The 144,179-nt window shown below is 37.0% G+C and overlaps 7 protein-coding genes across 17 annotated transcripts in view; 3 read left to right on the plus strand and 4 right to left on the minus strand.

The window, feature by feature from the left end:
• LOC117405549 (collagen alpha-1(XXVIII) chain-like) overlaps positions 1 to 21,551 on the minus strand; it is a 32,252-nt gene extending 10,701 nt beyond the window's left edge. The window contains exons 1-19 of the mRNA XM_034008707.3: positions 21,398 to 21,551; positions 20,864 to 21,016; positions 19,196 to 19,770; positions 15,656 to 15,676; positions 15,491 to 15,550; positions 11,951 to 12,004; positions 11,656 to 11,700; positions 10,678 to 10,704; positions 10,167 to 10,211; positions 9,534 to 9,578; positions 9,263 to 9,316; positions 7,926 to 7,994; positions 7,694 to 7,762; positions 7,091 to 7,159; positions 5,161 to 5,229; positions 3,522 to 3,590; positions 3,359 to 3,427; positions 3,116 to 3,184; positions 2,397 to 2,468 (exon numbers count right to left, since the gene is read on the minus strand). Coding sequence (XP_033864598.3) covers positions 2,397 to 2,468; positions 3,116 to 3,184; positions 3,359 to 3,427; positions 3,522 to 3,590; positions 5,161 to 5,229; positions 7,091 to 7,159; positions 7,694 to 7,762; positions 7,926 to 7,994; positions 9,263 to 9,316; positions 9,534 to 9,578; positions 10,167 to 10,211; positions 10,678 to 10,704; positions 11,656 to 11,700; positions 11,951 to 12,004; positions 15,491 to 15,550; positions 15,656 to 15,676; positions 19,196 to 19,770; positions 20,864 to 21,005 — 1,623 coding nt within the window. The 5' untranslated portion in view covers positions 21,006 to 21,016; positions 21,398 to 21,551. The remainder of the gene's footprint in view (positions 1 to 2,396; positions 2,469 to 3,115; positions 3,185 to 3,358; positions 3,428 to 3,521; positions 3,591 to 5,160; positions 5,230 to 7,090; positions 7,160 to 7,693; positions 7,763 to 7,925; positions 7,995 to 9,262; positions 9,317 to 9,533; positions 9,579 to 10,166; positions 10,212 to 10,677; positions 10,705 to 11,655; positions 11,701 to 11,950; positions 12,005 to 15,490; positions 15,551 to 15,655; positions 15,677 to 19,195; positions 19,771 to 20,863; positions 21,017 to 21,397) is intronic.
• Positions 21,552 to 35,286: 13,735 nt separating this feature from the next.
• On the plus strand, positions 35,287 to 39,903 carry LOC117412101 (ATP synthase subunit beta, mitochondrial-like). The gene is made up of 10 exons (XM_034020104.3): positions 35,287 to 35,444; positions 36,500 to 36,682; positions 36,848 to 37,022; positions 37,470 to 37,591; positions 37,856 to 38,040; positions 38,283 to 38,441; positions 38,705 to 38,827; positions 38,916 to 39,128; positions 39,230 to 39,431; positions 39,635 to 39,903. The coding sequence occupies exons 1-10, from the start codon at positions 35,339 to 35,341 to the stop codon at positions 39,730 to 39,732; spliced, it is 1,566 nt and encodes a 521-aa protein (XP_033875995.1). The 5' UTR covers positions 35,287 to 35,338; the 3' UTR covers positions 39,733 to 39,903.
• Positions 39,904 to 40,282: 379 nt separating this feature from the next.
• LOC117412111 (coiled-coil domain-containing protein 89-like) lies at positions 40,283 to 46,484 on the minus strand. 3 transcript variants are annotated; one of them, XM_059032277.1, is made up of 7 exons: positions 46,376 to 46,484; positions 44,243 to 44,715; positions 43,862 to 43,992; positions 42,960 to 43,096; positions 42,324 to 42,397; positions 41,700 to 41,799; positions 40,283 to 40,937 (listed from the first exon to the last, which is right to left on the minus strand). In XM_059032277.1, the coding sequence occupies exons 1-7, from the start codon at positions 46,457 to 46,459 to the stop codon at positions 40,851 to 40,853; spliced, it is 1,086 nt and encodes a 361-aa protein (XP_058888260.1). In that variant the 5' UTR covers positions 46,460 to 46,484; the 3' UTR covers positions 40,283 to 40,850. The 3 variants fall into 3 exon arrangements, with proteins under 3 accessions (XP_058888260.1, XP_033876007.3, XP_058888261.1); XM_034020116.3 differs by lacking the exon at positions 46,376 to 46,484 and adding an exon at positions 45,219 to 45,410; XM_059032278.1 differs by lacking the exons at positions 41,700 to 41,799; positions 46,376 to 46,484 and adding an exon at positions 45,219 to 45,411.
• Positions 46,485 to 50,617: 4,133 nt separating this feature from the next.
• On the plus strand, positions 50,618 to 113,624 carry LOC117973153 (low-density lipoprotein receptor-related protein 2-like). 3 transcript variants are annotated; one of them, XM_059032279.1, is made up of 81 exons: positions 50,618 to 50,829; positions 63,458 to 63,565; positions 63,676 to 63,798; positions 64,103 to 64,219; positions 66,055 to 66,165; positions 66,731 to 66,844; positions 67,202 to 67,318; positions 67,791 to 67,934; positions 68,690 to 68,809; positions 69,538 to 69,666; positions 70,310 to 70,479; positions 73,052 to 73,275; positions 74,063 to 74,269; positions 74,636 to 74,838; positions 75,262 to 75,402; positions 75,989 to 76,192; positions 76,536 to 76,728; positions 77,368 to 77,493; positions 77,679 to 77,809; positions 77,913 to 78,050; positions 78,191 to 78,472; positions 78,908 to 79,147; positions 79,363 to 79,482; positions 79,566 to 79,682; positions 80,019 to 80,399; positions 81,296 to 81,310; positions 81,884 to 82,132; positions 82,730 to 82,941; positions 83,126 to 83,310; positions 83,733 to 83,961; positions 84,058 to 84,235; positions 84,365 to 84,493; positions 85,540 to 85,706; positions 86,284 to 86,427; positions 86,559 to 86,668; positions 86,959 to 87,136; positions 87,515 to 87,728; positions 87,986 to 88,225; positions 88,436 to 88,624; positions 88,952 to 89,872; positions 90,644 to 90,809; positions 91,129 to 91,287; positions 91,661 to 91,950; positions 92,257 to 92,457; positions 92,729 to 92,761; positions 92,857 to 93,099; positions 93,727 to 93,852; positions 94,159 to 94,278; positions 95,339 to 95,470; positions 95,933 to 96,134; positions 96,274 to 96,569; positions 96,908 to 97,421; positions 98,198 to 98,350; positions 98,737 to 98,907; positions 99,009 to 99,232; positions 99,486 to 99,663; positions 99,802 to 99,998; positions 100,721 to 100,966; positions 101,272 to 101,400; positions 101,939 to 102,058; positions 102,465 to 102,581; positions 102,714 to 102,830; positions 103,244 to 103,381; positions 103,504 to 103,626; positions 103,840 to 103,968; positions 104,371 to 104,502; positions 104,951 to 105,082; positions 105,571 to 105,714; positions 105,885 to 106,050; positions 106,385 to 106,513; positions 106,600 to 106,820; positions 107,120 to 107,299; positions 107,654 to 107,773; positions 107,947 to 108,037; positions 108,736 to 108,803; positions 109,257 to 109,374; positions 109,550 to 109,679; positions 110,887 to 110,997; positions 111,092 to 111,202; positions 111,503 to 111,574; positions 111,927 to 113,624. In XM_059032279.1, the coding sequence occupies exons 1-81, from the start codon at positions 50,763 to 50,765 to the stop codon at positions 112,098 to 112,100; spliced, it is 14,010 nt and encodes a 4,669-aa protein (XP_058888262.1). In that variant the 5' UTR covers positions 50,618 to 50,762; the 3' UTR covers positions 112,101 to 113,624. The 3 variants fall into 3 exon arrangements, with proteins under 3 accessions (XP_058888262.1, XP_058888263.1, XP_058888264.1); XM_059032280.1 differs by lacking the exon at positions 92,729 to 92,761 and having other exon boundaries at positions 50,619 to 50,829; XM_059032281.1 differs by lacking the exons at positions 81,296 to 81,310; positions 92,729 to 92,761 and having other exon boundaries at positions 50,619 to 50,829.
• On the minus strand, positions 111,603 to 119,678 carry LOC117406379 (retinol dehydrogenase 7-like). Of its 3 annotated transcripts, none has more exons than XM_034010390.3 (6): positions 119,259 to 119,678; positions 116,175 to 116,496; positions 115,362 to 115,620; positions 114,923 to 115,086; positions 114,289 to 114,512; positions 111,603 to 112,007 (listed from the first exon to the last, which is right to left on the minus strand). In XM_034010390.3, exons 1-6 carry the CDS (start codon positions 119,271 to 119,273, stop codon positions 111,993 to 111,995), a joined length of 999 nt encoding a protein of 332 aa, XP_033866281.3. In that variant the 5' UTR covers positions 119,274 to 119,678; the 3' UTR covers positions 111,603 to 111,992. The 3 variants fall into 3 exon arrangements, with proteins under 3 accessions (XP_033866281.3, XP_033866292.3, XP_033866300.1); XM_034010401.3 differs by lacking the exon at positions 119,259 to 119,678 and adding an exon at positions 118,885 to 119,232; XM_034010409.2 differs by lacking the exons at positions 111,603 to 112,007; positions 119,259 to 119,678 and adding exons at positions 114,595 to 114,619; positions 118,885 to 119,237 and having other exon boundaries at positions 114,326 to 114,512.
• A 4,747-nt stretch (positions 119,679 to 124,425) lies between these two features.
• LOC117402827 (retinol dehydrogenase 7-like) lies at positions 124,426 to 129,702 on the minus strand. 5 transcript variants are annotated; one of them, XM_034004346.3, is made up of 6 exons: positions 129,473 to 129,702; positions 128,984 to 129,150; positions 127,713 to 128,027; positions 126,958 to 127,216; positions 125,612 to 125,775; positions 124,426 to 125,280 (listed from the first exon to the last, which is right to left on the minus strand). In XM_034004346.3, the coding sequence occupies exons 3-6, from the start codon at positions 128,023 to 128,025 to the stop codon at positions 125,057 to 125,059; spliced, it is 960 nt and encodes a 319-aa protein (XP_033860237.3). In that variant the 5' UTR covers positions 128,026 to 128,027; positions 128,984 to 129,150; positions 129,473 to 129,702; the 3' UTR covers positions 124,426 to 125,056. The 5 variants fall into 5 exon arrangements, with proteins under 5 accessions (XP_033860237.3, XP_033860268.3, XP_033860258.3 ...); XM_034004377.3 differs by having other exon boundaries at positions 128,992 to 129,150; positions 129,417 to 129,702; XM_034004367.3 differs by having other exon boundaries at positions 128,988 to 129,150; positions 129,417 to 129,702.
• A 9,911-nt stretch (positions 129,703 to 139,613) lies between these two features.
• Positions 139,614 to 144,179, plus strand: part of LOC117414109 (bile salt export pump-like) — a 17,165-nt gene continuing 12,599 nt past the window's right edge. The window contains exons 1-10 of the mRNA XM_034023806.3: positions 139,614 to 139,793; positions 140,906 to 141,012; positions 141,498 to 141,519; positions 141,634 to 141,663; positions 141,753 to 141,804; positions 141,944 to 142,191; positions 142,721 to 142,808; positions 143,169 to 143,302; positions 143,650 to 143,821; positions 143,906 to 144,030. Of these exons, the coding sequence (XP_033879697.3) occupies positions 140,937 to 141,012; positions 141,498 to 141,519; positions 141,634 to 141,663; positions 141,753 to 141,804; positions 141,944 to 142,191; positions 142,721 to 142,808; positions 143,169 to 143,302; positions 143,650 to 143,821; positions 143,906 to 144,030 (947 nt within the window). The 5' untranslated portion in view covers positions 139,614 to 139,793; positions 140,906 to 140,936. The remainder of the gene's footprint in view (positions 139,794 to 140,905; positions 141,013 to 141,497; positions 141,520 to 141,633; positions 141,664 to 141,752; positions 141,805 to 141,943; positions 142,192 to 142,720; positions 142,809 to 143,168; positions 143,303 to 143,649; positions 143,822 to 143,905; positions 144,031 to 144,179) is intronic.

Below are 144,179 nucleotides of genomic sequence, written 5' to 3' on the forward strand. Positions count from 1 at the left end.
GTGCGTCCACAGCCCAAAAGGGAGGAGTCGGTGCGTCCACAGCCCAAAAGGGAGGAGTCGGTGCGTCCACAGCCCAAAAGGGAGGAGTCGGTGCGTCCACAGCCCAAAAGGGAGGAGTCGGTGCGTCCACAGCCCAAAGGGAGGCAAGTCGGGGCTTCCACAGCTCTGGGACCCAAGCCACCAGCAGAGGGGAAATGCCTGCTGGTTCAGCCCCAAGAGCCGGAAGGTGAGGGGTTACAGGCTCAACCCCCTGAAAATTTTTGGGGGGGAGAAGGGCAGGATGCTGGTGTCCCCCAGCAGCCTCTCGCTATGCTGCTGAAGGCAGCACGGCGTGCACATGCCCAGCCGCCACAGCAGAGGGAGCCAGCACCGCCAGGAGCAGAGGAGCTGGAGCTGCCTCTGCCTCCACCACCTCCAGGAGCAGAGGAGCAGGAGCTGCCTCTGCCTCCGCCACCACCACCGCAAGGAGCAGAGGAGCAGGAGCTGCCTCTGCCTCCGCCACCACCACCGCAAGGAGCAGAGGAGCAGGAGCTGCCTCTGCCTCCGCCACCACCACCGCAAGGAGCAGAGGAGCAGGAGCTGCCTCTGCCTCCACCACCGCCCGGAGCAGAGGAGCAGGAGCTGCCTCTGCTGCCCGTACCTCCGCAGGGAGTACGGTGGCCGGAGCCCCAGAAAGGGGAGCTGCCGGCCACAAAGGGGGAGGAGGTCTGGAGACCACCAACCCCAGCAGCAGTTTCGCTGCCGGAGATCGTGGGGGAGGTCCGGAGACCTGCTCCCACTGCAGCTTTTTCGCTGCAGGAGTTCTTGTGGCCGGAGCCCCACAGGAGGGAGCTGCCGGCTACGAAGAAGGGGGAGGTCGGGGGACCACCTGCCCCCGCAGCTTTTTCGCTGCAGGACGGGACCAACAGGCTGTCAGCCGTGCCACTACCGGCAGGGGTGCTGACAGCATGGCCAGCCATGGGCCCACTGAAGCCTCCCTTCCCAGCCCGAGACTTTGTCCTGGACTGCTGGGTTTTTAAGGGGGGAGGTGGCCGTTGAGGCCATGTGTGCTGCGCACAAGGGGGGGTATATGTGGCAATGCGCCCCGCCCCTGTGTGCATTTGTGTGTTTTGTGTGTATGTTGCGTGTGTAAATGTTGGTGTATAGTCATTGGTACACGGGATATAAACGGGTCTGTGTTTCACGTGTATTTAAATAGTGTATATTTGTATTTAGGCACGGGATTGCACATCACGCACGTGCATTTAAAATATAATATGTGAACACGGGGTTTCACGTAATGAATTCACGTGCTGGGATTCAAGTGAGTAATTAATTAGTAATTGAATCCCAGCACAACAGTATATATAGATGCACGTTTCTTGCACTAAGGGTTGGGTGTTCGGAAGAGGAGAACGGGTGAGAGAGAGAGGAGTAATTAAAAGCGAAAGATCGTAAATATAAGTGTTTGTTCTCACCGTGTTTGTTTGTCTCCGTGCACCGTTTGTTAAGTGTTTAGTCCGTTTTGTTTATATGTTTCTTTTGGCGTCAAGTGCCGTGTCCTGTTTTGTATTCCGTTGTTTAAACCTTTTATTTTGTTATTAAACGCTGAGTGCAGCCATTGCACTCAGCTCATCACAACCACCGTCTCTCTGTCTGTGTATTCCTTTTCTGGTCTGACGCCACCCACTCTGGCCGTCTTTGTGACATTGACCTATTTAAGTTGATACATATTCTACATATCACCACTATGGATATAAATGACACATTACAATAGAGTCAATACAGTGAAAACGGAACTGTGATCCTACATCCACAGCATGTAAAGTAGTTCCAGTGGTAGCATTTAATGATTTCCAGTGCATGATTTAAGTATGTTACAAAGTCCAAGCATAGTGCAAAAGGATGCTTATACCATAGTGCTAGAGACATCCATGTACAGTAGTCTAATCGTAACTGGAAGAGTGACTCTCAAAATGATATACATTGTAAGAGCGCCAATGTTTTAAATACTGTGACGCCATTATGTGGTTTACAATAATAAGCCATATTATCAAAGCTTTTACTCCAGTCTAATTAACTCCTATTTTTTTAAAGAGTTAAAACAGCTGTTCATTTTTCAAAACTAGAACCAAACTACTAAGCTTTATATTTTAAGCCCTAAGCACAGTTGGTGTGGTTTGTTTTTCATTTTACAACACAAACATAATTTTTTCTCCTTTCAAAAGTGGGTTAATTAAAGAACGGAGGAAACACTTTGAAAATATGACCCATTATGTTTTATATACAGTACAATTTAAAACATTACAAAGAAAACATATGATACAACATGGTCCAAATACGACTTTCCTTCAACAAAAAAGGTCACCTCTCACATATTTTTTAAAAATTTTTGCTTGGCTACATCTGAAGAATACCTTTTGTCCAGGGGCGCCATCTTCTCCTGGAAGACCAGGGAGACCTGCGAATCCTGTTGCTCCTGGTTCACCCTAAAATAATGTAAAAAAAAAAGGTGAATGACTCTTCAGTGACAATACTTTTAAAAACGAATCTTCTCCATTGTAATTCCAGTAAGAAGCGGGTAAGCCTATTATAGCAAATTGATGTCCTCTGGCCTATCTGTAAAATACAGTCGGAATCCATTATTTCTAAACTGCTCCAGGGACATTGTATTAATAGGCACTCAGATAAAGGGAAGTTAACATTGAACCCACAGCGAGCAAGCATAGAGAATATGTTGAGGTTCACTGTCATGCCTCCAGTTCTGATAAGGTAGTGGTTCGGATAGGAGCTCTACATTTAATAAAACAGCAACAAGATAAATTCTAGTTAAACCCTTCTCTCTGCTGGTGAGGGGTGACAAGTGCATGCAAGAAATCTGCTAAGCTTCCAGTTTCCATTTAGGGCTTGATATACCTCAGAGAGATCTATTTGTGCTTGAGATCACAGAGCACCCCAGCTACAGATTGCACTGCTCCTATAACTTCATCTCCAGTATATCTGTACTATTTAACCTCATTATACAGTTTTTCCTATGCCCATTTCTTATGTCTTTGTGTCTTTATGTTTAGGTCGTACAGCTAAACATGCGTGACATAACACATGCTTCATTTAAAAAATAAAAGACCACAAATACCTTTGGTCCAGGCTCTCCAATCCCCCTTTCTCCTGGAGACCCAAGTTCTCCCGGCAAACCTTGATCACCCTAGAAAATGTTAATCAGACATGATAAATCATCTAAATGTTCAGTGTACGGCTTAGGAGGTTGTGGTTTACAAACCACCATATATCTTAAATCACAGCATCCTAATCATTAGGAGCCGATGTTAGCAGTTTAACAATGTGGTTAATGATTTATACATCCAAATAAAACCCATACCTTTGATCCAGGAAAGCCCTCCCCAGCAGGACCCCTCTGACCAGGAGGCCCCCTTGGTCCTTCAACACCCTGCAACCAGAAGAAGTGAAGTTAGCAGCTTAGTGAGAAAGCTGTACCCAGCCTAACTAACAGCAGTGGAAATCAGCTTAGTGAAGGATGTTACCTTTTCACCCTGAATTCCCACTCCTGGTAAACCAATAGGTCCTGGTAAACCTGAAGGCCCGAACTCACCCTAGAAGAAAAGGAAAGAAACAATTAAATCATTAAAGGAAACTAGCTATCTGAGGCTGTTCATGATACAATTACTTCTACTGAGAATTACCCTGTTCAATTTTACAAATATAAGCTTGAATTAATTTCCTCGATAAATACAAAAAAAACATTTTAGACCTGTATAAATTGGAAAAGAAACTAATAAAATAATTTGACAAATTTCGAATGGAAGTCTGTATGTAACAGATTGATTTTAAACATGCATCTTTTATCTAACATGCTAACTTTTTTTATATTTGATTTGTTTTTTAAACCCATAAAAACCCACCAGTCAAAAAACTGAAACAAACACACCGAATCCATATGTTTCAAAGCCGCAGGAATGTTTTAAAATACGAGTACAGGATCACAATGGGATAAAATTAGGGAACACATCCAATAAACTGTGAAATATGGAAGGGTTAGACAAAAGAACTAAAGAACACAGGGAAGGTGTTCATGAAAACAAAAGAGACTCGTGAATGACTGGTGAAAGAAATGGCGGCTGTAAATAAAACTGAGAGAAGTGGAATGTTGCTGAATGAGGATGGTGCGTACAATGTCCTCAGTGTGTACTAATAAAATAGGGGGCTGACTGGGCTTTCTAAGGACATGGATGCATCCCTCTCTCGGTGCTTGTTAATTGTTTCATTGGTTATTTTAGACCTGGGAAGTGGATGATACAGTTCCATGAACATGACCACATTATAAATGACTGCATTATTAAATATTATGAAAATGTACATGATACAGTATCCCTTTAAGTTTATAATTCTTACCTATTTAAAAGTGTGTTTTATATTATTCTCTGTTGTTTTTCTCTGCTTAGCTCATTGCTTAATATGCTTACTAACTTTTCCAGCATTTTGTTTTTCAGCCACTGGTGGTGCTATTATAAAAAATAGCTCTAAACTATTGATTTAATTAATGCCTAGGTCTGCTTCTGAACAGACCTCTAAGGGTGTACATTTTTGTTCCCTCTGTAATTTTGCATACAGGGGGCCTTATTTTCAAAGCGTATCCTCCAGTCTTTAACTAACTCCTATTTTTTGAAAGGAGAAAAATCATCTTAATGTTACAAAATGACAATTAAAAACCTTGCGAGTGTTTAGGGAACTTGAATGTAGATTTTATAAAGTATCCCTTTAAAAGTGTAAATTTAAATATACACGTGTGTCTTCCGAAACAAAAAATTGGGCTCAAGAAATTTGTAGCCAAACATAGTTTTTTAATTTCGTATTTTTAAAGCCTTCTTGGTGCTTTGTTTGTAAAGCAGGAGAACATTTATCAGCGGAGTGATAGTAAAAGAAGATTTTTTTTTCATTTATCAAGTTTAAACTTTCCCACAGTGTTCAGTTCCCAGCTGCATTCATGAACAGAAGCAACAATTCTGTTGCTATGAGGATCCAATAATGCACAGCTACTCTAGTACAGTTATTCAACCTCCTAAATTCTTTCCTTTCCCTCACTGCCTCTTTTGTTACAGAGACAATACCGTTTGTTCACATTGTCGAGAGCGCCATTCACAGGCTGATGTATTTACACCCTACCTTTTCACCTTTGATACCAACGCCCGGCTGTCCACGGGTTCCCCTTGGTCCCTCAAACCCACGGTCTCCCTGCAACACAAAACAGAACACTCCTGTTCACAGCTTAAATATATAAGAGACACATGGAATTACTCAGTTTCATGGGTCTGCTGTCTATTATAATACATTCCATTTAATTAAAACATTATCACTCTCCACACAAAAGTGATATTGTATCATGTTTTTTTGTATCAAGTGATATTGTCTGTTTGGGGCTTTCATTGGCTTTTACATTGGCCACTGCTTCCCCATTTTCAGTTTTTTTCAAGTAAGCTACCATGTCTGTCAGTGATCTCTTTTATATGTTCTTGTAATTCTATTCTGGAAGCTTAAATCTAATAATATGTACTTTAAATACCAAAGACATTTCAATAGTTGTTTAATTAGTGTGCCACACATTATAGAGATGTTTCCCACCCCACATGGAAAGACCTACATGATGGAGAGACAACTGTTAAAATGCTTTAGGATAAATAGCATTAAGATTAGGCCTGTTTAACATGCAGGATGTGTGCCAAGGCTATGTAGCTCAGGGTTGTGTGTAAAGAACTTTAGGTGCCAAGACAATGCTACAGTTCTTCTTATTATTATATCTTCGGGTCCTGACTTGAACCCAGTGATATATTTATCTTAAAAAGGTGTTTCATTCTCTAAATGCTCACCTATGATATACTGTATACCTCACAGTACAGTAGTTGCTTTTGAGATGTTTGTCATGAAATTGCATTTCATAATAATGCCGTGCTTAACTCCTAAGGTAATAGTCACACAAGCTGGGTGGGAAATTCGTTGAGAATGTATAATACATGTTTCAGTAGTTTGTAAAATAATGATTCTACTAAAATTAAAACAGATGTTATTACTGCATGGTTACCTTGTCTTAAAAGATTTGTGTTTTTTAGTTTAAAATATTTACTAGAGATGTAATTTTCCATGAAGGGCTTGTAAAATTAAAACTAACATTTCACTAAAGCAGGTGTTTAAATATAGTCTTTAAAACTATAAGGTCACAGCTCCCAAACAGTCAGCTTGCATTAACATGCAACACTTTATAAATGAACAATCAGCATGGTAGTGTTTGTCTGAAGGCTAACTTGATTTGCTAGGAAATGAAAGGCTGGAGGAAGTTCATAGCAACTGAAGTACATACTGACAGATTAAGAAACAGAAAAATGCACAATATTTACAAATGGATAGCACGTAGGCAGTTTTTAGAAAAAATGAATTTGTCTGTGACATTATACATCTTAAAATAGAACATTTTACACAATAATGATGCCAGCTTCAAGAATGGTTATTTATTAAATTTAAATGTAAAAAAATAAATAAATAAATCATGGCCATATAATAATACACATGCACATTTTCAAGAGGAATACAATAACCTGAATGGTATTAAACTGGATAGAAATGTAATTTAAAATCTAATCCTGACCAAAACCCTTTCCCTAACCCTAACCCATATCAATATTCCTAACTCTAACTCTAACTCAAATCCTAGCCCTAACACTAACCCTAACACTAACCCTAAACCCCCACCATCTCCTCTGAGTTAAAAAAATAACTCAAAGTAGCTCATAGAATTACATTCATCCTAACCTTAACACTGATATCTTAAACAATTTATCTTCTGAAAAATGTCTGGCAAAACAAATGAATGAAGGACTGTGTTCCATACAATTATTTAAAGTGCAAAAATAATTTGAACAACCCCAGTGTTGGCTACTACTGTATGTGCAACAAAAATGGCACTCAAGTATTGGATGTCTGGAACAGTAGAACAGCCATCTAACTGGAAGCTTTCAAAAGCCATCAATGAATAGAAATGATCCAAGAACAGTGTTCCTGTCATACTTTGTCCCTCATTGGTAAGTCCTGCATGTTTCCATACCTTTGGTCCAGGTAAGCCCTCTCCTTGTTGCCCTCTCTCTCCCTGGACACCCTGTGGCCCTGGAGGTCCCTAGGTTCAAGCAAAGCAACATTAGAAATGAAAACAGAAAGTGCAGTTTAACATGACTGTCCATGTCATACAGTGTTGACTATTGAATGTCCCCAACAATTCCAAACCACACATTAAGAAACTAATCCATTTTTTTAGTGCAATATGACTGCTATGACAGCATATGTAAAAAATAAAAAGAACACCAATAAAAATAACATTGTAAGAATAACAAAAAGGCAAGTGCTCTGTTTGCCTGGGTTCCAGATGCTGCTTTCAGTACACATCTAGAACATACAGACCAGTACCCATGACAGGGCACTGTTAAAATTACACTATATTACCATTGCATAATATTACAATTATAATTTCAATCAGAAACCTCCATTAGAATCTGATTTGCATGACTCAGATAAAGAAAATCACTTACTATTTTATTTTTAAGAAGGTTTTAAGAATTGAAGTGGGTTAATATATATAAAAAAAGAACTAGTGATATTAAACTATGCATTTATTAAAAAAAAAAAAAAAAAAGTTTATTTAAAGATTACTTACTGGTAATCCAGGCTCACCAATGCCAGGTGGACCAATTGGGCCTGATCGGCCTTGCAAACCAATATCACCCTGCAAGGAAAAGGATAAAGAGGATGAGAGGAACATCTACCAAACTGGGCCGAGTGGAATGCTCAGCATGCAGGGCCTTGTTACAATAGTTTGGTATATGTCTTCTTTTTAATACAGGGTTTCAGGTTCACTACCTAGGTCATACAATGAATATGGGTTTTACCTTTGGACCAGGGAATCCGATTCCTGTTTCCCCTTGAATTCCTGGTGGCCCAGCAGGACCCCGCTCACCCTACAGAAGACACAACAAAGTCAACTGTGCAGACGCCGCTGAGCTCCATTTTGAAAATACAGGTGTGTCTTGAAATGGGGGATATTTTCATGATAAGTAAATTATAAATCTGGATTGAATTGGTGCTTCAGTTTACATGTGTGTTCTGTTTAGCTCAGTTAAGTAATTTGTGATTAGATTTTATCAGTTGTACTGAACTGTCTTGCCAGAGATGTATTCAATGTAAGTAAACTTTAAAACTATGACCGTGCATACATTTTTTCTCCAAGATGATTCATGTTTAATAAGACTATCAAAGTCTATTCATGGATCTTTGAAGTGTGTTTCCCTTGTGTATCTATTATTTACAATAGCATCTTGTAAGCTTTATTCAGTACATTGTTGTCAAGGTAGTTCATAGTGAACCATCATAAGTTACAGCTGTTTGCAATACCAATGGAAATGATGGAATTAAGAAATCATATTCAGAAATCTGATAATTATCAAACAGCTTTGTTCAGTCCCATATGGAAAAGCTCAAAAAACAATTTTAATGTCAGAGGAGTATAAAGATGTTGTACAGTTCTTATCCATTCACAGCTGGATATAAATAAACCAATACATTATATAATAATTGAGAACAGTCAATTTGGATTCTGTTGACAAGATAACATTAACAAGAAAATGCTAATACACATCAGTGCCTTTATTATATACAGTATATAAGGTTAGGGACCACAATCAGCAGACAGCTTAATGAATCTTATTGAATAAACAAAAACCCAGTGATATATTTATCAGTAGGTTTCTTGTTGACCAAGCATGCTTCATAGATTCAGTAATTAAACAGGGATGTTCACCAGAGAGCAAGAGTTCCTCTCATTGTGAATAGTCACTTCTGACCTCAGTCGCATGCAATGCACATTCTTTCCATCTTTCATGGCCTTCCTTTTAATTTGAACCAGACTAAACAAGCTACAGGCAGTTTAGCTTCACACTTAGTTACATTTTTAGCTTTGACATAATAGAGCATTGAAAATTAAACGTTTAGGTACAGTATGACTAATTAAGTGTTTTTGAAAATAAAAATGTTCCTAAAGTATCTGTGTCTCTTCCCCATATGTAATTCAGTACCTATACACTTCAAGGGAAATGCAACAGGTAACAGAAGCATGTGTCTTCATCTCATATACTGGTATTTAAGAGAGAAAGGCTACCTTTATCATCCCAGTTACATCACTATTTTTCCCCCCCTGATGATCACATTTTAATAATAAAACAGAGCTTACCTTTCTTCCTAGCATTCCCTCAGGTCCTGGATCTCCGAGTGGGCCTGGAGGTCCCTTTAAAACGAGAACAATGTCTTAAAAATTTCTCCCTAATGACTTGGGGGGGGGGGGGGGGGATACAAATAATTGGTGTCTGAAAAAGAACACATATTCTATCTTATTCTAAACCATGATGTTTTAATAATAAAATATCACCATGGTAGCAAAACAATAATGTGTGTGATGTATTTAAGTCTGAATGATAAATGTATTTTGCATATTGTAAGCTTACTTGTAGACCTCTGACGCCTCTTGGACCAACTGAACCTTCGGGACCCTAAAAAGGTATAAACAATGCATGTAAATTACTGTGTCTCCAAAACTTTTTATTATTTTTTTTGCTAAATGTGTACTCAATTCTCCTAATATGTTTTTATCAACTCATTCTCATTTGCAAGTTTGACAAGTTGTACAGGATAATGAACCACACTGACCAGCAGTTAAATTATACTCTCAGTGATTTAGGTCTTGTTCTGCTGTGGGTGGTATGGCTTTCTGCTACTATACATTTAGTCTCTACAACACCAGCACTTTTGTTCTGTTTTCAAATAGGCTGATAACCTTATTTGCATAATCAGACAAAAAATCTTGTTTTGGTTTTAGTATCGTAATGTGAGTAGAATGAACGACAAATCCAAATTTCATTGGAATATGGCTTTGCCTTGTCAAACCATTCACTTGGCTGAGTTTCATCACTAAAGTAAAGGGGCTGACAATTACACTATCCCAATTAAAGGGGCGTAACAGGAAACAGTGTGCACATTGAAGAGGGGTACTTGCTGGCTACCTAAGTTGTTTACAGTCACATAATCTTCAATACAACAGCAACTAATATGTAGAAACTACATGCAATAAAAATACATACCCTGTCTCCTTTAATTCCTGGAGTTCCACATTCTCCCCTTTCACCCTTAACAACAAACAAAGTGCATTTCATTGAGTTATGGGTTCCCATTAACTTGCGCTTGGGAATATGATGTTTTTTAAAATAGTACACTGGAAATAATTAATACATGACAGGAAGTAACTTGTTTAAATGGAATTCTACATAAGATATACAACAACATGGTCTGCCCTTTGTTGGACCTTGAATTTGGCATGCTTCAACATTTTATATTTTTAATTATAAAAATGACTAACACAGGCTCTGGAAGAAAATGATTTGGCAGCCAATATAAAATAAAATATGAATATAAAACTGACAATATGAGACATTCAGAAATAAAATATAGGAAAAACAAGTTGACAAAAAGGAGACACTATGGCATCCCAGTAGTCATTTCTATATATTTTTTTTTTTTAATGTAAAATAAACCAAATTAATTTGGTATCACAGTTAATATAATACTTTTACAAAGAAATATGAAAAGACATACCGCTTCTCCTTTGTAGCCAGGTTTGCCCTGCAATTCGACAACAGAAAAATAGGGTTATTAGGAATTATAATACTATAAATTATTTTTGAAATGCAGACTGGTGCTAAGTACTAAATCTCATTAGAAAAAGGAAAAATAACACTTTAAAGGGGAGTTAATTTTACTTACACTATTCAAGACATACACTTTATTAGTGGGTTTCATTTTCATCATCAAAACTGGAAAAACTGCTCTGGTGGATACAGCTTGCTATTTACATGCATTTAGTGCTGGGGTTATTGAGCATATGGACTTAGACCTCTCAGATGTCACAATCCTCTGCAGCTGTCTTCTTCTCCATATCAGTCACTGGCCCTGTGATGCTTTTGTTTTATCTGTTAAAGTCTGCTTTGACTACTTGGGCACCAATCATCTTGTTAGAATCCCAAACAGAAACATGCCTCTGGATTTGAGTTCATTTTGGAATGAGCTAATCAGATTTGGGTTAGCTAGGTTGAGGGTTAGGGATAGGGTTAGCACAAATTAATTATCCACCACCCCAAGTTAAAGGTATGTCATATACTTGGGATCCTCAAATATACCAATACTAATATGGATAGTATTATAAAGGAATTATATTTCCCCAAGGGTCAAGTGAATAACCAACAGAGGGTTAGTATAATTCTTCCACTACTGGCAACTAAACATCAACAAACATCTATATTGACTTTTATCTTGATAATGAGGCTTATTTAATGTTTTAGAAGATTATTTGTATTAGAGTGTGAAAATTACCCCCCTGGTGTTAACAAAAGCATTCTTGAAAGAATAGTTAGGACATCTAGAACAACTACAGACTGCTGGAAGCAACGTTAGTTATAATGTCTTGTATTTAATACACTTTATAAATAGCATACAGTGTGCAATACAACATATTTCCACTAATGTACAGAATGTGCCAACTCAAGTTGTTTAAATGCTCTTCTTAATGTAAATTACCTCTGCTCCGTCTCGTCCTGGAAGACCACTCAATCCTCCGTCACCCTGAAATTAAAAGAACAAAACAATAGTTAGTAGGCAATAAAAAAGCATGCAGTTTGACTGACTTGGAGTAAGAGCATTTGGTAGTGATGAGTTTTCTGCCAGTACAGCTTCCCCTCAAATTTGATGTGATTCTCAATCTTTTATGATTTATACTGTCCTGTGATTCTTGTGTTCATACCTATAACATTATCACATTAGATCCTAGAACTGTATAATAATGCAAAGACATTTATTTCTTTAAAAAATTTACCTTATGTCCTTTTGGACCAGGGGCTCCATCATCACCTTGTCGACCTTTTTTTCCCTGAAACAACAAGAGAAAATATTAAGAAATTACATAATAAGGTAAAAAGTGAACAAGTAAAGAACTTACAGCAATGTTCTGTAAGCTAATTATTAACAATATACATAAGGAGGCTTTGGACTGTTGGATAGAATATCACCATTGAACAATAGGCGTTATCTTTGTGATTGAATCCATGATTCATTTCATAAACATGAGGTGCACTTACAGAAGGTTGTTCTATTGTTTTGTGATATTTACAGTCAGAGTGAGTGTGTGTGTCTGTAAGAAAAGCAGCAGGAGTTATTTCTTCTCTGTACACCTGGAAACTTTACCGACTGGAAGTGTTAACATCTCAAAGGTACAATTACACAGCCACTGAGGTTACAATGGCTGGAGGCGAGAGTGAGATTACAGATAGTTCTGCTTGGCGCAGGTGAAACTGACATGTAAGGCATGTTCTAGCATGGGAGAAGAGAGGTTAATAAGGGAGCCACACAACAGCCCCTGGAATGAAAAGGAAGTGATTCCCCTGCCCTCACTGGTCACTCACTTTTTGTTTCTGGTCGTTAAATAAATGACAGGGATCATTTTTTGCAAAACTTTAAATTGCATGCCTTGGCTGTTGTGTGACTTCCTTATTAACCTCGCAGAAAAAAACACCTGGTTTGTGATTTTACAGTTGTATGTCACCACAGGACTGTTTGCCAGACTCCTAATAGTGCACAGGTGCTGAAAATGATTTGGAATGGGTCACTGCAATTCTGTCAGGACTTGAAAGGTTTTTTCTGGTCCATATAGGACCTTTTGTCCTGACAAGAGGCTCATCTAAACCAAGGCTTCCCAAACTCAGTCCTGGGGACCACCCGTGTCTTAAGGTTTTCATGCCAACTGTCGTCTCATGCCAACTGAAACCTTAATAATTTACTTACAACTTTTTTTTTTTTTTTTTTTTACTTGTTTTCAGCTCTTAAACAGTTGAAGATTTCAAGTTAGCTGAAACATTTAAAATCTGCATTTTTGTTTGGAGCTGAGAACAATTAAAAAGGTCTAATTAAGCAAATTATTAGTTCAATTAAGGGTTTACTTAAGTGACTGAGAGCTCAGTTGGAATGAAAACCAGAAGACACAGGGGGTCCCCAGGACTGGGTTTGAGAACCCCTGATCTAAACCCTTACTCTCACATACCTTTTTATTAAGTCATACAATATGGGTTCTTATAATTATTTGTAATCATTTTTTGGAATAAATACTGTGGCCATATGACAACATGTAATTTAGCGTTCTTCAAAGTGATAACCAATGCTTAGTAGTATAAGTTGAAGGGTTAAATGCATACACGGTTTATAAAGCCACAAATTATTTATTTTACCAAGTTGTTATATTTTTAACTGCTTGGTTAGCATGCTTCTTAAAACTATAGCATGCCACTAAAATCTTTACATTGCCAGCAACACATGCATTAACTTTTATTAGTTTTGGAATATATATCCATTCAGAAAAAGTGTTTCAAAATTTTCATTGGAGACTAATCTTTGAAAAACAGCATCTTAAAGAGTAAGTAGTGGGATTCCAAAAAAATACAGCATTACACGTCCACACGTGTTGCTACAACTGTTTAAATAACTTACCTGTAATTTTTCATTTTCATTGTTAACATCTCGACAACTTTTTACATTTCTAACTTTAGAGTCTGTTTCAAAGCTCTTTTCAAAATGTCCGCTCTAGTGCACTAATAGTGTAAGGATTATTGCCCACATTGTCTAACAGGTAGGTAACACAGCAATAATGATCCATGAAGTGCTACAGAGGACTTTTTATGTTTTTGTTTTTTTATCGCTCTTCCTGCAGTGATCTCACACCCCAGTGCACTAGAGCGGACATTTTGAAAAGAGCTTTGAAACAGACTTTAAAGTTATAAGACTAAGAAGTTGTCAGGATGTTAACAATGAAAAATGACAGGTACGTTATTTAAACAGTTGTAGCAACTTACTCTTTATGTGTCAGAACTTGACAGGTTACGCAAATACTACAAATCATACTGAGGTACAATTTGAGATCCCAGGACTCATCTTATTATTATTATTATTATTTATTTCTTAGCAGACGCCCTTATCCAGGGCGACTTTTACATACAATTACCCATTGATACAGTTAGGTTTTTACTGGAGCAATCTAGGTCAAGTATCTTGCTCAAGGGTACAGCAGCAGTGTCCCCCACTGGGGATTGAACCCATGACCCTCTGGTCAAGAGTCCAGAGCCCTAACCACCACTCTATACTGCTGCCCAGTTGACTTAGTTGACTCAGATGCAGTTAGCTGTAAATATTATTTATGGCGGGAAAAATGCTCCGCTTTGTAAGAAGAGCCTGGCTGCCCTGTAACGAGTTCTGGTGGAAACTCACTACCAATCCTTTACTACCAACCACAGAGCAGAGGTGACTGTTACTGCCAGCTTTGGGATTCTTTCACATGATAAGTTTGATTTCATCCCTTCATCTATGCAATACATTCTTGTGACAGAGACAGAATGATTCTTGGTGATAAATCTCCCTCCCGACCTGTGATGGCGCTGTGTAAAGGGTGCCCTGGACTGGATGGCTAGACAATTAATTCCCAGGGTTAGGCGGAGGTCAGCCATCTAGAAAGGGCATGGAGCTGATCTGTTGATCGTGATCTGTTCCTTTGTTATGGCTAATGCTAAACCAGAAGGAGACATGTATTGTAGTCGTGAGTGTTTTGTTTGTTTTGTCGTGTCTAAAAACTGTTTGTTTGTTGTTATTAGACGGCTAACATGATCCGGAGCTGTCGCTAAAGGCCAGCACCAAACCTGGACAACATTGCACTTGTGTCATGATTAACTGTATTTGCACCACGAGCACTATAGCACTCACTGTGGACTTGTGTTACGTGTGGGTGTTTAAATATTGGGACTATTATTTCGGGGCCAACCCGTGGATTAAACAGAGCAATATGCAAACCATTGTGTATTGTCTGTTATCATTATTGTTTACTGTTTTGTCATCAGACTTTGGATTGCAAAAATAAACCACCATTTCTCCAGTACTTTGTTGTCTGTCTTTGTCTTAAGCACTGCATCACCCTACACCTGCACACTGCAACAACTTTGCCACAATTCTTTATTCAGCGGAATTATGATGTATGAACATTTGAAGCTTGCAAATACTGTCATTATCTCTGCAACAGTTTTCACCTCAAAATGCTAATGTACCTAAAATGCTCCTGAAAAAATGATACTACCGTATACAAGCTTCACAAGAATAGACACGAATTATACAAGATACCCGATCTCCCCACAAATGCCAGTCTCATCATGTTATAGTTCTTACAACTGATGTTTAAAAATAACATTTAATAAAGCATGTCACTCTGCATGATTAAAGTTGTTCATTGTGCACTGTGTTGTGACAGAAACAAATGATAACGAATCAGTACAAACAAAACATTATGATCAATGTCTTTTGATGAAGCTAAATAGATACTTACAGGTGAACCACTTGGGCCTCTCTCTCCCTTATCACAGGCACATTTCTGAGCTAGTGGGCACTAAGGAAAGAGAAACAGATTTACATGTTAGATATAATTTTACATATATACAATAATTATATCTCACTGTACAAGACAAAAATTCAGTCTGATAATACAACTTACCCCTTCATTAGCCACTGTTACCTGTAAAGATAAAAAAAGAAAGATAATTAAAAAGTGAACCAATTCACAAAGGAACTCAGAAACAAGTAAACCAGTCATATGGCACAATAACCATAAGCTTTATATCCACACCATGTAAACATCTGATGATCTTCTTTGAAATAAATACAAACATCACCTAATCAACTGACAGATAAAAAAGAATGACCCAAAACTTGTACCTCACAGTATAATTTTGCAATATTGTGGTCTATTCACTTAATCTAAATGACAGCTGATATAAACACTGCCATCCATTTAAAGTCAATTTAGGGGTGTTGTTTTCATCACCAATGTTGTTTTCATAATCTACAGTAGTGCTCTAAACAGTGGAAGTATTAAAATCAGTGGATCATGTAGCCATGTAGGTCAATGTATTGGAACCTGTTAAGTACTGTATTTACCATCATTATTAGGTTGCTCTATAATATAAGGTTTTAAGTGTTCACTGGCTACCTGTAATAAGTTGAGAGTGTACTTCTCGCTCACTCTTTGCTTTGTCGTGTGTATACAAAGAGTGCAAGAGAAAGTGTACTCTCAACTTGATTAGAGGTAGCCACCGAACACTTAGAAACAGTTAACGGTCTGTGACCCACATTATGTCTCTGATATGACTGAAAGCATATCAAGCCTTGGTTATACATTGACTGCTCATGGACTGAACCTCTTTCAGTCCACTTTACAAAGTCTCCTAAAGATCACACTCTCATTCCCTCAGGGAAGCTCATGGAAGAGAAATCCACCAAAAGTGCATTTTGATACTAAGTCAAAAAAGAAACGCCACAGGTACATTCTAACAATGTGTCAAAATGTATATAATGTACAGTGCAATCAGTTCATGTATTATAAAATATTATCCCCCCCCCCCCCCCCCCCAAAAAAAAACACAATCAGAGTAATGTGAGAGGGAATTTCTAAACTGTAAAAATGAATAGAAAGGTACAGAAAGGTAGTGCAGGCCACTTAAAACATGCTTTACATAGAACACCTGTGGGTGTGACACGTGTGTGGTCTTGCCACATGATCTTTTGGTCACTGTCCAAACTGTAAGTACAGAGCTGGAGGACACAGATGCTAAAAACAAATTATCACAGTGCAAAAAATTTGCAAGCTGCTTAAACCATGCCTAAATTGTACAGATTATATTTGTGAAAATTTGCTGAAAGGTGAAAGTCGTTTGAAAAGTTCTCAACAACATGTTGCTTCAAAAAAGTAACCTGGAAGATGCCTAATGCTTCATGGCCTTAAAACTGTATTCATAATCCTTAGCATGCATTTAAACAACTTTTCTAATGTTTTCAGAAACTGCAGGCTATTAAAAAAAGGCTAGGATGAATAAAGATGTTTTCTAAAGAGTTTTTTGTGCTCGCTTAGCAGTTTTTGGATGCCTTCTAACAGAGCTTATCAAGGTAGTGACAGATTTGGAATGGAAACCCTAACAATAGCAAATGAATGCGTGCCTAAACCTGTGTATTAAATTGCTGGTTAGCCAAAATAAAGAATCCATTTTAGAACACAGCTGGGTCAAAATGTTACAATTAAAATATCCATAGCAATAGTTTGATATGGAGATGGATTTTCACATAAATGGCAGTTTTAACTTGTTTATGTGATTAAAAACAGAGGTTGGAATTCAAGCTTTATAAATGAGTAATTACAGGGTACTTAGACAAATTAATATTCCTATTACTACTTAATAAAATAATAAATGAACAATACAATCTAAAATGTAATGCACAATTCAAATACTTAACTACATGGTAATAACACCAATTCCATTTAGCTTTATTGAGCATTACCTAGACCAGGGATGGCCAAAGTTGGAAGTGGAATGGCCCTCCAGGACCGTGATTGGACATCCCTGATCTATACTTTGTATGCAACTCTTAAACTAGTGTGACCCTGTATTTTTTATCTCAATAGCATATCTGTCAACGTACCTCTAGTAGATAGCATGGGCTTTCACCAGTTACTGAATTCAAACTCAGTAACATTTGAACACATACTTCAATATTTCAGGCCATCTTTCTGCATTTCACAATGCAGCAGCATATCAGTGTAGAATTTGCGTAGAAATATAGCATTGAAATTCCCTGTGCAATTAAACAGCTTGTACCCCAAAAGGAAAGCTTTGTTTTACACCGGCACTATTTCAATGTGATTGATGTGACATTGCTAGTCACTAAGCCTTCGTTGCCAGGCTAATCACCCAAGATTGACTTTTGTCTGCATTCTCAATGATATATTCAGGGAAGGATTCTATAAAAAATGTTTAGAAATATACAGTCTCTTGGATGCTATCCAGATATTTATAAATGTTAAACGCCCAGAGAAAATGCATGGACAAGTAAATAGGAACCAGAGGATATAGGACAGACCCCATGAGACAAGACAACATTTTCTTTTGTATGTTAATCAAAACACTTGGAGAAATGGAGAACAAATTAGATGCTAATTGGCCTCTATGCAGTAAGTTAATGATTAAAAGCCAAACAGAGAAAGAAAAAACTAAAGTTAGTTGTCAAGTATAAACTATTAGTAAAATACAATCAGAGAAATAAATCATGCTTGCAATGGCATTTAGACCTCTATGTTTCTATATTTAAAACAAACAAATAAATAATGACAATATAACTGGCTAAGGTGGCCAGCAGCTTAACTTTCAATTAGTTGTAACTGAAGTTAACTTAGACTATCAACCTACAGTGTGTGAAACCACAAAACCGCAAACTTGGCAAAGTTATCAAGCGGATAATTAAATCATTATTGGATAACATATTTATTAATGCCTGTTAGTTTAGTTTCAGTTCAAGTAATGTAGAATAATGATGATGATTAAGGATTTTCATTCCGCAGATCCTGGACCTGAACATTTCTGCTACCGGCTAACTGCCTCAGCTGTAAAACAGGGGGGCAACAGGACCTCAATTGAGAGAATTCATCTGGATGGGTTTGGTTGTTGTCGTAAATATATTATATATGAATTTATTGCGTGTGACAAATATATATATATATATATATATATATATATATATATATATATATATATATATATATATATATATATATATATATATATATGAATTGTACTTTGATATGATGTATTGATTAAAAGTTATGGAATTATATGTTTAGGAAAAGGTCAAAAGGTTCAAATGCATAAAGAAATGTCCCTGGGTCACTTCCCTAATGTAACGCAAAACAAACAAAAACATTTATAAAAATATGCTGAAAGGAATGTCTGAACTTTCTAATGACGTCAGCCTATGTTTGTGATGGTTCCCTCGTAAGTTGTGTGGTGTAAATGGGAGGAGTATAGGAGTCTTTGAGTTGCATGATTGGTGACAACGGCAAGGTTGCTGGCTTGATCTTCATCAACTCAGTTCTCATAATTAAATTGCTAAAAATTTAGGGGGGAATAAAAATGCATTCAGTTTGTAATAGTTTATTGGTTTAGCTCAAATAACTACACCTTGTGAAAAGAAGCGCTTCACCACTCACCACTTCACGGACGATTTTATCCACAATCCCGGCATCTTGGAGATTGAGGAGGAATCTGGATGCTGGAGAACTGGCTAATAAGCGTAGCTTAGCAATGTTAGAAGGCTCATTAGCCGTTCTTGTGATCCCAACAGTGAAGAATTTGACTCCCTGGTTCTTGGCGTCAGCGGTGGCAGAGAAAATATCAGGGTTCCTAGGGTGGGACACGCCATCTGTCAAAAGCACTGCAATCTTCACACTTCCCTGTGTGGCCTCATTTGAGTAGATCTGGGTGAGATTGGTAATGGCATAGGTTGTGTAGGTGCCGTGTCCTATAAAGACAATGGGTGCAATGCGGGACTTGAAGTTCTCAGGACCTCTCCATTCTCTGAATGTTTGTTCAATGATGACATGGCTGCTGTACTGGAGCAAGCCCGCCTTCAAGCTCAATCCGCGTCCTGAACTCAGTCGCAGGCCGTGGAGCTTATCTACCACCTCTGTGGTGAACCTCTTCTCCTGCTCATGGTTGTCTTTGGCACTCTCGGAACTGTCCACCAGGAAAGCCAGCTCTACTGTGCAATCTTCATCTAAAAGAGCTAAAACAGTTCAACAATATTTTATTAGAAAGTTCATTCAGAGTACGGTCATCATGTATCATTTAAGGGTCAGATTGACTATGTTTTGCTCCAGGAAAAAAGTTTGCCAGCTGTCAATGCTACCAGACTAGTATGAAACACACAATGTACCTGCAGATGGACTTTTACATTCTCAATCTATAAACTCATATATGTGTTCTTATTCTTGCTTAATCAGGTAGCTTTCATCAATTAAAAACCTAGTCAGGTTCCTTACAAAAAGAAATACTGTACCATTGGCAAACTGTGGTAAAACATATGGTAACACAGTACTGAAATGGATTACCAGTGTGTATTGGTTTATACCAATGTAATACCAATGGTAAGTTCAAATATGAAAATGTTACTATGTTTTACTATTCTGTCTGGGATTATATACTCCCTTTGTGTTGTCAATACCTCTTAGTACAGGACCATTGCATTGCCATTACCTCTACATTTTCTCTGGGGTGGCCCAAAAATACATACTGGTAGACATTTTCTTCTGCATTAATAGACCAATTATGATATAAATATTCTAAAAGAAAGTTTTTAAGCTTGGGTACCAGTCTGGAGTTTATGTAAAGAAGTCTAAAATTCTCTTTCGTACACGTTGCACTTACAAGACCTGTCTGTCTCTGTGACCTCTCCTTATCTAATTCACCATTTTCAGAAACATAAACTGAAGTCAGACAGCTTTACAATCTATAAAATCCTACCACACCTAGGAATAAGATTTAGACAGTTCTTGCCTCAGGTGTAATCTTACAATAACTCAAAGAACCAAGAGAAATGGAAAGATCCACATAATGGAATGAAATTGAAGTTCATTCAGGTTCCACGTGGTCCATATCTCTGCAACAGAATCCAGGAGGCATCACTAACAATATTTTATCCCACTTTTTTGTATTAATTCACTGATACTGAACCACATAATCAAAGTACTGTCACGGTGTATTACCGTATTCCTTGGCATCATCTAGTCTCATTTTCCTTGCCTCTAAACATGCTAGGACAGCAAAAATCAAGTTACAGTGACAACTTAATAATAAGACATTAATACAATGGAACTTACCTTGGCCATTATGCTTTTGTACTGTATTTGAAGTCAGTTTGTTTTTCAGATTTTTGGATAATTCTCTTTCCTCATAATAGTCCTGTGAAAAAACTGCCTGAAACCCTGTTAGCAACAGGAGCCATGCAATTCTGGGGGACATTGTATTTCCCTCTGTAGAAAAAAATATATTTTGTATTAATTGCACTAGAATACTACAGAAAAACTACTTTCTAAATTCACTTAAAACAAGTTTTGTATTCAGATTGTAAATAATGTTATTTTTAAATGCAGATAGTTATCTTATGTAAGTATGCATGACATTCTGAATTCTGTAAGCTATGAAATATGACCTAGATTATTTTAGTTGGTTCCCCTGGCCTCCCATTTTTTTTTTTTAAATAAAACAGTTGCAGATGTGTATTTTTCATTTGTCTCCATTTGTAGTTAAATATGCACAATTGTGAATATTACATGGTGCAGGTTGCAGTATATTTAAAGGTTTAAAAAAACTCTAAGGTATGCTACTATTTAAAATAAGGTTGTTACTCTTACCAAGAAATCTCCCACCACACAAGGCAATTCAGAATCCAGTTAATACAAGAAAAAACGTGTAAATAAAGTGCAAGTTGTATATTGCTAAGCAGTGAGTTATCTCTCCGATCCTGTTTCAACCATCCTATTGTAGCAGAGTACAGCTGCCTTCTCTGAGCTGGCTTTATCAAGGTAGGCGGGACTGGGAAGGAGTCTGTTTCTGCAGATCCCTGGGTGGGACATAAAACCAAGCTGAAAACTAAAAAAAAAAGAAAAGTGTGAAAAAGATAAGGACAAAGGCAGGAAGAAGGGGACTAAAAAGACAGTCCGGCTGAAAGGCACACCATTGTACGCTTCATTTACCGGGAACAGTTCATAAGACTTCTTAAATCCAGTTCATTGCTGGACACATCAAAAAGTTCAAGCAATTTAACATTGCAAATACAATATGCTCCAATTATTGCATGAACTTTTTATTTCCCAAAACATGTTAACAGAATCATTATGACCTTTTTCATGATGGCTTTGGAAATAAGTACTTTCCTGCTATGCTAACTGTATCCAACCCCTTTTATGTATATTATGGGCTCTGGTTTGTATTTACAAATCTTCAAAGAGAAATTAAACATAATACCATAATATAATACAATTTCACCAGCACGTGCACGCTCGTTAGAAGGCAGAACATAAATAGCACAGTCTCTGTGGCTCCTGACTGCAGCATTATACATGTAAAGTAATGCTAAAAGAAACCAATCAAAATCTTGTGTATGTTGATACTGGTCTTTATCTGCGTTATGAAAATGCTGTTTTGCAGACTCTTTCCACTGCTTTTTTATTGTCTTCTGTGACGTGAATAATGTGGTCAATAACTCACACCTGGGAGGAAGGTGTAATGTTATATGATAGCTATATGCTATTCATTGATTTTGTTTGTAGCTTGTAATACTTTTCTGTTTTTGAATTCAATGGAAATGTTACAGTCCCAGCTGTTGTGCTTCTTCCCCTCGCAGCCTGGTAACAGGCACTAAGTTCACACATGAATGGTTTACTTGGGTTTTTTAGAGCATGATTGTTCTGGATGTTAAGGGGTGTATCCACGCTTGAAGCAAAGCAAATGGCCATCAGAGGTATCTGAAATCAGGATTCGGAGTTGACCTTTGGAGTGGGTGTAAAGGAGAGGTATTTTTGTGTTGCAGTGGTAGTCAAAAGGTTTACTCCTTGACAAAATGCACCCAAGAGGCACAAAGAGGTTGCTGTATCTATGTAGCTGGGTTCATTCAAGTCATACTATAATGGCCCAACTAAAGCTTATCCAGAGCCAGTATTTTATAGAATTTCCCCTTCCCCTGCCCCCATATCACCTTTCAGAAAGATATGAAAATACTTGGCAGCCTGTTTGAAAGTGTCTCTATATATGATTTTAGAGAGAGCATATCTAACTCTAGTCCTCAGGGCATATCCATTGCATGCAAGTACTAAAAGAAAAATAAAGCATTAGAGTTGAGTTTACATTCAATTGTCAGTGTATTATGCTATGTTAAAAGACATTTAAATGCAAAAGGTTTTTCCGCTGTTGTGTTATCCTATGCTGTGCTATGCTACAAGGATCATGGAAACTACTGTGCCGTGTATTATTCAAAACGTATGATGTCTTGTCATGTTAAATCTTGTTTGGAACTATTTAGAGCTTTTCAACTGTCCAGATCTCTTCCCTCTAGACTTGTATGTTTCATTCTAATCACACTCTATAGAATGTAATATACATACATACATACATACTGTAGGGCAGCAGTGTGGAGTAGTGGTTAGGGCTCTGGACTCTTGACCGGAGGGTTGTGGGTTCAATCCCCAGTGGGGGACACTGCTGTTGTACCCTTGAGCAAGGTACTTTACCTAGATTGCTCCAGTAAAAACCCAACTGTATAAATGGGTAATTGTATGTAAAAATAATGTGATATCTGTATAATGTGAAATAATGTATAATGTGATATCTTGTAACAATTGTAAGTCGCCCTGGATAAGGGCGTCTGCTAAGAAATAAATAAATAAATAGATACATGCATACATACTTATATCACACATTTTTACCTATATTGTGTGACCTGGAAATTCATAACTTAAATGATACTATTAATGGATAATTTCATTAACTAATAACATTTTGTAGAATGTATGATCTTCTAACAATATGTAGTAATCACATTGTTTATGAACCTTATTAGTCATATTAGTGGATCCTTCCAACAAGACCATGCCGTTTATTTTAATGATCTCAATAGCGGAAGATGATCTAAATAATATTTCCCTATTTAATCATACAGGTGAATTCACCCCAGGGGTGATAGATTAGTCCACCTATTAACATTACTACATACACTAAAAATACAGTGAAATGAGGTGCACAAAAGAGCTGGTTTATACATTATAGGACAGCAGTATTAAGATCCACCACTGTTTAGATCATTAAAATAGATCCCCTGGTGATTCCAGGTAGTTAAATAGTATGATTTGCAGTGGTCAGGCAAGCTAATAAAGCTTAGGTTGTGAACACTTACAGCTACATACACAGAAGAAATCACAGAAACCTGTATATTTCTTATTTTATTGACATTTTTTGTAACGTGTGCAATCCAAAAGCTAATTTTCTAAAAGGACTAAAACTATTTGAATGGTATGAAACTCACCAAAAACTACTCAGAACAACTAAATTGTATCATGAAAATTATTTGATTCCCTTGAAAAGAATGAGCTTTTCCTTTTGCTCCCGTTGCTGAAGAAGGCCCCGTTTCTGTGCTAAGAATGCATTGTTAAAGAACGCTACTCTTCTCTGGAGCTATACCATCGTGTGATCATTTGAAATATTTGAAATGTCTTCCAGCAATGTATACTCCGCAGATCCAGGTTTTTATTTTAAAACTACAGGAATTCGTCCATTTCAATAAGCAAACAATGCAATTGCAGATTTTTATATTTATTTTGACTGCAGAAAACGTGCAAATGTGTAAACTGTTATCATCGGTAGAGGAACAGTTAAAAAAAATAAAAGTAAGGTCTGTTTCTGCTGTTGCTGGTGGATATTCAAATGGCTGCAGAGAATTTCACTGATTCAAAGCATTGACGTTCTTGTTAGAAAAGTCTTACTGCCTTAGAGGCTTTAGAATTGTTTAAAATTAAGGGGTAAGTACCTTTTAGTTGCTCTGTGTAATACAGTAATCAGCACTGTACACATTTTTATAAAAGGATGATGGGTAAGCATCAGGGAATATAGTAAAGTCCTGTGCTGACTGGTTAGGGAAATGTAATATTCTGTCTGCAAAACCTGAGCCAGCTGTGCTGTGGGTGACTTTTTATTTGAAACCTGGAGGCAGAAAGTAATCAGAGTGATGGGACTGTCAGTGAGGAATGCTGTGCTGAAAAGTGGCACCGTGAACATCTCAGCTTCAAGTCCTCTCTTCTTTCATATACATTTCAAATCTATATACACTTTAGCAAATGAACAGCCTTCATTACATTTTATTTCACATATAAACTAAAATAGAGTGGTGGTAGAATGTGGACAATAAAACTGTAGGAAGAGACCAATATTAGAAACATACACCCTGGCTGGATTAAATACCACAAAGGACTGACAAAGGACTACAGTCTGGAGTGGAGGCAGTGTCCCACTCAAATAGCATTGTAATTTAGCATAAAATTGAGATACAACACAAAAAATAGGCAAACATATAGTAAAATATACAGCTACTTGAGAAAGCTACTAACCACAATGTGAACAAAACACAAACATATCTTTCCGTCTTTCTACAAAATTCACACATACAGTACATCAACTGTATTTTGCCATGATACCATGACAGTGCTTTAATCACCTCTTTTCACAAGGCAAACCTAACCAGTGGATGTTGCCAACCTACTGAGACCTGGAGGGTTGACTGGTAAAGATAGCACAGGTGAAACAACCATAGATACTACTTTGGGAAATATCCTGTATAGTACACAGAGTGCTCATATACATATTTCCCCTCTATACACATGCAATTCTAATTTCACCCCTTTCCATTTTTATCTAACATCTGTGCAGATCAAAGTGCACCAGCTTTACTGTATTTAATAATGCCACTCTGGAATGTTAGTATAAATCAGATAGAGATAGTAACTGAGATAATCTCAAATTAACTTTGCTTCTACTTCCAGCCTTGCTAATAAATTCAGAAGCAATCATATTTGTTCAAGGTTACATAAACCATGCACTTTTAAATATCAGATTATTGCCTAACAGTTCATTATTTTGGCACGAACCTGCCGGCCTTGTTTGTCTTATATTTAACTGTAATTTCAATTTAATAAATGAATTGAGATAAAACTATTCAATATTAGTGATATTCCTGGTATATATTTACTGTTTGTTTCCCTTTAGAATTTAGGAAACAAGATAGGGGCTAGAGGTCACAGAGAGGTTGTGACAGGCACCTATGTTTCTGAATGGCTTACAAGCTGTTTACAATACATGCAAACTTTCATTCTCAATGATCAAGCCAAGTGCAAGGAACTTGTGTGATTTTGTTTTGCTGGACACATTTTTTGAGAGCGTTGAAGTTACTGACCGTTGTCTGTGATTTTACGCTGGTAAAAAAACACATGCAGGATTCATATGACAGAAGACACACCAGGATAGGACCTATACCAGGTTATATACTTGCTGTTTTTAATGAGTATCTTTTTTATTTACTAGTCTTGTGTTTGTGTGTTTTTTTTATTTTTTATAAATAGGCACATTAACATATGTCTGCAAAATCAGATGTGTTTGCTGTGCAGTCTAGTGAATCAGGAACTAGGTCACCCATTTGGTCTGGATTGTACATGTTCAAGGTGGAGCTGCATACTGTAAATTCTGAAATTAACTGGGTGGTATAGCAAACAATGATTTATCAGGTAGCAGAAAGTTTTTTTCACATCAATATGCAAAACCATGCATTTATTGATAGTTTTAGATGTGTTTAAATTCATTTCAGCCTATCTGATATTAATGTAAATACAGGAATTATATATGAAAATTTAATTCACTAAGCATTTACCCCAGTAAATGCTTTTATTTTGCTGTACCTTGGATTTTTTTAATTATGTTTGCAAATACTCAAAAACAGTGTTTTTAGATTGTCATATTTAGACACATATTGATTATATGTATGTTCTTTACTTTGCCTACATGTCTACATAACAACTAAATATATGTTGACTACACTAGTTCAGGATGATTGAATGTGATATTGATTTTCTTTTTTTTGACTCCAGTAAAATTGCTGATCTAGATTCTTACAAGCCTGTAAGAAGGAAAAAACACAGCTCACCAACAAACTCATTGTGTAGTTAATACGCCTTCTCAAATGTAAGTGTAATGAACTGAAGTACAGGTACCAATCTGATAACTTCAATCTGGAAAAATGTCATCCACACCTGGAGAGAGGGCCACTCTTTCATCAGCACATGACCCAAGTCTTGTAGGAACGGTAGACTGGATGCATAAACTTAAAGGAAGTTATTTAGCAAATTGTGACAAACTACTTTACGAGCTGGTGAGGCTAAGGATATGTTGATCCTGAATCATAGTTTTCCACTTTATTTGGAAATTACCACACACTGGGTTGTGGTAACTCTTTAATAAAAAAATAAAAAAAAACAATAAACATATTTGATATATAGGTATGAATATATGTTCCAGTATATCTTAGAACATCGTGTTAGACATAATGTTGTTATGGTCCATCAGGAGCACCACATTTATTGTGGTATATATGACAGGTACTGTATGTACTGTGATTTGTGAACTGCATATCTGCATATCATTGTGTATACAGCACATCCCTATTAGGAAGAATATGCTAGTTTGACAAAGGCTTAGTTCCTGGCTTGTATTTGATCAGTAAACAATAAACAAATGCCAATATTCTCATTACATTTTTATATTATCTTCTAATTAGTTGATGCATTAGTATTTCCCTAAAATTATTGCTTTCATGGAAAGCTCTACAGCCTTAGACTCTGATGATGTAATGAAATGCAAAATTTTACCATCAAACATTGAAAAATGTGAATAAAACGCCCAAGTAAAGAGAAAAAAGAAAACTGAAATCCTTGTTGTAAGACTCAACAACCGATGATGTAATATGAAAAGATGAAAAGGGACAAGCTATTTTATACAAAAATCACTGTGTTTATATGACAAACATATTCCAATTGTTATAAATAAATACTCAGAATAATTTAATCTAAAAGGAATGACATTTTCTATTGTCATTCCTGCTGTTGATATAGTGCCATAAGTATTTGGAATATCACCCTTGGGCATAACATACACAGAGAAGAAAAGGTCAAACAATGCAAGAAAGTTAGGGAATTGAAGGTATTTAGATTATGATGTTCAGAGTATTTTAATGTTATTTTTGTAAATTTTAATGTTACAACAGTCATATTCATGTAATCCCATTCACATCCATATATATTATATTATTCATTATTATTCTCAGAGACAGCTTTATTACCTGGAAAAGCTGTGGTGAACCCACAAACTTGATTGTTTAATTGCAGTCTACTTTGGACTAGAGAATGGCAACATGTAGAAACAGCTCTGAAACTTGTACCAGGTATTCTAAACAATGGAGTCTGCCCAGGCCAGTGTAGTTATGGAAAGAATTCTGGGTCAGTGTATGGAATGCACCTTGGCTCTACCTGTTTGCAGTTGCTCTACCGTGAGCATGACCAGAAGACCTTTCACCTTTCCTAATGCTAGGATCCATATGTTAATTTGCTTAATAACAGAGAAAGTCACCAAATTCCAGAAGAATTTACAAACTTCTTATTTTCAATAAGTTCTGAGGTTTTGTCTTTTCCACGGCAATATATTAGCACTAGGTTAAATATCAATTCAGTTTGGGGGCTTGTGGCAAGACGGCTTGATGGTGATGTCAGACTCAGAAGAAACATAAAGGAATATCCCCTAGAAAGTGTCCTGAGGGCATCAAATGATTCTGAATGGTTAGGTTTAGGGTTAGGTATTGGGTTTAAGGTTAGGTTTTAGGGCAGGGGTTGCTTAAGATTAGGGTTGGGGTTGGGTTAGGGACAGGGTGGCTTGATTTCATAGAGTTGCCGAGCCCTGGAAGTGAAAGGTGGGAGTAAATCGCAAATGCCCTAGAATCATCTGATGCCCTCAGGACACTTTCTAGGGGATATTCCTTTACGCTGCGCGCTGGTGCGCCGATTTATTACAAAACAAGTAGTTTTCACAAAAACAAACCAGGGTGTCCTCGGCTCACCGCGCACAAGCGACCCCTGTAGTCTGGCCGGGCCGATAGCTGCGTTGTCCTCTGACGCTGTAGCTCTTGGGTGGCTGCATGGTGAGTCCTCAGTGTGAAAAAAAGCGTTCAGCTGACGGCACACGCTCCGGAGGACAGCGTGTGTCCGTCTTCGCCCTCCCGAGTCAGCGCAGGGGTGGTAGCGGTGAGTTGAGCCTAAAAATAATTGGCCATTCCAAATTGGGAGAAAATAATTTAAAAAAATAATTGGCAACGACTAAATTTATAAAAAAAAAAAAAAAGATTTATGAATAGTGGTCATTGTTACATTTCCCACTCTTATATCAGTTATATCAGTAATATAATTGTTATATAAGTAATGATTAGTCAAGGAAGTATTTCCCATAGTACAGTACTTCTATACTGACCAAGTCTGACTCTCTTGTCTTCAGGAATTACAGTTTTGAGACAGTCTTGATGAACTTAAAGACAGCACTGCATTTCTGGCATTTAGGCAGTCAGTTTGAAACAATATATCATCCAGACAGTTGAAGGTATACTTTGTGTTGGCAATGCTTCCAAGGAGCAAGTGTACACAAGTGATTCTACAATCCTAAAAATGCAACAGAATGACTTACTACACGTGTTAGATAATACTCTGCCAGAGACAGACTCTAATAAATTATATGCTGGCAACACCCCCCAGTACAGTGGGTTTGTTATTAATCACGAAATGTAATGGTCTCAAAAACTCTAACAGACTTTTGACGGTCTTCAAGATCAATTGCAGTTTGCTGCAGTCTACCTTATATCAAACCAAAAGCAAGTGAAGTTAAGAACTGGCATGATGTGCTTGTTTTGATTTTGATAAGCACTGTTAAAACCCCACCATGTCAGCATATTTTACAATAATACTCAGAAGCAGTTTACACACAGAAGAGAGTCCTAGGGGACCCAGAGGATACAATGCCAATGAATCATGAAGAATAACAAATGGATACAAATTGCACATAAGAGCAGAACCACGAGATATATCAGCATACCTCGACAAGTGTTCCAAACTGCAGGTCAAACAGAATCAGAATGGATAGTGATCCTGAAGCCATGAGCTGATTTACTATTCTGATAAAAGTCTGCTGTGGTAGAGGTCAGGAAACCAGAATGAAACATTTCTTAGGTCAACCCAACATTCAATGACCTTGACTGAAAATGGCAAGAAAGAAATCAGCCTATAGCCACTCTTGACAACTGGGTCTAAGGTAGTTTAGTTGTAGACATGACTGGACAAATATCTGGAAGGCAAACAGTGTGAATACACTCGACCAATTTATAAACTGTGAGCTGCATTGTCTTTTGTTACATTACAATGACAGTTTAATGTTTGATCTTAAATGCAATGTAATTATGTTTAAAACATTTTATGTCAACAATTGACATTCCAGTGGGCTGAAAACGACTTCTATTAACCTGCCTGAGACCACATAAGCAAGATAAAAGTAAAAAACAAAACATACGTGGTGTACAACCAGTGCCAAAACAAAACAGTGCAAAAACAAAACAAATAGGGCTCCCGAGTGGTGCATCCGGTAAAGTTGTGGAGTGCAGGATGCACCCTATAGCCTGGACGTCGCTGGTTTGAGTCTGTGGACGGGAGCTCCCAGGGGGCGGTGCACAATTGGCCGAGCGCCGCTTGGGGGGGGTTCTTAGGTCAGCCAGGGTGTCCTCGGCTCACCGCACACCAGCGACCCCTGTGGTCTGGTCGGGTACCTGCGGGCTTGCCTGTAAGCTGCCCAGAGCTGCGTTGTCCTCCGATGCTGTAGCTCTGAGATGGCTGCATGGTGGGCCTGCAGTGTGAAAAAGAAGTGGTCGGCTGACGGCACACGCTTCAGAGGACAGTGTGTGCTTGTCTTCACCGCTCACGAGTCAGCGCGGGGGTGGTAGAGGTGAACTGAGCCTAAAAATAATTGGCTATTCCAAATTGGGAGAAAATGATAAAAACAATTGGTCACTACTAAATGTTTGAAAAACAAAACAAACAGAAAATGGAAACAGAAATAGACATCCACAGTTTAGTTAACCTTTCATTTCATCAGTGGATCCATTAAGAAGAGCTAAAGCCTAGCAGACATCTTTTTAGGAAAAGGAAAAACCTGAATTAAATTTTCCAGTAAACTTTCATTGCAATTTTTATTTTTATTTTCACTGCCCTACATCAGTATTATATTTAGTAACCCAATAATTACCAAGCTAGTCAGTTATTTCTGCTATTTGTTTGAACATTTGATCCACATATTGTTTTAACTTCATGTTCTCAAAGTTCTTATGGTTGAAAGGTATATGGAATGTGTGAAATGATGAGTTGTATATGTAGCTCAGAATAATCATTACATTTCCATTGTCATTAGTTGGAATCAGCTTCATACCAGACATGTAAAAGACAGCCCCCTGTTCATCTCCAGGTGTGCATTGCATTAAAATATATTTTTTTTCCTATGAACTGCAGGATGGAAAGAAGTTGCTCCTATACAATTACTTTATTTCCCACATTCGCAATTTTCACTCTAGCCAGTTGGAGAATCCAGAACCCTATAATAACTTTAAAGGGTCCATTCAAAACACAATAGATCAATATGTCAGGTACTATTTTAATGTAACAGAACATATTTAGGAAACAGACTTATACCTGCTGTCTAGACATTACTGACAAACAGCTGATTTGATTGTACTTTAAAACAAACCTTGTGCACCAGATGTGATCCTTAAAGAAGTTTAGTGCATAAGGCTAAGGAGGCTAAGAATATTTATAAGGTCTAACTATTATAATGATCTTTGTGTCACCGTCCTGTAACTGGGTATTAAACCTGCCAGTGTTAATCCCCTCCAATTGACCCGTTTATTTTCAATAATGCAAAAAGAAAATGCAGTGGAGCTCTGCGATAGAGCAGGTATAGGGGCAGGATTAAGATCTGATGCTATTATAGATCATTATAAAAAAATTGCATTATTACTTTTCTTTTGTGATTTAATAAGGGGAAGTCTTTAATTAATCACAAATGTGTTTATTCCTACAAGATCCATGTGATCATTCACTACCTTCAAAAACTGGAAAAGTTGCATGCTTATGAGCAAGGTCAGTAATTCAAGTCTATGTGCAAAAAAAAAAGCAATTAAAGGCCCATATATAGGAAAATACAAAGAATTCCAGACGTCTTCAGGTTCATGTGCAGTATTTAAGGGGATTTTTAGGACCCTTTTTTCCATAGCCCCTAAGTCCTTAAAATGGCTAAATATACCATTCTGTTAGTTGAATAATGTCTAAACATCATGAGCCACGGTTATTTTTGTCAGTTGAAGTTTACGAAAAAGTCTTTGTGGTTAACTCTAAGGAATGTCTAAACATTACAAGCCACTGTGATTTTAGAACATCTCTTCAGGGGTGATTATCATTCTTACCACTGGAATTTAAAGACCTGTCTCTCTAATTTGCTCAACAAGATTTAACCATGATCAGTGTTTGGATTTTGAAGAGGGCAGTTGACATACTTGGACAGATACAGGTTTGAAATTCCTAACAGATTAACTGATGCGCCCTGTTTTTACCACAAGTCTACCTTCCATATATCCTTTACTGTAAAGAAGTGTTAATCAGTCATTTAGTGGCAGAGGTGGGATTTGAACCGGTGACCTTCTGGTTACAAGCCCTGGACTTTAACCACTGGACCACACTGCCTCCTAATGTAGTTAGTAGTGACAGATGCTGATGATGTTCATTTGTGCTCATCTAAAAAAATCTATGCGGTAAACAGGGTATATATAGCCCAGGGTAGTGTATAGTTTGTTTCCTGAAAAATGCTTTTGATATAGTACAACCTTAGGGCACCTGTTTTGTCTCAGTGTAACCATAAGCAGCCTTTAGATGTTATTAAATATTTTACATCAAATGTAGTCTTTAACACAAGGAATAGTAGCCAGTGCTGTTATCCACCCTTTCATTAGGAAAAGTGCTGGGAGCTACAAGGGGGTTTAACAGTCAGAATGAGAGCTTCTGCCACAATTGATAGCATGTTCAAGCCTGTTGCTGCAGCAGACTACTATGCATTAAACGAGAAGCCCTTCCACTGTTTGTATTATGTATAATGGTCTAACTATTTATCAGATCTGCAAGAAAATCAGTTGAAGTATTTTTCAATTTGCTTTCTTGGATTCTTCCCAGCAAAAGCCTTAAATCAGCTCTATATTGGTAGGTCTTCATGGCTGGACCAAAGCCAGACCAAAACCAATAGTAATCCAAGACAGCACGTTTTAATCTGGTGAATGAAGTCCATCTCTGCTCTGACTCAGTGATTTTACTAAGCAATCTTTGTATGCCACCTTCTATTAATGCACATTCTATTATTTATATAATTGAAACAAACAAAATGCTGTTTCTTACTCCCTGTTGAGGTACATACATTAACTTTAATAAACATACTGTAATCATGCTAGTTTATTAAAAAAAAAAAAAAACATTGTGGATTTAATCAATTTCTTTGTTGTTGAACTTGATAGAACATGCTTGCAGTAGCTAATCTTGTTCCTGACTAAGCTTGTAATATGTTAAACAACAGTTTTTTTTTTCCTATTTTAATATTTCAACAGTGATGGTATTTAGACCAGGCACTGTTTAGATATATAGACCCCTTTGTGTCTGTCATATGCATTGCTTCTTTAGCTGCTATTTTTTTTTCATTTATTCTGTATGTGTGCTGTAATGATTTGCAGTGTTGCCTTTACCCTTGGGAATCCTCTTTAAAACACCTCATTGTGCCTATTCTGGAATCAGATTATTAACTTTAAGAGTTATACACAGTATGTTCACTAAACACACAAATATTTAAATATGGAATCAAATAGGAACTCTCTCCTACATCCCCTCTCCTAATAAGCAATGCAATCCTAAAAAAGAGCAGAGCATTGCAAACTAATGCGAAAATGGTAACCATTTGTAAATGTATAGTAAAGCATGAGAAAAGTTAGATTAACTGCACAAATACCACAATAAAAATGTACACCAGGTTTAATTAATTATGCAACAGAAAGAATAACAACAGCATACATCAAGGAGTATTTTTTTATATTTGCAGCAGGGTGACCTACTGACTTTTTGGAACTGTGTGTTGTATTATTGTACGAGAGCTCCACCTGCTGGGGGGTAAAAAATCAAACCTAAAACTTAACAAAAAAATTTGTAACGCCCAAAAACGCAACATGACAGAAAAATGGTTTGACAATGAATGTAAACTAATGAGGAAAAAGCTAAGAACCCTATCAAACCAAAAACATACTCAACCAAACAACACAGAATTGCACGAAAAAAACGAAGATACCAGAGCATTAAACTATCAGAAATAGAAGATTCGATTGATAAAAATACCTTTTGGGCAACTTGGCAAAAATGAAACCCCAAAGAAACACATGGGAAAATTACTTTGAAAAATTATACAAATCAATTCCAAACAAATAATTAAATCCAGACCAACTACACATTCTAAACTAACTAAAAACACTAGAACAAGTAATTAAAGATAACCAGTCCCCCCTAGACACCGCAATCACACTGCAAGAGGTCAAACCCTGAAATCTAAAAGCTTGTGGTCAGGACAGCATCCTCAACGAAATGCTCAAATACAGTAACCCAGCAATACAGAGCGCCCTGGTGAAACTCTCCAACATGAAACATGGAATACAGGATTAATAACCCCTATATATATATATATATATATATATATATATATATGTGTGTGTGTGTGTGTGTGTGTGTGTGTGTGTGTGTGTGCGTGATAAATTAGACCCCAATAATTACAGAGGAATCTGTGTAAGCAGTAACCTGGGGACGCTGTTCTGTAGCATCATGAATAACCGAATACTGCCCTTCCTACAGGAGCACAGTGTCCTCAGTAAAAGCCAAATAGGATTCCTCCACAACCACGACACTGCAGAACGCATCCACACCCTGCACACCCTGATTCATCAACATGTACAACAGAAAAAGAAAAGGAAAATCTTTGCCTGCTTTACTGACATCAAAAAGGCATTTGATTCAATCCGGCACCCAGGGCTCTATCTTAAAATCCTTCAGAGTGGTATAGGAGGCAAGGTGTATGATATTATCAAATCAATGTACACAGGAAACAAATGCAGTATGTAAATCAGTAACAGAAGAACTAAATTCTTCACCCAGGGTCAGGGAGTGAGACAGGGCTGCAATCTGAGTCCCACACTATTTAACATTTATATCAACCAGCTGTCCACAGAACTAGAGCAGTCCTCAACCCCCCAACTTGCTCTAGATGACATGCAATCAAAGTGCCTGCTCTACACTGAGGATCTGCTCTTACTGTCACCCACAGAGCAGGGTCTGCAACACAAACTGCCCATACTCCAGCAGGACTGTAAAACCTGGGCTCTGGATGTAAATTTAGAAAAAAACTAATTTTATGATTAGGTTATCAAATTACCCTCGCTTGTGAAGTTGTCACGCCCTTTTAACTGCGTCGTCAATCTCACGCATGCCCAATGGCCTTTTTCTCCTTCTGGCTGTCAAAGCGGCGCATGCTCAGTTTGGTGTATAATTGTCATATATATCTAGCATAACCGGCTCCTTCCCCTACCACCTTCAGCCATTTTAAACATGTTGGGAGCTGTAGGACGTTGCTGCACCGGGGCTCTGCAGGCGCTTAAGCCTGGGTTTAGCCCCCTGAAAGTCATCAAGGGGGCTCCTGCAGCTTTATACTCACGTAAGTTAATCATAATTATGATTAAATACCGCGGTAGAGTTATCATGTTGTTGTTTTTTTAAATTAGTTAGAATGTCATAATGGCTGCATGATGACTTTACGTGGTCAAGGCCTGACTTTTCAAATGTAGGTAACTAAATTGAACTTTCTAGAATGGAAGCGACGTGATAAAGACTTACTGTAAACCGTGTGCCTTGTTTTAAGAAAAGTGTAACTCAGCTAGTTAGCTGTATTAAAAATGCGCAGTGAAAATGTAGATGACCTTTATTTGTCATGAGAGCGAGTTTAGCTGCTGCTGAGACGGGCAAGGCCTAATGCAGCTTTATCTACTACTGGGTGTTTCTGCTGTAGCGTTTCGGTTGAGACATTTTACATTTTATCAGCTTAACTAGTTAATGTTTTTTTAAGCGGTCGTTCAGTTTATCTAAGTGCAATAGGTGTGTGTGAGGTAATAATTAATAGAATATCTAATTGTACAAAAAGAGCATCCATATACCTTTATCGGTAAATTCGAAATATTCCGTTGTTCAGTCGTAGTTAACTTTGCAGTTGCTGTTATATCTGCACCTTTACCGTTGCCCATTGCTAGACGTATCGCATTCCCATTCATAGGCAATATAATGTCCGTCACAATGTTTTTTTTGTTCCGCAAGGTAAACTGACAACCCGTGTTGCCCTTCAGCTTGGCCCGAGTGTAAAGCATGTACTACAGCGAGTTCACCTTGACCAACATGGGACGCCCGTTTGTGTTCTTCATACATTGCACGTCACTGACATATTTCTTCTAAACTATGGACACGTTTTTAATTGAACCTTTAATTTTGGAAAGGGAGGGATTGCCTTAAGATTCTGAAGCTGTGTTGTGGTGGGTTTTTTTTTTTTTTTTTTTTTTTTTTTTTTTTTTTTAAAACAAGTACTGCATATGTGTGCGCGATACTAGTGCAGTCCTTTAAAAAAATGTGTGATACTGCAGCATTTAGTGTCCTTGAGTTTTAAACATTTTATTTTAGCATTAGTTTCAGGAAAATCTAAACTAACATTTATTTTCTTCACAGACAGAAACTATGCTGCACAGGCAGCTCCATCTGCAAAGCCTGGCCCTGCCAGAGGCCACATTGTGGCAGTCATTGGGGCTGTTGTGGACGTCAAGTTTGATGAGGGCCTGCCTCCAATTCTCAATGCACTGGAAGTAAGCGGTCGTGACACAAGACTGGTCTTGGAGGTGGCACAGCATCTTGGTGAGACTTTGTTTGTGAACTGTCACATAATAACATTGTAAATGGCTCTAGTGTACTGAAAGTTGATTTGGTTTAACTTTAAAGAAGTTAAAACTTGACTGTCTGCATATCAATAGGTACAGACAGTAAATTACCATAGAAGCTAATTCTGTAAGTTCTCTTTAGGTGAGAGTACTGTGCGTACTATTGCTATGGATGGTACAGAAGGTTTGGTCCGTGGACAGAAAGTCCTTGACACAGGAGCTCCCATCAGAATTCCAGTTGGTCCTGAAACCCTGGGCAGGATTATGAATGTCATTGGTGAGCCAATTGATGAGAGAGGTCCAATCAACACCAAGCAGTAAGTATCTATTATAAACTTTTGAAAATGCTATTAAGGACAGACACTTGTTTGTTCAACCAGTTTTAATGTCTGAAAGAATTTATACCCATCATTTTATATATATATATATATATGTATATATATATATATATATATATGTATGTATATATGTATATATATATATATATATATGTATATATATATATATATATATATATATGTATGTATATATATATATATATATATATATGTATGTATATATATGTATATATATGTATGTATATATGTATATATATATGTATATATATAATATATATATATATATATATATATATATGTATGTATATGTAAAATATCTCTATCACACACAAACCTGAAGTGAGCCACAGTACCCGAGGGTTTGGTTAATTTTAGAACATGATATGCTTTTGTACATTTTTACTATTTTTATCCTTTATTTCCAAGCACTGCTGCAATCCATGCTGAAGCTCCCGAGTTTGTAGAAATGAGTGTTGAGCAAGAAATCCTGGTAACTGGTATCAAGGTGGTAGATCTGCTGGCCCCCTATGCCAAGGGTGGTAAGATTGGTGAGTATTGATTTACTAATTCCTTGTATCTTAGATGGATGTCAATGGAGTGTCAAATAGGATTTAAGATGCAAGATTTAGATAATTTCAATCTAAGGCTTCCAAGTACTTGATTGGTTTTTAACAAGTTTGAAAGGGAGTGTTTGTTTAGAACTTGCTGGCATTGTGCAAAAAGTCTTATTTTTTTGTATTTTACACTAGTGGCGTTGCAGGACTTGATTGTATTTATACTTACATTCTACATGCAATTTACTTTGTTTTTAGGTCTTTTTGGAGGTGCAGGTGTCGGCAAAACTGTACTTATTATGGAACTGATCAACAACGTGGCCAAGGCCCATGGTGGTTACTCTGTGTTTGCCGGGGTGGGAGAACGTACTCGTGAGGGCAATGACTTGTACCATGAAATGATTGAGTCTGGTGTCATCAACCTGAAAGACACCACTTCTAAGGTACAGGATATTTTGGCAAGATGTATACTTCAGCTTGTTCAATTACCGATGTAATATCAAAAAACAAGCGTATAGTGTCTTGATTCTCACTCTTTATATTGGGTGTCAAATACTTTTAGCTTTCATGCATGTCACTACCTGCAAATGGTTAAAATGCATCTCGTCAGTAGTATGAGTTATCTTTGCATTTACAGTTTACTTGTCCAGTGTTTCTGGCAGGATCTAATGGTTATCTGTTGCAGGTAGCGCTGGTGTATGGTCAGATGAATGAGCCCCCTGGTGCCCGTGCCAGAGTTGCTTTGACTGGTCTGACTGTTGCTGAATATTTCCGTGATCAGGAAGGACAGGATGTGCTGCTTTTCATTGACAACATCTTCAGGTTCACCCAGGCTGGATCTGAGGTCAGTTTTCAGACCTGCTTTTAAAAAATAAATAAAATAAAAAATCCAACACTGCTACTTGTTGCAGTATGTGCCTCGGTGATATGCCACCTATTCAAAAATGTGAAAGCTTTGAGAGCTAAAGAGTTTCTTGGCAGAAATAGAAATATTCCACAATGACTAAGTGATGTGGAGTTGTTCTCTTTGGCTGTATCTCCTTTTAGTGTGAATACCTGGGACTTGAATTGTGTACTAATTGTTAATTTTCTTCCCCTATTTGCCAGGTGTCTGCCCTGCTGGGTCGTATCCCCTCTGCTGTGGGTTACCAGCCAACCCTGGCTACTGACATGGGTACCATGCAGGAGAGAATTACCACCACAAAGAAAGGTTCCATTACATCAGTGCAGGTATGTGAACTCTTGCACGATGCATCTTGTAGTGAAAGACTCATCAAGCTAACTACTTCTAAAACCCTTATTCATGTATCTTATTTAGGCTATCTATGTGCCTGCTGATGACTTGACTGATCCTGCTCCAGCCACTACTTTTGCTCACTTGGATGCCACCACTGTGTTGTCCCGTGCTATTGCTGAGTTGGGCATCTACCCAGCTGTTGACCCTCTGGACTCTACATCTCGTATTATGGACCCCAACATTGTTGGAAATGAGCACTATGATGTAGCCCGTGGTGTGCAGAAGATCCTTCAGGTAATTTTTCTGCAGTCATCTATCAATTGAAATGAAATTCATAAATTAACAGTTAACCTTATAGTTGGCATAGAAGTTAAAACATGAATTTTGTATTTTAGGACTACAAATCCCTTCAGGATATCATTGCTATCCTGGGTATGGATGAGTTGTCTGAAGAGGATAAGCTTATTGTTTCTCGTGCTCGCAAGATTCAGCGTTTCCTGTCCCAGCCCTTCCAGGTTGCTGAAGTCTTCACAGGTCATGCTGGAAAACTGGTTCCTCTTAAAGAGACCATTAGTGGATTCAAGAGCATTCTTGCTGGTAAGTGTATACAGTTGTGTAAGCTTTTATTTCTTTAACCAGTTTGTACAAGTATCAAAACTATTGTAACACAGGTATTTCTGAAGGACTTCTGTGCTTTTTCAGAAATCTAAGGGAATGGGTAACTATCATTTTTCTTAATAGAAAATGGTTACACATGTCTCGGCTGATACATTTTGAAAAACTGTTTGGCTTTCTTTTAGGTGAACATGACAGTCTGCCGGAGCAGGCTTTCTATATGGTAGGTCCTATTGAAGAGGTAGTCCAGAAGGCTGAGAGACTGGCTGAAGAACACTCATAAATGACTTTCAAATCCCCACAGCTGGCTTTCCCTTTCAGAAAAAAGCACTTGGCTTGTAACATGGTATAATATTCCAAACTGTCTCTAATGTCTTGTCGTCATGAAAAAAATGTTCTATTTAATGTTCCCATTTTAAATGGGGTAGATGGAAATAAAATCTGTCTTGTGATACATGTTTTAGATGTGTTTTTTTTTTTTTTTTTTTTTTTTCCCCTACTAAAACTCTTTGGGTAAAATAGGAATGGCTTTAAATCAAACCACTAAAATGATTGTCTTTTCAGTACATTTCCAGATGGTAACATTGGCATGTTCGAATGTCTGCCATATTGCAGCACTGTGCAATGACATAACATCAGTATAAAGTTATGTATGGTCATTTAGTTTCTTTTGTGAGTATTTTGTAGCAGATGTGCCTTAATTACTGAGTGCTGTAGTATAATCTAGGTTATGGTGACTATTTAATTTATTATTGCTTGTGTTTAAAAGCTGTATCTTAAACTTTGCATGGAAACTTGTTTTGTTGAAGATGGGCAAATAACCAAGCTTGTAAAAGGTTATACAAAATGTATTTAATGCTACATCTCAACACTAACTTTTTTTTTTTCAAGTATTTAAACACCCCTGCTGATTGGAAGTATAGAAATTTTGCCTGAATCTTTGGATCCCTGAAAAGATCACTCTGTTCTTGAATAAATGCAAATTGCTTTAATAGCAAGACAACTGCAGTTGGCACCCTAATTAATTCACAAGTATTTGTTTGTTAGTCTCTAACAGTCATCTTATGTTTATGGGAAGTTGTGTTTTGTGAAGTTCAATTATACATCCACAACTTAACACTAATAAAATACATGTGTACTAAATTTATTAGCAATTTAGGGAGATGTTTCCATCAATAGAACATTTGTCAAACTTTCAACACTATCTAAATGTTGTGCTATAAACCATGTGATTGTCACTCACTTCATTTACAATCAACGCGGGTGTGTAATTTTATATAGGTAGTATGAATAGGGTATAAATTACTACAAAGTGTCTTAGTAGTTTAACTACAAGGTGTTATCAAGTACAACATGAATTTGATGCAACTTTCATACATTTATAGATAGGGTACTGTAGCATCAACCAATAACATGGCGTAGTTTGGCATTCAGCTCCTTTTCTTTTGCAAGAAGATCACAGCTATGTTTCTTGAAGACTTCAAATTCCTAAAAATAATAAAAATATGTAAGTTACCCTGGTTTAAATATTAACTTAAGATCAGAATTTGATTACAGTTAAACCTTATTTGAAAGGATGCATTTGTATGACAACCAATGTATAAAAATAGATTTTAAACATTTGTATACCAAAGCAGATTTTTTAAACTTATTTTTATGTCTAGTTAATTTAATGTTTTGTTGGTGAAGAGGTTTGCAGTGAATATACTGCCCATGTTTTCCTTTTTGGACACAGGATATGTAAAATTGATTCTGTAAGATTGTGCAGGATATAAAATGTGTTTTTTTTTTTTTTGTTTTTTTTGGGGGGGGGGGTGTATTACCTTTAGCAAGATTATTGTATATAAAATGCCCAGTGAGGTGAAGCTAACATCAGTGTTTGCTGTAACAAGAAGACATTCTGGGATCCTTTTAAATAATGTGTAGATTAAGGTAAGTATATATATATATATATATATATATATATAAATATGACTGTACACCATTATATTGGCCCTTGGGGTTGAACATGGTCCAGTATATAATATTTTATCACTGTTCATCAGGAATAGCCCTACAAAGGACTGTGTGCATGGTTACACAGCAAAATGCAATAGCCAATTTAAAAAAAAAAAAAGTAATATGAAACATTAATTGCACAAATGTAAAAACTTATTCTGATGAAGTTTTCAGAACTGGAAAATCTGTAGTTTACAGCAAGAAATACACATTTGGAATAAAGCTATGTTTTAGTATTACACTACCACATACCTTCTTGAGTTCATTATACATCTGTTTTGATTCATCAAGGCAGTGTTGGAGTTCTTTCACTCTTAAATTTAAATTTACTGTAGATACTTCTTGCTCAAACCTAAATAATAAACTAGCCGTCAGTGACATATTAATATTTCCACAGATCTTAACGTTACAGTGCAAAAGCATAGATCACCATGACCTAAATCTGTGGAATGAAAAGTTTTATGTTAAGCAGGCATGTTCACATGATATATGTTAACCAGTTGCCAAGTCATGCAGGTGTCAGTCATGTATAGTATATATGACCTTTATTTATTTATGGTAGTATAAGAAATGTAAACAGGAATGGAACAAGCCAGAGAAGGTAAAGTCTGAGCGTGTTTGTAAAAAATATTTCATTACGGTCTTGGACTGATTGGCCATTGGGAGACAAAGATCTGGTTAAGATAAATGTGATGTGTAAAATTGATACAGGAGAAGTGGATTTCCTGGCATTAGTAATTGATGTGAGCGATCATCAAATACAAAAGCAGACCAAGTTTTGATAATGTGGAGGAATCATCTACATCCAGACATTTTACAGGCGCTGGTGTTTTTGTATTTTATTAAGTATTTTTGTTGATCTAAAACAGTTCTCACCGTTTTTCTGCAGCTGTAGCCTTTTCTGCGATTTCTCTTTTTTCCTCTAGTTGCTGAATTTCCTTCTGCTTATCCTATATTAAACCAAACAAAATGAAAAAAGATCAGTGAGAAAATGTTTACTTTTGTACAGTACTGTCATCATTTCACATTAAGTAAAAGGAAAAATAAACTGAACTTTGTTAATTCCAATGGTATGACATCCCATTGAGAACTACGATTGAAATCATATTTCAAGCCTAGCATCTCTGTAAGCAGTGCACATTGATTGTATTAAATCAATCCTTGCACTTTAGTTTCTTATTGACTGTTTTGTTCTTGATGTCATCTGTGTCTTTCTTCAGTGGTAGCAATCACCTCAGCACTCCACAAAACCTACAGCAAATATTTATATAAAAACATGGTGCTCCTCCCATCTCCAATGAACAACTCTCAGCTCTGAGTCAATCATATAATTGAAAACTGTCTCTCATAATATATTAACCAGTAAAACCTTGGTCCTAGAAGTACTGATATTTAAATCACACCTTCTTATACACAATACATTTTTTTTTAATGACACAAAATTATGTTGTAAATTTTTTTTAAGTTTCAATTACAGAGTAATTAATATGTACCCATTTTGAATTACAATACCTGTATAATTTTCCCTCTTTGCATTGAAAGCTCCAAGAGTTCATCTTTCTCTCTGATTAAAGACTGCAACTTAAGCTGGAGTTGTGATTCCTTTAAGATGTCCTTTTCAGTTGCTTGTTTGAGCATTAAATCTAATTCTTCAATAAACAAAAACAGACATGTAAGCATGACACTTTATCACTTCCAACCATTAGATGTAGCATGATTTTTAACAGTTCTGTTTACAAACTACAAAACTGAAAATTAAAAGTATCTGTATTATAAAAGCTCCCAAATTCACTGTTGCTTAAACTACATGTCATCAGCAGCAGCAGGTTAAAATAAAAACAAACAAATACATACAAAAGAAAACCCATTCCCAAAATCTAGAATAGCCCAGTTGCAAATAATACATTTAGCACCTCTTTTTTTTTTTTAAATGCCTATTTATTACCCTCTTTTATTCCCACTGATGTTAAAAACTAAAACACATTTTGTTCACTTTCCATAACTACCAAAATCCAACAGGTCCACCAGAGATTGACTTATAATTTTAAACAAACTTTTATGCATTCCTGTTCCCATTACAAAACTACATACAAACCACAATCTGATAACTTCTCAACCTTTGGAAATAAATGGGTTATCATTTGCTTAATTTTGATCAACCTATATACCCTGCCAAGCTGAGAGCTGAATTTTATTGGGGCATTTTACAACACTTGTAAATCACCCTGGATTGTATTAACCACCTTCTGTGGTTATCCTCGAGTACCTCTAAAATTAGGTTGTTAATGCAACCCAAGGGTATATCGGTTAAGCAAAATAACCACATACCTGTAGTGCTGTACTTCATTTAAACAAAGTTTTGTTTAATCAATTGTATGTATTAAGATTTAGCCTATTAATTACTGCATGCTTACCACTACAACTTTCTGTAGCATCCTTTAACTGTTTCTGAAGAATTTCTAATTTACTCAGAAGAGCAGATTCCTTAATTTGGTGATTTTCATTAATTTCCTCCACTTTGGCCTTGAATTCATTTGACTTTTGTCTGTAAAACAGTATAATAAGGACACATTATAACATACTGTATATGTTCATGTCAAGTTAGCATAACTTTGCAAAACATCCCTTATGCTGTGTGTGTCTATATATATATATATATATATATATATATATATATATATATATATATATATATATATATATATAATGAAATAATTACTATAATTTAGGTAAAAACTACAAGTAGTTCTGAAAGGATTCAACAAGATTTAATTCAAATATTGGCTTATGCTCACTTATATTCCAACTCTAAGTCCTTATATTGCTCTGTCATTCTCTTCACTTCTCCTGTGAGCTCAACAATTCTCTTCTCCTTCTGCTGAAGTACTTCACAGAAATGGTTCTCGTTCTCATTCCTGAGCCTTTCATTCTCCTCTTTCAGTTCTGCATTCTGCATTTTGTACTCATCTTTGAATTTGATTATCTGTTGGTGGTTGGCTGCCAAATCCATGAACCTGTTCTCAAGCTGTGTGGCTCGATGTCTTTCGGTTTTCAGTTCACATTGCACATCCTCGCTCATGTTCTCCAGCTCTGTGTTAAGTTTTTCAAGTGCCTGGCATCGCAGAACCATCTCGTCGGCCCTCTGCTTCAAAATGCAGATCAGATGGGCCTGCTCGTCTATTCTGGATCGCAGAAGTGCATTTTCTGTCTGGTTATCCTGGGAAAGTGCACGTAGCTTATCCAAAGCATGCTGAACTTCATCTATTTCCTTAGAATAAAACACAAATCACAGCCAGCCTTACTGTCACGGACATCTTAATTTTAATTTAAACTCAGTATGTCTGAGACTTAAAGGGCATTACACTGCCGCTTTATTCCCACAATCCTTCCATTATAAATTATTGATGTAGTTTTACTGATTGATCAAGCGTACCTTAAAAAAAAAAAAATCCAGGTACACCTTTTTTTAATATATAAAGATAATTTAGACCTTAGTTTAGCGCACTATAGAAAACAACGCAGGTTTCGAAAAAGGAAATCCATTCAGATGTATATTGACACCAACATGTCTTGTAGTAGTACAATATACACAATACTAGTATAATTAATGTGTAAACAGCAGTAAAACTACATTTAGTAAACCATTTTAACAATGCTATCCACCCACAGAAAGGATTCAATTCGATGTCGAACGTTTCGACTCAAATCGTCTGCCATCACTGAATTTGAATTTCTAATGTCAATAATGTTGAAGAACAATTAATTGCTAACCTCTTTGCTGTGTATAATCATCTTTTTAAGATCCCTTGGAGTTCGTTGAGAGGACGCCATATTATTGGCAGAATTTTCTTTCTCATATTTAGACATGGATGACTGAAAAACTACGCTATTTTTGTTAGTTTGTTTGTTCCGTTAAAACTGGCTGTCATGTTCCATTTTTCTGTTGCTACTAACAACGCCAAGACGGCGGCTTTATCAGGACATACTTGTGTTTTTCAAAACGTGTTTATAGCCTAACAATTACTAAAGCTTTTGCATAAAGATATTTTAGACACAGCAACTTTGCAGCAGGTAAGGTGTCTAGCCTCGTTATTACAGTATTCCATTATCTCTCCTGTTTGTTTCTGTTCACAGACAAGCGCATCGTAATTTAGGCATTATTTTATTTATTTATTTATTTGGCAGACGGCTTTATCCAGTGACTTACAAGTTAGGGCAATACAAGGTTACAATGCAAAACCATATTTAAATAGAGTATATTTTACAGTAAGTGCAAATTATACTACTAAACATAAGAAGGTATATTCAAAATGCAACTAATTTGATTTTGAATATTAAAACTGTTTAATCGATATGTAATTCATGTTTCAATGTATTTGCTACAGTAAAAGTATGCTTTTCAGTTTTTGTAAACAAAACCTGTTAACATTTTTGTTACATTTTAAAGTGAATATGTTCGTAGTTTTCTAGCCAATTGGACATATCAGTATTATGGCCATGCTCAACAAGAACATTGGACAGTTCTAACTAGACCTCAGGCTCAACGTGTATTTGCTCTGCACCACACGGTGGGGCTATATAACTCCTTTTTACGTTGTGAAGAAAGCAGGGACGGGCAAATATATTTCACGCATCCCTTTGTCTGTACAATATGTGAAGACCAAACTGTGTTACCCCGTCGTCCTTAACGGTGTGTTGTATGTGAAAGTGTAACGTTAGTGTTTGGTGAAAATTGGACTAGTTCCAGTGACTTTATAAAAAAAAAAAACAGACAAATGTTGTTTTAGAAACACACTCGTAGGTATATATATTCTCGACAATAAATGATCGGTCCGTCTGTAATTACCAATTGTTATTAATTAATAAGTTATTTTTCTAAATGTATAACGAGCTTTCCATTTGTTCAATTACATTATCCATTACCTTACCCTGAGTCCGTTTTTCTTCTCTCTGTTGGGGTCTAGGGGAGTTCTTAGGACCCTATACTTGCACGGTCTTGTTCCGTTACACATTTTGTATTTGAAGTTTTGTCTGGAAACACGGGAGAGATGTTAGCAAATGTGATGATGCTGTTTTTCTAAGTGATATTAAAACAGAAAGGTCAATAACTGATTAGCCCAATGTATGTCACTGTTCACTTAACAGACCATTCAGGTCACTTATTCTATTGAAACTCAATGACCCTGTCTAACAAGTTAGATACAGTATGGTTTCTTATCTGGTCATCTTTAATAAAGCCCTTTGATAGCCCCAGCTTCACACAAATACCGTGTAGTTTGAAGCTTTCCAAGATTCTTCCAAGGTATATTGTGCATTATATTATGTGTATTTTATTTTATTTTTGATCTATGTGCCAAGAACAGGATGACATAGAAATATACTTAATATGGTTAATATTTTATAGTTTATGACAGTATAAAATATATAATTAATGGTGGGTATGTCTGATTTACACAACCAAAAGACAGGGTTCCTTATTCTATGTATGAATTGATCACTTTTACAAAATCATTAATGAAGAGAACAATACAGTAAAATAGAATCCACAGTTTTGACTTATACACCATTTCTGTTTTGTGCAACAGTAGTTGAGAGAACAATGGCCGTTGGTTGTTACAATCTAGTGAGCATTCAAACCTTTTCACCAGGGGCACCAAGCTCTTAAAAATAAATGTACTAGAGGAGCATTTTCAGCTCTCTCTCTCTCTCTCTCTCTCTCTCTCTCTCTCTCTCTCTCTCTCTCTCTCTCTCTCTCTCGGTAACGATAACAAAATTACCAACACAGGAGAAACAGTAAACTTTTAAAGCTAAGCAATCAAAACTTATTTTTAAGCTTATATATAAGTTCAGAACACACAGGAGATAACATAATAAGATATTATTGATCCCACAGCCTTGATGTATCAATCTTGGAGTCTTAACACAGTCACACAGTTTGATACGTTGCGCACCATTCTTAGAAGAAATACATAATTTGTTTTATAAAATCTAATCTACTTACCCCTGGAATGATTCTTTTCGTAAACTTCTTATCAATTATTATTTGTGTTCATCCATGCAAGCTCACCCCTCCCATTAGATAATAATATCATTTTCTTTTAAAAATGTATTCTGTTTTGTTTTTTTTTTTTGTTACGGTTAGCTGTAAAAATAAACAATTAATATAACCGTATTGTTGATATTGCCTTGCAATGTATGTTTTACTTATCAATATTAACTACTCTGCAGTAAGTAACACAGGGCAGTGCGGTCGCGAAAGGTAATTTTTTAAAAAGATTAAAAATGTTCAGACGAAATAGTTTATATTAGCTTTACAAATAATTCTCTCAAATGGAAGCTTTGGAAGTTATTTTTCTAAAATAAAAAGAAAATAATTAAGGCTGCAAAAATTTAAATAATCAGATTGTTAAGACCTATTTTTTATTTTTAGTTCTGTATTATTTTTTTCTTTCAAAAAACGAACAAAAGCTTTACACTTTAGATACTTAATGGATTGTCTACAAGTAGAGTTACATACTTGATGGGAAAACAGTAACCGTCAGTAACATTTCATTGTCACCTATATTTTAAATGAACACACTAGTGCTGTATGAACACATATTATCAATCAACCTGAATTTTTAAAGCAATGGTGATGCTGAAATTGTAGTAGAAAAGCTCTTTCACTATTTGTGTGACTTTTGGACTTTCATACAGAATACTTTGCAATTTGTGAGTCTGGGAATATCCTACTACAGATTTTGTCAACTAGTCACAACATGTAAAGGGCTCTGCATATGTAACTTTCTTTATCTCCTTTGGCAACGAAAGATGTTATTGAAGCGCTGGCTTTCTGAGCGTCATTGGCTTTTTGGTGTTTTTGTGATCTCTCGTGCTTACCACAAACATCATCATAAAAGGGTTTAACAGCGGTTCTGAGCAAAGTATGGGAGAAAATCAGTCCAGGTAGTTGTCTGAAAGAAGTGTCCGAAAAACGGGAGAGTCCCGGCAAATAAGGGAGAGTTGACAGGTCTGCATTAATGTATATTGTTCCTAAAACTAGCACGTGGTATGAAACACACGGGGTACCACCCCCACCCCCAAATATGGCGCCCCTGCTTTTCACACAGATCAGCCTGGAAACACACTCAGGTGTGTACTTATGAATTGTATAAGTTTCATTCATAAAATTTGCAGATTGTGATATTTTAAAATTAATTGAATGTATTTTATTTTATTGTAAAGCAACTAACCCTTGTGTTGTAAATGTTCAAATAAAATTAAGATTTAGACTGAGTTTCTCTATGTGTTCTTTTTGTGTCTGTCTGTGATTCTTGGCGTGATGGAAATAATATCTGAAAATGTAAAAACTTTACTATAAATTCTGACCTGCTTGTTTATTTTTGGTATAAATCGCTGGCTGTTGTGAAAATCTAAGAATCTTGTTTTGTTAACGATTAATAATTGATGTGCTCATCTAGTGATTGACACTGCTGTTTCTGGACTTTGGTTTCGGAGTTTTAAAATGTAACCTTGTACATCCCAATTTACCCCGTGTAATTGCTTATCCAACAGCTATATTAACATGAGGTTTGCGGAATAATTAGGTAATGGATAATATAATAATAATAAAAAATGGAGCATAACAATGTATTAATTTTCTCACTAATGTTATTTTTTTATCAAGCAGTAGTTAAATCTGAAGAAAAATGTACACGCACATTACTACAACTAATAGTAATAATAATAAAGAAAAAAACATTCGTGTGGCTTTGATTTGTATGATCGATCCAACGCTGTACTTGCAAAATAATCTATCTGTATGATTGATAATATATTACAAACATACATTAATAGTCTTTTATTATATTATATAAATCAAAAACATTTTAATAATGCACTTTTTCACGTTCACCCAGGGGGCTGAGAGTTTTAATTTTGTAGCTAACTTTGCAAGTGTCAGGTGGATTTAACATTCACAATTACCCTTTTACCACAATGTTTTATTTAAAAACTGGACTGTTTTGTCATCTCTTGTTTTTCATTTAATTTCGTTCACAAACACAAGCAGTTTTGAGGCATTTTACTCCCTCCTCCCGAAACTGCAGTTGGATTAAGCTAGCTCATCGGGCGTCGATCATATAATGAAACTCAGCTGGTTACATTTGGTCAGCCTGATACTTGCTGTGAAACCACGAAAAGAATTCAAACACGTTGGCAAAGCAGGGTAATGAATAATAAACCCAGTGAATTGCGAAACAATCTTTCCCCCATAGTAAGAAGTGTTTGAAATTAAATATTCGCAAAGTTACAACATCTTTTTAAACATCAGTTTTGATGGATTAGATGGGAACAAACCAGCATCGTAGAATAAACACTTTATTGAGACCTAAGCAAGCAAAAGTGAAAACACACACACACACATACATATATATATGTGTGTGTGTGAATAGGGCCCGTAGTCATTTAGAATGTGTGCATTGTGGTACAGACGTGTCGAGGAGCTCATTTAATATGCTGATCCCGCGTGTTGTTGTCGTTTGACCCCCGTGCTGTCCCGTACCAATACACCAAAGTTGGCCCCGAACCTGAATACACGCACTTTTAGAGACACCCCTATTGTTTCTCAATGGACTTTTATTATATTACGATTACAAACTGGCTGTTGGTTATATGTGCTTTAATTAAATTAAAACACTTAACTTACAGAGACACAAAATACTGGCTTCAAAATTGATTATTCTAATAAACAATAAGAATATTTATACCACACAATCAAAGACTATTTGTCTTGGTAAATAGACTGCAGCAAATTAAACAACAGTCGAGTTTTTAGTAAATCCCGTATGCTGCTGGATTTTAATATATTATGCAAAATTAGATTTTTTTTTATTATTAGGATTGGTTTTGTAACATCTTCCAGAACATTGGTCACCACTGGCACTGTTTTTGTTAACTGCAATCAGGCCATCTCTGTATAGAATCACTGACATGTGGATTGATGAAGTAAATGTAGAGAACATTCCAAAGTAATATTCTCATTGCGTTGAAATTGCAGACAGTGCGTTGTCACGCAAGGTAGACAGCTCGGTCCTGTGAATGATTGCATTATGCTGATTCCTGGGTCCCTGACTAGAAAGGGGTTTTATCCTGTGGGCCGGAGTAGGGGGAGTGTATTGAAAGCGCAATGTCTCAGCTCTATAACACGCCCTTTTTCATCAACTAGCGGGATAAGAAAGAGAGAGGCGAGCAGCATCACCATCCCAGTCCCAAAAGCACCTCCATCAGTCCAGCTTCCATTGGCGCTGGACAGACCAACTGGGACCCTGCATCAGAATGTACAAAGCAATTATTTCGAAACTTCTGCTGTTAACTCTGTTTGTTCTCCAGTGCCATTCCCAAGGTAAGTTAAACACAGTGTTTCAAAGCTGTAAAATGACCATGGTACCGTGGAGCATACAACGCATTCCACCAGCTAGGACTTACTTAAATTTTTTCATTATTATTATTATTATTATTTTGTATTACTGCATTTCACTTCATTACTTATATGAGGTGTGATTGGAAATTAATGTTTGTAATTAAGTTTAGATGGATGAAGACATTAGTTTGTTAATAGATTGCCAGTAAATAAAGTATGTGGAATCATTTTAATTAAGTCATTAAATGTTACATGCACGGTTACAACTAATTAAAAGTGATGTCGCTCTACATACGATTTGCAAAGTACAATCACATATTTACGTGCAAATATATATATTTTTTTCCCAATCCTCTATTTTAAGTATAAAATGACCTTTATCATTCCTTAAGATATATTTAATATGACCATTGGGTGTGTATATCTAAACATATTGTAGAACGTTAATGCCATTTTATCACGTTGTTGTGGTTTTTCAATGAGTTTATTTAATATCTGTAATTCAGAAACGTTCGTTTAATCTTGCGCACAAAGCCTCCCACAGCCAGATTTGAAGTTCTCTGGGAGAACTTTTGCCTGAGCTTTGCCGTTGCTAGGTAACAGAGCATGTGACCAGCAGACAATCTGTGGACTGCAGACTACTGGTACAAATCTGACTTGAAGAAACTCCTCCGCTCTTTGTACAGTACACGTATTTTAAAGATGTCTTAACTTTACAGAGCCAGTTTTATACAGTGACAGTAAGTCCCATTGTTGCGTCGAGGGATAAGATACATTTATTTACTGCGCTGCATGATCTTGGATTTGCTAGTGCAGAGTTGTGCAGACCCACTCAAATTATAATCTGCTTTCCTTTGCTCAACCCTTGGAATAAGCTCCTTAGCGTGAATCAAGTAACTAATTATACTGCAGCTGCTGCTAGCAGGAATCATTTCTGTTTCAGAAGCAAGGTACATTACATTGCCATATATTATTCTGGACTGTAAGAAATATGATCAGTGGCTTGGAGGTCAAGGACATTTGTAAGGATCAATAGCAGTTCTGCACATTGATATGTACAACACACTCCCTTCTAATCACTCCATTCAAAAGTATACTGTATGCTAAATAACTTTTTCCCCATTCATCAAGTCTACAGATATGGCCAAATGTTTTGCATCACCCTATAGAAATTTGCTTTACAAAGTCAATTGAAACCTGTTGACTAACATTACATTAACATATTTAATTACATCAACCTTAAATTACATCAATCTTAAATTCTAGGTGATACAAAACTTTAGGCCATAGCTGTATATCTTTAAAATGCAAAATTAATTACTTTTAAAAAACACATTGTTACGACTTTGCTAAGGCATTTAATACGGTAAAAAATAAACTATTTACCAGCAAAGTGCCTATTTTTTTTTCACTAGTCTATACTAGAGAAGTAATTCAAAAACTTCTAACAATTAGGAACAATTATAAAAACATGACGGCAAACCTCATATAAACATGGTTCATGAAGCTGCCACAGCTCCATCCGTTCTGATAGACAGGGACAGTGGTACTATTGTTTTAAACATGCACCATCAACTGATGCTCTTGTGTGAGAGATAAAGGTGATTAGTAATGTTTTAACTGGCAGGTGTGCATAGCTTACTTACGGTATGTTGTTCTGCTCATCAGTAATTTATAATACTTGACTTGTTTTTTTGATGTCTAGTGAACTGTGTCAGGTATATACAATGTTAATTATCTACAATATTTAAAGAAGGTCTTTAAAGTTAAACCTAGTAAGGAGTTATTTTGCACATTGGCTGTTAGTCTTCAAATTATTAAAAGACAAAGTCCAGTCTGGGACTGGTTTAGAAGATTTTTCTTGACATTGAAGAAATGTACAGTATATTGTACTATGTAGTTTCTTGTAAGTCAAGCTAAAATGTCTTTTACATGTTGATCTCCTCAGAAATGTGAGCAATGAAATCCTATTTTAATCCAGATTTATACTGTGTGTTTCAGGGGAAATTAGCAAATGATTCATGTGTGGGGGACTACAGTTTCATAATATAATCAAAGGCTACAGTTTCATAATATAATCCACTGATTCTTATTTCCTGTGGGACTACTTGTAAATTGGCATTAAAAATCTGAAGAAATGAGATCAACACCGTTTAATTAAGTTATTACACTGTATAAGTGGTACAGGTTTTACTATAAATTGTAGAAACAGCTTGTCAGAGATAAATAAGAAAGAAAGTGTGAAAAGGTACATCTTAGCATAAGATGTGCTGACACTGACAGTAAACTTGTTAATGATTTTCGCATGTTTTTGTTGAAAGTGAAGTTCCCATGGTTAATTATTTGATAATTAGATAACCCAGGTTGATCAATGACCCAAGTGATGGTTTTCGTTAACCTTGTTATCTAAGGGAACAAAATGCTCATTTTCTTTATTTATATAAACAGTTTATTTTGACACACTCAACTCTTTTTCAGAATGCTAGTGAATCAAGAAGTATTACATTACAAGCACAGAAAACTACTTTAAAGCTTACTGTTGTTTTAAACTCAAGACACGTGCTGTTTCATTCCCTATACATTTCATACAGCAAGTCTCGGTATTAATGGCAGTACAAATTACAGATTACAAATGAAAGTAAAAAAAAATAAAAAATATATATATTCAGACCCAGGTATTGAATTCAATACATTTAGCTTAAAAATAATGATCTCAGACAATTTATATTTCCAGAAACTAAAATGCAGTCAGTTTGCCATATTGGATACATTTGAATATTCTTCAGTCTATAAAATTAATTTATGTTTAATTCATCAAAACAGACTCAAAACAAAAGCATTCTTTATGAACAGGGCTCTTGAAGTCACATTTATATTTTTAAAATGTTCATTTTTCTTAATGAATCCTATTCATGTACAGTATGACAGGGGATGAGTCTCTGTGTTACTCTACAAAGCTAAAACATCCAGGTTCAACAGAGCATAATCCAGACCTAATAAACGCAAACATCATGTTGTAAATCACTACCACACTGTCAACAGATTGCTGCTGTACTTTAAGGTCATAGAGAGTCTTAGGAGTCGGATTTGAATCATGACATTTGCCAATGGAAGCCATTTCCCTGCTTTAGGTCTCAGGTTCCAAAATAATTTTGTGTTAAGAATTTGGCTCCAAATACTCTAAAAACATCAATCTCTCTTTCCTACTTTCACCTGAAGAAGAGACCTCTGAGGTCTTGAAAGCTTGTGATTAATTATTGTTTAGTTAGTCCAACTCCTTCTCTTTGTCTATCGTCTCTGCAGTGATAAGGCTACCATTTCATCTATCGGCTCCAAATACTGAAATCTGAGATTCTGTGAAGTCAAAAACACAATTTTGACATTTCAAAAAGCAGTCAACAGTAGCCTTGAAACTCAAACACCCAATCCAAACAATTTACAATGTATTAGTGAGCTCCCTTGGCATCGATGAGGCTGCTGTTTAAAGCTAATGGCATACAGCATTCAATCCTAATTTAGAACAAGTTCATTTCCCCATCCAACTTGCCAAGTAACCGTGTCCCTCTTTTTCTGACTTTAAACTTTATGAAATGTTCCAATTATGTTCAGACATGATTATTATAATTTTTAGCACAAAGTATTAGAATCTAGAGCTATATGGCGGAACTTGACTGTCTGTCATTATGTATGTGAATGTACATCAGGGTAATGTACTTTTTCATGATACTGATGGCTTTAATTTTGTATTTACAGCTGTGTATGTGGGGGGGGGGGGGGTTATTACATTGCAGTAACAAGTGTCATATGCTGTATGGCAACCCCCCCCCCCAAACATTTTATATATATATATATATATATTATATATATATATATATATATATATATATACAAAACAATGGTGACACATATGTAAATTTAAATGCACACATTTGCTTATGATACTTAGAAGACAAGAACAGACAGCACTTGTGAGAGACATAATCTGGAATTTGTTGTTGCTTTAGAGGATGTAGGCAATTTGAGTCTTTCTCTTTAGTCATCACAATTCGTCAGTGTAACTTTCAATTCAATGTAAATTCTGGCGCAATACTGTCATTGCTGTAGTTTAAAAACCTGACCAGAAGTTAGCACAGTTGGCACAAACTAAAGTCATAATCCTTTTGCTGTAAACAAGTGCTTTAGAAAGCACTCACTCTGTCTATCTATATGGTAACTAGTCATTTCCATGTTAGCATTATCATTTATATCATGAAATACACGTGCAGTAAAGAGCAAAATATATAAAAAAAAGGATCACTAACACCTGTTCCAAAATGAATGTAAAATAATCGTTTTATAGAAATATTTTCACACTTGCAGTGTGAGCTGTTTCTTTGAAGTTATCTGGGGATTGTAACTGTACCTCAGCAACACAAATCCTTCAAAATAAGCAGCCTACTGGGCAATTTCTGAGGAAGACTGACAACTACAGAAGTTGTGTATTAATTAATCCATGATGGAAGGCATTATTTATTATCCAGGAAACATAATTAATATTAATAGAATGTATATCAGACAGTAGAATGCATTTTTTAAATTAGCTCTGTTGGTTACAGTTTATACTATAGTAGCTTTTATAAGTGATTGATCTATTGTTTACATGTTTTATTATGATTTTTAAAGGTAAATATAAGCTCATATTTATACTGCTAGAAAAAACATTTATTTTAAATAAAAGACTGAATGACTTGATAGTTACAGTCTGATAAACTGTTATTACAAAAAAGTAATCCATCAGTATCAAGACATTTGGCAGTACAATATCACTTATTAGCATTCCAGGGTTATAAAAATTTATTAGCGTATGTTTGTCTTTTTGTAACAGGAAAAAGAGTATATGTTTAAAAAATAACCATTTTTGTAAATTAGCCACAAGTACTTGACATGCAAAACAGCCACATATTCCAAATAAGGTAAATACTAGAAAAAAATACATATATGGTACTGTAAAATGTGATCATCAACATGTAATTGCATTCACAAGAAACAATGGTTAAATAACTGTATAAATAACAAAGTGTCACAAAAGTAGATTAACTGTAGCCTCCATAAAATGGGTGCTTTTAGAAGCTTTGAAGGAATTATATAGAACACTTATAAATAATGTGAATGCAAGTAAAAATCATATCTTAAATAAGTGTTTCATGTATGAATCCATTTCTTAATATACTGTGTCACAGCTAAACGAAATACTCACAACCTCATTTTTGGATGTTTGTTTCCCCATTCATCTTGAGAAGAACATTTTTAGAATCCTGTTTTGTGGTTGGTTAATATCTCACCCAGAACTGTTTCTGTTAAAATATTATGTCGACTTTACAGTTTCTGTTTGTGCCACTCCGAAAGCTACATTATCTTGTCTAGCAATTGACTGCATTCTGTTACTTTCATTTACATATGAAACAAGAAGCAGCAGTCTGCTCTGACAACATAGACCAGCTAAACGCTCCATGCTGCCAGCAGTATTATTTGTGAACATTCAGGGTTAGAGACAGAATACACTAAAACAGCATAGTGCTGGAATTGATGAAAGAAGAAAAAAAAAACTTTCAGTACTGAGATTACTAGAAAGAGACGCAGAGGAAGACAAGTGCATCAGAGACCATGCCTGTCCTGTGTTCAGGGAAAGTTCACTGTACTATAGACTGTTTGTCATCCATCTCTTGCGCCTTCTTAGCATGTTGACACATCCAGTTATTAGCCACTTTTCATGCTGGGTTTTCCATTGTCCCATTGCAATTTCACAGCATCCCCAGGCCCATTAGGAGGCTTCTTTCTTATGAAAATTCCTAGGGTGCTTCCCTTTGTTTCATTTGTTCAAGCTTTTTTTTTTTTTTTTAGCCAGCTTGCTTACTTTAGATTTAATTTTGCTAATAAGATCCAACTTCACAGAGGAAACTGAAAAATAAAAAGTTGTTTGCTTTCTTCGATATCAAGCCTGTGTTTTCATGTGTCGCTGATATTTAGTACAGCAATGCGATTTACAGTTAAATAGCAATAATCCTATCTAAAGCAGCCCTTTCATAGTAGGCAATGCCCCTTACTGTAACCATGAATGGCCCTTGTGCCAGTAACTGAAACAGCAGGACTTTCATGACTTAATGATAAAGGAACCCTTTGCCTAGGATTATGAAAAGAACCCCATTTTGAGCACCTGAGTAAAACGATCTTATACAGTCAAAAACTTTAACGCTGTGAAATAAACAAACCTTTCATTTATATGCACAGTGACAACCACATACAGACGTGCTCAAATTTGTTGGTACCCCTCCACAAAAAATGAAGAATGCACAATTTTCTCTGAAATAACTTGAAACTGACAAAAGTAATTGGCATCCACCATTGTTTATTCCATATTTAATAGAAATCCGACTTTGCTTTTGATTTTTTATTCAACATAATATTGTAAATAATAAAACAAATGAAAATGGCATGGACAAAAATGATGGGACCTCTAACCTAATATTTTGTTGCACAACCTTTAGAGGCAATCACTGCAATCAAGCATTTTCTGTAGCTCTCAATGAGACTTCTGCACCTGTTAACAGGTAGTTTGGCCCACTCTTTCTGAGCAAACTGCTCCAGCTGTCTGAGGTTTGATGGGTGCCTTCTCCAGACTGCAAGTTTCAGCTCTTTCCATAGATGTTCGATAGGATTCAGATGAGGACTCATAGAAGGCCACTTCAGAATAGCCCAATCTTTTTCTTATCCATTCTTGGGTGCTTTTAGCTGTGTGTTTTGAGTCATTATCCTGTTAGAGGACCTATGACCTGCAACTGAGACAGAGCTTTCTGACACTGGGCAGTACGTTTCGCTCCAGAATGCCTTGATAGTCTTGAGATTTCATTGTGCCCTGCACAGATTCAAGGCACCCTGTGCCAGGCGCAGCAAAGCAGCCCCAAAACATAACCGAGCCTCCTCCATGTTTCACTGTAGGTATGGTGTCCTTTTCTTTGAAAGCTTCATTTTTTCGTCTGTGAACATAGAGCTGATGTGACTTGCCAAAAAGCTCCAGTTTTGACTCATCTGTCCAAAGGACATTCTCCCAGAAGGATTGTGGCTTGCCAATATGCATTTTAGCAAATTCCAGTCTGGCTTTTTTATGTTTTTCTTTCAAAAGTGGAGTCCTCCTGGGTCTTCTTCCATGGAGCCCACTTTCGCTCAAAAAGCGACAGATGGTGCGATCAGAAACTGACTTACCTTCACCTTGGAGTTCAGCTTGTATCTCTTTGGCAGTTATCCTTGGTTCTTTTTCTACCATTCGCACTATCCTTCTGTTCAATCTGGGGTCGATTTTCCTCTTGCGGCCGCGCCCAGGGAGGTTGGCTACAGTTCCATGGACCTTAAACTTCTTAATAATATTTGCAACTGTTGTCACAGGAACATCAAGCTGCTTGGAGATGGTCTTGTAGCCTTTACCTTTACCATGCTTGTCTATTATTTTCTTTCTGATCTCCTCAGACAACTCTCTCCTTTGCTTTCTCTGGTCCATGTTCAGTGTGGTGCACACAATGATACCAAACAGCACAGTGACTACTTTTATCCATTTAAATAGGCCGAATGACTGATTACAAGATTGGAGACATGTGTGATACTAATTAAAGAAACTAATTAGTTTGAAATATCACTATAATCCAATTATTTATTATCTTTTCTAAGGGGTACCAACAAATGTGTCCAGGCCATTTTAGAATATTTTTGTAGAATATGCAATAATTCATCTCTTTTCACAGCTTCTTTGCTTTATTCTATGACATACCAAAGGCATGCAAGTATACATGATAAAATAGCTTTTAATTTCATCACTTTTCAGGAGGAATGAAGCATTATTTCAATGAGCTGTAAGGGTACCAACAAATTTGAGCACGCCTGTATATGGAACTTAGAACAGCATAAGCACTAGCCCACGCAGTAAAAAACATTAGGAATACATTCCTTTGCAAATTGCACCTTCCTTGCACCTCACAGTTGTTAAATTAGGAAATGAGAAAATTAGGTTTTAAAACTTTGTTCTCTGCCTGCAGTGTTAGAAGATTGATGGCTTTTTGGCAGAACTTGATTAAAGCTGTTAACTTAATGTATAGGGAATGGGGATTATGAATATCTCCAATGTTGCTAGGAGGCCTTTATGGTGTCCTTCCTTTGAACTGCAGTCCAATGGTGCTTTAAAATATTTCTAATCTCTTGCTCTGTAACTTGCAAGTTTTTTTATTTTTTTTATTGGATTAGCAAAAGAGTTTAGATATGCCATTTTATTATTATAAAAAATATATGCCTTTACAAATGTACATATATTTTTTTAAATTACCTAGTTGTATTCGTCTCCCATTAAGTGATTTTAAAGCACAATTTCTGTTTAGATAGCACTTATTGGATGGTTAAGGCCCACAGGTCCTAGATGCTGTACACCAGAATAAATCGAGATGTCTGAGTAGTTATAAAAAGCAGGTGCTGTAAACAGATAAGCATTGTGCTATACAATTCAAACTCATATTGTAGTGAAAAACAAATAGCAGTTATTTATGAAGGAAATTACCAGAGATGTTATATTGTGAGATGAGATAATCCATAACCCTGAGTCGTTTCACTTGTAATTTACTACATGATGTTATCAGTTGTCAAAAGTCATTAACAATCAATGGACACATAATTCAACTGACAATTTAGCAATACAAAAACAAATTAAGAAATTCCATTTTAAAAAGATATGCCTTCAGCTGGATTTAAACTGAGACAGACTCACTCAGAGAACCTGACAGATTGCAGCAGGGAATTCCAGAGACTTGGGCATAATAACAAAATGCCCTTTCACCCCTAATGTGTGTTTTAATCATGGGGAGCCTCAGCAATCCTGCATCTTCCAAATGCTAAATATGTGGGGGGAAAAACAATTCATAGTCTTATGAGTTAAAAGCAAAATCTGAAAATGTGTTTCAAATTGTACTGAGAGCCACTGTGAAGAGGCCAGGACTAAATGGGGCGTTAACTTTGTATCTATTTAAAGCTCAAGAGCAGCATTTTACACAACTTGAAGCAAAACATTTACAGGAATGCCACTTTAACAGAGCATTACAATAAACTATGCTAGATGAGACAAAAGCACGAGTAAGCTTCCCAGCATCAGGCAAAAATAGGCATTAAGGGCAAAGTTAGCTCTCGTGGAGGAACGAAAACAGACCCTTAATTTCTCACTGTTTATTACCGTATCAAACCAATTTAATATGGTTAATTTAAACCTCTGTCTTATTCAAATTTAGTAACAGTGCCAAAAAAGAAAACAGTATAAACCTTAAACTCGAAGATAACAACAGAGAACAGTAAATGAACTACCGTGAAAGTTGTGTCTTGATAGTTCTGGGTCTTCATTCACTGAAGTCTAGTCCCCGATATGCTTTTTTTCGCTAAATGGTAAGCTATGATGATCTAAGTGATTGCTGTGATCTTGTTACATACCACGTCTGTTCTGTTTCTTGAGTACTGTGTAGCCCTTTTGTCTTGCCGTTGTATTACATCTGCTGCTGCAGCCTTCGGGTTCACATCATTCAGATGACTAAAGGCAATTTTATCATTAGTTAAGGGAGTACAATAAGTGAACAGCAATTTTGCTTAAATGAAAATAGTTAAATATTTATGAAGAAATGTGTCAGTTAATCAATTTGAGAGAAAAGCCATTGATTTAAAGCTTCTTTTAAAGAGTAAGTAGCGGAGTTCCAGAACATATAGCGTTATACATCCCCATGTGTTGCTACAACTGTTTAAATAACGTACCTGTAATTTTTCTTTTCATTGTTAGCATCCTGACAACGTTTTACACTTATAACGTTAAAGTCTGTTTCAAAGCTCTTTTCAAAATGGCTTCTCTACTGCACAATGGCTTCTCTAGTGCACTGAGATCTGTCCTCTAGATCACTGCAGCGATTGAAAAAAAATAAAATATACCAAGTGCTCTGGCTTTTCTTTTCCAGGTACGTTATTTAAACGGTTGTAGCAACACGTGGGGACGTGTAACACTATATTTTTCCAAACCCTGCCACTCACTGTTTAAGGGCTGTAATATAAATCTGTTAACATTGCAGCTGGTATGGTATTGTTATACAAAAAGGAATGTACACACTACTTTGCAGTAGTACAGCAAAATACCATAACGCATCCTCCTGCAGTGTGCTGCAATTCACAATTAACAAACACATATTATTATTATTATTATTTATTTCTTAGCAGATGCCCTTATCCAGGGCGACTTACAATCGTAAGCAAATACATTTCAAGTGTTACAATACAAGTAATACAATAAGAGCAAGAAATACAGTTAAACAGTGGAGGTTGCTGATCTTTTTTTCACACAGGCTTAAAGTATGTTTGGTGTGGCATCCATTTGGCACTTTCTTTTTTTTAACCTGTTTTCAGGTTGTTTTGACGATACACTACAGGTGTGTAGATTAGTCTGGAAATCAGTTCTCCACAGGTCAGTTTGAAGTACTGAATGGAGCTAATTGTTATTCAATGCAGGAGTTTGACTAAGAAGTTTAGTTTTACTTTGTTTACTGGCTTCTGAAATTGAAATCCATTTAGCAATACATTCAAGTCAATTAATTACATCTTCAATTTAAAAAGAGTTGCCCATGAAGTTTATTTTTCAATACATTTGGCCATTTAGCATTAGACAAGCAATGTGTTATGTAGAATATAAAACATGTCTATAAGTATTAACTATTTACTGTTCTAACAGATAATGCAAGTCTGCTCATGTTAGTTGTAAAATTCATTATCTTAACCAATGTGTTTGAGAATTATTCCCCCTTTTTTATTTGAAGTCATTATCCCTCTAGATCACTAGTCTACAATGCCTCTTTTACTACTTCATGTATGTTTGTTCTTTTTTGCTCAAAAGTTCATAGGCCAGTGGAGGCTAAAATAATGTTTAGGGGTTTAAATTTAGAAAGATTAGTGTCTCATTTAAAGGAAACCTAATAGGCATGCTGAATAGTCATGGCACAGGTACACATTTGAATGAAAGCCTGAATGACTTGCATGATTTACTATCCAAAATATGTGGACTTGGATGTACTTAGATATCTTATAGCATGTATTCTTATAGTTAATGTATTCTTTTTCCTGAAGTTTATGGTAAAGTAATGGTATATCCCCTTCGGTCACGATTTTTTAATTGTAATTTTTAGAAATTTTAAAACAGTTTGTGTGAACTCTATGGAGTTCGAGGAGTTGCCCTGCATTATAAAATACATACATAGATAGGAAACTTAACATGGTACAATTGTGCACACACTGAGTGAAGGGGATATACACAGGTTTTATTTTTGTTATTTATTTGCTAGATATCTAAAATAGCTACGCATTTGAATGCATTAAATATAAGTGAATGCCTGGAAATATTCTTTCAATGCACTCAACCGTGGATCCTACTATGTAACGTTCAGATCAATGAAGGAATGTTCGTAGAGCTGTTTCATGTGGTTGCTGTTCACATCATGCAGCTATTTCTTCTCGTGCATATTTTGCAAGGGAGTCAGTGTGTTTAAAGGTAGTTGATAAGAGACCTAGACCACCAACCCTAGACCTGCACCACCAACCACCAACTTGCATTTCATTGCACAAAGAATTTGGGTGTAAGTGCTCCAGTACCACTTGGTACCACCATTTATCCAAATTAGGTTTCTGACAAGCTACAGCATACATAATAAATCAGGGTGTCACCACACAAGACAATCAACGGGGTGCATTCCATCCGTAGATCTGCTAGCCTGTTCATATTGATTTGTTGTTCTAGTTGTAATGACTTTTAAAACGTTCAGGAAGGTAAATCAATATAACCCTATCAGGCTGATGCTGCTCAATCAGTTCTCTATGTTGTGAGATGAATTCAGATACACTAGACTGACTCTTAACAAGTAACATTACTTATTACAGTTGTTTAGTTTATCCCACATGTTATTCACTGCTTTTGTTTGGTGTTGCTTTTATTATACTTAAAAACAAATTAACAGCTAACATTTGGTGTGATTTTGTGTTTGGACAGTTATAAATAAATAAATAAATAAATAAATAAATAACTGAATTGATCTATGGATCCATATAACTAATTAATTCATTTATGGCTCTTTAGGTAGCAAGGCTATGAAGCCAACATCTCAAATAGTGCCTGCAAATTTGTGTATTTATAAATTCATGCTGTTTTAATCATGTAATACTGTATTTATCTGTGTCCTGTATATAATTTAATGTTATCTTTATTCTCTGTATGTTTATCGATCGTTTTTTTTGTTTTATGAAAGCCATGATGTCACGTCCTAGTTTCATATATCATGAGTTACATGTATATAGTTTATTATGCTGAGATCTGACAACTTTCATAAAAATTGGATTTTGGTTGTTAAGATTGTTTGCCATTCACTCTATCAGAAGAAAATATTGGACATTTATATTCCTATTATGTTACATTTGTATTTCTGAAAGCAGATCAAATGAGGGACAGTCTCTCTAAGTTAATGGTGCTGCATCTTGATCTTGATCATATTTTGGTGTACTAAAGCAACATATTACCTGGCTGCAGGGTGCAGGACTGGAGAGTTCCACTGTGGAAATGGCCGCTGTATTCCTGGTGATTGGAGATGTGATGGAACGGCTGACTGTTCAGATAATTCAGACGAAAGTGGCTGTCGTAAGTACAACGTTATTGATCACCCAAACACGAGAATATTGCATGCGTTTGAAGAGTAGTATTTATTAATGCTAACTGTACCTGAAAATCATTTCCTTGTGTATTCTAAGCTCGGCTAACCTGCGATACCAGCCAGTTTCAGTGTGTGAGCGATGGGGAATGCATCCCTCAAAACTGGGTCTGTGACGATGAGGAGGATTGTGAAGATGGGTCAGATGAGACACAGCACTGTCGTATGTATTCCCTGCTTGTAATGATCAGAGAGAGGGGGGTGCATAATTTGTAGACTTGAAAACATTATCCTTAACTTATACCTTTTCTGTACATTTTACTCTGCAAAAAGGCAAAACATCCCAAACTCAGGAAGGTTAACATTTTACTGATTTCAATGACAGCAGTAGTTATCAGCCGTTGTTTAGCTAAGTTAAATAACAGTATCTAAAGAAAACACCTCTTAATAAGACACATGCTACTTGATATAATGGAAGTGACTAGGTTACCTACACAATTCTCTTCTCTGTCTTGATTTCTGTGCAGCTGGTAGGACGTGTTCTAGCCAGCACTTTACTTGTCCTGAAGGAGCTTGCATCCCAGGGGAGTACAGGTGTGATCGAGTCGCTGACTGCTCGGATGGAGCGGATGAGAGAGGCTGCCGTAAGTCTTTCAGTCCTTAACACTGGATTTCCTTTCGGCCCGTGCTTCTTTGGCATTTTAATCAATTTGTAAGATTAAGGGGCTTGCTGATTGACAGAAATGGCCACAATATGCTTCTTGTTGTCAGAAAAGAATTGCAGATTCTTTCATGGATTAGTGAGCTGGTGTTTAGCTACAATTCCATTATTGTAGTGGCTTACTGGGCCTCTACTGTTACAGGCTACCCGTGTGTTTATGTTTGTTAAACTGCTGTGTTTCCAGGTAAAGCATATGATGTAAATATATGAATACTGTAGGTATTTGACTTGGTCATCCGGTATTCAGTTGGTATCTGAATAGTTGATGATATTTAAATGGGATTTGTTTGTGTCGTTGCATTTCAGTAAGTGGTATATTCTTCATTAAACTTAAACAGTTGATCAGTTTTTCAACCTCAAGAAAAATACTTCCCTGCCTAAAAATGTATGAATTTATTAACACGTTATCTGAGTATTTACTGTATGTTTAGCCAACACCTACAGAAATAAATACAATTTCAGTATGTTGAGAACAAACACATTTGCTGATGTGAGAAATGTTTTCCTCACCTAATCCTCTTACTGTTGTTACTCACTATACAAACTGTTTTAAGAGGCTACCTGAACCCAATTTCAATCCACTGGAACATTTGAGTTGTTCTGCAGTGCTTCTCTCTGGGTTCCATGGTACCACTATATTTTATCGCCACTGCATCTTTTCTTTAGTTTCTTTGTCTCATACAAAACCTGTAAAGCAGTCAGCTGTAAATTGCAATGCCTACTTTGAGTGTCCTTCAGCTCCTGCATATTTCAACAGGCAGGTTTATATTGCAGGAGAGATAAGGGATCAACCCATTTGAGGCGAAGGGGCTTAAAAGAGCAGTCAAGTACAAAGTGCCACCTGTATAAAATAACTCAACAATTAAACATGTAATAAAATGGATCAAACATTCCGGACCCTTTTATGTTAATGAGATTAGAGTCTTGTAAAAGCCGCCCGTGCCAGTGCTAAGATAACAATCTGTACAAAGTTGAGGCAGTGGGCTATTAAATGAGTAGCACACTGTCAGTATAGTAAAGTACTTCTTAACAAATGTGTTGAAAATCTGCCCTTACAAAGGGACATGCTTTTTATTTGTAAATTATAGTAATAATAAACTTAATCAAACATACAAACAATGCAGCTAGGTCTTTGCCTGTGTTTTGATGACATTAGTCTCTTATAGTTTTACTTCATTGTATTCACTAGTTACTAGGCACCATGCAAACATGAGAAATATAAAAATGGCCAACAACAGCAACAAAGGCACATCATTAAGACTTTATTTGTCCGATGACTTTCTTCTAGCATTACTGCAGAATTTATGATTGTTTTATTGATGAAAAATGTAGATACTTTACTTGATCATATCACTTTTTTTAGAATATGATTTCATACAGTATTCTGTCTTTGTTTCTTACACAAGGTAGTCATACTGTACATTAGCTCTTTAAACAAAACCACTAGTTACAAAGTAATGTATTTGTGTAACTGCCTCACTCATACCAGTTATTATTATACAGTGTTTGTAATAGTAATGTGTTGTTTTAAGATTAATATCAGTAGAATTATGTTAGCGGGATGTCCTAGGGGGCACACTTATCACATTCACTTCCTATTGAATTTCTTCCTGTCATTTTTCCTGTAAAACAGCTGAGAGCTTAACAGCTTTTGTTGAAACATCTTGTCGGTTATTTTTCACCACAAAGAGAGGTTTAACGAGCAAATGGCAAGTAAGAAAGAAACAAATAAATAAAAGCTGACATTCCCTTTTCCAGACTACCCTGTGTGTGCAGAATTGACATGTGCAAATGGAGCCTGTTACAACCGGACCCAGCATTGTGATGCTTTCGCAGACTGCAGAGATAGATCAGATGAAACCAATTGCAGTAGGTGTACCATGAGTTCCTCCGTAAATGATAATGAAGAATCTCATTCTTAACCATGGTGGATATAAATACTGTTGCTAAATGTCAAACCTTAATTCACCATATTTAGATGGTACTTGGTGAGGTTCGTGCATGGATCAAAATTCACCCCTGGAGCCTGATAGAAAACACCTCCAGGATTAATTTAGAACTAAAGGGCAACAGTATGCAGATCTACCTACACGTAATTAAAATCGTCTCCATTGTATCTAACTTTTAACTGTAATTGCCTATGAGTCACATGAGTAAACAAGCCCTTGATTGGTAGCAACTAAGAAATTATTATTATTCAGCAAGCTCAAAACCACTCTTCCTCATATGAATGAGTTTGAAAAACAACAAAACATAGTGAATAACACTGTAGTCTATGTAAGGTTTTCAAATGTAATGAATTCGCTTTGTTTTCTTTTACTGGTTAGGATTACCATTGTGTCTTGTATTGTTACTCACTAATTTTGTGCTGTTGGGTCTCATTACTTTTTAACTGATACCTTGCACCTGTTTATTTTTTGTGTTCATTTTCCAGCTCAGAGATGTAACAGTAATGAGTTCCAGTGTGCCCATGGGGAATGTATCCCACAGGCCTATACCTGCGACCATGATGATGACTGTGGAGATGAGAGTGACGAGCAGAACTGTGGTACGTACTGTAGCCTTCAGTTCTACAAGAATGTGCCTAAACATGTAAAAGATAGATGTCAGTCACTTATATTAACTTGGCAGCGTGTCCAAAAATACTAATGCCCAGAATACTATAGTATGGTAACCTTTATAATCGTTTTACTTGGTATAGTACTTTTTCTAAGTATTAAATCCTTTTTTCAAGAATATTTAAATAGGAAAAAAAAAGTTACAGTCGTTTGTTTGATCTACTTAATCCTTCAGAAAATGTGCTATTGGGTTTTATGAATGCCTGCAGAGTGCAAAATAAGACTAAACTGTTATTTTTAGGCTCATTATGGAATGCCTCAGCCTATTCATGTTCTCTTTCATTTAGTCTATCCAACATGCAGAGGGAATTTCTTCACTTGTCCAAGTGGGCGCTGCATTCACCAGAGCTGGCTTTGTGATGGAGATGATGACTGTGAAGACAATGCGGATGAGAGAGGATGTGGTACGATCCTTTGTTTCAGGAAGCTGCTCACTCTATAGGGGAAAGTGGACATATCCACCCCCTTAAGAGTCGGGGAGATTAGGGGCAATATCAAGATAGGACAGTGTTTCTTTTGGAACATCATAGACAGAGAGACATTAACAAAGCAAAGTACAAATAGTCTTCTCCCAAATAACAGACTTGCCTCAGGAGTGGGAAAGTGAATAACTCCATACTCTCTCTGACTTGCCCCTCTTTCATGGTGATTACTATTAAATCTAACAAATGTGTTGTTGGTTGCTTGAGTTTATATGGTAGGGCACCCTAAAGACTCACTGAAGTCTCTTTATTTATACAATCATGACAAATAGAAATCCGAATGAAAAGCCAGTTGCACAGTGCAGTCCTCCTGGTGTTCTGTTCTGTTGTGGTGTATTTATGTTGTGGTGTATCATATGCTAAGGAAAAGCTTGGCAATGTCTTTTCACGTTAGAATCATCAGATCGGGAGTGCTATCCAGGAGAATGGGCTTGTCCTTCCTCTGGGCTATGTATCCCTGTTGAAAAATTATGTGATGGAACTGCAGACTGTCCTTCAGGTGACGATGAAACCAACACTACAGCAGGCAGAAACTGCAGTGAGTATAACAAATGAATGGCTTATGAATCTATGCATTTTGCAATATTTTACTATCAATGAGTAAATCAGTTTTATATATAAAATATATTGGAAAATATTCAAATCTAGTTTAAACAGTATACAAGTATTCTATGCCAACTGGAATTTACTCTTAATTTAAATAGTCTAACAATATATTTGTTCGGTATTTGTGATCCTAAATGTAAAAACGTACTTATTTTTAACAAAAATAAATAAATAAATAATCCTGTGACAGGACGCGTCGGCAAGGAGACTCAGAGACCAGAAACGTTACAGTTCAAGCACTCACACATATTTATTTACATTTTACTCAGTACACAAAACAACAAAAACCACAGCACAGCACCTTCACCATCACAATTCTAAACTAACACCTGTGAGCACCCTATTTATACACCTGTGGCTAGACCCTAATTAATCATTTAATCACTTATTCAATTCACGGCTCCAGCCACAACCCCACGTGTTTTTGCAGGGAGGAATTTAACCCTCTCCCTGCCGCCCAATACTCCCCACACCTGTGCACTGGCAGGGCTTTCACTCTGCCACACTGCCACAAAATGATTTGTCGAGCCCCCCTTCCTCCCCAAACAAACTTGATTCCTCCACTTGTTTTCTTATAACTTAAAAAAAGGTTTCAAAACTATATAAAAAAGCAATATCAGCATGAATAAAAAGTTGTCAAATTTCAAATACAAATGGCTGAATTAAGACATGTATTCTGAATTACAGGTATTGTAAACTGTGCATCTCTAAGCTGCCAGCATCGTTGTCACCCATCCCCGTCTGGTGGAACGTGCTATTGTCCGTTGGGCTATGTAGTTAACAGCAACGATAGCCGCTCTTGTGCAGGTATGTGCTCAAACACAGAAGAAACATAATGACAAGTTTTGTTCTTAACACAAATTGTTCTCCAAAATACCTTAAAAGCATAAAACAACATTCCTTATGTATGTATCATTTAATTTAAAGCAAGATATGTGTATAATGAATATTATTACAGATATATGTATGTATATTTTAAACAGTTTAAAGGTATTAATTCAAATCATGTAGTGTACCGTACTTCTTAATAAACATGTCCCTCTTGATTCGAAGTCTGATACAGATAGTTCATAGTTTAAAGGATCACAGGAGCGATTACAAGCCTGGTCACATCAGGACAAATAAAGAAGATCTTGTTTTAGGAATAACAATAGGAGGGGGACTTAGGAACTATGCCAGTTTCAAAAACTGTTGGCAGCGACCTCAGCTCCACAGTCACTTGTCTTAGAGAGTTGCATACCATTGCATAGGTTGGAGCGCATTGTAACTTTCTTTACTGAATAAAAAAAAGCGCCTTGTGGACATCATCCCCCCTGCTTAGACATTGTTTAGCAGATAATAGCATGGCCTTGCATGACAGAGTGAGAACATCTATGTCTCTGCCCAGCTAACCTGGAGGAGGAGGAGTACAAAACTAGGTGGCTTAGTGAGATAATTAAAATCATAAATAAGACATTTACAAATTGGTAAAATAAAATAAAAAAAATGTAACTATAGCCTGGTGTGAGTGATCTATGTTTTGATTTTGTATTAAGATTTTGATGACTGTAAGATGTGGGGAGTTTGTGACCACTTGTGTGAAGACAGAATTGGCAGTCACAGATGCAGTTGTCAGGATGGATATGTCCTGGAACAACACAGACATTGCAGAGCTAACACTTCATGTAAGTAACCATGAGTTCAGTCTGGGCATGTAGCCTAACTATACTTCAAAAACAGCTAACCCTTAACTGTCAGCCAATTTTTGATGCCAACAGGTTTTTGACCTTGTATGCTGCTTTCTGTTGCATTGTTGCCTGGAGAATGTTTTTTTTTTTTTTGTCTCTTTAGCTGTGCAAGAAAGAAAATAAATACACTAATGACCATGTGACAACCATTTTCTGCTTACAACCTTATGAGGGGTTTTACTTCACAGTAGGGTAATGAAAATAGAAGCTGCCATTTAGCGCAGCAGAAGAAAAGAGTTGCATTATTGTGTTGATGAAGTGATTTGATACATCAAATGTATTTCACAAGTGTAATCTTTTGTGCCAAGGGGCATTATAGAACTGTGAAGAGTTATGTAAAAACGTTTTTATTCACAGAGCTATTTTTTAAAATTCTGTTTTAATTGATTAAATAAAACGTTCTAGGTGATTGTTAAAGAAACCAACAACAGCCTAAAACAGGCTTTAAAACTAATGAGTAAAGACTTTGTGAATGGGATCCACTCACTTCAACACTACACATGAGGCACATTATCAAATGTACATATGACATATGATATACAATGCCTTCCACTAAAGAGCCTCATGTCTTCTCTTTTAGCGGGGGCACCGTCACTGATATTCTCCAATGGGCGGGATCTGCTGATCGGTGATATCCACGGGCACAGTCTTCGGACGCTGATGCAGTCCCAGAACCGCGGGATTGCTGTTGGGGTAGATTATCATTATTACCTGCACAGGGTCTTTTGGACAGACACCATTCAAAATAAGGTAAGTAGCCAAGTGACTGTATTTCTGAGTCTCTTCCATTTTGTTTCCAGCTGCATTAATTTCAGTCTTTCAAGTTTATTTTTTATTTTGTATTGAATTGAAACTTAGTGAGCTGCATAAAACAGGTAAACAGGTACTCCAAATCTCTAGAGCCACAATCCAGGCCCTAGATTCCTTCTCTGCTTTATTTTCATTGCTGCAAAAATGCTGAAAGCTTTGGCTGGGCATCAGGCCCATTGCTACTTAAAACTACAGCACCCTCCCCCTCTCCATCCTGGACAAACACACTTTTAGATTACCGTTGAGGTTCCTGTAATGAATACAATGATTTTCAAAACAAGATCTGAAATTAAATATACTCAACAAGATGAAGTTGTGTTGATGGCTCTTCAAATTGCATTTGCTACACGGAGTCCTTATCTTTGCCTTTCTTTCCCCAGCAAATATTGTATTGCAGATATTTTTCAGTTAATCCTGCAAAACCGCTGGGCTATTCTGTTACATTTGTTCTTTCTAACAAAGCATTCTATTATGTGGATCCCTCTTGGATAGCTTTTAATATTACACTCCTCTTCATTATAACTCTCAGCTATAACACTATCTTGATTATAAGGCACATTTGGCTGAGCTCCCAAGTAAAGCCAGTCTGTTTGAGAAAATAGGAAAGGATTTCATTTATAGAAGTTGGAAAATATAAGCATTGAATATATAATTGTAACTATAACTGTCATATTTAGATTTCAATTGCGTTCAGTTGCTTCCATGTTTAGTGACATATTCTGTGGGACATAAAAAAAAAAAAAACTATTTTGTTTTATGTAAACCAAACCTCATCACTTTTTAAGAGACACACCTTGTTGTTTCTGATGGTGCCTTTATTGTGCTGAAATCTGACTTGCTATGAAGGAAATGCATTGCTTTGATTGGTCCCTTCTTACCTTGTAATAATGGTCAAACTGCTTGGCTCCCAGTAACTGTGTTATAATGGGAGGGACATGTATATGGAACTGAGTCCAAATGTTTAATCAAGAAAACTTTCAGATGCTCCGATAATTACTGACATTTTTGTCAGTAATTTTATGTAACCTGACCGTGTATAAAGTAACCTGCCATATGTTTTCACTCGTGGCCATCAGTTATATGCATTCTTTGGCTAATTCGTGGGGCACTCTCTTCGAGGTCTAGCTGTGCTTGGTTTGAACACAAGCCACAGAACTGAAAGGCTCGGACATGTCAGCAGTATGATGATTACCTCTGTGAATCAGCTCCCCTTACTACAGGATGTCAACATGGCTAACTTGATGACTTCAAGCAGATGAATCATTATCTTGTAAAATGCATTAGTATGATTAGTTTAAACCAAGTAAAGTAAGTGTACAGTATCTAGTTTCTGTATCAGTTCAGCTGCAATCCACTGAATCTGCTTTTCAGTTTCCTGGATCTGACACCATAATGGCTTGTTTCAAAGTGCAGTGTGCATTCCCACTGTGTGCCAAGTGATAAAGACTTCCAGACTGGTGCCATCTGAGTGGCAGGCTTTACAAAGCATTGCCAAGGAGACACCCCTAAAATGTTAGGGATTTTAATTCAGTAGTGTGATTGTATTGTATAATGGAATACACTGCAGAGGTCGAGTATCCTGTCCATTAAAAAAGCTATATTGCACCTCAAGAGCTAAACTGCCACTTCTCCCTTTTGTGTCAGTCTGGAGGTGAATATAAATATTTCAAACTGGCTCACATGTACGCTACATACATGATGGTTACTACTTTGTATTATTATTATTATTATTATTATTATTATTTAGCAGACGCCTTTATCCAAGGCGACTTAGAGACTAGGGTGTGTGAACTATGCATCAACTAGAGTCACTTACAATTACGTCTCACCCGAAAGGCAGAGCACAAGGAGGTTAAGTGACTTGCTCAGGGTCACACAATGAGTCAGTGGCTGAGGTGGGATTTGAGCCAGGGACCTCCTGGTTACAAACCCTTTTCTTTAACCACTGGACCACACAGCCTCTGAAAGTGTCTGAATAGGGGCAATTTTTTTTATAAATTTAGTCGTCGCCAATTTTCAACCCTAGTTTTCTCCCCAATTTGAAATGCCCAATTATTATTTGTATCTCGGTTCACTGCTGCAACCCCCTGGTGACTCGGGGAAACGGAGGCTGGAACACGCGTCCTCCGAAACGTGCTCCTGCCAATCCGTCATTTTTCACACTGCAGATCCACAGCGAGGCCACCAGACCTATAGTGCCAGAGGACAACACAGATCTGGCGGCTCCACTGCAGAACTCCAGGCGCCCTATCTAATACAGGGGTGGCTGGTGTGCTGTGAACTGTGGTTTCCCCTGCCGACCTAAGCCCTCCCTACCCGGGCGGCGCTCGGCCAATTGTGCGCCACCCCCTAGGAACCTCTGGTCACAGTTGGCAGTGACATAGCCTGGATTCAAACCTGCAAACACTTTACATTCTTATACAAATGCAAGAAAGAAATGCTTTTTTTCCTACCATTTTAATCAGCCACCAAATGCTAATCATTAAACAAGGATGCTTTATTTGATTTGCAGGTGTTCTCTGTGGATATTGATGGCTCCAATGTTCAGGTGGTTTTAAATGTATCAGTTGACTATCCTGAAAACCTGGCTGTGGACTGGGTAAACAATAAACTGTATGTTGTGGAAGGAAGTGTGAACAGAATAGACATGGTGGATTTAGATGGAAAGAACCGTGTGACACTGATTGCTGAAAACCTTGGGAACCCAAGAGGAATTGCAGTCGATCCCACAGTGGGGTAAGTCTCTGGTTTTAAAGGTGCAATAATAATAAAGCAAGATAAATTAAAGTTGTTGTTCGTCCAAACAAGCTCATCCTTCCAACTGAATAAGCATTGTAAATATTTGTATTTCCTTTAGCTGCTTGGTGTATTGCCTGTGTTGAATGTGATTGATTTAGGAATTGAAAATCACTGTGTATAGATAGATATCTTTTTTGCTGTTTCCTTGTAACTCCTTTTTTGTTGCTGTATTGTTAGAAGGGGTAAGAGGCTGTGAAGTAAGTTTTGTTGCTAGACCCAGCAATCCATCATTGTCTTCCAAGACCAACCCGTGCGCCCACATACAGAGGGCTCCCATAATCATATTGCAAATATTTGTTTATCTGACTATATCCAAATACAATCCAAAAGGTTTATAGAAGGCTAGAAATCAATGATACAAATCTGAAGATGATTAAAAGCAGGTATCGCGTTCACCTCGTACAGTGTGACAGACTGAAAAACAGTAGGTACAAACAGACATGATCAGTGCATAAAAAATGATATTTTAGCAAATACTTAAATATGCAAGTTTATGTTTATTAATTGAGTGATTTTACTATTTTATTGGAGGACATTATCACAGAGTCATGGTTGTCATCTCACGAAATATCCCCTTTTAAGGTCCACAAATATTTGTATGACAGAGTTCATACAAACAGATGCTATAAGTATGCATACATATATTTAGAATTGTCTTTATTGTGTAGCCTACAGTACACAATGTAATTAGCTTTTCTTGACCATGTTTTCTTTCTCCACTTAGCTACTTGTTTTTCTCAGACTGGGACAGTCTTACTGGGGAGCCGGGGCTCGAGAGAGCCTACATGGATGGAACAAACCGTTATGAAATAGTCAAGTCTAAGCTGGGCTGGCCTGCCGGAATAACACTGGACATCGTTTCCAAGAGAGTGTACTGGGTTGACAGTCGTTATGACTATGTCGAGACGATAACTTATGACGGCCTACATAGGTAAACAATACAAAGTATTTGTATTTCATTGTATTATATTTTAGAATATCTGAAACCACTTCTCCAAATTCCTGTGTCTAAATAGTTGGACTTTCTGTTTATAAAAAAAAAAACACAAATTGACAGAATATGGTACTGAGGATGCCAAATATGGGATAAACATGTTCTCAACAAAACCAAAAAACTGATTTAAATACATTTTGATGTAAATGTGTCAATACCTTTATAGTTTAGAACAAGTATGTTACCAATGTATTGTAGGTATTCAGTATATTATGTCTTTAAGGTTAAAACATTAAACATGTAGGCCTACGCTTCTGTTTTTCATTAATTAATTTGATATCTATTTGTTTTCCCTTTCACAAGGAAAACTGTTGTGCACGGAGGTTCCCTTATTCCACACCCCTTTGCTGTAAGCCTGTTTGAGCACTATGTCTATTTTACTGATTGGACCAAAATGGCAGTGATGAGGGCAGACAAGTTCACTGACAACAATCCCCAGGTTATCTTCCCGTCTTCACTGAGACCATATGGAGTAACAGTTTATCATTCCCTCAGGCAACCTTATGGTGAGTTAAAAAATTGTATGAACCGAATGATTTTTGACGAATTATAACAAACATTAAAGATTTTATTTTTTTGAATGTTGCAAGATTCTACTGTGGGTGTTTCCCTGGGTGCATCTAGAACCCATTTTGCGTTGTACACTATTGTGTATGGTGGGTCGCAGGAGGATATTGTGAATACACAATATTTTAGTATTGCTATTGTTGAAGACATGATAATAATAATGTTGTTTGATTATATATGTGTTTATAGCAAATTGGAATAAAACATAGTGAAAACATGGTTAACAGCACCTAGATATTATCAAGTATGGTGCAAATAATGCATTGTATAAGCACTGGACTAGCAGCAGTAAAAGCAACACAATGACTGTGCACATTTACGACTTGTTTCAAGTGTCTAATCTTTCTTTTTATTGTGAATAGTGAGAAGTCCGTGTGGAAATAACAATGGCGGATGTCAGCAGATCTGTGTACTGAGCCACAGAACAGACAACGACGGCCTTGGATATCGCTGTAAGTGCAGAATGGGGTTCGACTTGAATCCGGATGGGAGACGCTGCGTGGGTAAGTGAGAGTATTTAAACGCCTGAATTTATTTATAAAAACGCAATGACGTGTTACAGATCAAATAGAAGAAGGCCCCTTACATCAAAAAAGCATAGAATGCTAGCCCCCAATAGACTTGCCTATATAACTTTTATATGTGACTCTCAGTTTATCTGGTTGGATTTTACATTTTAGCAACCATTTGTAAGACAGTTTTCAGTTACTTTTTATACATGCTGGTGCATGTGACCCAACATATCAACAGGGAAAGCCCTATAAAAAACAACAGTGGCATTTTTTAAATCTATATAGGAATTCAACCATGTAGTTCAACAAGAGTGCTTAGAGATCGGATGCAGGTATGCCAGTGGAATTTGCAATGCCACACATGTTGAAAAAATCCATGCGGAAAAAGCAATCAGGCTGTTGACAGATCTGTAAGATGAGTCACAGAAGTGATTGTGGTGGCCCTGGGATAACATTGTAAGTGTAGGATGAATTAACCCATGCATAAATCTGACAGGTGGAACCTACTTTAATGTAAAGCCCCTTGTAAAGGTGTATAGGTGCGATAATAATTGTTTCTTGTCTTTTTTCCCCCCAGATGTGAGGCAGTTTCTGCTCTTTTCCTCTCAGCTGGCAGTGCGTGGAATCCCCTTCAACCTGTCCTCCCAGGAGGATATCATACTGCCAGTGACTGGGAGCCCTTCATACTTCGTTGGAGTGGATTTCAGTGCAGAAGATCAAACCATATTTTTTTCAGACACAGTAAAAGACATAATTTACAGACAGAAAGTAGATGGAACTGGTAATTAAAATTAAATCATAAAACATTTGGTTGTATTAATTTTTGTCAAATTCAACAAATAGTTCTGTTCCCCCAGGCGTGTATAAAATCCATTTTGTGTTGCACACTGTTGTGTGTGTGGTGGGTCGCAGGAGGATATCGTGGATAACTAATATTTTAGGATTGCTACTGTTGAAGACCTGATAATAATAATATTTGTTTGTCATATTACTTATTTACTCTGTATGGTTCCAGTTAGTTTTTCAGTAAAATAGTTATGAGTTGAATTCTACACTCATGCCTTTAGTAAACTACAGAAATGCTGACATCAAACCTTTTTATGCTTCTTTTTGTGAAAAATTAGGTCGAGAAATTCTTGCAGCTAATAGGGTTGATGGGGTTGAAGATTTGGCTTTTGACTGGATTTCAAAGAACCTGTACTGGACTGACCCTCGATACAGAAGCATAACAGTAATGAAACTAGCAGATAAATCAAGAAGAGCCATTGTGCAGAACTTGAACAATCCCAGATCAATAGTGGTGCATCCTGTTATGGGGTAACTATAATGTTTGTTATTTGTATTTAAAAATATACCTAATTGTTTGTCTCTATTACTGTCCTTGCCTTTGTTCCACCTGGACCCAAATCACTTAATTGAACCAATTTAGCCTCCTTCCAGGTCGACCAGATTTGTGCAATGTGAATTTCAAAATAACATTTGATACAATGTTAAATTCTGTATTCTAATTCAACCCCAGGTGTGGATCTCCACTTTTAAAACTAGAATAGACTTGCATTGATTGCAGTTCAGCACAGATCCATTCTGACCCTTGCTTTTTACTTGATAAGGATAAAATAGTGTTTGAAAACTGGACACTGCCCATCCGTCTCAGATTGTTTCCCTTGTCTGTGGAATCCTCTGAATGAAAGGCCCTTTATAGTCTTATGGCTTCTGGGCTGCAGATGCTAGATTAGTGCTGCTTGAAAGCTGTTTTTGTAGTGAACTCTTGCAATTAAAGTCTGCTTTACATTTCTTTCATGTAAATTACGTCTACATTGCAAAATGACCAGTTTTTATTTATTTTTTTGCTTACAACCAGAACCACTGGATAGGAGCAACAAGTATTTCAAAGTTTTTAAAAAGAAAAAAAAAAACAACAATATTCTATTTTTAAAGTCACTTTTTTTCTCATAGGTATATATTCTGGACAGATTGGTACCGTCCGGCGAAAATCATGAGAGCTTGGTGTGATGGGTCACATGCACTGTCAATTGCGAACACCACACTTGGTTGGCCTAATGGCCTGGCAATTGACTGGAGGTGAGACAAGATCTGTGATTTACAAATGGTGAAAAACAATATCAAAGGCATTCACAATATGAACTACTGTATTTAGTTTTTTCTGTTTCTGTGCCCTGTTCTATAAACTACAACTTGGCAAGATTATTAAGAAAATATGATAGTGTTGTATTATTTAATGCTAACTAAAACCTATCTGCTTTTAGTGCCCTACGCTTGTATTGGGTGGATGCTTTCTTTGATAAAATTGAGCACAGCACGTTTGATGGCCTAAACAGATTGACACTTGATCGCGTCACTCAGATGTCGCATCCGTTTGGCCTTACCATCTTTGGTGGTGAGTAAGATTTGACTTACTGTAGTCTCACCATTATTTTCTGTTAAATATAACTGGAATAACTTCTGTGGCTGAAATATATTTCTGTCTTTTTGCCCTGCAGCTTATGCATATTTTACTGATTGGAGGCTCGGTGGGATAGTTCGTGTGAGAAAAACAGATGGAGGGGAAATGACAGTTATAAGACGAGGCATCAGTCACATAATGCATGTCAAATCTTTTAATGCGAATTCTCAGACAGGTAAATTCATTTAAAAAAAAAAATAAATCTAATTCACAAAAACATTGTGCAAGGTGCAACTCTCTTTTGATAATCCAATAAAAAATGAATTCACATTCACAATGTATATATTAATAACTTATTTATTTTGTTTTACATAGGATCAAACTATTGTAACAGACCCATAAATCCGAATGGAGACTGCAGCCATTTTTGCTTCCCGGTGCCTAATTTCCAGAGGGTCTGCGGCTGCCCGTATGGAATGAAACTGGCCCCTAATCAGCAAATCTGTGTGGAGGATCCATCAAGTGAACCCCCAACCCTGCAGTGTGGCTCCAACTCCTTCTCCTGTGCCAATGGGAAATGTGTGCCACAGTACTTCAGATGTGATGGAGTTGATGACTGTCATGATAACAGTGACGAGGTCCACTGCGGAACTCACAGTACGTTGACCTACAGAATTGACACATGTTATATTGTTTCAACTTTGTCATATATTGATTGCAAATTTAACGACATGCTGCAAACTGACTGTGTATAAGCTGTAGAGCACCCGTGAAGAATATAATTTAATAAAATAACGAATTAATACAAAAACTCCATTCCCGTCCAAGACCTTTTCCAATGATGTCTTCAAATTATTGTTGACTTATTTAACCTTGTTTAAACCAGATCCTTTATTGTTTAATTGAACCTTGTTGGAACTACTGTAGATCATGGAATAGGCTGAAAGAGTCACAATTGAATAACTTGTCAGCTAAAATGTAATGGAATTGCTTTTAGTTTCATTTACTATTAAATCTATTTTAAAGCTGTTGACTAAAGTTACACTTTGTATTGTTACAGAAACTAAAGGCTAGTTTATCTCCCCTTTCCAGACACTACCTGCTCCCCGGCTGCCTTTACCTGTACTAGTCGGCAGTGTATCCCCAGTAGCTGGCACTGTGACGGGCACAACGACTGTTTCGATGCGAGTGATGAACAGAACTGTCCCACCCATGGTCCCACCACCTGCCCATCCAACCAGTACACCTGTGCCAATAGCCACTGTGTCCCAACAAACTGGCTCTGTGACACAGACAATGACTGCGGGGACGGGTCTGATGAAATGAACTGCAGTAAGAAAATAAATGCAGGCAGATCTTATTACTTTCACATACATTGATGCTTGGCTACAAAGCAAAATGTAGAATTTGGAAATCATACATTCTAGACTGCTTTTTGTGTGTCACTTTCTGTGTGGTTATTTCAAATTATTGAGGTTGATAGGCTACTCCATTCTTGGAGAGCCAGTTTCAAGACACATCCGTGTAATATTCTTTGATTTCTTAAGATCTTACCAGCACATGCCACCCTGAACAGTTCCAGTGCCCAGACCATCGCTGTATTGATTCCAGCTATGCATGTGATGGGGACCAGGACTGTGTGGATGGAGCTGATGAGCAAGGCTGCAGTAAGTATAGCAGGCAAAACAGAAAGACAACATCCCCTAGGAAGGTTTTTCATGTGTTAAGAATATGACCATTATTTTTTTAGCGTACAACTGCAGTGCCTATGAGTTTAAGTGCGCCAGTGGACACCAATGTATCAACACCTATTACCTCTGTGATGGTGTTTTTGACTGCAATGATCACTCTGATGAGGCTGGCTGTCGTAAGTATCACTAGCTTTTTTACACCATAATAATGTATATAAACTTTGCATAAGAACTGTGGGTAGGGTTTCAGTGTGTGGCATGACTAAATGATTAATAGTTTATGAATGTCTCCCTTTAAAAATAAATTATTATTATAGATGAGAAGTAGGGTTCATACTTTTGGGGGGGGGGGGAATCAACCAATAAGAGGACTCTGAATAAAAACTAAAACTGATTTTTACATGTACTTTAAATTATTTTTGCTTTATCTGTTTCTTCTATAGTTAGTTATAAGAAACGGCATATCTTAAATGTTAAATGAAAGTGCATCTGTCTCTATCTGGATTCTTCAGCCACTAGACCACCTGGAATGTGCCACCATAACAGCGAGTTCCAGTGCCAGTCAGATGGCAGCTGCATCCCTTCCAGCTGGGAATGTGACGGACATCCGGACTGTGAAGATGGATCAGATGAACATCAGAGCTGTCCGGTCAGGACCTGCCCTTCCTCCACGTTCCACTGTGACAATGGGAACTGTGTCTACCAGGGCTGGGTGTGTGATGGTGACAATGACTGCAGGGACAATAGTGATGAGAAAGACTGCCCTACTGCACCATTTCGCTGCCCGAGCTGGCAATGGCAGTGCCCAGGACATAGCATCTGTATCAACCTGAGCAAAGTGTGTGACAACACCCCAGACTGTCCCAATGGAGCTGATGAGTCACCTCTCTGTAGTAAGTCATCTAAATCCAGTTGACTACAGTTGCATGCCAGACTAGATCCTTTTCTAAAATGAAAACAGATAAAATATAATCATTATATTGTGTTACACTATTGATGCAGTGCTCCCTCCTTTATAAATGAATATGATGTGTGTGTGTGTGTGTGGTGTCTCTCTACTGTGTATGAGAAATCAATTTATGACCTCCCGTATAATAAGAGACACAACTTATTAATTTATTGTAAAACACAAAAATGAAAAGCCTAATCAGGAATTACTATTGATATTTAATTATTTTTTTTAACTTTCAAATTGTGTTGTCCAAGGGAAGACATCTGTACACAGGATAAAATGTACTGGAATCTAACAAATCTGTCACTATGATTGGTTGAATTCTTTGATGCAATTTATACATTATCTAATAATTCATGAATTTGGTTAATTCACTAGCCATGTTGACAGTATGTTATACATGTCCTATGCTTTTCTATATAAGGGTCCTTCACGAACTCAGTAGTTAGTTAAGTGACAAGGGAGCACTGATTGAAACTGTTTTGCTATTAAAAAGAACATTGGTAAATTGGTGGCGTACTTTTGCATGGGGGGGGGGGGGTTATGGACAAAGTGTCAACAGGGGAATTCGATCACAGTATTCGCTGTCTGTGTTATTTACCTGTTTTAAGCAACATTTCCAGAGAGTTATCGAATAATACCATATACATTTGTACCTTAAATCATTTCCAATTTGGTAAAACAAAATACGTGACTATCAGAATCTGCTATCCTCAGTATAATCAGCAAATCAATTCTTGTTTGAGTAAGTATCTCTATTCAAATCATGCATGTTTTGATCCATTCTTTGAAACTGATCTATCATCTTCCTTTCTTGCTTTTCCACTGTGCTCTCAGATGATCCATTACCAGGTATGACTTTGCATTAAAATATGTTTGAGTTTAAGAGAATGCAATAGCTGTTGATTTGCTGACAATTTTCTTAAATAACTAACAACAAGTATTTTTCTTTTTTTAAAAGCATGCTTGAAAAGATTCATTTTTTTCACCAGTATCCTTAGTTATCTGTAGAACTAGTGAACTAATAATCCACTATCTTTTGGATTTAGTTAAACAATGTTATGCTCTACATGCTGAATGTGATGGGCATGGTTTTTTAGCTCAGTTCTAATACTTCTGTTGATCAATTATTATTATTATTATTATTTATTTCTTAACAGACACCCTTATCCAGGGCAACTGCATGTTGCATGTTATCTGCACTCTTAAGACTCAAGTGAGAACTTCAACTGCAATCTCACAGGTCTTTTCTGTGCTTATACTATGCATTTATATGGCGGATCATGGTTTTGACCATACTTTAGTTACCAGTGCCTTGCCATGCTTTACTTAAACTGCTTTACTACACTTTTGCTATGTTTTTAACAGTTTACCACACCAAACTTTTCTGGGCACTGATCTGTGTGTTCACATGTTCCTCTGTAGATCAGGAGAGCTGTACAGACAACAATGCAGGATGCACCCATGGATGTATCCAGGGACCATTTGGTGCGCAGTGCACATGCCCTATGGGATACCAGCTAACCAATGACTCCAAGACCTGTGCAGACATTGATGAGTGTGACCCACCAAGTCTGTGCAGCCAGCATTGCTTTAATGAGAGAGGATCTTTCAGGTGCCACTGCGAGGATGGCTATACCCTAGAAGCCGATATGAGGACATGTAAAGTCTCAGGTAAAACACATACATATGCCAGTGTCCTATTTATACCCAACTTGGCAAAGCTTAATTTGTTAATACCAAAAGAATGGACTGCCCTGTAATTGTAGGAAAAGAGTTGTCCAATATGATTGATACTCGTCTCAAACAGCAAAGAGACGATTGTTTCCAACTTTCCATGTATGTCAAGATCTGATTACTGCAGATAAGTCAAATTAACCTATGTGCCACTCAGATGTTTGTTATATGCTGTAATTAAAATATAATATACAACAAAGGACAGTGTTTCTGTGCTTCTCGTGTGTGACCAGATATCAGAACAGAGAATACTTTTCTTTTTTAAACAGAGCGACAGCCGCAACGCATGAATACCTATCATAAGTGGGGGCTATTTTTTTACTTGCCCCATTTTTTTCTTAAAGGAGGAAAAAAAAACACCCTTTGGTTTTACAAAACGAGTACCTTAATAACCACATTAATCATTCTTAAGTTTCTAAATTATTTTTCTGAGTTTGTTTATTTTTATTTTTGAAGGAATTTCGCAAAGTAAATACATTTAGATTTCAGGCTTTACTGCTTTTAACAGATTTTTTTTTTTTTTTTCTTTTGCAGGTTCAAGGGAGGCCCTGCTGCTGGTTGCAAGCCGCAGTCAGATAGTTTCAGACAACATTACGGCCCAGCCAAATGTTATCCATTCACTGGTACGAGATGGAAGGAACATCGTAGCAATTGATTTCGATTCAGTAACCGACCGTGTTTACTGGTCAGATACTACTCAAGATAAAATATGGAGTGCTTACAAAAATGGAACTGACCGGACAATCGTAAGTACTGTTATATTAGTGCACATAGTTTAACCATGCTCATGTAAACTCCTAAGTTTCTAACATTAAAAAAAAATGTCTGATCAAATAAATTCCAGTGTTCTAATTTATTTGCAGCTGATATTTAATTAATATAAATCATGCTAGTTTTGGATAAGAAGAAGACTTTTTTTTCCCCCAACAGATATTTGACAGTGGTGTAACAGTGACAGAAAGCATAGCTGTGGACTGGGTAGCACGCAACCTGTACTGGACAGACTATGTTCTGGAAACAGTCGAGGTCTCCAGATTAGATGGCAGTCACAGGACTGTGCTCGTCAGTGAGAATGTAACAAATCCCAGAGGGCTGGTACTGGATCCAAGAAATGAGTAAGACACATGTTTTAAACAGTACTTTACAAGGCTGAATAGCCGTTACAGTATCTCTGCCAGGAAGACAGTGACTTAAAGTTGGTGAAGTTTAAAGAATCTAGCGTTATTTTCGGTTTTACATCACTTACATACATACTTTTAGTTTTCTTACAACATGTATACAAATCTGTCTTGAACACAACAAGTTCTGGTTGAAATTCTTCCATCACTCAATACTTATTCATAAAAAGTGAATGAAACAAACGTGTTATCTACCTACCATTTTCAGTCTTTGTACTTTACTCTAATTTACACCAGAAAATAGCATAATAGCAGAGCTGTTTCTTTCCTGGGGTTGTGTGTAATTCATAGAATGATAGTCATGACTGCATCATCACTGTATTAGCTCGAATGGACTGACTCCTGTTTCTGTTGCACAGTGCTCATGTCATGTTCTGGACTGACTGGGGCAGGAACCCTCGAATTGAAAAGGCCAGCATGGATGGTAAAATGAGGACTGCTATTATAAGCAGTAAACTGTACTGGCCCAATGGTTTGACTATTGATTATCCCAATAAGCTGCTCTACTTCGCAGATGCCTATCTGGATTTCATTGATTACTGTGATTATAATGGAAAAAACAGGAAGCAGGTTTTAGCCGGTGACCTGGTAAGAAAATAGAATTAAAGCATTCCGATTCTCTTGCAATGTCCTGTATGCTTTGGTTGCTATATATCTAAAACTCATCATATCTTCCCTAATTAGGTGCTTCAGCATCCACATGCTTTAACGATTTTTGAGGATTATGTGTACTGGACAGACCGATATATTAATCGTGTTATTCGTGCCAACAAATGGCATGGAGAAAACCAGACTGTGATGATGTATAATGTGCCACAGCCAATGGGGGTAGTTGCAGTACATCCTGCCAGACAACCTGCAGGTAAAAGAAGAAAAAAAAACATTAGGAAAATCAGAGTGATGCCTCATACATTGTGCAGACTACATGCATTGTATGAAATACATAATATATATATATCTATCTTGTTTTTTTTTTTTTTTTTTAATACAGGTTCAAATTTTTGCTCCATGAGTCCTTGTACTCATATATGTTTGCTGTCTGCACTGGCGCCACGGTTTTACTCATGCGCTTGTCCATCTGGCTGGACCCTGGCTGCAGATCTTGTGACCTGTGTGCGAGGTATGAAAACCAACGTACTAACTAGGGCTTGTTATACAGTATTCAATTAACCAAACAAACACAACAACAATCAGCTTGGACTTATTTTCTTCCAATGTACCTACAAGTTGGGCTGATGGCTTATGTTTTCAGTTATTTTAAACCCCTGTACAGATTCTGTGAATTACCAATAAATTCAACAAACACAAAAATCATTCCACTGTCTGAAGTGAGCGCCTTTGAATTGAGAAGCATCTCACATTGCAGATTGGTAAATTCTGATTTAAAGAAATGCAAGGATTTGAACTACCCCTTCACCCAGAACCTTCCACCAACTAAAACAAATCTTTGTTCTGTACGGTGACTTGGAGGTGAATATAGATGGTGGAAGAGACTTGTCAACAGCCTTCCATTTGGAGGCCTGTTTATAGCCTAAGTTTTCAGTAGTAAATATTGCAAATCATAAAACTTTTCCTTTTTGCCCAGTATTTTATTAAGAATTGACAAAGGATCTTTAATCCAAACTTCAACAGTTCCACTTAGGCCATAAATCCAACCCAGCTCAAGTTGCAACTTCTGGGAATATCATAAAATATCACAGCTTTATTTCTCAGCTGAAAGATGAATGATTACTTGATAATGAAAATGCATTGTTTGCTTGGAGGTATCCACTGATTCTAATCTCTGATGACATAGCAAATCAGCATGCAAACATAAACTTTCATCAGGACAATTGAATTGAAGCCTCAGTTTCGCATTTGTATTTCAGCTTAATAATAGTGATCTCTTTACGTGCACCACTTCATATTATATATAAAATAAATATATAGAATAAATAAACAACCAATGTCTGTGTCATTTTAGACCCACCCAGAATCTGTACAATAATAATCTTTAAGTTAAAAAGTGCAAGAAAAATATTTGCAGTTACTTCAGGATTGAGTTTAAATCATTGATAATGCTTACATTTCTCCGGAGAACCTGCAGGTATCACATGATGAATTCCTGAGTAAAGTCAATAATTTACTTGACTCTGAATTGAAAAACCTATTTGTTTATTTTTTTAGTTGAAGATCCTTTCCTCATTGTTGTGAGAGACAGTCTTGTTTTTGGCATCCCTTTGAATCCTGAAGACAAAAGCAACGATGCCATGGTCCCTATTGCTGGGTTACACAATGGATATGATGTTGACTTTGATGATGCTGAGCAGATGATCTACTGGGTGGAACATCCTGTAAGTGCTAAAGTTAATTCAATGACCAAGGCAGGCACAGCATTGCTAGATGTATAAGGTGTTGCATGGGATGATTAAACTGTTGGTCCAGGACCTTGCCTTCTGGACCAGCAGGAGCTGTCCTCAGTTGAGGTATGACCTCTGGCGTCGGTCAGAGGTCAGCCAAGGATGGGTGATGGAGAACCACCGACCCCCCAGAAGAGAGATACAGTTGCAAAGGCAGTGGGGAGGCAGAGCAGAAAGACTTTAAGAGCATTTAGTGAAGGGTGGGCTTGGTCTATATAGTATTGGTTGGCTAATAAGGTTAGTGTAGCAGGCTGAACCTCACCCCTAGAATTGCGGCAAGCCTCCTATGATTCTGTCTTTATTAGTATTACCTGTATTTATCACTTTTTGACACAGGGCTGAAAAGTCTTTCCAAAATGCAAGTACAGTTTGATATCCCCTATATTATTCTGACTCCCACCTTAACTCAAATATTTAACAAAGGTGGTGGCGAATATGTATATATGGGTATATATATAGTCACAGTAATAATGGTGTCAAAATAATTAATTACATTGGTTATATTTTTCAGGGTGAAATTCACCGAGTAAAATCAGATGGGACTAACAGGACAGAGTTTGCTCCAGCCGCTATTCTTGGTTCCCCTGTAGGATTGGCACTGGACTGGATGACCCAGAATCTGTACTATACTAACCCTTCTACTCAGTCCATTGAGGTAATATCTGGGAGCTGTTTTATATTTGTTAGAATTCATATATTACAAAATACTACTACTACTAATAACAGTACCAATAGCAATACACATATTTCTGTAATTTTTATTTTGTTCCTGTGTCTGTACAACAGGTTATGAATCTCCGTGGGGAAATGAAATACAGGAAAACTGTGATTACTAACAATGGCACCCCCACCGGCGCTGGAACCCCAACTGGCATCGCTGTGGATCCGGCACGCGGGTAAAGCTGATTTAAACAACACTCCATAGTCTAATAGTGTCCTTTTTACAACCTTTATTTTGTTAGAGCAAAATGTTTCTTGCGAGAGGACATGATTTACCGCAATACTGTCATTTCCTTATATCCTTGTTTTAACCTTTGGCCCTACCAGTGACAAACCAATCTATTTAAGGCAAATTAAAACACCCCTTGATTTTTTTGCAATACTGGAATAATATTTCTGCATCTTGCTTAAGGATCCTATTTTAATTGGCTGAAGTTCAGTGCTAATAATGTGAAATGTGTTGTAGGAGGATGTACTGGACAGACCAGGGTACTGAGAGTGGAGTGCCTGCAAAGGTTGCTGCAGCTGACATGGACGGTTCTAATGCTGTCAACCTCTTCACTAATAACCTGGATCACATAGAGTTTATTACCATCGACATCAGGGAGAATAAGCTGTACTGGGCTGTTACTGCAAGCGGAGTAGTAAGACCTTTACATTTTAAATATACATTGAAAGTACCCTAAATTAATGCTACAGTAAATTTAAACAAATTCAGTAGGAAATATGTTTATTCATACTTATACTTTAATTGCTGACACTTTTTAGAAGTGTTGTCATGTTTTTAATGTCTATGGAGACTATAAACATATTCTTATGATATTTACTAGATAAAGCAATACGGTATTAAAATAGCCATGCTGCCATTTCAATTCTGAACTGGATATTCTTTAATTTGCTCATAGAGACTCATCCTTTCAAAAGGATATTTGCATTGGGTTGAGTGTAATGAACTCCGCTGTAGACTATGAGTACAATTTTAAGTCTTTTTCAGTAATCTTTTCTTAATCAAACTCCCCTAGATTGAGAGAGGAGATCCAGATGGAAGCAATCGTATTACCGTGGTAACTGGCCTTTCACACCCTTGGGGGATCGCTGTGTACGATCAGTACCTGTACTTCACTGACCGGGATTATGAAGTCATTGAGCGCGTAGACAAGGCCACTGGGGCTAACAAAAAAGTGTTGAGAGACAACGTTTCAGGACTCAGAGTGCTAAAAGTTCACCATAGGGACAGTGAGTACTTTATAAGTATTTGAACCCATATATATTCATTTTAAATTAACAAATACATTGACAAACATTTCAACAAATGTGTGTAAACATTGAAAAAGACACTTTTCTTGAGCATCATTTTTATTTATGGCACCAATATCCTTATGGAAGCTTTTAAAAAGTACCAAATAGCAAAAATAAATTACATGTCTTATTTTTTGCAAATCTTCAGCCCATTTGTAGGTGTGGTGTTATTATGTTCATGTCATTTATTTCAGCCTCTGCTGGCTCTTCAAATGGCTGCACTAACAATGTGGGAGTGTGTCAGCAGCTCTGTCTTCCCAGACCAGCAGGGCAGTATTCATGTGCCTGTGCTACTGGTTTCAAACTGAACCCCGACAGCAGGACATGCTCACCATATCAGTCCTACGTTATCATCTCCATGCTATTGGCGCTCAAAGGATTCAGCCTCGAAGGGAGTGACCACTCCGAGGCCATGGTACCTGTGGCTGGAAGAGGTATGTGCAAAGCCACAGCTTATTTATGAATGTATTTGAGATATAGTATAGGACTTTGAGATTAATCATCACACAGCATGAGTCTTAATGATAGTAGTAAAATGACATGAGAAAAAGTACATAAAGTTTCCAATAGAATTTGGAAGGTTTTGTTTTGATATTGTATTTAAATGAATCACTGAAGAATGTATACCATTTTTTTGTATCAAGGTCGCAATGTACTGCATGTAGATGTTCACATGCCATCTGGATTCATTTACTGGTGTGACTTCAGCAACAATGTGCCGGAACAAAATGGCATTCGGAGAATCAAACCAGACGGCTCCTACTTCAGGAACATTGTAACATCAGGAATTGGGCAGAACGGAATCCGAGGAATCGCCATTGATTGGGTAGCAGGTAAGGAATGTAGTCATTATACTCTTTTGAAATGTCTACCATAAATTACACTACAGTGTATCTACCCTAATTTACTGTACATTTTTTGTATTAACGTTCAAAGTTTGCATTTGTGAGCTTTAACCTGCAAGATTTTAAGTAAACCAAAGCCTCCAGTGGCACTACAGTGTGCTTTGCGTTTTAGTCGATTGGGACGAGTTTGCCTCAGGGCACTATCAGGTGCTCAAGCTGGATCCTTGCCTATAGGGTTTAGTAACCTATTTATTAAGAAATATTTAAGGTTATCATTGCATGATTTTTAAACTAATTTCATATTTTGTGTCACAGGGAACCTCTATTTCACAAATGCTTTCATCACTGAGACCTACATTGAAGTTGTGCGCTTGAACGCCACTTATCGCCGGGTCCTGCTGAAGACCACAGTGGATATGCCGAGGCACATAGTGGTGGATCCAAAGAACAGATACCTCTTCTGGGCAGACTATGGTCAAAACCCCAAGATTGAACGTGCTTGTCTAGACGGCACCAATAGGACGGTACTTGTGTCTTCTGGTATCCTCACACCTAGAGGTTTGGCTGTGGACTACCAAAATGGATATATTTATTGGGTCGATGACTCCTTGGACATGATTGCGAGGATTCGACCTGAAGGTGGAGAAACAGAGATTGTCAGGTTTGGCAGCCGTTACCCAACTCCATATGGAATAACTATCTTTGAAAACACTATGCTTTGGGTGGACAGGAACCTAAAAAAGGTCTTCCAAGCCAGGAAAGAACCTGGAAACACTGAGCAGCCCACAGTTGTTCGCGACAATATAAACTTGCTAAGAGACATCACTATTTTTGACAGCCGCACTCAGCCACTGTCAGCACAGCAAGTGAATAATAACCCCTGCTTGGTGAGCAATGGTGGGTGTTCTCACTTTTGTTACGCCCTCCCTGGCTCTCAGACACGGAAATGTGGGTGTGCGTTTGGAAACTTGGCAAGAGACGACACTAGCTGTGTAGTTTCCCGAGATGATTATTTGATCTATACAACCGAGGACTCCATCCGCAGTCTCCGGCTGGACCCAGAAGACCACAACCTGCCATTCCCTGTAGTCAATGTACTGCGCACGGCCGTGGCCCTGGATTACGACAGGGATGACAACAGGCTGTACTACACTCAGAGCTCAGGAGAAGGGCGCAGTAGAATCAACTACATAAGCCTGTCCTCTCCAACCACTGCTCCTACAGTTGTAGCATCAGGTAGGCAGTTTTTATTTATGAAAATTAACTGCATATAAAAAATAAATCAAACACTGTTAAGAGATTTGTCAAAATTCCAATACATCTTATCTTATGTACAGATGTCATTTCATGCAATGTTATTGCGCAAGTTAAATTGCTTTTTTTTTAATAGTAGTTCCTAAGTACAATCTTTGACCAACCCCCCCGCCCCCCAGATGGCAACTCCCACCCCATCCCACCCCTTCCAACCCACCCCACCCACCCCAAGAAGGACCCTAGAAGCAGAATTCAGACAATAACAGGTGGAGGTCTGTCCAGGAAGGTCTTGATAAAGTCTGAAGCCGACTCCCAGGCCCGCACAGTCCCCTCCCTGGCCCCATGGATCCGAGCGGTGGAAAGCTCCAAATGAACAATGTCGGCAGTTTATTTTTATGTGCAGTGACAGCATGTAAAAAGTGAAACCAAATTATTATTTTTTTTCCTGCAACTGAATATATTCTGAGAGCTCAATGTACTGTGTTAGACCCATAATAACATGTGCAGTGATCAGTTTCTATCTGTACCGTTCAGTTAGTAGCAGCACGTGTAATTGTCACATGCCAGGGGTCCATCGGTTAATACAGTGCATCGTATTTTACAGGATCAGGATATGATAGGTTCTACTGTAATGTATGCTGTGTATGGAATCATGTTTTGCTGCAGTATACAAATCCTGACAAATTGTATGTAATATAGGAATGCTGAAAGTGGGCAAATTTTAATACTTTCATTTATCTTTCTGTTTTTAAGATTTGGGTGCTCCTGATGGTATTGCTTATGACTGGATCAGTAAAAGGATTTATTACAGTGATTATGTCAACCAGACTATCAATTCCATGGCCATCGATGGTTCTCAGCGGACAACCATTGCCCGAGTGCCAAGGCCTAGAGCCATCATGCTTGATCCGTGCAGAGGGTAACTTTAACCAATAATAGAGCACATTTAACCTAACATTGTATTTACGGTAGCATTGTTTCTTGTTTTATTTGCAAGATCCTTTTAAAAAAGGAGAGTGGGATAAACAAGAATTTGAGACAGTTATAGTTAGTAGCAATGTATTCAATGTCAGATTTACTAAATCAGTAATTTGCTTTATGACCTTTTAATTTAATGTTAGTTTAACTTTACTTTGACCTTTTAATTGAAAGTAATTGTCAGCTAAGAGTGCTGTGTTATTAAACTCACAAAACTTGCTTCTGTGGTCCCAATATATATGTTGCCTGTATTTAATTAGATACATGTACTGGACTGACTGGGGTACCAATGCCAAGATAGAGCGGGCCACACTGGGTGGGAATTTCCGGACTGAATTAGTGAACACCAGTCTTGTGTGGCCCAATGGACTGACTCTCGACTATGAAGAGGAGAGACTCTACTGGGCTGATGCTAACCTGTAAGAGTTTTATTTATATATTGATTAGAAAACCTTTCAATGCTAGGTACTTCTCGATCAAAAAACAATATTTTACCATGATTATATAACCTTGTATCATTCATCCTATAGCTTCACTATTTAAAGCAGAAGAATATTTACCCATTTTTTAAAGACGTTGGTGTCTATTTTAATACTTGAAACTTGAAATGGTGTGGAATATTTTCAGCCTGAAATGTATACACCTTCTTTTTAACCCTATATTTGTGAATGTTTATGGTTTACCTTTATTTATAGCTTCATATGTTACAGATATTTTAAGTAAGTAATAACATCGTAATATCTTCAGCGAGTCATATTTAAATTTGGTGAATTTTTTTGTCATTTTTTTCAGACAGAAGATTGAACGCTGTTCTCTGACCGGCTCAAACCGAGAAGTGATTGTCAGTACAGCTATTTACCCCTTTGCCATGACAGTCTATGACCAGCACATCTACTGGACTGACTGGAACACCAAGAGCATTTACAGGGCCAACAAGCACGATGGATCAGACCAGATCGTTATGATCCAAAACCTGCCTCACCGGCCGATGGACATTCACGTCTTATCCAGCAACAAGCAGCAACAGTGCAGCAACCCTTGTGATCAGTTTAATGGAGGCTGCAGCCACATCTGTACACCAGGTATAAACATTCAATTCCTACAGCGCCACACTTTTACTGTCATCTGTTTTAGTTGATTTACTTTAAAATTGTGATGTGATTACATTATTTTCTATTAGAAATCTGTGTTTGTTGTTTGTGTTTTATCAATAATAATCACCAGTATATTGTGTCTTGAAAATATATGACAGCAGTAAACATACAGTAGCATACATATGGACTGTGGCAAGTGTAAATACAATTTAAGCGATATAGTCACACGTGGTTGTGACTGTGTAGGACAGTTTTTCTGGCACAAGAATGAGCGGTTTTATTTTTTCCCTGCAGGTCCGAATGGTGCGGAGTGTCAGTGCCCATCTGAGGGCCGTTGGTACTTGGCTGATAACAAGTACTGCATTCAGGACAATGGGACAAGATGCCCACCGGATCAGTTCACCTGTATGAATGGACGTTGTGTTCGTGCTCAGTGGAAATGTGACAATGATAATGACTGTGGAGACGGAAGTGACGAACTGGAAATAGTTTGTGGTAAGACCTTTGATCTTTTTTGTTCAAAGACAGGAAGAAAATGTTAACGTAACCAATGGCTGTGATCTGCCGATAATTCAGGTTTGCACAAACATAGAAGCTTTTGTATATACCGAATTTGGTATGTAATGGAACGCTGTTTGTATTTACAGTGGATTTACACTGTAAGTTTTTTCAGTTCTGCATTTGTATTAACCAACCCTGAATCAATGCAGTCTTTTAACTTTGAAAGGCAAATAAACATAATTATATAATTGTATTTTGCATGCAGTCCTTCATATGGCAGCATTTATTGCTTTGACAGGTAACAAATACATCATTTTTTATAATTTGTTTCTACATTGTACTTTAAGTCTTGCCACGCTTAATTACTAACATCTCTATTGACCTTTACTATAGCATTCCACACGTGTGACCCAACGTTATTCACCTGTGGAAACGGACGCTGTGTTCCTTATCATTACCGCTGCGACCATTATAACGATTGCGGGGATAACAGTGATGAGGCTGGCTGCTTGTTCCGTTCTTGTGACCAGAACACAGAGTTCACCTGCAGCAACGGAAGGTGTATTTCCCTAGAATATGTTTGCAACGGGATCAACAACTGCTACGACAATGGCACTACCGATGAGAGAAACTGCCGTGAGTTTAGTCATTTTAATACCCCTAGTAATGAATACACCAGAAATGATTATCCATATTTTTGGGGGGAAAGTTCAAAGGTGACATTTGATTTTATTTTGTCTACTCTTAATTTAATGACATGGTTCTGTGTACAGTTATGTGGCGTTATGCTGTATTTGGTTAAATAGTTTTACATTGGACACTGTAGGGTTAAACAATGAGGTAACAAAGAAATATTGGTGACTTGCAGGCAGGATGAATATTTGTCCCTATCTCTGCCCTCCTATAAAGCTACCAAGAATAACTTGTGATAAGGTTGACCTCCAGTTCTGCCATAATTGAGAGGTTCTTGGCTCTGTGTCCAGGCATGGTATACTTCCTGATTTAAAAACGTATTCAGACACGAAAAATACTTCATCCTTAGATGAGATTATAGCTGAGTGAATCTTGTATGAATCAGTCTAACTGTATTCATTTTAAAACTGTTGGTGCATTAGTCCAAGTTATATTCCTTATTCATTTTCTTCTTTGTATTGAGGTGTCTTACTGTTGTAGCTCATTTGTCTTTTGTGGATGAACTCCAGTGCCTCTACAGGGGTAGATTTCCTAAATGTTGCAATTTGTTTGTTTTGTCTTTTTCTTTAGCTGAACGTACATGCCAGCCTGGATTTACAAAGTGTCAGACTACGAATATTTGCATTCCTCGCTCGTACCTGTGTGATGGAGACAACGACTGTGGAGATATGAGTGACGAGGGCCTGACTCACTGCAGTATGTTGCAGACAAATTTACCATTCTTTAGAACTTCAGTCATTTTGTACCATACAAGTAAAAGTTTCCCTATTGCAAATTGTGTAGAATAACAGAACGTCTTTGAATTAATGGACATCTTCTCTAACTCCACAGCATGTAGAATAAAACATACATTCAAAGTTTTTAATTGTTTCATACTGATTTGTACAGATCACAAAACAGACATTTTGGCCGAAATATGTACGGCTCTTCAAAGTTACTATTATAATCTTTAAATATGTTGACCAGTTTATACTAAGGCCCCCTCTTTTTTTCTCTTTCCAGCTACTGTGACTTGTACAGACAATGAATTCCGCTGTTCTAGTGGGCGCTGTATCCCGGCTCACTGGTATTGCGATGAAGGAATTGACTGTGCTGATGGTTCGGATGAACCTACCACTTGTGGTGAATATGTTAAATATTATTCTGTATGAGGTGGCTCACCTAGTTCCCCTTGACATGAGCTGGCATAACAATGTGCTCCTATACTTAGAGCAGGTTTATACTTTGAGCAGGTTCTCAAACTGGGGGTTGGGACCCTCTTGGGGTGGTTGCAGAGTATTTCAGGGGGGTCGCAAAACGACCACATCAGAAGCATTTGTTATTTCATTTTTTTCATACCTGCTCAGTCAAACAGAGAACTCGCAGGCTGGCCTGTGCGATCAGATCACCCATTATTAAATCAAATACTTTGTGCTCGATCATGTGGGTCAATTATTGCTGTCTTTTTAAAGGGAGACAGAGAGACACTCATACGTACATCTCTACAGTGCAATGAAGCAGGTCGTTTGTTGAGGGTAGGAAATTCTATCAGATTTAACATAACGAAATACATTTCCTGTTTGTACTGTAAAAGTCTTCCTCTAAATGTATAGTAATAATATATTGACAGTGGCTTTCTTTTTTGCACGCCAGACCCAAGTCACTTCAAAGGGGGTACAGAATACTAAACAGAGAACAAGAGTTCTGTTGGAATGAGAACTATATTAAATATAGTTCTCATTCCAACAGAATGTTTTGAAGAGATTTATTATTCATATTACAGCTACAAATCATATAATGTGTCCAGTATCTGTCATGTATGTGACATTATTAAAGTGAGTTTGAGGTGAACTGTGACAAAACACCATGGAACTGGTGGAACTCCCTGGAGGGCTGACTAACATAGCGGCAGATGCCTTTATAGCCAGTCATTGTGTGCCACATTCCACAGCAGCACTGCCTGCTATTCACTCTTAAAATGGCTGTTGTAAGGTATTATTCCTGGTTAATGCATTTATTTCTCATAATCTTATCCATTTAGTTCCTATAACAGACAAGTATAGTGTTTGTGCTGTTTTACTGTACAATCGTTTTGAGCCACTTTGTCTGAATTTAGAATTCAGATTTTAGACCAAGTGGATTTAGCATAAAAGAAAGAGGCCCTGGCTGAATGCTAATTTAAATGAACTGTGTTTACTCCTAGCCACCCAAGTGAGGACGTGTTCCAGTGAGCAGTTCCGCTGCGATGACTCCAGGTGTATTCCCTATTCGTGGATCTGTGATGGGGACAATGATTGCGGAGACATGAGTGATGAGGACAGAAGACACAACTGTGGTGGGATTTCCATTTATATCTTATTAGAATGGCTGTCATTCGGTTATAATAGAATAGGATGTTTGCACTCTGGGGTCTAAGACTGAGGAATTCCAGACCCCTCCCCCGCAACTCCCATCCAGCTTTGTCAGTAAAGGGCCTAGCTGGAAATGAACGGCAGTCTCACAGTTAGTATTTCCTACTGAAACAGTTGCTTAAGATAAGTATAAAATCAAGTCACAATTAGCTGCATTTGTTTTTTTTTTCTTTTATGATCTCTGCAGTTTATTTTATGTGAAGTAATATACCACACTGAAAAAACACTAGCTTTAGGCCATACAAAATGAACCGGCAGAAGCAACAACCTTTTACCCACACTTTACATCTTTCATAAGTGTACGAGTACAATGTGTGCTTAGTAAAGACTAAAGGCGTAACTCATTTAGCTGTTTTCCCCCATATTGATTTCTCCTTTCGTTTCAGCAAACCGCAACTGCACAGCTTCTGAGTTCACCTGCGTTAACAACCAGCCTCCTCAGAGAAGGTGCATTCCTCGAGCCTGGGTCTGTGATGGAGATGCTGACTGCTCTGACGCATATGATGAACATCAAAACTGCACCAGGAAATCCTGCTCGGAGAATGAATACACATGCAGCAATGGCCTATGTGTTAGCGGTTCCTACAGGTTTGTAGTTTAAAATGTGTTGCTTCAATGGGCTATTAAAAAAATGACAGCTGTGCTAATGACTTTTCAAAAGGTTATTCATTTAAGCCACTATTGATATGCAAATATATGTAATGGTTTGCTCTATTTTTTATGTCAGGTGTGACCGACGGAATGACTGTGGTGACGGCAGCGATGAACAGGGGTGCACCTACTTAGAATGTCAACAGCAGCAGTTCACTTGCCAAAATGGGCGCTGCATTTCTAAGGATTTTGTCTGTGATGGTGACAATGACTGTGGAGATGAATCTGATGAACTAGATCATCTCTGTCATGTCCCACAACCATCCTGTGCCCCAGATCAGTTTAAGTGTGACAATGGAAATTGCATTGAAAATGTCAAAGTCTGTGACAGGTCAGATGATTGCTCAGACAACAGTGATGAGAAAGGATGCGGTGAGCATAGTTCTTAAGCTTTAAATCTGAATCTGGGAAGTTATTAAATTCAGTTATTGTTTGTGCAAACCTCATACTGGGTCTCTGCGACATAATCTCCTCATGAATTGGGATAATTTTTGAATTTCCAACTCTTTGATAATTTTTAATAGTGAGGCTGGAATTATTTAACTGATATTCCTATGTTACCTTTTTTTATATTTAAATACTATTTTAATTATTTTATGCTTAGCAATATTGACCAAGGGACCAAATTTGGATTCTGTGTTTCCTTTCATTTCCATTATTTAGAATGTGCCAACAAAGCTCATTTTGTTATTTTCTTTCACTTATTCTAGGCATCAACGAATGCACTGATCCCACAATGCACCGATGTGATCAGGATTGCACAAACACAATAACAAGCTTCTTCTGCTCATGCCGCCCTGGATATCGGCTCATGTCTGACAATCGGACTTGCGATGACATCAATGAGTGCAACGAAACACCAAGCGTGTGCAGTCAGCTCTGTGAGAACACGGTGGGCTCCTACATTTGTAAGTGTGCTCCTGGGTATATTCGGGAACCTGACGGAAAAACCTGCCGGCAGAACAGCAACATAGCGCCCTACCTTATTTTCAGTAACCGCTACTATCTCCGCAATCTGTCCGCCGACGGGCAGTCCTACTCCCTCATCCTCCAAGGCTTGACAAGCGTAGTGGCTATGGACTTTGACAGGGCAGATAGAAGGCTCTACTGGATCGATGTGGGAAGAAGAGTTGTTGAGCGAATGTTTCTTAACGGGACAGGCAGAGAGACTGTTCTCACTGGAGTGCTACATGGTGAAGGGCTTGCAGTGGATTGGGTTGGCAGGTAAAATTTAAGCTTTCTTCATGAGACATTCATTAATTAGGGTCCTATTCTTGAGCACATTTTTAATTTCCTTTACAGTATAAAGCCACCAAGAAACTACAGATTAGTATGATATGGTATAACTGCTCATTTCTTATTAGTTTTATACTTTAACAAACGTTTTATTCATATCTTCCAGTCTTTAGTTTTGTTGTTTTTACAGACCCGTGTGGAATTCAAAACATTGAAGCAGTGTATAAATTACAGCTTTGCTTATCAATCCCTGATAAACTGTCTACCACATGTGTATATATATATATATATATATATATATATATATATATATATATATATATATATATAATCTGTCTGACTCAGGGAGTGGGATATTGCACTTTTCTTCTGATATGGAAATTATCTGTATAAATGGTTGTCACCCCAAACTTAAAAGGAATGTCTACAAATGCATAATTTGTTTTTATGTGTATTTTATTTAGAAGCCAAATTCAGACATGAGAGGGTACATCTAAAGTTGAAATTATTAGATCAGAGAGGAATTTCTAATTTATATGTTTAGGGACCTCTTGTGGTGGCAAACTGCATAACATGTTCAATTTCTCTAATTGCTTTTGACAGTAATGGAAAGAGAACTGCTGTGCATCAAATGCAATCTTCCTTTTATATATTTCCTAAAAAGTCATCAAACTAGTACTTTAGGAAATGCACAGCATGACCTAAGCATAAACCGTATATTAATAAAATAGCTTGCAATAAATTGTTCACAATTTTCTTTGCAGAAAACTATACTGGGTTGACGCATTCCTTGACTGTCTAAACGTGGCTGAGCTAGATGGACGTTTTGTTAAAAAGCTGGCTGAACACTGTGTGGACTCCAACAATAGCTACTGCTTTGAAAACCCAAGGGCTGTAGCCATTCATCCGAAATATGGGTACGTTCTCTTTATCACTTTTCAATGGCTTTAAAAGGTCAAAGATGTAGTAATAAATTATTATAGCGTTTTATACTGTTCAACCAGTGGGATGAAAGGCAATTGAGATCAAAGGCAATTCAAGTTATGTATGTAGGGTGCAACAGTTTGTATGTAGTGTACAGAAGTTTGTATTTACAATAGTTTGGTTGCATGCCGTTTGTGTATTTTTCTTGATTGCTTAGAAATTTCAATTTCAAGTTCAGTTTATTTATCCATGATCCAGATCAGTGAGACTAAAGATATTATTGACAGTCGTGTCCCAGGGCAGCAACAGCAGCAGCAGATACAAGGACAGGCAGCAAAAAACTGAAAAAAATGTCAGCTTTATCTTTCCTTTATTCCAGGTATGTTTATTGGTCTGACTGGGGATACAAGGCTTTTATTGGTCGAGTGGGAATGGATGGAACCAACAAGACAGCTGTAATCACCTCTAAGATTGAATGGCCTAATGGTCTCACGATTGACTACACCAATGATAAGCTGTACTGGGCAGATGCACATCTAAATTACATTGAGTAAGTAACGCTTCATATTTACCAGTATTACAATTATTGTGGTCAGTTTAAGTTTCGCTCCCTTTAATTTCTCAATCACTCTTCTTCTGCTTTGTATTCAGGTATTCAGATTTAAATGGACACCACCGCCATACAGTCTATGACGGAACATTGCCTCATCCATTTTCTATCACTGTGTTTGAAGACACCCTTTACTGGACCGACTGGAATACCAGAACTGTAGAGAAAGGAAACAAGTATGACGGGTCAGGCAGGACAGCTTTGGTGAACACTACACACCGGCCATTTGATATTCATGTTTACCACCCCTACAGACAACCGATATGTAAGCAAATCATTTTCCAAACTACAATTTAAACTGTAATGAAATGTCAGTGTTGTCTTTGCCACAATTTCCATTTAATTACTTTCAGTCATCACACATCCTAATCCATTTAATTAGGTTTCATTTGTTTATCACGGTTGAATAAGTAACAGCTTTGTGAATTTATCGAATTGTAAAACAACAGGGCAGCGCTCACATAGTAAGGTAGTTAGACAATATGAATGATAACTCTCCTCTTTTTTTCCCCCTCTAGTGACTAACCCATGCAGTGTAAACAATGGAGGATGCTCTCACTTATGTCTGATAAAAAATGGCGGGCAGGGTTATAGCTGTGAGTGCCCAAATAACTTTGTGACAGTCCAGCTGGGTGGAATTGCTCGCTGTCTTCCTATGTGCTCCAGCACCCAGTACAGATGTGCAGACAATGAAAGGTAAATTGAATTAAAATTGAGCACATTTTAGGAGACCTATTGACAAAGCTTTAACTACTAAACATTCTTTAAATTGCACAGGAGTAATGTTCGTGTATCATGCACCGATGAAAATAAGTGATTTTCTCTGTCTTGCAGGTGTGTCCCTATCTGGTGGAAATGTGATGGACAGCGTGACTGTAGGGATGGATCTGATGAACCTTCCACATGCCCTCCCAGATACTGCCCTGTTGGCCAGTTCCAGTGTAACGATGGAAACTGCACCAGCCCCCACTTCCTGTGTAACACTATGCAGGATTGCAGAGATGGCTCGGATGAGGAGCCTGTTCTGTGCGGTATGATGGGTTACATTTGAAATCACATTCATTGTATCATACAATAATCGAATCTGTACAACTAGGTCAGATATAAGAGGAACCCAGCCATGTATATTCAGTGCTAACTATTTAGAAAGGAAAGGGGTGTAGGGGTCAGCATTTTGCTGTTGCCTTATTCAAAACTAGCTTATAAGTAAGCATTAAGAGGCTGTGTAGTCCAGTGGTTAAAGAAAAGGGCTTGTAACCAGGAGGTCCCCGGTTCAATTCCCACTTCAGCCCCTGACTCATTGTGTGACCCTGAGCAAGTCACTTAACCTCCTTGTGCTCTGTCTTTCGGGTGAGATGTAATTGTAAGTGACTCTGCAGCTGATGCATAGTTCACACACCCTAGTCTCTGTAAGTCACCTTGGATAAAGGCATCTGCTAAATAAACAAATAATAATAATAATAATTATTGCCCATCAAATTTCAATCTAAATTTTTCAATCTAGAAATGATATTCAGTGATGTGTTTTTTGTCCTGTTATTCTGACATTGGGAACCCATTCATTAAAACTTTAAGAAACTGTTTTTTAAAGCTCTTTTTGATGAACTCATTAAACCAGAAGTTTAGTTTAGCAATTTTAACCAAGTTGTTTGTTGAAGTCAAGTTTGAAAAGTATCACCTTGCTTCAACAATTGCCAGACATGTTTCCTGAAAGTCACCTCCAATACTAATCCCTCAACTCCCCTCTTTTCAGCCAATCACCAGTGTGAAATTCACCAGTGGCAATGCAGCAACAGGAAGTGTATCCCCGAGGCGTGGCAGTGTGACGGGGACAATGACTGTGGCGATAACTCGGATGAGGACGCCACTCACTGCTCCACCAGGACCTGCCCCCCAGGCCAGTTCAAATGTAACAACGGCCGCTGTGTTCCACAGACCTGGAAGTGCGATGTGGATGATGACTGCGGAGACAGCTCTGATGAGCCTCATGATGAGTGCAGTGAGTACAGCACATGCACTGAAGATTATTCTGAATAATAACTGAACTTCCACTCACATCATGCTATTTCTTATCGCACCTCAAGAGTGACACCTTTCATTGTTGCTATAGCATTGACACTATATCTATAATGCTGCTTGTCGGCCTTTTCTGGTACACCAGAGTCCATGTATCTGAGAAAGGAATGTACATTATGAGATGGGACCTGCAAATTGATTAACTTTTTATAAAGTGTTATAGCACACACTTATTTTGGACTGCCATTGTCTTTATGAACCAAAATATTTACTGTTTTGTTTTTCTAGTGGGTCCTGCCTATCGCTGTGATAATCACACTGAGTTTGACTGCAAAACAAACTATCGCTGCGTTCCTCTTTGGTCAGTCTGCAATGGGTATAACGACTGCAGAGACAACAGCGATGAGCAAGGCTGTGGTATGTCTTCATTTTAAAACACAGAGACTAAGATGCACTGTGATACTTTAAGCCTGGTTATCCAGTTCTATCAATCATAGTTGATATACTGTACGTCCTGAAGATCTTTCTATTTCAGACAATGCACAGATAGTTCAGGAGAGCGAGGCATTCACAAGAACACTCCCTCCCCTGCAGAAGGATCTGACTCAGACACTTTGATTTAGTAGAGTGTGGGGGAAACACAACACTGTATTCATTATGCTGACAAGTGCACCTCCCTTACTTATCAACTCCTCACCCTTTCTTAGCACCACTTTGTACCACTGAATAGAAAAACTAGACACATCTGTTCGATTTAAAGACACAACAGTGGAAAGGCATGGTGAAATGGTGTAAACTAAAGATCCTAGTACTGTATGTTCAGTTTTTCTCTCTAAAGGAAAAGCTCTGCTGCCCTCTGCTGGTGACACCCGGTTGCTGCAGTGGGTGTGATCCGGCTGGGACTCTTTAAGAAGTGTTCTTCAATGTGAGTGTTTTTGTGTGGTTTCATTTCCAGAGGAGCTAACCTGTGATCCGTTGGGAGATTTCCGCTGTGACAATCACCAGTGTGTCCCCCTGCGCTGGAAGTGTGATGGAGACAATGACTGTGGAGACGGGTCTGATGAGCGAGGCTGTAGTAAGTCTCAACACAACACTGCCAATGCATTGTTAGGGATTAACTTCCACACAGAAACAATGCTGCTTTTAAAGCTTCTTAATCAGCATTATAAATGTACTATTATTAACTCCTAATACCTTGCATAGACCTGAGACTGAACACATTGATACTAGATTCAAGTCTGAAAATGGGCTTTTGGTTTTATGAAAATCTTGCCTCTTTTTGTAGACAAGTTGTTCAGTGACTTAATAAGTAAGATAGGGGTTTATTGGATTTGTATGAAGTGTTTTCACAGGACGGAACATAAATGTGTCTGTTTTGGAAAGGTGAACTCATTACAATACAATTTTAGGGACATAAGTAGACTGGTTGAAAAACTTTGTAGAAGTTTGTTGAAGTAACCCCCTGTTTTGTTTGATCTCAGGTCCTCGTGCCTGTACAGAGAGCGAATATCGCTGTGACAATCTGCACTGTATTCCTAACCGCTGGGTGTGTGACCACGACAATGACTGTGAAGACAATTCAGACGAAAGAGACTGTGGTGGGTTTTAAATTGTACAACGCTTGAGTCTGCATGGATAGCAATTTATATATATAAAAAATACATTTTGTTATAAGTTAATAATGTAGATTATAATTATTATTAAATAAAATCATGACTTACATTCTGCAGACCTGCGGACATGTCATCCTGGTTACTTTCAATGCAACAGTGGCCATTGCATTGCAGAGAGGTTCAAATGTGATGGGAATGCAGACTGCCTTGATTACTCAGATGAGTTAACATGCCGTAAGTCTGACCTATTATCTAAAAAGAGATTACACTTTATTATTATTATTATTATTATTATTATTATTATTATTATTATTATTATTATTATTATTATTATTACTATTATTGAGACTTTAAACATTCAGGTTTCTGACTGAAAACCTTACCTTACCTGCGCTTTACATGTATTACATTGCAATAAACCTGCGCTTTACATGTATTACATTGCAATAAATAAAATACACCAAAGCTGTACATAAATAAAATCTGGTGCAGACCACTCAAGCAAATCATTGAAAGGTAATTGCTTGGCTTTTTTTGCTGCCCTTTTTTTAACTCATTTCTGTCCACACAAAGGATGCATTGAAATAATTCCCAAGCTATATGAGGGCATGGTTATTACAGGAGGGTTTGTGCTTCTTTTCCCACAGCTACACGTTATCCCGGTGGCACCTATTGCCCACCACTCATGTTTGAATGTAGGAACCACGTGTGCATCCAGCCCTACTGGAAATGTGACGGAGATGACGACTGCGGGGATAATTCAGACGAGGAGCTGCATCTCTGCTGTAGGGAATCCTTTCACTTTACCTTCACAATACTCTGGATATGAAGTTTTTTTTTTTTTTTACTGGGGGAATGTTAAGTACGTTATTTAGTTGATTTACCCTTGTTGTTTTCTCCATTTCAGTGGAAGTTCCCTGTGACCCGCCTTTCCGTTTCCGCTGTGACAACAATCGCTGTATCTACAGCCACGAGCTGTGCAACACGGTGGATGACTGTGGGGACGGCAGTGATGAGAAACAAGAGCACTGTGAGTGCCGTTAGATAGTGGAGTATTAAAGTGTGCTCAGTGTCGTCATGGATGCGTTCTGTATGTTGTATATATAGGGAGACATTTTAAGAACTTGTGTGACAGGTATACTTAGTCATGTGCTCCCCCAGTCTCATTGTCCTCTGAGAGTTGAAATCCCAATGTGTGTGTACATATTTTTTATATATTTTTTATTTTGTATTATTGTTGCAGGTATAGCACCAACCCATGGACCTTGCACACCAGAAGAGTACAAATGCAGTAACAGCCATTGCATTCCACTGCAGTATGTCTGTGACAACTATGATGACTGTGGAGACCACTCTGATGAACTAGGCTGCAGTGAGTAGTCCAGATATATTGCATACCGCATAGTGACACATCTTATGTCCCTGAGGGATCTCAGTTTTCTCCACATGTCTGGAATCAATTTGCAGTTAGTTGTGAGAAGGCTAACTGTACTTGCATATCTATTAAGTGGTTCACTGGTGTGAGTATTATTTTGTGGATTAACCCGAGTGATTCGCTCAATACAACAATTAGTCAGTTTAATACTAATGTTTTATTAAACTTCAATATCAACATGCAATATGAAAAATGAATTAATGCGCATAATTAACAATTTCGGGGACAGAGATTGTGGCAGTCTTCTCTTCTTCCTCTGGTCTAACAAAATTCACAGACAAAGCATAGCAATGTATAAAACAACAAACAACCCAGCTCTGTATGTTTCCTCTCCACCAGACCGTGGAGCAGATCGCACATGTAATGAGAACATCTGTGAGCACAACTGCACCGACCTCACCGAGGGAGGCTTCATCTGCTCCTGCAGGCCGGGATACGGACCCAGTGAAACAGACAGAAACTCCTGCTCAGGTAAGTCCAAGTGGTAATTAATAGCAAACCTGACTCCAAACATTACACTTTGGTTTGGGTTTCGAATTAATAATAGTTTGTACAGAGTAGGGATGTGAATCTAACATTAAGATGATGTAGACATTTGTGGACAAATGTTACAATTGTGATTTCTTGACTTGTGTATTCCATTGTCCTAGTGTCTGGAATGGATACTTTAAGGAAATATGAAATTAGTATATTCAAATTCAGTTTTTTTTTTCTGTGAAATTTAGTATTTTAGAATACACAATGTCCTCACTAGGTAGCCAAACCCAGACCTCCAGATAAGTAAGTGACTCCCATTTTAAAAAGTAATATATCTGGCAAATCAGTCAGATATTGAGGGTGCCCTGTGAACTGTATCTCAAATTTATACAGATACATTCACATTGTATTAATATATTGTGTATTTGTTTTGTAATGCCAGATATTGATGAGTGTGCTATCTATGGAACATGCCCCCAGGACTGTCAAAACTCCAAAGGCAGTTATGAGTGTTTCTGTGCAGAGGGATTCAGATCTGTTGGTGAACAGCATGGAATTGAATGTGCAGCCCCTGGTAAGTGTGAATAACCGTACTGCCATTCTGCTAATGATCCTGTCTACTGTGACACGTTTAAAAAAATAAAATGTTAGTTGTGGTCAATGCAGCTTCTCCAAAGCATTGAAGAGATTACTATAATACTGAACTATAACCATGTAGTATCACAGTTTCCTTGGAATTATTATAATTTGCATGTGTAATGCACCCAATATACAACACGTTATTTACATGTCTGGTAATCAGGATACAATACAATGAGATGGATGATCAGCAGTTTTAAAAAGCAGCTTTAATTTTAAAAAAAAACAAAAAAAAACGTAATACCAGTAGTACAGTATAATTAGAAACAAAAATTAAGGAGTACAGATTTTGATCAAACGTTATTTAAAAAATACAGTTCCATACCATTTTAATCATAAAACACATTGATATTGACACATATGTCAGTGATCCGGTTTGTAACACGTCTATGGATTCTCACCACACTCTCTAACCCCTTGTAGGAAACCCTCCAGTACTGCTGTTGCCCGACAACGTGCGGATCCGCAGGTTCAACCTCTCCTTGGAGCAGTACTCGGACTACATTGACGAGGCAGAACACATCCAGGCCCTGGACTATGACTGGGATCCAGAAGGAATAGGCCTCAGTAAAAAGAATTAATACTTTTAATTTATTACAGTGAAAAAAAAGCATCCACCGCTGTTTACTGAAGTCACAAGTGATACAGAAGTCTATTTTATAGATATTTCAGAGAAAACACTTGACGACTCACCACAGAATTTATTTACATGATTGAATGTTTTTTCCTGTTTTCAGGTGTTGTGTACTGGACTGTACTAGGACGTGGCTCGCAGTTCGGGGCTATCAAACGGGCCTATATGACCACTTTTGATGATGGTGGTAACAACCCAGTGAAGGAAGTGGATTTGAATCTGCGGTATATTGCAAACCCTGATGGGATTGCAGTCGACTGGATTGGGAGGTAGGCTGCAGTGCATTCTGCGTAGTATAAATCATTGATTTATTGTTTTCTTTTTCTATACATTGAGGATAAGTGTATACTTGCCAATATCCTGAAATGTTTTGAAGAATTCAGCCGTCAACCACAGCATTACAAATCTTTCATATGTTGACTAAAAAATACCTTATACATGCTAGCTTATATGGTACAAGTTAGAACTACTTCATTCACTGATCTCATGTATTTTATCCTGAGCTATCCCATGCCGTGTATAAGAGTGAAACACTATTATCAGTTCAGCTTCACAATATTTTGTTTTCATCATTTAACCTAACGCCATATTGTTGTGTTGCAGACACATTTACTGGACAGACTCGGGGACAAATAGAATTGAGGTAGCCAAGCTGGATGGCCGGTACAGAAAGTGGCTGATCCACACAGAGCTAGACCAGCCAGCTGCCATTGTTGTCAATCCAAAACTTGGGTAAGCACATTGGATGATTTTTATATTATTCATTTACATTTTGGTGTTTGTGCAATATATAAAACTTTTTTTTTGGTCTGCTTTAGAACCATTTTCTGGACTGACTGGGGCAGAGAGCCCAAGATTGAGTCTGCCTGGATGGACGGGAATAACAGACAGGTCCTGGTTAAGGATGACCTTGGGTGGCCTACAGGCCTCACTATTGACTATCTAAATGGAGACAGAATCTACTGGAGTGACTCCAAAGAGAATATTATAGAATCTATGAAAACCGATGGAACTGACAGGAAAATCATTATTTTTGGAGGTAACACAAAGAAAATAATTATTTAACTGCCTTTAATTGTTACTGTGAAGTCTGACAAGGTTTACATGCTGCATGCATTAATGTTTTTTTATGCTGTTATCACACTTTTGAGACTTTAGCATGAAGATGCAATGTGAAACATAATTTGCATGATAAAATGTATAATGCAAAAAGGGCAAATTTCCTTTCAATGATAAAATATCTTATCAAGAAGAACTGATTATTTTCAATACAGCGTAGAATGTTATACTACAAGCATTTCATAACTATTCTTTTTGCATGTTCTTTAATAAACCTAGATATTGGAAATCCGTACAGTCTGGATGTGTTTGAAGGACATGTATATTGGACAACAAAGGAAAAGGGTGAAGTGTGGAAAACAAATAAATTTGGAAATGGAGAAAAGGTGAAGGTGCTAACAATAAATCCTTGGCTGACTCAAGTTCGCATCTACCAGGAACATAGATACAACAACTCAGGTGAGATAATAGACTAAGATAAGATAGACATTACTGCTTCTTTATATTTTATAATACTGTCTGTGTTGATGGTTATTTGTAGCAATTGGTGGTAATCGTACAGCTACGAGAGAGAGAGAGAGAGAGAGAGAGAGAGAGAGAGAGAGAGAGAGAGAGAGAGAGAGAGAGAGAGAGAGAGAGAGAGAGAGAGAGAGAGAGAGAGAGAGAGAGAGAGAGAGAGAGAGAGAGAGAGAGAGAGAGAGAGAGAGAGAGAGAGAGAGAGAGAGAGAGAGAGAGAGAGAGAGAGAGAGAGACCAATACATATTATACTAAATAGTGCCATAAAAAATATAATTCATTCCATCTGCTTTCCAGTGCCTAACCCCTGCAAGGCTGTCTGCAGTCATCTCTGTTTGCTGAGACCAGGTGGCTATACATGTGCCTGCCCTCAGGGTGCACAGTTATTGGGTGGAAGCACCACTGAATGTGATGCAGGTACGTGTGAACCACTCATCTCCGATTGCAATGTATTTCAACTGTAAAGTTCCGAATTGCCTTTTTTAAGGCAGCTTTGGTTCTTCCTCGACCAAACATACTAATATAAGCATGAAATGCTTCGCAGCTAATAACATTTTCCTAATGTTTTGCATGGCTTTCGTTTCCTGCAGCTACTGAAGCTCCATTGTCCATGCCGCCAGCATGCAGATGCATGCACGGTGGAACATGCTACACAGATGAAGGGGGTCTGCCGAAGTGCAAGTAAGTTCAGCTGTCATGTTTCAGTACATGTTGTCAGATGATGCTTAACTGATGTTTCCTTTCATAACTATTTAAACACCATGTTCATGTAAACTCGTCTGATGCAGTGTCAGTTGCTGCCTTATCCTCCACTTCCCAAACTTCCATTTTTTTGCTTGATCTAAAAAAACAAAATATAATTGAAGTTAAATTTGACATTACTTAATCTTGTTAACAGTATTACCATTACCCCGTCAACAGACAAAGGTCGATCTTGCTGTACTTCTTGTGCTGAATCATTAAAACAGTGAAAGAGCAAAACAAAGTCCATAGGGCACTGCAAGTTTCATGTGTTATCTCCTGGTTTATTGCTATTCACAAAATACAAACAGTATTGGTTTTACAGCAGCTGTAATTGTAATGACCTGTTCAGTCTGTTCAGGTGTTTTTAGATTAGATGCCCTTGACTTAGTAAAATGCACATGTATAGATGTTATTAAGTGTACATTAATATCTCATAATGTTACCAAGATGAAATGACTTGGTTTATTAAAGTCTTGACATTTGGATGTACTACTGAAGTGATTTTGAAGTAAATTCTAAGAACAAGTAGAGATTTTGAAGAAGGTCTGAAGAAGACAATTTTGAAATGACAAGAAAAAAAAACCCTTGCAGACTGTGAAACTGCAGGCCCTGAATTATTGCGCGCTGTTTTACAGGTGTCCTTACAGCTACACTGGAAGTTTCTGTGAAATTGGAAAATCAAGAAGTGCACCTGCAGGAACAGGTACAGCACACTTGAGCACATACTATAACTGCACACACAAACCCTCTCATGCCAGCAAGGAAACGTCACCCTTTTAAACTGACCAGTCAATGGTTCCTAACACTTTTCAAAGCGGGAATCAACTTGGTGTTTATGACCACGACCAGTGTGGGACTAAGAAAAAATACATATTTACACTGCAAACTACACCAGCACTTGAGACATTGTCAATGAGAGTATTATGCTGCCCTGCTGTTGTGGTGCGTTGGGGGGCAAGGGGTGGATCTGTGGCTTCAGTGAAGGAATTTCACACATCAAGGATTTGACTTTTTGCCTTAACATAGAATTTTTTTAAACATTTTTTGTATGGTCTATGACTCAATTATAGGGCTCATCCATATATTATAAATCAAATTGACTTTAAACCGCTAAATTAAAGCCCAATGTGTAATCGGTTTGTTTGTTTTCTTCTAGCTCTTGCTGTGTTCCTGGCAGTGATTATCATCCTCATCATTGGAGCCCTGGCAGTGGGAGGGTTCCTGAATTACAAACGCACTGGTTCACTTATTCCCTCCCTGCCTAAACTGCCCAGGTAGAATATATCTCCCATTATTACACACACAGTGAGTGCCACAAACCACAGCAACCATGCTGACATCAAATCTTTTTTTTAATAACATTACTGTATTTGATAATTAATTACATAAGTTAGTACTGATTATTTTAAATAATGATATCTGAAACAAATTGCTTCTTTTTGTCTACAGTTTGAGTAGCTTGGTGAAATCCAGTGAAAATGGTAATGGAGTGACATTCAGATCTGGAGATGATGTTACTATGGATCTGGGACCACCAGGAGTTAGTGGCATTTCTGTTATAGACAGAGCAATGCAGATGGTAAGTATGAGTCTGCTGTTTGTTATATTATTCTAGTTCTCAATAATGTTTTTGTTTTTTTTCATATCAAAACACAATCTGCAGTTTTACTGTGTATCCATGGGTCACATTTTTCAATTTGTCAGTTTTTCAAGAATTTATTGAAAAAACTAGAAAGCGGTATGTAATTCAATATGTGAACGTAACATCATTCAGTAGGTTTCATTTGACTTTATGAAGCAAAATGTGTTAATTCTATAGGGTGATACAAAACTTTTGGCCATAGCTCTACATGCTCTACATGCTTCAGTACTATACCGTAAAGTAGATGGAACAAGAAGAGTTGAAAGGTCACACTGTCTCATGATTTCTTAAAATCACAAAACAAAGAAACATGACCAGACAACGCAGGCCTGTCAGCATGATGACGACTACCTGTTAAGGAGGGGTAAACACAAACTACTTAAGTAACGTTTGTATTTATATATCCTTTAAGACAGTGGTTTTCAACCCTGGTCCTGGGGCCTCACTGTGTCTGCTGGTTTTCATTCCAACTGGGCTCTCAATTACTTAACTAGACCCTTAATTTAACTGATAATTTGCTTAATTAGACCTTTTTAATTGTTTTCAGCTCTTAAACAGTTGCAAATTTCAAGTTAGCTATAACATTTTATAAGTAACTTGAACTCTGCAACTGTTCAACTGTTTAGCAAATTCCTTTATCCAAGGCGACTTAGAGACTAGGGTGTGTGAACTATGCATCAACTGCAGAGTCACTTACAACAACGTCTCACCCGAAAGACGGAGCACAAGGAGGTTAACTGACTTGCTCAAGATCATACAGTGAGTTAGTGAGTGACTCAGGATTTGAATCGGGAACCCCCTGGTTACAAGCCCTTTTCTTTAACCACCGGACCATGCAGCCTAAAAAGGCCTAATTAAGCAAATTGTCATTTCAATTAAGGGTCTAGTTAAGTAACTGAGAGCTCAGTTGGAATGAAAACCAGCAGACACAGGGGGTCCCCAGGACCAAGGTTGAAAACGACTGCTTTAAGAGAATCAGTACAAGAATGCTGACACATCATTATCTGTATTTTTCCCTTTTAAGGGTCTACTTTCAAGGACATTCCATGCATTGCTTGTGTTTTGAGTACTAATATCTTGTTAAATACCAAATATGTGGTTTATTATTATATTCCTCATGCATTGTTACTAATTTCAATCCTAGAATGAAGACTTTGCTGTGGAAGCAGGGAAACAGCCAGTCACATTTGAGAACCCCATGTACACAACCACAGGAAATGCAGCCAGTGACCCAGCTGTCATTTACGCTACACAGGTAGGACTGATTTTGAACAGTGATACAAAATTATTTTGTTGTTTTTGTGTATGTTTTGTATTGAGTCTCAATTCATCTATTTAAAAAAATGTAGGTTACAGTAAATGTGAATCCTGAGCAGAATGAAAACTATGAGAACCCCACCTATTCTTCAAAGCAACCTGCAGTGGAAGTGGAAAAAACTCCAGCAAGTACAGAAACACAGGTAAGCTACAGAATTACAGTACTGGAAACATTCTCACTAGAAAATCAATGATACATTGCTTTTATTGTGCCACAACATGACCCTAAAATTCTACCTGTATATGAAAAATAATAATACAAAACCAAATGAAACTTCAGTTCTGTACTTACAGTTAAACCACTTGCTTACCTGCACTGATGTATTTTTTTATATGTATATTATGCTGCTAGTGTTACCTTGTAGTCTAATTAGAGATGCGAGTGCATATATTAGCAATAAGCATTAGGTTTTGCCATTACTGTTTTAAACCTTTTTTTCTAGGAGTCCAAGTGGAGTTTCTTTAAAAGAAAGCTGAAACCTGGCACAACTTTTGAAAATCCACTGTATGCCGAGGTAAGTATTTTTAATGTGCATGCAATGCTTTGAAGAAAAAAACATGTTTTAATTTGTCAAGACATAGATGATACCTATATAGTTAAATTATGCATAGATATTATTAGTTAAAATATAATAAAGAATGGTATGAATTCAAATTAATATTAATACATTATTTTAGCAGTTCATATAAAATAAAAAGAGTTGTATGACAATACACTTTTCTTTGTAGAACCCATTAGGGACTGATGATGCCTCAACTGTATTCGAAGGGTGTTTTTTTGGTATCTTTTGGCTGCCATGGGCTAAGATGTAATAAAATATGCTTTTTTTAGGTATGAAATATGTTGACACTCTCTTTTTGTGCTAGATGCAGAGTGATCAGAACGTGGGAGGTCCTGAGGAAGAAGCCTCTGCTCCTGAACCCTCTCCGTTTTCAACACCAGCAAAGCTGCAAAAGAAAGAGCGGCTGTCAGCATTCACTCCAGCAGAGGACACTTTCAGAGACACAGCAAACCTAGTCAAAGAGGACAGTGACGTGTAGCCAGGTCTCACACTTGGGAATCAAAGACAGACTTTCCTTTGCACATATATTTTTATATGCAGGCTGGGCAAAACTAGAATAATACTGTCAAAAAAAAAACCCTTAGTTGAAAAACCTTATAGAATACAGATTGGAAGGTCTGTATGAACTATGCCTTGTTATATTTCTTATGCCAATTCTCATATTTTTTATGAAGATTTTTTTTTTTTATTATTGTGATGTACTAAATGTCTATCTTTGCACTGAACCTGCTAAAAGTAATATTATAAATATGTTGTACATTTGTAAATTTGTTAAAGATTATCTGTCAATGATGTTGCTACTGGAAATAGACTCTTTTTGCTATAGTGTAAAGTTACAAATATGAAGAATAAACTGCAGAATCAAATTGGATGGGAGGTATTGGAATGGATAGGTGTGTTTTGGGAGCACACTGCTCTATAAGATGCAGCAGTCTTACTGAAGTTTTATGCATTTCTTCGTACATTTTTATATACCTCATTTTCAGCTTGAGAAACAGAAAACCATAAAAACTGGGATTTAATTGTTTTGTTTTTTTCTCTTACAGTAGCTATTTGGAAATTGTATCCCAGATTACTTCACATTAAAGTAGACAGACCAGTAGGATGAAATTCCTGTCAATTTAGTGTCACGCCAAACAAACATGTTTCAGAAATGACTATCATGTATTCTTTGAATATCTGTGGAACATTATACTCATCCATAGCCAATCTTCACAAACAATTTATATTTGCATATGAATCGAATTTATTTTTCAGTAACAGAAATTTAGGTCCACATGTTCAGTGGTAACCTGATAGTAAACACTGAAAAACAAAAAAATGAATCTTAGTGATTTTTCATGGATATTTGCTGAAATCTTTGATTCACGTTTCGGTTTTTAAATGATCATTGTTAGATTAGAATGTATTATTGTTTTGAAAGAGTGGTCCAGTGAAGTCAACCTGTTCTTTTTTTGAAAGGTAGAACAAGTAGTAACAAACACAGCCACATTTCTAAATTGTCTCTGCTGGATCCTTGAACAAGTCCATTATTTTATACCCTTTTTTTCTGGTTTTAATTTCCTTTTTTTATTTGGATATGAAAGGTGTCTGGCTGAAGACTGAAGCACCAAGCTCTTTTCAGTTACCTTTGCCAATAACTTGTTGCGACCCTAAATGTTAAGGCCACCTACCAACATTTTAAAACACACAGGCACAGTTATATTCTGTTGTAAAGATATTTTTTTGTACTTTAATTAATTAAAAAACTTTATGCCAACAAATATGTAGAACACTCTTGTGATAATTATTTTCTCTTAAGTAGAAAATAAGAACTGGAACAAATTGATGCTGCTGAAAAAAATAATCTAATAAATCTGTTATTTTATCATAGTTCCTTTTGTGTGTGCTATTTTTATAACGTTTAAACAAGTCAGGCAAATTGCATTTAAATACAGTATAATATTACACAATGTGTTCTTTTAGACATTGTTTACAACAATAAAGGGTATGTAACAATACAGATTATACATGCAGATTGTTTTTTTTTTTAGGATCAACTGTCTTGAACAATTTATATACTTTTTTTAGAGAATACAAAACACATCTCTTGTGAAAGGTCCCATGTAAAACAATGAAATGTAAAGCAATATTGAATTGACATACTTAAAAGCTTTGGAGTACTGAAAATGACAGCGATGTACACAGTGTGACGTAGTTTCAACCCACATAAAATTAAGTTTAAGAGACTATACCCTTGAAAGTTAGTGAGGTGCAACATTCAAATCTGGCTTTATTTAAAAAAAAAAAAAAAAGCTAAAACTAAAAGTAAAACAAAACACTATAAAGTACTAAACACAGGGTTAGGGTTTTAATACAATATAGTGTGCTAAGCATTAATGTACTTTGTAAACATGTCTTGGTCATGCTGTGTTTCAAACTTTAATTGATAGAAGATATCACAATAATAAATAAACAGTAGATTGTAAAACACTGCAAATGCTACAGCATAATACATGTCCATAGTTGCACACCAGCAAAATCTAGTTGCTGCAGACTGAATATGGGTAAGTGAGCTGTCCTCGCTGTGTCCACCCATTGGCATTGACACCCCTTGTGAAGTAAAGACTCTTTAATGGGGATTAACTTTTATTTAAATTATCAGTGCTATTAAATGCCAACTTTACCTCTTGCCTGCTGGCGTCAGGAGTTGGCAGAAGGGCACTTAACATGAAATCTGCTATGAATGATGGCACATAGGAGAGAGGCAGCCAGAAGAACTTCGCATCCCATCCTGCTCCATAGCGAGTCCTGGGGTACTTTGCTATCAAGGCGTGCTCCATGCAGTTTGTGACCTTCGAGATATCAGAGCTGCAAATAGTGTTCATCGAGAGACTCTGAGCTTTCAGATCTGGAAGAGAAGATTGGAAAGGTCCAGCTCATGCCAGGGACTATATTCCAGAATGGTTATGATAAATCTGAATTTAAATTACCTAAATAGTAGGAAAACAGCTGGTGCTGCAAGACAAATAAACCACAGTGTGTTTTTCAGGATTCAGCTTCATTAGCCAGTAAAACTTTTGGTTGCAAGTAGATTAATAGTTGACGATTTTGTTCCTTATTGTGTAGTGAATAGAGAAAAAAAATGGTACTACTGTATATTATTAAATTGTAATAAGTGTGTATGTGACTGGTTATTTATTAACAATAAACAAGACAACATTATAACTATATTAAGCAGCTTGTATAATACACTACACACAATTGCCTCCTGGAGGTTAGAATTTCCATTAGAAGACAAATTAAATAATTCTTACTTACACTTGTCAAAATATTGTACTCCATAGGAGTCCCTGACCTCGGGAGAGAGGCGGTCCCAAAGTCTTTGCAGGTCCTTCTCTATTACTGCTAAACTTGTAACACCAGTCTTAAAGAAGCCAGGCTCAATTATACTGACTTTGATACCAAAATACTGCATGTCCCTCCTGGGAAGTAAAAAAACAAAGCAGGTGTTTAAAAACAGCATTCTCTATTTCCTGAGACTTTTACATTTCACTTAAAAGTATTGGGCATAGATGCAGAAAGATGGACCAATGTAAAACTAGTACACATGATATATTCTGTTTGAGCTGCTGCTTGTTCTCGAGAGACTAACCCTAATCCTAGCCCTAATTAAGAACTGATTTAAATCAGTTCAATACATTTTAGAACACTGTTACTGACGCAGCTAAAATATTATACATTTAATGAGCCACATTACCTCAAGCTGTCTGAGAAAGACTCCACGCCCCACTTAGATAAACAGTAACCTCCACCAACAAAGGCCAACCTGCCCATTACACTGGCAACATTCACAACCCGGCCTCTGGCTTTCTTTATCAGTGGAAGGAACTTCAGGGTGATCTCAATCAGTCCTATGAGATTAACATCAAGAACTTTATTAAAATCTTCCTTTTCCATCCATTCTGTTGGTCCAATTGGTGTAGCTCTTCCAGCATTGTTCACCAGGCCCCAGAGACCTAAAACAGTATAAAGATCAATATTAGTTTAATCAATAACACTTAATCAGGAAACCTAAATGACTAATATCTTTATCATTTTTGATTACTGAGCATAAATAGCCATGCATTTACTAATGGAATTGTAATTACTGTAATAACTGGTAATTCCCAAGTCAGTCCTGCTCTTACTACTGAGTAATTACATGCCCTTCGAACAACATTTTGATACCTGTTATATGTTAATATTATATCAGGTGATAATTAAAGAGAAAAAGCGGTCCGCACACCCAAGTAGACAAGGTGCAAGTTCACAAGGCTGAAGCCATATATCAATATACTGTAGAAATAGAGAGAACCACACACTCAACTGCACTCCAAAAATATATATCTTTAATTCATAAAAACATATCAGCAAAGTCAGCTTTCGTCACTGAAGAGCCTTCGATTTTATCAGAAAGACAAAAGGACTTTATACCTAAAAAAAAGGTGATATATATATATATATACATATATAAAAGTTCCATACTTTTTACTTTATGCAGTGGCAAGAATCAGAATGCAAGCCCTCCTACCTTTATCTCCAACCTCAGCCTGTACAAACCGCACAGCTTTCTCAATGCTTTGGCTGTCTGTAACATTGAGCAGGATTGTCTTCAGTTTGGGGGAGCTTGCTGCTTGTAGATCTTGTCCTCCCTTGTCTGTCAGACACGAGGCTATGACATTGAACCCTCTCTGGTCAAGCTGCCTTGCCAGCAGGTTTCCAAAACCGGTATCACATCCCGTGACAAAGACATGCTTCTGCTCAACATCTTTTACTCTCAGACCATCTCTAATGAACCACAAAAGAATGCAGAAAAAAATGGTTCCCAAAATGACTTGGTGTGATACAAATGGCTAACAAAAAGAGAGAAATAATCTTTAGACCTGTGTACAGTAATATTAACAAATTAAAATGTATTCCTGGAAATATTACTCAGGATTCAAAGACTATGTACAGAGGTATAAAACCAGTTGATAGGAGAATGGTTGGTATTTGAGTAAATACATTTCTATGAACCAAGGGTTCTACAAATATCAGAGTAAACAAAAAATGTAATGGAATTATGAAGGGTCTTATACAAATAAATAGAGGACTTGTATAACAGTGCTGACACATCAGGAATGATTAAGCAGCATGCTTGTGTGACTCCCCTGTCCACTAATGGCAGAGGGGCAGTACAGTTGTTTCAAGGTCTGGTTTGTTCTGAGGTGTGCCGGCTTTGGAGAAGGAATAGAAGCCACTGGGTTTATTTGTCCATTGTCTGTGTTAGCATCGCAGTGAAAGACAAGGGTAAAATTGGGTTCCTTTGAAATTAACTGCAATATGTGAATGAACTTGGGAAACCATTCAGTGATTCAGTAATAAAGAACAGAAACACTTTCACAGGATCCTTCACAGCTCCTCTGAACACACCAATGTCCTTCAAGAGGCCCCCCTGTCCTTTATGTTTTAACAGATTTTGCTGTCAGCTGTGGGTGCTGGCTTTCAGGAGAAGAGGGGGAAGTGACAGCATTACAAAGCTCAGAGAGAGAGTGAAGTCAGAAAATGTCATAAAAAAGAAACTAGTCTTCTGGAACAGGTCCAGACACTATAGGAACCTTCAACACAATACCTAGCTGCAGGAGGGATGATATGAGCATTATTTTTGTATTAAGCAATGTTACAGCAGTAGGAAACTGCTACTTTTTCTTTACTGTTATATTCATGTTATAATATTATCCATTTACTTGACATCATTTACTTTAAGGTCACCAGTTTCTATTATAATTGATTACAGCAGTAGCATGAGGAATTCATTGTACTGGAGGTATGCTAGAATTAAGATAATTGGTTAATTGATTTGGTTGGTTTACACATAAGTTTACACATCATACAATGAGGAGTACATGTTCTGTTTTAAAGGCCAGTTTTTTAAGATGGTATTAAACTGTTAACTAATTTGTACCTGATTGGAGTCTTTGAATTAATATCACAGGAAAAAAATAATAAATACATAAGCATATTCCTTGTGTTGCTGGGTGAATATTACTCTGTGATTATGTGGTTGGGAATTAAAACCCACTGCTGTTCTGTGCACTTAGAACACATTTACTATGTAATGTACAGTATTTCACTAAATTAAAACTACGACAATACACTTTAATTCAGAACACATTAATACATACTTAAGGCAACTCATGTGACTAAAAAGTCCCATTTGAAGTAGCAGTTTAGAAGGCAGTGAGGTCAATTAGTAATAAGATGGACTTCAGCCTTAAATATTGATGGGGGAAAGATAATGTCATAGCTAAGTATTGTTTCACAATTCCTTGCAATCTTTGGCTACAAGGACACACAAGCAGTGGCATCCAGCCCCCGTCACATAAATCACAGCTCTCCTTAACAAGAAAAGCCTGGTCACCATGACCTACATCCTCTTTATGCAAATATAGGTTTGACATACAGACAGGTGGACAGATGATTACATATACCCCCGTGTTCTGATACAATAACTTTTGCTTAAGAATTTCCAAACCAAGTTTCTCAAGATACATAAAAAACATACAGTAGGCCTCTACTGTGTGTACTCACAGATTAGGACACACTTAGTAATTAGTGATAAAGAAAGTCATTGAAAAGTTTCATCACAGTTGTGCAAGCGGCTCTTTAGCTGTATGCAAAACTCAAAAATCAGCACAATTCCCTGACATTAATTGTGTTTTAAAATATAACCAGTAGATGGCGAACATGTACCTTGGAAAACCATGAAACCTTGAAACAGTCATATTCTTTGTTATTAGCCTTATATAATGCATGACATAGGAAATAACTTTAAACCAATGTAACCAATGTAACATTTACAATTATTATTTTAATACCTCTGAATAAATGTAAAATATAATGTAGCACCCATTTTATATTTAATACTAGATATATTGGACATATCAAATTGGAACTACTCCAGAATATTAGACCAACTTTGCTTTCCCAAAAAAACTCAACATTTAAATATTTGAAATATTAAATATTAAAAAACATAGACTAATGAAAGTAAACTATGTTTAAAAGCATAACAAGCATAAATAGGGTTAACAAACACACGCACGCGGTACGCACACGCGCATGCATGAATGCACGCACACAAGCACACACACACGCGTGCGCACACGCATATAATAATGAAAAATATAAGGAGCATGCTACAAACAACACTAAAGAAAAATAATAATAGAAAAAACACATAGAATTATTTGGATATCTACCATATTAATTGTGGCACTCTGAAATTCTTCCGACATTTTGTCCCATTCAATACACAGATTGTCTTTAAAATAATTGCTCTGTGCCAGTTAGGCAATAAACCCCAGTGCAGTTGAAAGGTCTGGTTTACAACCTTCAGTGCATGAGAACAAATTACTGGAGTGGCTGACTGGTCATCTGGTGCACACTGATAAAAATAGAGGAGGAGGCTGAGTAAACATTACCTCTAGGCTAAATACCCATTTTATTCTGTGGCTTTTCATAATAGAAGCAGAAACTGAATTCCAAAGTTGGAGAAGAGATTACAGTGACGTTTCAGAGAAATAGCCTCACCCTTCTAAATAGACACATATCGTAGTATCAAAAATGTACTCACTGTCTTCTGTTGCATCTTAGTTTATCTTCTGTAGTTCCCTTTTTCTTTCTGTTTAGTAAAACTAAGATTCTCCCACATCAAACCTGCAGGTCACATTCATTCTCCTCGGGCCTTGTTGAATGGACTAGCCTGTTCTTCTGAAAATCCATCAAAACATACTTTTAACTAACATTCTTTTAATAAGTCATGAGTTCAAATGTAGTGAAATGTTTTTCCTGTTGAAAAGGAATGTTATTGTGCCTGTCATGGTAAATAGAATGTACCCCGGATCCAACCTTATCAGAAGAGAGCACTGTCCAAGGACCTGTTATCAGTGTCCATCCTGTTTGCTGCTTAACTACATGTGTTAACCCAAGCAGAATATTCCACAGTGCTCCATTTAATGTACAGTTATAGCCAGAAGTTTTAATATAATTAACTAATTTTGCTTCTTAAAGTCGAAGTAAACCTGCTTACGTACAGTGCCTTGCGAAAGTATTCGGCCCCCTTGAACTTTGCGACCTTTTGCCACATTTCAGGCTTCAAACATAAAGATATGAAACTGTAATTTTTTGTGAAGAATCAACAACAAGTGGGACACAATCATGAAGTGGAACGAAATTTATTGGATATTTCAAACTTTTGTAACAAATAAAAAACTGAAAAATTGGGCGTGCAAAATTATTCAGCCCCCTTAAGTTAATACTTTGTAGCGCCACCTTTTGCTGCGATTACAGCTGTAAGTCGCTTGGGGTATGTCGCTATCAGTTTTGCACATCGAGAGACTGAAATTTTTGCCCATTCCTCCTTGCAAAACAGCTCGAGCTCAGTGAGGTTGGATGGAGAGCATTTGTGAACAGCAGTTTTCAGTTCTTTCCACAGATTCTCGATTGGATTCAGGTCTGGACTTTGACTTGGCCATTCTAACACCTGGATATGTTTATTTGTGAACCATTCCATTGTAGATTTTGCTTTATGTTTTGGATCATTGTCTTGTTGGAAGACAAATCTCCGTCCCAGTCTCAGGTCTTTTGCAGACTCCATCAGGTTTTCTTCCAGAATGGTCCTGTATTTGGCTCCATCCATCTTCCCATCAATTTTAACCATCTTCCCTGTCCCTGCTGAAGAAAAGCAGGCCCAAACCATGATGCTGCCACCACCATGTTTGACAGTGGGGATGGTGTGTTCAGGGTGATGAGCTGTGTTGCTTTTACGCCAAACATAACGTTTTGCATTGTTGCCAAAAAGTTCGATTTTGGTTTCATCTGACCAGAGCACCTTCTTCCACATGTTTGGTGTGTCTCCCAGGTGGCTTGTGGCAAACTGTAAACGACACTTTTTATGGATATCTTTAAGAAATGGCTTTCTTCTTGCCACTCTTCCATAAAGGCCAGATTTGTGCAGTATACGACTGATTGTTGTCCTATGGACAGAGTCTCACACCTCAGCTGTAGATCTCTGCAGTTCATCCAGAGTGATCATGGGCCTCTTGGCTGCATCTCTGATCAGTCTTCTCCTTGTATGAGCTGAAAGTTTAGAGGGACGGCCAGGTGTTGGTAGATTTGCAGTGGTCTGATACTCCTTCCATTTCAATATTATCGCTTGCACAGTGCTCCTTGGGATGTTTAAAGCTTGGGAAATCTTTTTGTATCCAAATCCGGCTTTAAACTTCTCCACAACAGTATCTCGGACCTGCCTGGTGTGTTCCTTGTTCTTCATGATGCTCTCTGCGCTTTAAACGGACCTCTGAGACTATCACAGTGCAGGTGCATTTATACGGAGACTTGATTACACACAGGTGGATTCTATTTATCATCATTAGTCATTTAGGTCAACATTGGATCATTCAGAGATCCTCACTGAACTTCTGGAGAGAGTTTGCTGCACTGAAAGTAAAGGGGCTGAATAATTTTGCACGCCCAATTTTTCAGTTTTTTATTTGTTAAAAAAGTTTGAAATATCCAATAAATTTCATTCCACTTCATGATTGTGTCCCACTTGTTGTTGATTCTTCACAAAAAATTACAGTTTCATATCTTTATGTTTGAAGCCTGAAATGTGGCAAAAGGTCGCAAAGTTCAAGGGGGCCGAATACTTTCGCAAGGCACTGTAAATATATATCTATATCTATATCTATATAAATATATATATATAAATTACATACTGCTTTGTAGTTTTCCATATACTTAATGAAAAAGTGAAAAAAAATTGAGAAATGTGATATTTTGAAATCTAACATGAAATACTGTACTGAAATATAATTGTGTAGTTCCATTGATTACATGATGTTAAATAAAGGATACAAATTATGTTCCTATATATATATACTTGTACTTGCTAGAACCAAAGTCATTGTATTTTTATCTTACTCTTAATTGTATTATTACTTGTACTGTGATTCTTGAAATGTATTTTTGCTTACGACTGTAAGTCGCCCTGGATAAGGGCGTCTGCTAAGAAATAAATTAATTAATTATATATATATATATATATATATATATATATATATATATATATATATATATATATATATATATATAGTTTTTAATTATGCCTCAATCCTAAAATTCAAGGCGATGCAAAACTTAAACAAATATTTTACTAACAAGAGCTGTCCTTTTTTTTAGGGCTTTTCTGTTTCTATCATGTATTCCAAGGGAATCCATTTGTAATCAAGATTTTGAATGGAAAGCTCTGAGCAAATTGTACCCCTACACATGGTGCGATTTTCTGGTCAGTGTATAAATACTGCTGATATATGTTTTAACAAATGTTTCATTCCCTTGGCTATGTTTTTAATTTTTATATTTTGCTAGTGTCCTGAAAAATACATGTGATATAACTACCATGGCAAATTAATTTATACGGTTTCATCCTTGTGACTTTCCCTTTTGCTTCTGGGATAAAACTTATCAAGCAAATTATACTGCCTTATTATTAATCATTTTCAAATTTAAAAAAAATGCATATTTTAATCCTGTTGAATTTATCAAGACAGTTGGATCTTTAGGTCAAGTTACTGAGTCTGTCTCACTTACATTTTCGCATTTAGGTAAGGTCTATAAAATTACTTTTACAGCTAAGCCAGTGAATATATGTCATTGTCACACTTCCTTTGTCTTGTTTACCTATCTGTGTAACCAATTAGTTTGCAAATGAAATAGCTGAAATGCTTTTGGTACCAACTATATGTGCTGTGAATATGAGACACCTACAGTACATGATCAATAAACCTGTAACATATATCTCTGAGAACTTCAGAACTGCTCTGTTTCTCACCGCCTTCCACCGCCTCCTCAGGACCCCCCCGTTTAGACTTTACTTGTAGATCTCATGCTCTACTGCTCCTGTTATGCACTGGACTTGCCTGACCTCACCACCACGTTAATGGATCCTCAGCTAATGCACTATTCCTCAAGATCCTCAACTTGCACTATTGCACTACTGTGTCATTGTAGATATAACTTATCGTAATCTTAATGTGTTGCAACCTAGTTCATATTGTATTTATTTATTTGCACATACTGGAAACTACACTGTATTTAAATATTAGACTTGCATTGTAACCCCTTTCTGCCTTGTAATATCTGTAAGTTAACTTGGATAAAGGCTTCTACCAAATAAATCAATCAATCAATAAATAATCTCTGTACTTTTAGCTCTCTGGCAGCCAACTCAGAAGCACTGACATAAATCATTGAAGTTTCTACCATGAAAAAATATGGTGCAAACTTTTCACTAGACTGAAAAAGCTTAGCACTGCCAACCCATTGTATGAGCAAACTTGTAATAAAATAAGAAATACACAGGACACTGTGGTCTTGGACATTTAATGTACTTGTACTTGTAAAAGCAACTTGTAGTGAAAAGGGAATAATGTTTGTACAGACAGAAAAAAAGATTTTAAGAGTTTTTTTGTTTTTTTGTTTAATAAGATCTAGATGTTCTAGATACCAATTCATTTTGGTAAAAGGTCCTTACAAGTTTGTTTTACTTCCGTTTTCTTCATGTTGAATCATTAAATAGCATGCAAACGTGTTACCATGACGAGGCGTACGTTTCATATGTATGGATTCTGGTGATATATGGGGGGCGGGTCTTTACGTTTATCCGTACACCACTCTTACATTTTTTAATATATCTGGAAAACTACTTAGTTGTGCTGGAACTTGGTTTTAATATTTCGCAAACGGTATCGAGAGTATTAGATTATGGGGATATATAGAGGTGTCTCTCTGTCTGTACATCTGTCCGTCAGCCTTACATGTTTCTAGAGAACACAAGAAGTTATTCCACATACTGTAAATAAGTCATTTCAATATACGTTGTCATGATACTAACACCTCAGTCGTTTACTAATGACATCTACTTATCCAATTTTCATTAAACGATACACTGCCATTTCTGAGTGATGCAGAAATTAATAACGAAAACAACACATGACATACAGATACAAGTTTGTGGTGTAACGTTAAATAAAAAAGCAGGAAATAACTGCTTTAAAACCAACCCATTTTCTTTTTTAAGCAACAAAAACAGTACTGGAGCAATAACCCCTCAGGAAATTGACAAATGATTCAAGAGGCAACTGTGGAATGGTGTCTGTTGCTGCTGACTCATCTTAGAATCATATTCTGCAATATCATAGCACACAATCACTTTTCTTTGTTTAAGATATCATGGGACAGCAGTATTTCATTGAGTTGTTAGTTTGTTTTTTGCTTTTAGGCTGCACTAAAAAAAACTTTGTATCAAATGTATAATCTTACCCGAGTTCAAAAAGCAGCTTCAGTTGTTGTTTGGCATTTTTCACTGTGAGCAGTCTTCCTTGTTTGTATTTTGCAATAAGTGCAAGCTTTCTGTAGTACTAAAGTTGTTGACAAGAATACCATTTCAATTTTAACAAGCTGTCCTTGTTAATTGCAATCACATAACTGTCTCTAAGGCACATGGTGCATGAGTTTCATGAGGGCATCCATTTTCCAGATCCAGTAATGCTTCCCAAAGGCAATGGTATGTTGGCATTAAATGGACTCATGTAAATACTATATACATATATATATATATATATATATATATATATATATATATATATATATATATATATATATAATCAAACATCTAAGGTACAAGGAATTAAGGAATTAAAAAAGGATTAGATCCAAAGAATGATACATGAAATCAGACGTTACTAATACACCATCACATTTATTTTTTCCCACTGTGTATTCTATGAAGCGGAATGTTTTACTGTAGTACATTTAATATATGTTCCATATTCTTAAAAAGCTAAAATAATCATAAAACAATTGACATTAAAGAGTAAGTAAAGGGGGAAATATAGTGTTACACATCCCCATGTGTTGCTACAACTGTTTAAACAACACATCTGTAATTTTTCTTTTCATTGTTAACATCCTGATAACTTTTTACACTTATAACTTTAAAGTTTTTTTAAAAGCTCATTTCAAAATGGCCGCTCTGGTGTACTGGGGTTTAAGATCTGTCCTCTAAATCACTGCAGGAAGAGCGATTTAAAAAACAAACCAAACAAAAAAAAAATCAGAACAAGTGCCCTGACTTTTCAGTTCCGTACCACATCATAGATCGTTATTGTTGTGTTACCTGTTTGACAACGTGGGTAATAATCCTTACACTATCAGTGCACTAAAGCTGCAAGCTTGAAAGACAATTTAAAGTTATAAGTGTATAAGTGCATTATTGTTACTCGTCCCTAAAATCCCACATTCCCAGAACTGCATGAGAACACATTTAGTTGTAACACAGTATATGTCTGGTGACAATTCAAAACTTAGATATTAGACAACAGCTTTTGCAGGTTTTAAATGATCTCTGGCAAGCACGTAATCAGCAATTAGCGTCGGCATGTAAGAAAGAGGGAGCCAGAAGAGTTTGGCGTCCCATCCAGGAGAGTATCGTGTTCGTGGATAGACAGCTGAGAGAGCGTGCTCCATACAGCTCACCACCTTCATCAGGTCTGGGTCAGACAGTTTGTCCATTTGTTCCTTCATTAATTTCAACACTGCAATGACAAACACAGCAAATATATTTGATTGGCCTTTAGAGAAAGGGAAACTGAAAGATATATTAACAATATTTCAAATGGAAGATATTCAAGGCGCATCCAGAGGAAAGAGTTATTGTGATCAGTGTATATGTAGAAGGCTATGTGAGGTGCCCATGCTCAGTGTGTTTGTAGATACTCCAGGTGCTGCAGATGTTCCTGAAGCAACTGTCTATTATACAGACATTTATTTTATTTATCAGTGATAGAGAGGCACAATATATGTCACAATACACATATACTGTATGTAATGCAAATGTTTAGTCACAAACAAAAACAAAAAATATACCTTTTTCCACATAATCACTTCCGTAATCATCTCTGACCTCCTGTGGCAGCTTATCCCAGAGATTGTGAAGGTTTCTTTCTATAACCTCAGTATTAGTAACTGTTGTTTTGAAAAATCCAGGTTCAATGCACAGAACCTTAATTCTAAAATCCCTCAGGTTTCTCCTGTCAAATAAAGGTGATGGAAACCTTTAACACCCTGTGACCAGGACATCTCTTAGCCAAAAATAATTAATTGGAATGTGCAATGTTCTCCAAATGCATTTTAGTTAATAAATATTACATTGACAGATTCTCACTATCTACTGTACACTTACAAAATATTAATACACAGATGTTGTGTTCACGTATATGGAATCATACTCGCACTCAACAATTTTTTAAATCAAATTTGTAAAAAATGTGCTTCACTATTTGCTTTTCATCCCTTTTAAATGGTGCATCATTAATTTAGCTAGTTTAGCAATGTCCATCTATTGTATGGTACAAAATACAACAGTTGTCCTTTATCACCAAAACTGGTACCATCTATTACTTAAAAAGACACCATGGAGTTTATAACAAATAGCAGGTCAAAAAGACCCCATTCACACTTGCAATTTAAGGCAGGCCAGGGCCTCCTCTGGGCCACATCATATGTGAACGCTCCCACAAAGAAAAGACATCCCAGGCCAACCGAGGTTTAGGCCACCATTTCTATGTAGCCCAGGGCCTGCAATCCAGGACCAGGGCCGGCCTTTACATATATATGAACGCAAAGCAGACTTAGGGCCCGCTCAGTACTCCCATATATAATGTAAATAGAAAGGTGAATGCTCTGCTAGTCAAGACAGCAGTGGATCAATATTGAATGGTAATTATTTCTACATCATACAACTTTAATTATAAAAATATTACATTTAAAAAAAATCCAGCGGGTTAACGTACAGTTTCTTTCACATAATATATGAGCAGCAGTGCATTCATTCATAGTTTTTTTTTAATATATACCATAAAATTGTTACTGTGCTGCATTGAAAAAATATATAATAATAAGAAACATCTGCTACAAATCAAGGATTACTGTATATATCCCAGTAGCTCTTCCATTCTGAGTGCAGGCTATTGTTCCATTAAAAAAAAAAAAGAAAAAAGGAGCAATTTGCCACATTTTAGGCCTGCTTTTCAGTTACCTATGTGAACGTGCAAAGGCGTCTTAAACTGCAAATGTGAACGGGGTTGCAGACCTAAATATGCGGCAGCCCTGAGGCGGCCCTGGGCCAGCACAGTAGTGTGAATGTGGTCAAAGACACAAAAAATGAAAAGTGCATTGCAGAGTTTTACAAAATGTAACAAAAAAAAGCCTACCTCAGACTGTCATTAAAGGCCTCAACACCATATTTAGAAATACAGTAAGCTCCACCAACTGGGCTTATTCTTCCAAAGACACTAGCAACATTTACTATTCTTCCTTGGGATTTCTTAATGAGCGGGATAACACTCAGCGTCACCTCTATAACTCCCATCAAATTCACATCCAGCATCTGTTTGTAGTCCTGTATTGTGAGCCAGTCACATGGACCAGCAGGCACTGATAAACCAGCATTGTTGACAAGACCCCACAGACCTAGAAAATAAAACAGCACAAGAGCTACCTGAGCAGACGGGTAGATACAAGGTTTAGCATGAGCTGCCAGTCTGGACATACTGAACCCCTCCCCCTCCCCCATGAATCAGTAAAAACATTATGGGTTAGAAAGCGAGAAAGAAAGCGATTCAGTACAAAAAATACCCTTTTAGTAATACTTTAGCTAATCATTTGTAATAATTTGTCAATGAAAATGATGGCCCTTATTGAAAAATGAGATTAATTATTTTTATTATTATTTTTTTGTTAAGATTGAAATTGCACTTAAGATACCATATCGATCTGGTGTTGAGCATCTTAAATTTATTATTTCATATTAGTAAATCAAAAGTGTAATTTCTGTGCATTCCATCAAAACCATGTGACAATATGACTTTTCAACTCTGCTGGCCTCGCCGTCTATTAAAGAAAAAATGATAATAATTGCAAACATCATAAAACCCCTTATTAGTAACAAACTAAACAAATAACTTACCTGCTTCTCCAACTTTTGACTTTATAAACGCTGCAGCTTTCTGAATGCTTTCAGACTTTGCCACATCAACATGAATTGTTGTGAGCTTTTTAGATGAGCTTTTTTTCAGATCATCTTCACCCTTCTCTGTAAAGCAGGCAGCAATCACGTGGTAGCCTAGTTCATCTAAGCGCTTGGCCAACAAGTTTCCAAAGCCAGAATCACACCCAGTGATGTACACGTATTTGTCAGATATGTTTGGAACCCTTTTTGTCTCCCTGTACCAGCGGTACAGGGCTAAAAGTGCAACCAAGCCAATAAGATAAAGAAACATTCCTGGAAGAAAAGGCACAACATGTATTTATGAAGAAAACATGTGTTGAATAGATAACATAAAAAAACATCTCAGTGTCATCATTAGGGTCAGGGCAGAAACTGACTTATTCATTGACTTAATCTGGAATTCCTTTAAAACCAGCACAATTACACTACACTGCTGCCAAACGTCTTTAAGGGGAAATTTCACATGACGAATGGATTTTTTTAAGTCAACCCCTAGCAATGAACTTGTTCACTTGAAAGGAAATACAGTATTTAATGTTGTGGCATTCACACATAAAAAGAAGAAAAAGAAAAACCATCATATTGGTACGAAGGAATACCAACAACGTGATGTGCGCAACTTCAGCGCATACATGTCCGGGACAATGTTTTAATGTTGATACTTCATCTCAACTGCAGTATGTGTTCATAAAATACCCCAATACCATTTAACAGTAAATGATTAACAGCGCCACAGTCAATATTTGTTTAAAATAAAGAAAGACTCACTCAGGATTGTCAGAGCAAGTTACAATTTACAATAAATGTGTTTGTGTGGCTGATTCCCCGTATAATACTTTAACTAGCATGAGCTGCTGGTGACAGAATTACATTATTATACTTATGCAAACCATTGGTGGATCAGACTGTGAAACAGCTAGGATAGAATACAGTTATCTATATATGACCTTCGTTATCCAAATAGCAGTGTTGCTTAAATTGTAAGTTTTTATACCAGTACTCAGTGTACGCAATGATTTAGCACTACAATTGTTTTCGAAAAACACTTCTTTGTCACTGAAAAACTACGAGTTCAACTCCACAAGCCAAGTTAATTAATGCAAATTATTAAACAAAACTGTTCATAAACAGACAGAAAGAAAAAAAAAACCTCTCCTCAACCTTCACAACACAGTCTATAAAATAGCTTCTATAAATGTGCTTTTAAAAATCAAAGAAAGAAAACCCACCTACTTGCCTAAGACCACAGCTACAAGAGAATCGATGTTAATGACAGACCATTCACCTTCGACAAGACAACTTTGAACCACTGCACAGAGACCAAGTCCACTGAGATCAGCAACTGGGATTTGGAATTCTGCCAGAAGAGCGGTGCCTTGGTTGTTTGTTGAAATGTCTATATAGTATTAAAATAAACAAAAAAAATAGTTCAATGAGTTTATTGTAGTGCAGATACAACAGAAGACAAGTTATTGGACAGTCTAGGACAGAGATGTCCAATCACGTTCCTGGAGGGATATTCCACTCCAGGTTTAAAAGGTAAAATTAAACAATTATCTACTTCAAAGTCTGGATGGAGGTTTATTTGTTTCAAATTAAACAATTTAAAACAGGTTGGTGTAGGTGTTTTACCTTCTTGTAAGAAAACTTAATGTCTCTTACTTTAATTCTGTTTCAGCAGAGTAGTTTATATTCAAGCAAAAATCTTCATACAATACCATTGCATTCAGGAGATTGGATAGCCCTCCACAGTACAGAGAACTACACTACAGAAGCACACCCCTTTCATTGATATTTATAGCCACTAGTACACAGTCTTCACACCAGGCTCCTCCAATAGTTATCATACTTCTTATCTGATAAAATGGGAATTAACCAACAGAATGTTCAAGAACACTCTGCTATGCAAGTAGAAAAACACAACCCAAGCATCTTCTGGCCCCAAGCAAACACAATTTCCTTTTAAGTGAACAAAACCAATTTCAACTGTCTGTGGGATGTTACCTAATATATCAATACATTTCACATACTTTCTTCCCTTTTGCTATTCCATATATAGAACTACAGAAGCTACAGCATTTAATACACACCCCACATTTCCTGCAACAGAACTATACAACTTGTTCCATATATGCTTCATCTTATTGCAAGCTTTGTCTTATCAAGGGCATGCTTATCTATATTAACAAGCTGTGCCTGCATGTCTGGATCAGGGTCAACGCCAAGAACATTCAGATACACCAGCTAACCACAATTTGTGTCAGCGTTTAAATGAGTATACATACAATTAATACAGTAAGTATTACTTCCAATAAAACATATCACTATAGCTGTGTTTTACTGGCTCAATTGAATAAAGACACTCAAAATTAGTTTGGTTAGTACTATTATTCCATCCACATCCCAGATATGATTTTAATCTATCATCCGGACACATAATTACAATCAAACTTCCTGACAACAGAATCTCATGGTAATTAATATATATATATATATATATATATATATATATATATATATATATATATATATCATTATTGCCTACATATAGTATGGAATGTTTCAGAACCTTGAAGTAGCCCCCAGCCTCACCCTGAAGCCTGTCTGCAAACTGACACATAGACACTTAAACTTTATTGGTGAGTGAAAAAACTACCAGGCCACTTTTGACCTATAGTTGGAACAAAGATCAGAAGTGGAAGGCCAACTTTAGCCACCCCTGGTCTAGAATCTATCCTTTTTTGGAGATGTCTTTTACCAAAAGCTGGTTTAAAAACTTTTGGTGGACTATAGTCCACGTAGTCAAACTTCAAAGCTCTTTTGATGCTTTTTTTGCCACTTTTCCTGCCATGAACTTTTTACTTTTAATTGTAGGCTCTATTTCATCACCCTCCTCACAACCCTCAGGCCCTTCACAAAATCGCAGCTTGTCCTCTATGCATACTTTCAGCTCATCCTCCCTCCATCCTTTCAGCTGGCCGTGTCTCCATCCTTTCAGTTGGCCGTGCCTCCATACTTTCAGCTCATCCTCCCTCCATCCTTTCAGCTGGCCGTGCCTCCATCCTTTCAGCTCACACTCCCTCCATCCTTTCAGCTGGCCGTGTCTCCATCCTTTCAGCTCGCACTCCCTCCATCCTTTCAGCTCGCTGTCCCTCACTTTGTTCACTTAGTTTATGCCATGCCACAACAATTCCACATGGACAGGTCTTTTTGTGTCTTGAAAGATACTTATTTCTCTAGTGTGGGAAATACTGCTAAAAATGGGTGCTTGTAAAATCATACAAAATATATATTTTTTGCATGTAAACACTGACGTTAAAACAAATATCAACCCTTAAAAGCTAAACAAGAATAAGCATGATCAGTACTTGAATGGGTAATTTTGAGGAAAAACAGACAAGTTCAAATTGTGCATAATATGATGCATACATATTTGCTGACCTTAACTTTACTGTAGCTGTTTGTAACTATAAAAACATATTGATGTTACCATTTTATAAAGCCATTAGTTTATAGAAATTTTAACAACTTGCAAATTCTTTACCTTTTAAAACTGACCCCACGCCAATATATGGCCCACCCTTGGTTTCTCTATTGGTACTGGAAGAAAAAAATTCAATCAAACATTAAATATGTCAAGCGTTTGCTAAAGAATGTCCAAAACAAGTTTCATCACAATCTTTCTTTTAAAAGTTCTAAATCAAATATAAAAAATAATCATATTGATAAAACTGTAATTCTGATGGTTCAGTATCAGTTGTTGACATAGGTAGTAAATTCAGGAACACTTTCTTTATACTTCATGTTCTCTCCCTATTAGTTCTGGCAAAGACTTGATTACCTTTAAAAAAAACATTGAAATAAATCATTATTATTCATAACAGCTCTATTTAAAGTATTTAAATGTACTGCTGCTTTATATTGGATAACATTTACATATTTAAATTTTTCCTCCTTGATAGGGTCACGACTGCCAAGAGAGAGCCCTCACGCTCCCCCATGCTGCCAGACTTTTTGCCCCTGCTGTCTCCCAAGCGATTGACAACCTTTATGGGGTGCCTTGCCCACTTCCCACCTGTTAAGGCTTCAATTACCTCGCTGGTCCAGATGCCCAACCTGGCGTTGCTTTGTAAGGATGTTTCTTACTCTAACAAGAAATGTCAAGTCAGTGAAGTGCTCGTTAAGAAAGGCTACACGGCTACTGCATTTGCCACGTGCCTGGACAACTACAGCAGCATACTGTTAGCTTACCAGTGTATGCTGCTGCAGTCATTGTCAGTGGACCTCAGGGCCTTGCCCAAGCATTTGGACGAGCTGACCTAGTTAATGACCATCTGCTCCAGCTGTCAAAGTACAGCGGGCAAGCTTTGGGCAGGAATATCACAGTGCTTGTCAGTCATCTTTGTCTCTCTCAAGCCCGAGTCCCTGATGGGGACAAAGCATCTTTGCTTGATCCAGTTATACCAGGACACACGTTCGGGCCCGCTGGTGATGCTGCAGCGTTCTCACCAGACACTGGAGTCCTATAAGAAGCGGTATACTGCAGCAGAGTTCAGCTTCCAGCCAACCTTTTGACTTTTTATAGTTTGTGCGTTTAAATTTGCCAAAAATAAATATAGCCTTAGAATGTGACTGGACTTGATGCAGTACTTCAGTAAAGGTCATTATCAAACTGTTTTTCTGCCCAGAAAACAGCATTACACAGGAAACACCTATAGAGCTGATATTTTCAACATGGGCTTTTAAGGTAAGAACATGCTTATTATGTAAAAAAAAAATTACATTTAAAAAAAAAATCTAGATATATAACATGCAGCTTTATAGACTTCTTCAGAGTAAGACTCTTAATTATGTTATATTACATCATTGTTTCACTAGATGGCAGCAGAAGATGCTCTCTGACTTCATTGTATTGTCGTGCAAACTGTATTCAATTAGTATTCATATTTAATGATGTTCAATGACAGAAGCTACATGCAGATTTCATGTTGTTTGCTGTTAAAGTCTAGACCTGTAAAATGTTAAGGTTTGTTACCATTTATTTTCATAAATATGGTTTGTCTTATTTGTATTTTGCTTTACCATACATCTCTGTGCTTTAACATGCTTTCACTCCACATGGCTAACCCTTTACCACAGTATACTCTACACTTAGTGGCCCAAAAAACGAAAGCTAGCATTACATATAGTGATCAACAACAATAGAATTATTTCTGTAATATGACTAATATTTACTTTAACAGAAAACACCTTAGAATTCTGCTTCAGTTCTAACTCAATGTCAATTTAAAGGTGTGTTGTCTATCAAATCCCTTCCCACTATAAGTGACTGGCGTCTCCATAACTGCAATATAATCTTACTTTGTAGTACATTTTAATACATAAGTAGCACTATAAAATGGTGGGGCATCTTTATGGTGTATTTTTTTCTTATCTGATCAGAACAACAATAAACACTGATTGGATGATGTTGGACTGGTCTTTGTAGAACAGTGGTCTTTATCACAGATAATTAAACTTGGAAATGTTTATTATTATTATTTATTTCTTAACAGATGCCCTTATCCAGGGCAACTTACAATTGTTACAAGATAACACATTATTTTTACATACAAATACCCATTGATACAGTTTTTTGCTTTTTTTACTGGAGCGATCTAGATAAAGTACCTTGCTCAAGAGTACAGCAGCAGTATCCCCCACCTGGGATTGAACCAACAACCCACCGGTCAAGAGGCCAGAGCCCTAACCACTACTCCACACTGCTGCCCTATTTATTTACTGAGGGATTCAACAGAGTGGTGGCAATCAAAGTCCTTTGATTACAGCAGCATCCTCTTATTCAGCAAGGTCCAGATGTTATTCTGGTTATTTATTTTTTAAATAGATTAAAAAAATTGGAGGCTGTGTGGTCCAGTGGTTAAAGAAAAGGTCTTGTAACCAGAAGGTCCCCGGTTCAAATCCCACCTCAGCCACTGACCCTGAGCAAGTCACGTAACCTCCTTGTGCTCCGTCTTTCGGGTGAGACGTAGTTGTAAGTGACTCTGCAGCTGATGCATAGTTCAGACACCCTAGTCTCTGTAAGTCGCCTTGGATAAAGGCATCTGCTAAATAAACAAATAATAATAATAATAATAATAATAATAAAACACATTTGTTCCCTTATCATGACTGTGACTTACAAGATAGGAATAAAATAAGGTATGAAATTGACATTAATAATTACTAACAAGATAAATTCTGAACTCTTTGTTAACATTGGTCTCTCACTGAGGGAGCATTGACCTTACAAATTAATTTTTTTCACAGTTTACAGGTCTTATTGATTTTTTTTCTAGTTAATGATTGTTTGAACCTCTTTGGTTATTATTGTTAACAGAAACCGTTTCTACTGTATATTCATAGCTAAAGGTTTAAGTAGTTTAAACCTTTTTTTTCTTTAATAATTCACCAGGAGAAGAACAATCATTTTGTTTAAGAGGATTTATTACACAATGAACTGAACTAAACAAACTAACCCTAACCATAACCCAAATCCTAAACCTAACCCTAGTCCTAACTCTAAATCTACTCCCTAATCCTAAACCTAACCCTAACCCTAACCCTAACCTTAACCCTAACCCGAACTCTAACCTTAACCCTAGCCCTTACCCTAACCCTAACCCTAAGTCTTTTCTGATACAGTTGTGCACTTACATATATCATGCAAAAATATTTACACATGTAAATAATGTGTAAGTACACATATATTTACTAAGTAACTATTATGTAAATACACAGTAATCAGAGACTATCCAATTATTCTTATAAGCATCTGCACCTCATCCTAACAAAATCAAACGTGTGTGTGTGTGTGTGTGTGTGCATTTTCTTTAAACAGTTCAATTATATTTGACTATCCCAGGGACAATTCTTATAGCTAGGGAACAGCGATTTGTCCAACCCCACAATGATGTTAAGATGAAGCGATTCTTGTTTTATGATCTGCATTTATCATCCCATCCGATATACATTAGACCAGAACAATTGTGTAACCACAACACTGCAAGTTTATGCATTATGCAGTCCACAGTGAAGAAAAATCCTTAAAAATTACAAGTGGAAAGGCCACAAATCACAACTTGGTACTGTTTAATGCAGCAGTTGTGGTATGTATCAGCTCTAATTTCATAATAGTTTACAGTGCAATTAATTTGTGATTGAAATGTTTAGTCAGATAGTAAAGAAGGTTGTGGTGTGATCTGTGTTTGAAGACCATACTGCGTTTAAATGGTTAAACCGAAGCATGATGCACAATGCGTTTAGTATTGTGTTGGAAAGTGTACCAATAATTTATGATGGCTCTATCACAACACAAGCAAGCAAGAGATAAGGATTAGAAGTAACAGCCTTATGGTCATTGAACCTGCAATCTTGTGCTCTCATGAAGCAGTTACTGTATGTCAGAAGTGACATTGAAGAGATTCAAATAATTATTTCATAATAGCTTTTACAACAAAAACAGTGGTTAAATGAACAGACAAATAACTAGACAGTGAATAGTATTAGTAAGACTCAAGACAGACATAACTGCTTGCTAACCTTAAAGGACCATTTAAAGCATACTACTATAAAAGGCACATTGTACCTTCAATGTTGGCCCCTCTCTATGTACTGTATATGTATGTGTGAAAATGTTGTTTCACCACAAGGTTGTTCATCACAAGCTGAAGTGTACTCTTAGGAGGTGTTCCTCTACACGGAGACTACTGTACTGGTAATGTCTCGCAATTAAACATAATACAGTCTTAAAGGGTAGTTACTGTATTTACTGTATCATTGGCCCTTAACGGCAACTTGGAATATGATGGATGTCTAATGTGATCCTTTGTTACATGTTACCCTACAAGTTCAACCCCCTGTGTTAGCTGTTAACAGCTTGGACACATTTACAACAATGGAGGATCCCCTGAAGGAGCCTGAAACATCAGTCCAACTGATCAATGAGACAGTAATGCATATACCATTTTTGAACTACAATATGTGACTTTATTTTTCAAGTGTGCTTTATCAAGCTCTACAACATAAAGATAAAGCACTTGCAATGCACTTTTTTTTTTTTTTTTAAGAAAAAAACATTCATGTTACTAATTTGGTACCACAATGAACATCCAAATAAACAAGTCTGAGCCATGATAAAGATAAAATTATAATTCCATTAATCCTCTCATTGCAGAATTACTGGGGCTATGTAACCATCCCTATTTTACAGAAGTAAAAAAAAAAATTAAACCTCATCTGCATGTTGGAAAATAATTAACATTTTAAAATCTTAGTGCCAACCAATAGAAACAGCATAGATTTCACATTCACATTTCCTAAAGGGCAAAACTTAACAAGCTGCCATCTCTTAACACAATGTTAAAGCATACCCTAATATAACATCCCCAATAATTAAGCCCCAGCAGTTGATTTGATATTCTTGTTCTTTGTAGATTGCTTTCTGGGTCACAGCTGCAGCTCATCAAGTACAACAAATAAGAAAAGCATATTTTCGAAAAATACTGAGAATGGAGAGTGGTTGGTTTGATTGCAATTCAGTTGGAGAGTTAAATACAAGAATTTCAGAGCAAGTATAATATTTTCATCATTTGTATTTATTGATGGTCTTTTCCGTGTGTACTGACTGTAATATTTGGTATCAGTGGTTTCAATTATTATTATTATTATTATTATTATTTATTTCTTAGCAGACGCCCTTATCCAGGGCGACTTACAATCGTAAGCAAAAACATTTCAAGCGTTACAATACAAGTAATACAATAAGAGCAAGAAATACAATAACTTTTGTTCAAGTAACTTTTGTTCAAGTAAAGTACAAATTACAATTGCTTATCCTCACAGTGACCAACAAAATCAACAATGCTGACCAAGTATCAATCTTCACTGAGCGCATATCTACATGTTTCTTTGGATTCATGGTTGGTTTCATTGGTGGCTGGAACCTTCTTGTCATAGCAGTCAGCCCTCTCATCGGTTTGGGAGCTGGATTAATGGTGATGGTAATTGTGTTTCCTTTGTATTATTTACACATAAAATTAATATAAAGTGTTTTTAAAATGATCATTTGTAATACAAATAGAAAAAGCTAAGCATTAATAGCCAGTTAGTAGTTGTCCCTGGAATTCTTCGTAGTCCATTTCTATGAATCTATTTTGCCAAAACTGACAGAACTATTAACATTGTGATTTTACTCTTTTGAGAGTATGACATTACTTTAAGTCACTCACAAAAACAAAGTTTTCCCAAACATCCAGCGAGTTTTGCCTGCGCTGACAGACTGAGATGCATGCATTTGATTTATTCTGTTTTTCTTTAAGGCTGTTGCCAAATTGACTTGTCGTGAGCTCAAAGCCTATGCCAAGGCTGGTGCTGTTACACATGAGGTGCTTTCTTCTCCAAGAACATTGGTTGCATTTGGCGGAGAGCAGAAAGAAGTAGAAAGGTGAAGTTTTGTATTTGTTTGCAGTTGAATTTAAAGTTACACAGTTTGAGATAAGCCTACTGAAACATTTCAACTTACAAATACATTCATATTTTCTAAAACGCTGGAATGATACTCAGCACCAACATAATGTTGAAACCATCGTCCACTAAAAGCCAAAAAAAACACATCTACTGTACAGTCTACACTGCAACACGTGCAATAAGATAGATTTACTTTTTAGTCTACCTAAGACTAGTTCAATAATGTTTCATCTTGCTTAAGGTATGACAGAAACCTGACCGAAGCTCAAACCTGGGGTGTTAAGAAAGGAACGATTGTAGGACTTTTTCAAGGATATCTTTGGTCTATTATCTTCCTCTGCTATACCCTGGCATTTTGGTATGGATCAAAGCTGGTAATAGATGAAAATGAACTGACTCCAGGAGGCCTAATACAGGTATTGCATAACATGCATTACCAGCTATGATCTTTTAATTGGATTAATGGCTCTTTGATCTTGTTCTGGATTGTGTGGTCTGCTGTTGCCTTCCCCTGTACATGCTACACCCTCCCCTGCCAGCCTCAAGTCTGCCCCGGACTTGCTCACCAGGCTACAGTTGACAGTTCATCAGACACTAAAACCTCATATTGTCTTTATCATGTATTTATCCACTTAAACGTGTCTTATTTTCTTTTGTGTAACCTGTTCTTGAAATTTTACACAAACTCTACTGTAGAAGGTGATTCCTGCAATAATTCTTAGTTTTTAGTACTTCTCAATGTTATCCACTCAATACCAGCATCAGAAAGCTCACCAAAAACAATAAGTAACATAGATTTATTTTGGGAACAGCATTGCTTAGCAGTTTCAGTTATGCTAGATTTTATGGATACAGTATGTTCCATCTATGTGGATTTAGAATACAGGTTAAGGGTCTTTTCTTTTAAAATGTGGATGGATACAGTGTAATTATTCCCATGTGCAGCATAGAACTGTCAATCATATTTATTTAACACAGGAACTCAATTACAGTGTTGTGGCTGGACAAATCAGCTTAAAAATTCAATAGCAAAACAATCTATCTATCTATCTATCTATATATATATAGTGAAAGAATCACTCACCACGGTTCGTTGCCCCTTTAAAAACACCAACCCAACACACACAAATGGATTTTTAAAGCGCAGTTGCACAATTTTTAATGAAACCAAAAACAAAAATAAACAAAACAAACACCTAGCTCTCTTTGAGCACTAACTAAAACAAAACAGGAACCTAAACTAAACACAGGACAGCTAAGCGGTTTACCTGTAACAAAAAATAAACAGAACAACACACACAAAAAAGGCTTCACTCTACCTTTTTCTTTTAATTACGGCTGTACCCACACACCAGCACAATCGGGCTTCTACCCTCTTCAGCAGCTGCCCAGAGCAGACTGACTGCTCTCCTTTTAAACCCTGCACCTGGCGCCAATTTTCAATAGTAGCCAGGTGCAGGTAATGATCAATCAATAAAACAATTAAACAATTAACACAAACAATTAAACAAAACAAATGTGCATTCCGCACATGTTTTTTCTGCAGAGAGGTTTTAACCCCCTCTCTGCCATCTCACAATATATATATATATATATATATATATATACACACACACATATATATATATTACATGGGCATCCCTTGGTCTGCATGATCCTCATAGCCTCAGAACTTGTGCCAAGTTCCATTACAATTGCAGTAGATGAAAAAGTTCTCATGAATAAATAGTCTATAATGACAAGTAACAACAGTTAACAGACAGACAATACAACACAAAACACTCACAGTTATTTTATACTCCAGCGGTCCTTGCATAACCATAACAGAGGAACAGATTGCTTCGCCACATTCCCTGATATACCCTTAGTCACGCCTCCTTCTCCCCTTTTCCTCCAATCCGTGATTGCCACATCGCCTACTGCGTAAGGCGATGATTTCTGGTATTGTGACTCTGCTTCCTTTCTGGATGGCCAACTTCCGACTTTCCCTGGAATGAATTGCCAACCCATCTAGTCCAGGGCACACTGTTCCTGTTATACAGCGCTCTCACAGATTGCGAAGGAGATTTATGACTTCGATGCACTTGCTCTCTGTCACACACATGTATTTATGTTGCTGGGTTAATGTGGGAATTTATAATTCAGAATAAAACAATACAAATACAGGAGGTCTGTGACTGTTTTCAAAGCAGCCTTACTTTGACATGGAAATAATGCCCTGCAGTAGCAAATCATGGATTCAGGTGCCATTGACCCCATGGCTTCACAGACCGTTAGGGCATTTACCTGTGAATAAATAGCCTCAGCTAAGTTTGCCTTGGCTATCATCTATTTAGTGGCAGCAAATGAAACCCTGAAAGTCACAAAGCGGATTGATCTTTCTCCATGATTTCTATTGTCTTTTCTTATATGATTCTTGGATGTTTTAAAAGCAGCTTGTTGGTTAAAAACATTCCAAAAGAACAGGTGTGAATAGTCCTGAAGTAAATTTCAAATATTTTGAACACTCTACTCTTGTCTTACAACTTAAAGGTAAGTACTGTATACTGTGGGTTGCTATTTAGTGTGGTTAGTTTATCATTTATTACTAATTAGTAAACATAATATTTTTTACATTTTAGGAGTGATACAGAGAAAGAATGTTTATAGAGAGAGAAAGAAGTTTTAAATAATTGATATTTGTGCTTTATTATTATTTTATTTTAATTAGCTTAAACTTAACAGTACCATTCACTGGTGTCTGCATGAATGTACCAAGAGTTTTCTTGTTATTTTAAATATGCTATAGTATTGAAAGAAAACGTTTTATAGACTGTGTACAGTTAGAATGATGTTGCCTTGATACTGTAATTCCCAACATCATTATAACATTACATATTCTACAAAACCTTTAGTTTCAATACTACAGTATGTGTTGTGCTGGAACTAAAACCCTGAACCAATATGATGCGTGGCTTAACTCTAATTCATTAATCGTGACCTGAGCTCCAACTCAAGCGGTTGCAGTTTCTCTCCTTTGGAATGACGTACAAAGACTCCGTGAGAATTGGTCTATTTTGATACCAATTTCACCACTCAACAATAAATTGTTTCATTTCTGTTCTTATGCTCCTTGGAAAACTGCAAACTCTTCTGCTTCCAACTTCTCACAGCTGCCTATTACCTGTAACTGCTCTTATTCTGTCCATTAATAGATGGGATGGGTAAAACTACTGTGGATACTTTATAATGACAAGGAATTGAACAAGCTTGGTTGACTTACATCTGCATTACACTCTATTTTAATGACACATATTCCTCTCACACTACCCTGTCACAACTACTTTTTTGCTGGACTTTTTAACAGCATTGAATTTATTTTTTTACCAAAAATCTCTGAGTTGTCCAACCCATTGCCTCTAGTCCCTCAGTGCTGACAATGCGTACATTTATGCACTCATTTTAATATTTATGCAATAGAATCTAAATTCTTTGCAATTTATGAAAACAAAATGTATACTGCAAACTTAATACTTGCTACGATTTCAATGGTGGTTAACAAGTTTTTTGTTTTTTTTTGCCAGCATAATAAATATCATGATTAATATTAGTGCCATTGTACCATATGCAACACTGTTACTGACTTTATTTCTCTTTGTTCCTAGGGGTCTATGTTGAAAAAGACAAGATTATAAAATGCCTGGCTCGGTTTCCTTACGTAGCATCAAAAGAATTGGACATGAAAACAATGCCTTTGATTCCAGTGACTCATGTAAGAAAATGAATGACATATATTTGCTATTCTTATTATATTATATCAAGTCATTTATTACTATTTTTTTATATATATCACAAGTTTGTTTATATCACATTATCACAGGTGCTATCATACATAACTAATATTGCCCCATAACTAATATTGCCATGTATAAAACATTTTTTAATTTCAAATGGCAAGATATTTAAAGGACGTATGGTCTATGTGTCTAAGAGGTTGATTTGATCAGCCATTACCATGCTTTGACGCGTCACAGATTTTCTTACAGTACTGGAGAATCAACCTGGAATGTGTCAGCCAGTTATATTTAGGGCTAATCTCAAGGATAGGTTGATAGTGCTGTAAAATACTTCCAAATTAAATCCAGCAGTGGCTTGTCCCGGTGGTGTCTAACCTGATCAGACCCTAAGCTGTCTAAGATACAGGTTAAGCCGTTTCTTTTTTCCAGTGAACTGTAATTATTTGTTCTCTCTTGACAGCTATCAACAATCGACATAATGGGTAAGTGTCTGTATTCATGACTTTGAAATTATGATTTGCACAAAAGGTTTAATAAAGCATATATCAAATATATTAATATATTCTCTGCATTTATTTTCATGTGCTGTATGACAGGAATGTGTACACAGTGAACAAAGACAAGAAGTAAGCCCTCAATTATGCAACAAATACAATTAATGAATAAAAAGGCTATGCTTTCATGTTTTATTATTATTGTTTTGTTTTTTTTTAAGGTCAGGTGGTAAAAAGGACAAAGAGACCATCAGGATTGGCTTCTTCCAACTGGTAGTGTAAATAGCATGTTTCAAATGCCTTATCCTAAACTCACTATTAATTAAACTTTGAATAAAAAAATACTGTAGTACAAAGTGTATTGCTAAAATGGAGCCTGTGAAGTATCAATTGTTGTTTTCTGTTGTTTTAGTTCCGGTTTGCATCCTGTTCCGAGATTCTAATGATGCTTGTAGGAAGCATCTGTGCGTTGATCCATGGATCTGCGCAGCCTTTAATGTTGCTGGTTTTTGGAATGCTGACTGACACATTTATCGAATACGACATTGAGCTTCAGCTGCTGCAGGAGCCTCGATTGGAATGTTTTAATTACACAATCACGTGGAATGGGTCTGACCATGTGCCGTACCAAGATGAATTGAACGCTACCAAATCTTGTGGGTAAGCTGTTTTAAAACTACCAAAACTGCAAGGGTCCCAGAGCTGCATAATAACAAATATTCAACTAGCCATCATAACATGGCCATTACCAAACAAGAGGTCAATGCTTGTCTGATTTCTAGTACTTAATGATTCAGCATCAGCTACACGGCTAGGTAACCCATCCCATACCCTCACCACTCTGTGTAAATAAGTGTCTCCTACCCTCTGTCCTAATTCTAGCTCCACTTAATTTTCAACTGAGTCCTCTGGTCCTGGTTACTGTGCTGCAATGATAATCAGTTCCCCCTGAATTATTATTTCTTCCAGGCTTAGTAAATTCTGTTAACTCAGCCTATACACACTAGTCAAACAATTTAGGGATACTGAAATTATGTAAATGTGTGTTAAATTTAAAACAAACTGTATTAACCCTAATACAGTATTTTAATTAAAAATATTTTAGGGTTTCTTTTTATGATAGAAGTAAAATTGTAATTGACGTGAGGTTTGTGATGCTTCATCTGAGATTCATTATGTTGTTTTCCAGGTTGTTGGATATTGAAAGCGAAATGACCAAATTTGCCCTTTATTATGTTGGCATTGGATGTGGTGTATTTTTATTAGGATATGTTCAGGTAAGTCCCTTCAAAAATAAGAATTCAGCAGCTGAAGCATTTGAGACATTTAAAACAATACGCAGAGACAGATCTTTACATTTTACATCACATAATGATGCACACAGCTGGGAAATCGCACCTCAGCAAGGTTTTTAACTTGCTCAGGTTCTAAGAGGTCTCTGTGGACTTTTAGCGAACAATGGGAGCCTCACAAAATGAACACCTGCCCACCTTATTGGAACTAGGATAATAGACAACTATAGCCAAGTTTCTTTTAGTATGACTCAATACAGTATCTTATGATTTATTTATTTTTTAAATTGGATAAATAAAAGGCATCACTGTTTCTCACCCATGCTGTCTCGTGATATTTTCCAGATCTGTTTCTGGGTAACAGCAGCAGCTCGTCAGATTCAGCAAATCAGGAAGACCTATTTCAGAAAAGTGATGAGAATGGAAATTGCATGGTTTGACTGCAACTCGGTGGGAGAACTTAACACCAGGATGTCAGAGTAAGACTCATTACTGCACTGTAAAACCAAATGTAGTATGAAGATGTGAGCTGGTTAGCAATACTTTTAAAGCTTAATGCAGTGACTTTATTATTATTACTGCTATTGTTGTTACTGCTAGTCATAAGCAGTTTCCTGTGGCCAGATTCACAAAGCAACTACAGCAGCAAGCTATTCCTTTCTACCTGTTTCACAAAAAAATATTAAAAGATTTTGTTTTTGCCTTAAGATGGACCATTACCTCTGCTGCTGTTTTTAGACAGCAATTTGACAAAAACGTTTGAGTATTGCAATGCACAATCTCTTTAATTAATCTTTTTGTTTGTTTTTTTGGTTGTGGTTTTCAGTGACATTAATAAAATAAACGATGCCATCTCAGATCAAGTAGGGATCTTCATTCAGCGATTTACTACTTTTGTCTGTGGTTTCCTGATGGGGTTTGTTCGAGGGTGGAAGCTCACACTGGTTATTATTGCAGCCAGTCCACTGATTGGTGTTGGAGCAGCACTTATGGCACTGGTAAGTTGATCTTATTGAGTCATTGAGAAAAGTAAAATCAGGGTGTGAGTGTGACATCCTAACCATCAAATCTGTGTTTCTTAGTTTGTTGCTAAACTGACTGGTCGTGAGCTGCAAGCTTATGCAAAAGCTGGTGCAGTGGCAGATGAGGTACTTTCAGCTATTCGGACAGTGTCTGCATTCGGGGGGGAGAAGAAAGAAGTGGAGAGGTATTATTATTCAGCCATTTCCATCCTCAGTAGAAATTCAGTATGTCATGTTTTCTACAATGATAGGGCTGGATAAATTCAAAGTTAAGTAAAAGAAAAAAAATAGAAAAAAAAACATTATCACATTATCTGTGTAATTACAATTCTGT

The sequence above is a fragment of the Acipenser ruthenus genome, chromosome 10, assembly GCF_902713425.1.
Source record: "Acipenser ruthenus chromosome 10, fAciRut3.2 maternal haplotype, whole genome shotgun sequence".
Classification (NCBI taxonomy): Eukaryota; Metazoa; Chordata; class Actinopteri; order Acipenseriformes; family Acipenseridae; genus Acipenser; species Acipenser ruthenus.

Coding starts and splice junctions, on each gene's coding strand:
- LOC117973153 (XM_059032279.1), top strand. CDS start 50,763: ATGTACAAAGCAATTATTTCGAAACTTCTGCTGTTAACTCTGTTTGTT. Junction 68,810..69,537: donor CGATAGCCGCTCTTGTGCAG/GTATGTGCTCAA, acceptor TTTTGTATTAAG/ATTTTGATGACTGTAAGATG. Junction 96,135..96,273: donor TGTGTTAGCGGTTCCTACAG/GTTTGTAGTTTA, acceptor TTTTTATGTCAG/GTGTGACCGACGGAATGACT.
- LOC117412101 (XM_034020104.3), top strand. CDS start 35,339: ATGTTGGGAGCTGTAGGACGTTGCTGCACCGGGGCTCTGCAGGCGCTT. Junction 38,828..38,915: donor GTTCCATTACATCAGTGCAG/GTATGTGAACTC, acceptor TATCTTATTTAG/GCTATCTATGTGCCTGCTGA. Junction 39,432..39,634: donor ATTCAAGAGCATTCTTGCTG/GTAAGTGTATAC, acceptor GCTTTCTTTTAG/GTGAACATGACAGTCTGCCG.
- LOC117406379 (XM_034010401.3), bottom strand. CDS start 118,920: ATGTCGGAAGAATTTCAGAGTGCCACAATTAATATG. Junction 116,497..118,884: donor AGAGTGCCACAATTAATATG/GTAGATATCCAA, acceptor TCTTTTTGTTAG/CCATTTGTATCACACCAAGT. Junction 115,621..116,174: donor GGCTGAGGTTGGAGATAAAG/GTAGGAGGGCTT, acceptor ATACTGTTTTAG/GTCTCTGGGGCCTGGTGAAC.
- LOC117402827 (XM_034004346.3), bottom strand. CDS start 128,025: ATGTTTCTTTATCTTATTGGCTTGGTTGCACTTTTAGCCCTGTACCGC. Junction 125,776..126,957: donor GCCTTTAATGACAGTCTGAG/GTAGGCTTTTTT, acceptor TTTATTTGACAG/GAGAAACCTGAGGGATTTTA. Junction 125,281..125,611: donor AAGTGATTATGTGGAAAAAG/GTATATTTTTTG, acceptor TTGTCATTGCAG/TGTTGAAATTAATGAAGGAA.
- LOC117412111 (XM_034020116.3), bottom strand. CDS start 45,314: ATGTCTAAATATGAGAAAGAAAATTCTGCCAATAATATGGCGTCCTCT. Junction 44,716..45,218: donor TGATTATACACAGCAAAGAG/GTTAGCAATTAA, acceptor TTTTATTCTAAG/GAAATAGATGAAGTTCAGCA. Junction 40,938..41,699: donor TGTATAATGAACTCAAGAAG/GTATGTGGTAGT, acceptor TATTATTTTTAG/GAATTTGAAGTCTTCAAGAA.